This window comes from Hemiscyllium ocellatum, chromosome 8, assembly GCF_020745735.1.
Source record: "Hemiscyllium ocellatum isolate sHemOce1 chromosome 8, sHemOce1.pat.X.cur, whole genome shotgun sequence".
Classification (NCBI taxonomy): Eukaryota; Metazoa; Chordata; class Chondrichthyes; order Orectolobiformes; family Hemiscylliidae; genus Hemiscyllium; species Hemiscyllium ocellatum.
The window spans coordinates 99,926,768-100,070,946 of record NC_083408.1 but is presented as its reverse complement, the minus strand read 5'-3'; the positions used below and the strand labels follow the sequence as shown (position 1 = coordinate 100,070,946).

Sequence of the window (144,179 nt, the reverse complement as noted above, 5' to 3'; positions counted from 1 at the left end):
CATTGAAGTCCCTATCTACGCTGCAAGCTTATCTATCTTATTTTGGATACTTCTGGCATTGTGACCTCCAACAACCACAAGCATCTTCCAATGTGCCATGTATGACTCCAACCACCCGAGAGTTTGCCCCCTGATACCTATTGATTTCAGTTTCAGGGCTGCTTGATGCCTTACTTGGTCAAATACAGCTTTAATGTCAAGAGTTTTCACTCTCACCTCACCTCTGGAATTCAGCGCTTTTGTCCATGTTGGAACCAAGGCTGTAATGAGATCAGGAGCTGAGTGGCCCAGCCAGAACCAAAATTGGGCGTCACTGAGCAGGTTATTGCTGAGCAAGGGCTGCTTGATAGCACTGTTGATGACACCTTCCTTCACTTTACTGATGATCAAGAGTAGACTGATGGGGCAGTAATTGGCCAGTTTGGATTTTTCCTGCTTTTTATGTTGAAGACATACCTGAACAATTTTCTACTTTGCTGGTAGGTGCCAGTGTTATAACTGTATTGGAAGAGCTTGCCTAGGGGAGTGGCAAGTTCTAGAGCACAAGTCTTCAGTACTATTGCCAGAATTTTGTCAGGGCCAACAGCCTTTACATTATCCAGTGTCTCAAACTGTTTCTTGATGTCACATGGGGTGAATCAATTTGGTTGAAGACTGATATCTGTAATGCTGGGGACCACTGGAGAAGGCCAAGCTGGATCATCCTCTCAACATTTCTGGCTGAAGATTACTATGAATACTTCATCATTATTTTTTGCGCTGATGTGCTGGGCTCTTCCATGATTGAATATGGGATATTTGTGGAGCCTCCTCCTCCAGTGAGTTGTTTAATTGTTCATGACTGTTCACAACTGGATATGGCAGGACTGCAGAGCTTAGGTCTGATCTGCTGGTTGTTGGATCATCTAGCTCTGTCTATCGCTCTCTACAAGTAGTCCTGTTTGGTAGCTTCATCAGGTCGATACCTCATTTTTAGGCATGCCTAGTGTTGCTCCTGGCATGCCCTCCTGCCCTATCCATTGAACTTACCACCTTCTAATAGTCTATGTAATAATGTAACAACTGTATAACTTGGACCTGATATCTACCATGCTTGAAACCTTTTCCATTTGTCTATTTTCCCTTAACATGTTGGACAAGGCAAGACCTGTAGATCCCACCCCAAAAGAAGGATGGTGGCAAGAAATTTACCTAATTATGATAATGAATTCAGCGAGCACAAACAAAATGATGAGCAGTGTAGTGGAGTTAGTGTGCAACATGGTGTATTGCTTTGTCTTACAGCACATGCCAACTAGTCCACCAAAGCATCTGACTTGCAATAGCAACACAATCTTTTACATGCATGTTGTAAATGGAGCTATGAATAGTGATGATAGAGGATTCAATTTCTTTCCATCACATTGCTAACCAGAAATGTTTTCCATTGTTATCACCAGCCATGGATTTACAAATTGATACTTAATCTACTATGAATTGGTCATCAAAGTCCTGGATTGGAAATTGATTCCAGAGCTCCTGGTTCAGAGGTAGGCGCACTACCCATTGATTTCTTGGTTTGGTGCAAATTGACATGCATTGTTTGATCAAATCAAATTGCCACGTCAGTGACTTAGTCCTTTCCTGTATCTTGGTCATTACTTTATCTTCTTTCAATCACACCTCTCTGAAAAATGAAATAATATCTTGACAAGAATAAACTGATCAAAGTCCAAAACACTCCTTTATGTATACTCATATTGTTGGAGAAGGGAAGGGGTGGGGGGGGGGGGGGTGGGGGGATGATTAACTAGGGTTAACAAAAGCAGAGTAGGCTACTGGGCTATCAGGAAAGCATGGCATAGATTAAATGGTTCTGGATTGTTCAGGAAAAAAACCAACACGGATACCTTCAGGCCAAATAGCTCCATTCTATGCTATAAACTTTAATGTCTTTCCACTCAATTAAACTGTTACCCTTCACACGTCCTGAAAATATTCACGAATTAATCAAAAAAGTGAACACGTCTTTCAAAACAATAAATTTGATGTTCAGAAGTTGTCTTAAACCTTTTAGCTGCAATTCTACCAAACCATATTAGGTTGCAGTGAAAATCAAAGGTTTTGTTCCATGTGGAATTCAATTCTGGTTTTTAAAAAAGGCTGCAGAGATATTCAGTTGCATTTTAAACCCAAAATAGGCAGGTTTCAAGTGGATTGATGAGGGTTGGTGGAGAGCAATGGGGTGGTGGGCAGTGTTCGCTAAAGCCAGGAAGAAACTGTATTCCCATCTAACCATACCTGTTTTGACATTAACTAAAGACAGAACATGGGAGGTGACTGGATGACCAACCTGTTCCAAAGAGGTAGCATGCAACTTTAAATATGTGACCCTAGCCACCACTCTTCATATGCTAGTGGGTTTTTATATCCGCCCTTGCCTCTCTATGACACTTTGCATTTGCAAGCTAGTTTTGCCTGGCGTCTGACTACATTTTTAACATGTTTCTGAATACTGCACATATTACTTTGAATATACAACACAGAAGCAGGATGAAGGAACTGAGGGCATTGTTATTAAATGCAGATGTTGCAAAGGCTGCAGAAGGACTAGGGGACTGGGCAAAGAAGTGACAAATGGAATACAGTGTGTGAAAGTGTGAGATTATGCGCTTCGGTAGGAAGGATAGAGGGGTAGACTATTCTCTAAATGGAGAAAAACCTCAGAAATCTGAAGCATAAAGAGAGTTGGAAATCTTAGTTCAGAATTCTGTTCAGGCTAACAGACAGGTTCAGTTGGCAGTTAGGATCGCATATGCAATGTTAGCATTCATTTCCAGAAAGCTAGAATACAGAGGGCTAGGGATGTACTGCTGAGGCTTTATAGGGCTCTGGTCAGGCTGCATGTAGAATATTATGAGCAGTTTTGGACTCCATATCCAAGGAAAGAGGTTGACAAGAATAATCTTATGAATGGAGGGCTTGACATGCGAGGAATGGTTGAGGACACTGGGTCTGTATGTAATGGAGTACAGAAGGATGAGAAAGGAACCTGATTTAAACTTACAGAATACTGAGAGGTCTGATTAGATTCTCTACAGTGTGGAAGCAGGTCCTTCAGCCCAACAAGTTAACACCAACCCTCTAAACAGTAACCAACACAGACCCATTTCCCTCTGACTAATGCACCTAATACTATGGGCAATTTAGTATGGCCAATTCACCTGGCCTGTGGGAGGAAACCGGAGCACACCCACACAGACATGGGGAGAATGTGCAAACTCCAGACAAATAGTCGCCCGAGTTGGAATCAAACCTGGGACCCTGGTGCTGTGAGGCAGCAGTGCTAACCACTGAGTCACCGTGCTGCTGGAGAGAGTAGGCCTGGAGAAGATATTTCCACTAGTTGTAAAGACTAGCACCCAAGGGCACTGCCTCAGAATGAAGAGATAACCTTTTAGAACTGAGATGAGGAGGGATTTCTCCACTAGATCATGGTTAATGATTGATCTTTGGAACTCATTCTCATAAAAGACTGTGGAGGCCAAGTTACTGAGCGTATTAAAACAGAGATGTTAAGGGTTACAGGAAGAAGGCAGGAGAATTGATTTGAGAAACGTATCAGCCTTGATTGAATGGCAGAGCAGATTCAATGGGCCAAATGGCCTAATTCTGCTCCCATTTTTATGTTCTTATTGCCTTATTTCCACCCAATACCTTTATGCTAGAGTTTACATTTCACACATTTTCCTGAAAGCACAAATAACAGGGGCACAATGTAAAACTGAGGTACTTATGCTGGAAAAGAGAAATTGTTTTCACTCGTCTTCTAACACAAAAAGGTACATAGTTTGAGGAATAAGTCAGTGAGAAAGTTCACGACATTCACTAAAAAGAATGGCATAGACAATGGATTTCTGAAATATTTAACTAGTGAGAATTGTGGAATTGATTTATGAAAATGAATGAGCTTTTTAATCCTGATAAAAACTTTCCTGTTTCTAAAATATCAGGCAGTTTCATAACAACTGAAACAAATGGGAGTAAGTGTAAATTCCAACACAACAGCTGAACCTGCATAAAATCGACCTATTCTGTCAATGTAAACTTGGCCCTCATTCCCTGTAGACTTTGGCACACATCCAAGGAATATCTTCAGAAAGTCAAAATGAAATAAAGTAAGATGAAAAAGATAAGCATCATTCTATTATTTGAGAAGAAATAATAATAAAGACATAAGCACTGCAGGATTGACTTCCATATCACCCCCTGTGTTGGTGTCATGGAAGTTTATGTCCTGCCTCTGCCTCAGCCAGAAACAATACCTGAGAAGCCTTGGATTCAACAGGATATGGATAAGACTGTGTCATGACTCCAATTAGACTTGCAGCCTCGGACCAAGATGAGGCACTTGTTGGTCACCAAGGCCACTGTCAATCTCAGCTTCCAAGCTACTGGATCCTACAGGGAGGAGTCAATGATATAATGATCCTATCCTCACACGCCATCCATCTCGGATCTTGGAAGTGATAGAAGCCCTGTCTAGGAGTTCATTGCTTTTGCTTTAGCCAGAGAAGCAGCTTGAGTCAGTGTGTGTCTTCAACAGGATAGTGGAATTATCAATAGTACATGGAGCTATTGACTTTCCAGATAATCCATTTTAAAGGGGTAGGTACAAACATTACGACATTTCTGCTCAATTAACGTGCATTCGATGTGTGACAATCTCAGATCATTATGTCAGTAAATATCTAATATCCTGGCAGCAAACATGATGCCTCCATTCTGATGAAGTCGACTGTTTGCAACATGAGAACAAGATTGAATTTCAGATTTGGTTTGAAGAAGTGAAGAGTGGATCTAAGACTTAGTGTTAACAGATTACAATAAGGGACATTATAAGACAGGTCTGGCTAAAGTGAATGGGGAAATTAAGTTCTGAGGTATGCATATGAGGTGCAGTGGTGGACAATTATGGTAATATTTCAAAATACTTTAAAAAGTTAGAAAGAAATGGATGGACACACCACCCATAGATAAAAACGGAAAGTAAAAATAGTATCAAATTGAAAGAAAAATATGCAGAACTCTGCAAAGGTGAGTGGCAAGTTAGAAAATTGAACAGAATATAAAGAACAGCAGAGAATGAGTAAAATATACTAAGGAAGAATAAATTAGGATATGTGAGAAAGCGAGCTATAAATACAATAACAGATAATAAGAATTTCTATATATATTTAGAAAGGAAAAGTAAAAAAAGTGACTCTCGAAAGAGGGAAGCAATAAATTACAAACTGGTAAAGTTGAAGATTTGTTGTCTGAAAAATGCGTGGAACATTCATCCATGAGCTCATTGTGGTGCATTTGGTGATCTCAGTGCAATCAGGCAGATCAACATGGTTTTGTGAAATAGAAATCATGTTAGACTAATGAAGTGGAGTCTTTTCAGGAAGCAACATGCAATGGATTGTGGCAATTGCCAGAAGGCATTTGACAAGTTGTTACACCACGGGTTACTATGCAAAGTAAGAACTTCTATTTATACTGAAAAAATGTTTCCTCTTTTTGGAGAAACTAGGAGATACAGCAAAAAATCAGGTGTCTTTAATTTAAGGTAGAAACGAGGAAAATTCTTTCTCAGAGGATTGTGAGTCTGTGAAGTTCTCTTTGGTGAAGTTATGGTCATTAAATACCTTTAAGGTAGAAATAGATAAATGAATAAATCAAATCTACGATGATCTTATTCAATAATGGAACAGGCTTGAAGGGATCTATTTACCTTCTAATTTATATGTTTTTTTGTCCCTCAAGAACAAATCACACCTGCTCCACATTTACCTGATGAAATCTCCCTGTCAATAGTTATACAATGCCCATAATGCTGCCACCAGAAGCAAAATGTTAGCAGCTTACATAGCAGTTCCTTTGCCTGGACTGCTCAGGGAAATTCAACAGAATATATCTCCAAGTTTGTGGTGTCATCCACAACAACGCATTTATGGGAAGTCATAGTCATTGCTACCAGGCATCTAGAGGCCAACTACGGGATTGAATAGGCGGAGGCAGGTTTCAAAGATTGTCTAGACAGATTATCAATGAACAACATTCTCTTTTCTCACTAATTGTTTCTCCACATTGACATTGAAAATGAAAGCAACTAACAAGAATCCAGAGAAAGTATATTCCTGTCAGGGTGAAAGGAAAGGATAGTAGGTGTAGGGAATGCTGGATGACTAAAAAGATTGAGGGTTTGGTTAAGGAAAAGAAGAAAGCATATGTCAGGTATAGACAGGACAGATCAAGTGAATCCTTAGAAGAGCATAAAGGAAGTAGGAGTATACTTAAGAGGGAAATCAGGAGGGCAAAACGGAGACATGAGATAGCTTTGGCAAATAGAATTAGGGAGAATCCAAAGGGTTTTTACAAATACATTAAGGACAAAAGCGTAACTAGGGCCCCTCAAAGATAAGCAAGGCAGCCTTTGTGTGGAGCCACAGAAAATGGGGGAGATACTAAATGAGTATTTTGCATCAGTATTTACTGTGGAAAAGAATATGGAAGATATAGACTGTAGGGGAATGGATGGTGACATCTTGCAAAATGTCAAGATTTCAGAGGAGGAAGTGCTGGATGTCTTGAAATGGTTAAAGGTGGATAAATCCCCAAGACCTGGTCAGGTGTACCCGAGAACTCTGTGGGAAGCTAGAGAAGTGATTTCTGGGCCCCTTGCTGAGATATTTGTATCATCGATAGTCACAGTTGGGTTGCCGGAAGACTGGAGGTTGGCGAACGTGGTGCCACTGTTTAAGAAGGGCGGTAAAGACAAGCCAGGGAACTATAGACCGGTGAGCCTGACCTCAGTGGTGGGCAAGTTGTTGGAGGGAATACTAAGGGTCAGGATGGACATGTATTTGGAAAGGCAAGAACTGTTCAAAGTTTGTGAGAGGATATTTAGCTCGGGTGCTTGTTGTTGTGGTTCTGTTCACCGAGCTGGAATTTGTGTTGCAGACATTTCGTCCCCTGTCTAGATGACATCCTCAGTGCTTGGGAGCCTCCTGTGAAGCGCTTCTGTGATCTTTGCTCCGCCATTTGTAGTGGTTTGAATCTGCCGCTTCCGGTTGTCAGTTCCAGCCAGAACCGGAAGTGGCAGATTCAAACCACTACAAATGGCGGAGGAAAGATCACAGAAGCGCTTCACAGGAGGCTCCCAAGCACTGAGGATGTCATCTAGACAGGGGACGAAATGTCTGCAACACAAATTCCCAGCTCGGCAAACAGAACCACAACAGGCAAGAACTGATTAGGGATAGTCAACATGGCTTTGTGTGTGGGAAATCATGTCTCACAAACTTGATTGAGTTTTTTGAACAAGTAACAAGGAAGATTGATGAGGGCAGAGCGGTAGATGTGATCTATATGGACTTCAGTAAGGCGTTCGACAAGGTTCCCCATGGAAGACTGATTAGCAAGGTTAGATCTCATGGAATACAGGGAGAACTAGCCATTTGGATACAGAACTGGCTCGAAGGTAGAAGACAGAGGGTGGTCATGGAGGGTTGTTTTTCAGACTGGAGACCTGTGACCAGTGGAGTACCAAAAGGATCAGTACTAGGTCCTCTACTTTTTGTCATTTACATAAATGATTTGGATGCGAGCATAAGAGGTATAGTTAGTAAGTTTGCAGATGACACCAAAATTGGAGGTGTAGTTGACAGCGAAGAGGGTTACCTCAGATTACAATAGGATCTGGACCAAATGGGCCAATGGGTTGAGAAGTGGCAGATGGAGTTTAACTCAGATAAATGCGAGGTGCTGAATTTTGGGAAAGCAAACCTTAGCAGGACTCATACACTTAATGGTAAGGTCCTGGGGAGTGTTGCTGAACAAAGAGACCTTGGAGTGCAGGTTCATAGCTCCATGAAAATGGAGACGCAAGTAGATAGGATAGAGAAGGCGGCAATTGGTATGCTTTCCTTTATTGATCAGAGTACTGAGTATAGGAGTTGGGAGATCATGTTGCAGCAGTTCAGGACATTGGTCAGGCCACTGTTGGAATATTGCGTGCAATTCTGGTCTCCTTCCTATCAGAAAGATGTTGTGAAACTTGAAAGGGTTCAGAAAAGATTTGCAAGTAGGTTGCCAGAGTTGAAGGATTTGAGCTTCAGGGAGAGGCTGAACGGGCTGGGGCTGTTTTCCCTGGAATGTTGGAGTCTGAGGGGAGACCTTATAGAGGTTTACAAAATTATGAGGGGCATGGATAGGATAAATAGACAAAGTCTTTTCCCTGGGGTCGGGGAGTCCAGAACTAGAGGGCATAGGTTTAGGGTGAGAGGAAAAAGATATAAAAGAGACCTAAGGGGCAACTTTTTCACGCAGAGGGTGGTACCCGTATGGAATGAGCTACCAGAGGCTGTGGTGGAGGCCGGTACAATTGCAACAATGAAGAGGTATTTGGATGGGTATATGAATAGGAAGGGTTTGGAGGGATATGGGCTGGGTGCTGGCAGGTGGGACTAGATTGAGTTGGGATATCTGGTTGGCATGGACAGGTTGGATCGAAGGGTTTGTTTCCATGCTGTACATCTCTATGACTCTTTCACTCCTTGTGTTCAAACCCCTTCATAGTCTCATTTCTTCCTAACTCTGTGATCTCTTCCAGCACTACAATTGTCCAATACTTTTATCCAATTCTGGTCATCTTGTACATCACCTTCTATTGGCATATGCCTTCACTCTTCAACTGTGGCTATCACTCTCTATGCATTTCCAAGTGTTTTTCTTACGTCAAAACCCTCAAAAAAGTTTTAATCAAGCTTTTGGTCATTTGGCCCACTGTTAATTTCTGAGTGATAACCTTCATGGAAGCACTTTCAGATGCTTTATTAAATTAAAGGTTCTGCAAAAGTGTCAGCTGTTGTTGAATTATCTTTCTCATGTCCGTGTGCTAACTTTGGTCCACCTGTTGTCTGCATATGGCCAAGACCTTCCTTTAAACTTCGCCTGCTCTGCCACCATAACTTCCAGAGAATGAAAACCCATGTAGATGTTAAAGCATGTCACTATATGAAGCTGACCATACAATTCTCCCAATGTGCTTGACAACATTGCTTCCCAAAATAGCATCATCATTTGGAATTCGACTTTACATAAAATATGCGCTGTTGCATTTGCCAACACAATAGTAGTCAATAAACTGTGGAGTAACTCACCATATGTGAAGTAATTTACATAAAATGACATTTTTTTCTTTCCTAGTCACTCTGCCTGTTTTTGGTTTGCTTGCACACTTATGTTCACTTCTGTATCCAGGTGGTATACATTGTACTAAAATAACAATATTCGATTTCCTCTGGTCCTCCACTTAATAACTCCCTGTTTAACACTACAAACCTCGCAGATACTTTCCAATAACTACATTCTGTATAGTTTTCATGTTTAATCTGTACTCTTGAGTTCTCTTTTATTTCCCCGGGCTCTTATATGATTTGTTTTAAGTCAAATTTATCACATTGTGTTCTAACTTATTTGTAATGCCTTCAAAAAAGTCATTGGAGTTTAACAAATATGATTGTCCATTTCTAAATTCTGTTGATTGAATCTTACTAAAATAGTTTTTCCTTACTTTCTTCCTGCATCTTTCAAAATAAACAATCTAATCTGGGGATTGTTGACGTGCATCTTTTTATTAGCTTATTAAATGTACTCACTTCCTGGTTTCAAAGTCCTCTGGATTACTCATGGTATTGCAATAATCAGAACTGTATTTGCAACCAACATAATTTCCTCCTTACTGAAATCTTCTACAAAATGTTACTTTAGAAATTAGACAAAAGCTCCTTCCTCTTCATCGAATCATAGAGTCATACAGCACAGAAACAGGCCCTTCATTCCAACCATTCCACGCCAATCATAATCTCAAACTAAAAGACTCCCACTTGCCTGCACTTGGCTCATACCCCTCCAACTATTCATGTACTTACCGAAATGTCTTTTAAACATTACACTATTACTTTTATTTTATTTTACAATTCTATTTACATCCCAACCATTGTTTTGTTGTTTTGATCCAGAAAAGAATTTTATTGTACATTAAACTATACTTAATAATTTAATCATCTTTTTTATGTAAATTGTTCCGATTCTTATTTTACCCATGCAGAAAATGTTTATGACTATCCAATTGGAATTATATTCCTGTCCTGGAGCTAATTGAATTCTTTAAGGAAGAGTACACTGCATTTGTGCCGATTCAATTTTGATGCATTAGAAATATTTGATTTTCATTTGTGGAAGCTACAGATTTGGATAACATGTTCCTTTTTACTCCCTAGAGTTGACATCCTTTCCTGTAAGCAAAGACCATGAAAGGAAAGGCAAGGACAAATTTGCACAAATGGCCTGAAAGATGTTCAATATTTGCAACTTGAACTGCTTCCTGGTACTGGTATTTGAAGGTTAAAAAAAAACTTAGATACAATTTCATTATACGAGGGCAGGACCTGTTTTCCTATGGTAAGTTAAGATCAGCCCAATTTAACTACAATTATCTTGGGATTTTGTGAAGCTCAATGGAAGTTACCACAAGTGGTCAGATAAACAATTTTGAAGACTTTGTGAGTTTTCAGAGGGGCCATCAGAATGTATGGCTCTGTTTCCTCTGTTGAAAATACATGCTATAAAGTTACCAACAATAACCTGCCTTTGAAGTACTGCTATTAACATATAAAGACACCCAAGGCATTTCACAGAAGTATTACATAGTAGTTGAGTGTTGTAAATGTCAAATTCCTTATTTTATTATCCTCAGAATTTGGGCAATACCAACAGAGCCATGTTTCTGCCTTTCCTGATTTGTCCTCAGATTATTTATAAGAGTAATTTCAGAGTCTAGAGTGCTACTGGATAGGAATCACACATACTGGGACAAGGTACGCATGCCATTTAAAGGTGCCAACACTACTATTATCAGACTTAGAGTCATAGAGGTTTACAGCATGGAAACAAGCCCTTTAGCCCAATATTTCCATGCCACCCAATTTTCATCATTAGCCTAGTTCCATTTGCCTGCATTTGTTTCATTTCCCTCCATAATGATCCCATCCATGTTCCAGTCCAAATGTTTCACTGTCTCAGTTTTGTCACTGAGATGTTGATCGTCAATAACATTTGGACAAATTTCCCAAGTGTATGCAATTTTCCCATACTCTTCCACCACCATACTATTCCATATTATTGTTGTTTGAGAGTTATCTGCATTGAGTTGATTTGGCAATTTAGTTTCACCAACTGAAATAATTGTCAAACTCAAACCAGTTGAAAAAGCTGTCAGCTGTTTTCCTTTGTTTCAAAACTGATGACATGTTTTTATCTGTGATCCAGCCAACAGTGCAAAGCTGGTTTAAGCAATAAGCTTTATGGAAAGGTATTGTGAAATAGCAGATGGCAACAGAACTGTAGACGTGGAGCAGTCTTATGTTCTTTTTACATTTCTTTAAAGAAGAATTTCACTTCCTTATGTCTAACCTGCTAGCCCAAGTTGTCTCTGATTAGTAGTCACGATATCTATTCCCATTTCACATGAAAGCAACATTCTTATAGTGTTGGATCATCACATATTTGTAATTCACTACCTGCTCACCTGACAAGGTAATTTACAATTGTGTTGTAACTAGGCACAAACATGATCATGTTATCAAATTTTCCAGAACACATTCTACTTCTTGTTTCTGACCTGCCAACTGATCACAAACATCACAATTTTGTTTTCTTTTTACACTTCAGGACTCTTGATAGACAAGAAAGGCAAAGGTTATGGATTCAGATAGGAAGGTGGTGTCAAGACCAAAACCAGATCAGCCCTGATCCCATTTGATTCCACATATGCATTATGTTAATGACCAGATAAATGGTTTATTGCTATGTAGATTGAGAGACAAATATTAGTTATGATACTACTTCTCTGAAGTACTATTATGGGACCACTTACACCCACATGAGAGGTCAGAGAGTGTCTCAGTTTACATCTCATCGAAAAGATGGCACCTCTGACAGTGCAGTACTATTTCAGCACACATGGAATTCTCAGCATGGATTAGTGAGCTCAACAAGCCCTGAAAAGTGACTTGAACCCACAACAAACTAAACCACAGCTCCTCATGGGAGCTAACGTTGGGAAATAACACAAGGGTAAGAATTTCCTAAAACCGATTGAGATTATGCCCAAAAGACGATGACTGAACAATAAGGTTCTAGATATTGCATTATGAGTGTTGTGTTTACCAATGTCAAAGGGGTTGCATTGACTATCTTGTCATTTTAGAATTTTAAGGAATGACATGTGATGCTTGAAAGACCGAATGATCCACATTTGTTCAAAAGTCCAACGTTTCACAGGGGTCCTTAAGATGATGGGAAAGTGATGTCCCTCATACAAGCATCATAATTCTAAGGACTTCCTCATGAGGCAATGTTTCTGCTGCCTGATAAGTGAGCAAATTTTAGTGAAAGTTGGAAACATTCATGTCTGGTCAGAAAACTATAGCTTCACACCCATTGCAGGAATTAAGCATGAAACTGACACTATTATTCTTGGTGCTGTCTTTCAGGTGAAATGTTTAACCTTTTCTGCTGGTGTGAAGTAGAAAAAAAAAATGAAGCATGACTATGAGAACTTTTCTAGCATCCAATCAACACCATCTAAACAGTTCTGAAGAAGAGTCACTGGACCTGAAACCCATTTCTTTCTCCACAAATGCTGCCAGACCTGCTGAGTTTCTCCAGCAATCTCTGTTTTTGGTTCAGATTTCCAGCATCAGCAGTTTCTTAGTTGTTTTAACCTCCTCAAGGGATTAGTTTTGCCATTCTGGTTTGTGCTATGTTTGCCCATGTAACCTCAGTAACAACACTTTGAAAATATTAAATTAGCTGTGAGTACTTTGCAATGACCCAAGGATGTGAACAATGCTATTGAAATACAAGTTCTTTCTTTAGCTATTTAGATAAAAGGAGGAAGTCTCATTGAGTGTGTTACTTATGAGTTGCTCTTTATTAGAACGTAACATTGCCTGACCAGTAGACACCCCAAGGTGTTTTACTGCAAGTGATGGTATTTTCAAATAGCCATCACTCATATAGAAATTACAGCAGCCATTTGTGTACGGTCTGGTCCTATATACACTATATGTCTAAGATCAGATCATCTGTTTTTGTCATGTAAATTGAGAGACCACCTTTAGTCAGGACACTAGGGATAGGTCAAGTGTTCTTTTTGAAGTATTGTCCTTAGATCATTTGAAACCACCTGAGAGATCAGATTGGTCATTTCATCCAAATGATGGCACCTCTGACAATACAGCACTCTCTCAGCACCCACAGGATTGGCTTCATGAAGTCAACACGTCCTGATGAATGGTACGCACCCATAATCAACTGATCCACAGCTAACACTAACACTGGGAGGTAGCACAATGGCAAGGCTATCCTGAAACGTATTGAGATAATGCCCAAAAGGTTTTGACTGACCAACAAAATCTCAGATATTGCGTGCTGCCTGTTGTGTTCATTATGCTGAGCGGCTTGCATTGACAATGTGGTCATTATGGATGTACAGACTGCAAGAACCCCTAAATGAGAATAAATTACATACACTAATGTAAAGAAGCACTGTCCCACTCAAGAAACCGTGTGACATTTTGAACAGAGGCCAGCAGAAAGTAGGGTTTCCCAATTGTCAATGGTGGTGGAACCTTCAGTCTCCTTTATAAGTTTGAAGACAAACTAGAGATAAAAATGTTCTTTGGCAAAGACTGTACACTGAGATTATAGTGCCTTATTTTAATATCTGATTAAAGGAGAAGTGCAACCAATGAGCTACAGCTGATGAGCTTATTTTAATCACGGTAGTTTGCTTTTTACATTTCCTTCAAGTTGCTAGCAGACATCCCAATCACTGATGTACAAAGGTGTCATCCCTTGGTACCCTCTTGTTACTTTGTTCATAATGTATTGTGCAAGAATACTCACATATGACAATGTAATTGCAATAAATTATAATTACACTGTTGGAAACTCATTATCTTGTACAATAGTAACATTATCTTGTTCTGCGGTTTTACTGGGTACACCCTTGCTTTAATTCTCCATACAGTAGTGTACCTTCTAGAAGTTGTACATTTGCATTTCAAAGAAATGTAAGGTTATCTATATACTTTGCAAAGCCTTTGAGGAAGAATCTTATTGTTTAGGGGAGAATATATATCCAGCATGTCCATTTTTGTGTGTCCCTTTTCATTTCTGTGTATTGTCTGATGCACATCATCAGGAAATTCCACTTCATGGATTACAAAAATTTCCATGATGCAGAGGCAATGATATTGAAACTTTACAATTTTGAGTTAAAAGGCCAAAAAACCTAGTCTCCTGTCCTTGTTATGCTTGAATGAAATTTAATCCTCCCGGGGTAATTTTCCTAGAAGATTAAAGAGTTGAGAGTGCCACAAGTGCTAAACCTTGACTCAATCCTTTAATCAATTTTTCTATTCAGCTGCATGCTGCATCAGGACCAGCTAAGGAAAAAGATACCATTATATGTAACAGATGAGGGTATCCAATATTTTGGAATAACTGTGAAATTTAAATTATTGAAAAAGACTTTTGGATTCTGCCACTGCATCTAGATATGCATCTATACACTGCATGTATAGGCATTCCAGATTAGAAAATGTAAAGTAGGAGAAGTGCTTTTTTTACTGGAAGCATTTGCCTCAGAATCTCCAAGCTTATAGTCTGGAGTTTTATCTGAATTACACCAACTGTTTTGGAGTCAGTGGGAGGGTACATTCTGACTGGGGCAAGACAAGCAATTGCTACTTTAGATTAGATTACTTACAGTGTGGAAACAGGCCCTTCGGCCTAACAGGTCCACGCCGACCTGCCAAAGCACAAGCCACCCAGACCAGTTCCCCTACATTTACCCCTTCACCTAACACTACAGTCAATTTAGCATGGTCAATTCATCTAACCTGCACATTTTTTGGATTGTGGGAGGAAACTGGAGCACCCGGAGGAAATCCACGCAGACACAGGGAGAATGTGCAAACTCCACACAGAGAGTCGCCTGAGGCAGGAATTGAACCCAGGTCTCTGGCGTTGTAAGGTAGTAGTGCTAACCACTGTGCTACCAAGCTAAGTTCCATTTTAAGTCAGTTCGGTTTCTGCACGAACATTGCAGGTTTTGCAGATGAGCAGCTAAATCTGGTCTGATCTGGATTTGAACCCACAACCCACAACTTTAGACTGATCGCTTATTTTCTACCTGCCCATTTTATTAACTACGTTTGTCCTACACAAAACATACGATTTAGGAGCAGGGTACCAGGAGCAACCTGCTCCACCATATGACAAGATTATGACTGATCTGACCGGGGCCTCAAATTCACTCTCCTAATTGACGCAAATAGCCTTCAATTCAGTTGATGGTCAAGAATCTACCTATCTTGGCCTTGAGAATATTCAATGACTCCACTCCTTCGCCCCAACACTTGGGAAAATAGAGTTCCATGAACTAACAAGGCACTGAGAAAAAAGATTTCTCTTCCTAAATGGAAGTCATCTTATTTTTAACCAATTGTCCACTTGTTCTATTCTCATGAGAAGCTCCCATATCCCAGATATCAGTTAAGTGAACATTCTTTAAAACATTTACATCCTTTCTTTGGTAAGGAAATGAAAACTATAATCTGTATTCCAAATGTGGCCCCTGTCAACCCTTCATATTTAGCATCAAAATATCCGTCCTTTCATTTCATTTACTTTGTAATAAATTACAATGTTCCATTTAACTTCCTACTCAAGTGCTGCTGTACCTGCTTACTAACCTTTTGTGATTTGTGTCACCAGAACACCCAGGTACTTCAAAGTTCTGCAATTTCTCTCCGTTTAAATAATATGGAGCTTTTTTTATTCTTCTCGTCAAAGTAGACAAGTTCACATTTTCCCACAATATACTCCACCCCTACCAAATGTCACCCACATTCCATTGGAGGTGGTTCAAAGAGGTTAATTGCTGGATTGACAGTTTTATAACAAACGGTTTGACACACTGGGATTGTCCTCTCCTGAGTTAGAAAATTGAGGTTTGACACGTTTGCAGTATATAAGATCCTGAACAGTTTGATAAGTTCAGTTTGATAAGTTCAGTTAACAGTTTGAAATGGTGCTTCTCCTTGTGGGTGAATCATAGAGTGATGGATTTCAACATCATAGAGAAAGGCCCTTCAGCCCATTAAGTATGTGCCAGTCATAAACAAGCATGATTCTAATCCCATTTTCCAGCATTTGGCCCATGGCTTTTTATGCCTTTATATCATAAATGCACATCTAGATAATGTCATTTTTTATGTACATGAATCATATTTCTTTTACAAGGTGGAAACTTACTGAATGCCTTCTGAATGGTTAAATAATCTACATCATAGGCATTTCCCTGTCAATTAGATTAGTAACTTGCTCAAAACATTTAAATAGTATTGCTCAACATGAAATATTCCTTACTGATGTAGACTTAAACATCTCTTTCTAGAAGAGCCAGATTTTCCACAATGAAGTGGGCAGCTTGAATTGTGAAATTGTGTCAGATTTGCTGTGATTAAAAAAAACCACATTGTTATGAAGACCAATAATGTCTTGTTATTATTTGTGAAACTGGGGTCTAAAGGGGAGGAAAAAGAGATTTTTCGTTACGTTATGTGAAAGTCTGACTTTTTAAAAGGTCAGAAAGTCATTTTTGAGCAGTAAGTTCTGCATTTCAATGAAGTCATATGATTTGAGCCAAATGATAGAAAAGTATGGGGGAGAAAGTTACTTAGGTATGTACAAAACCCACAGAGGGAGAGAGAGCGAGAGAGAGAGCATGGGGGTGATGGCATGCAAAAGCACATTCAAGAAGGGGGAGGAGGCAATTGCCTAGTGGTATTAACACTGAACTGTTAATCAGAGACTCAGGTCATTTGCTGGGGACGTGAGTTCAAACCCTGTCATGGCAGATGGTGGAATTTGAATTTAACAAAAATCTGGAATTAAAAGTCTAATGATGACAATGAATCCATTATCAATTGTTGGAAAAATCCATCTGGTTCACTAATATCCTTCAGGGAAGGAAACTACCATCCTTATCTGGTCTGGCCAACATGTGACTCCAGACCCACAGCCATAAGGGTGACTCTTAACTGCCCTCTGGGCAATTAGGAATGCTAGCCTAGCCAGCAATGTCCTCATCCCATGAATGCATAACAAAAACATAGTGCTGTTAACAACAGTTCATAAGCAGTCAGGGTCAGACAAAATTAATGGCATTGTTATGAAGCTGAAGGCATGTACTTTACCTTTATGAGAGAGTGAATGCTGTTCTGAACTGAGAGAATACAAGCACCTATGTATATGACTAGATGGCAGTTCGAGAGTGTACTAGAAAATTGAAAATATGTAACATTTGACTATGAAATGGATACCTGAGTTTTGGTTGCGGTTTTGACAACAGGTTGAATTTAACCGATCAGTTTAAATTATGCCCCAGCTTACTAAAATCCAATTGAGTTTGAATTTATTGTTTTGCCAACATCAAACCAATGTGATGACCTGATGTTGGGGATGTAAAAATGTGGGCATTTTGAAAATTGGAGAGAGAGCAACTGCCATCGAGTCACACCCAAGAAATTCGGAAATAATTTCTATCAAAGGTACCTTTTCAGATGCAACATATTCGCAGTAAAAACAAAGAAGATGGCTCAGGGAATTCAGCAGCCAAAACAATGAAGTCACAGAAGACAACAATGGCTGTGTGGTTCTGAAATTAAGTTAATGTAATTTTAATAAGTGTCTTATTGGAACAGCATATTGTTAGAAAGTTGAGGGCAGATAATAAGCAGTTAAGGGGAACTTAGAGTTGTGAATAGTTATTGTTTAATGTTCACTTTTAGAGCTAAAAAATACATTTTTTTGTTTTAAATGGTGGAATTTGGGAGTTCTCTGTCACTCATATTTTAGCAGATGTGAAAAGGTGAGCTTTTCTGGGTGTTTGGCTAATTAACAGAAGGGGTCGTAGCAGTACTATAACATTATAAATAGAGGCTAAGGGCCAGGATGTTACAGAACATCATAACAAGGTGCTAAAGCCAGTAACTAAATATTCAGTGGTTTATGATCTTTTGAGAGAACAGGCTGGAATGGAAGGGTGGTGAGGTAACTTTGTTAGTACGAAATAAAATAAGCATGTTACAAGAAATGATCCTGGATTGGATGAAACAGAATCCATAAGAGAGGTGAAACATAACAAGAGGAAGCAGTCAATGATGACAGTAGTATATTGACTTCCTAATTGTAATTGTTCTGAAGGGCAAATTATAAATGAGAGGAAAACAAGGGCATGTAAAAAAGGCAGTATATTAATCATGGATGATGTTAATCTTCTTACGAGTTGGGAAAATCAAATCGACAGAGGTAGCTACACAGAAGAAGTCACAGGGCGTATTCTGGATAATTTCCAAGAACAATATGTTATGGATTCAACCAGGCTATTTTGGATCTGGTACTGTGTAACGAGGCAGATTTAATAAATGATCTTCGAGTAAAAGATCCAATCATTACATGTTCTAGCTTTTAATTCCAGTTTTTGTTTAAATTAAATTCAAATTTCACCATCTATCAGGGTGTCATTTAACCTATGTCCTCAGAGCATTAGCCTGACCCTCTGGATTACCAAGCCAGTGACACTCCCACTCACCTCCCCCAAAGAAAATAGCTACAGAGATAATAGGTGTACTGGTAGTAATCTTCCAAGAATCCTTAGACTGTGGAAAACTCACTGATGATTAGAATACTGTGGAAGTAACATTACTCAAATAAGGAGGGAGACAAAAATGGAAATTTTTGATATTCTGACTTTCATGGCCAGAACCTGTACCATCTGGTATGTGGGGGCAGGAAAGCAGAAATAGATGAGGCATTGCAATAAGGAGAGTTTATAGTGATGAGAGGCAATTGAAAGGAAATAAAAACAAAAATTTGATGTAGCCTTTTAAAGCTTAAGGGTAAAATCACAAAACATTTTCTTAACATTGAGACACGCTTTTGTCATTCTCCACGTTTTCCCAAATTTCTCACCGTTGCTCATGTTGCCCTGACAGATGGAGTAAAGTGGAATTCAAACATCGACTTATATTTTCAATTTCCAAGTCTAAACAGATAATTCTTGAATTGAGAGAGTTGGGAACAATTTGGCTGATGTATTTGTGATTTTTTTTGACACTCGAGGGCGAAACCATCGTGGGCTTGTGGATTTATCAGATTTTAGTTTGAGCTTTTATCTTACGTTGTTTGCTTGTTTTTGTTAATTTTAATGAGTTCCAGTCCTTGATTCATTATCTAATTTCTTGTTTATCTCACTTCTTTTTTAAATATTTTTCACTGTTCTTTTGTAATTTTACCCAATAATTGTCTTGGCCAGTTGGTTTGTGGTTTTCTTTGTCTCATGTTATTCAAGTTAGGTGCAAGAAAACCTTAAAATCTTAGTAACTGTATTAGGTTTCTTCTTTTCAAACCTAACACAAAGTTCAATCACAGTGTCATCACTGTTGGGAAAAGTATTCACTTACTGTTAGATTATTTACTAAGTATGGCATGACTTTCCATTGATTCTAGAACACCTTGTTCTTAAAAATAATCTGAATCATCTTGTAAAATTTATTACATTTCTGAGATCTATAAAACTTTAGATTTACATAGCACCGTTGTGAGGCAAAGGACCTGAGTCATCTCACAGGAAGGTTATCATACAAGATCTGTTGGGGACAAAAATGACCAAAAGCTTAACTAAAGGGGATTGACTTAAAGATGGAAAAGGGGATAGAAAGATAGGGAGTTCCAGAATTTAGGAATTTGGCAATTGGAGATACCATAGTCAATAGTGAAGCAGTAAAACTGGAGAGGCTCAAGAGACTAGAATTAGAGGACCACAAATATCTTTGAGTATTTTAGATCTGGAGGATATTGCAGGGATAAGGAGAGATATGGCCAGGGGGTGTTTTGAAAGCAAGGATGAGAATTTTAAAATTGTAGTGTTTCCAGGCAGAGTCAGTGAAGATCAGTGAGCATGGGGTGATGGAACTTCACTACTGTTAGGATATAGAATCAGCCTTTTGGATGAATTTAATTTTGAATAGGGAGAAGAATAAAAGTCTGGCATGGTAAGTATTAATCACACAACAGCTAGTTATAGTCCAACAAGTTTAATTGGAAGCACTAGCTTTCGGAGTGCTGCAGCTGATGAAGGAGCAGTGCTCTGAAAGCTAATGCCTCCAAATAAACCTGTTAGACAACAACCTGGTGTTCTGTGATTTTTAACTTTGTCAATGCCAGTTCAACACTGGGACCTCCACATCATGCTAAGTATTGGAATGAAATCTAGAGCTAATGGGGGTATGGATGAGGTTTTGAGCAGTACGTTGATATGAGACTTGGGCAGGATCAGATTTTTAATAGATTAGATTCCCTGCAATGTGGAAACAGGCCCTTCGGCACAACAAGTCCACACCAACCCTCAGAAAAGTAACCCATCCAGACCCATTTCCCTCTAACTAATGCACCTAACACTATTGGCAATTTAGCATGGCCAATTCACCTGCCTTGCACATCTTTGGACTGTCAGAGGAAACTGGAGCATCCGGAGGAAACACACACAGACACGATGATGATCCTGAAGTTGAAATAAATTGTTTTAGTGATTAAAGGGATTCATTGGCCTTTACTCATTTTAGGATTAAATCTGACACCAAAATTGTCAATAGACTGGTTCAACCGTAGGTCATTGCCACAACTATAATTGCAAGTTTGGTTTGAAAGTGAGCAGAACCAAATATACCTTTAAGTCTGTTTTGTGTTTCTCAATTTCAAAATTGGTAAAGACCCAATTTTAGTTTAATTCCTTAGTTCTGAGAGTTTTACAGGGTTGTCTGCAAAGTGTTACAACTATTTAAATGAGACGTTTTAAACCCCTTGCTCAGAAACAAGGTTACGAGACAAAAAAAATAATTGGGCTGTCTCGTAGCAACAGTAGTATTCTATGACACATGTCAACAGGGATAGAGATAGAAATCAGTTAAGTCAAAAGGACAGAAGGTCACGGCAGAAAAAAAAAGAAATTGTCAGTGGCTTAATGTCAGTAAGAGAAAATGTCCAGAAAACAGAAGATTGTGGCAGGGGAACTTAAAGGATCCATGTTAAGAAATAATTGAGCTATGTTAGTAGTTTCTATAAGGGGCTCATGGAGGGAATTTACTGAAAGAAAAAAACATTGAGTAAGCACAGAATTTTGACAAAAAGAAACCATAGCAGCCAGCGCTGCTGAATAAGGAACCTTAAAGTAGAAACACTGTGACCCTTTAGACCATAAGACAGAGAAGCAAAATTAGGCCAGTTGGCCCACTGAGTCTGCACCACCATTCGATCATTGCTGATACATTTCTCTCAAACCCATTCTCCTTCTTTCTCTCCATAATCTTTGATCTCTTGACTAATCAAGAACCTACCTACCTCTCTCTTAAATGCAATTTTGAGTAACTGTAAGATTATTGTTGAGGGCAAAGAGGATGTAATTTTATTTCTGATTAAAATAAGTCTGTGTTAACAAGTTCTTGTTGCATGTAATGTACTTAGCTTTTTTGTAGTAAATGTTGATGTTCTTCTACTAAAAGTGTATTGGCAGCCTCTTGTGCATAAATTCAATGATTAATCACCACAATAAACAAATTGCAAAAGTAAAACTTATGCTTTATTGTTATGGACCAGGCCAGATCCCCACAAAACATTTCAAGTAAGTGGCCCAGACCCTAACTTTGCTAGTTGTTTTAAGCAGGTGTAAAGTAGATATGCCAGGAGTGATGCAGCCGGCCAAACCACTTAGTTTTAAACAAAACAGAATTTATTTACAAGATTACCGAATGTAACAGAGCAGAACTGAATAACTTCATCTACCTGAAGGCCCACAGATTATCCCAACTTCATGATGCTGTTCCAAATACTTGCAACAATTCCCATAAAGACCCCTTGGCACAAAAAGTAAAATCAACCACGGATTGTTACAGGATAGAAGTCAGAGAGAAGTACCAGTCTGGACCTGCTTCTTTGGATCCAGCAGCTTCAAAAAATCTACCATGCAAAAAAACCCAACCAGACCCGGGAAAAACTGAGCTGGGAACTCTGGACACTTCCCTTTCATTGTACACGTTTGTTTTAAGCTTAAAAGCCTTTTGCCTGAGTTGGCATCTGTTAATGTAATCAAATTGGCCCTACAACTCATCCAAGCCAGACTTTTTGGACTTTGTGTCTTTTACGACCTCTCTGAAAGAAAAAGGACAGCAGATGACACTAAAGTCGGTGGAGTAGTGGACAGTTTGGAAGAATGTTACTAGTTGCAGGGGGAATTGCATAAATTACAGAATTGGGCTGAGAGGTGGCAAATGGAGTTCAACGCAGCTAAATGTGAGGTGACGTACTTTGGGAAGAATAACAGGAAGGCAGAGTACTGGGTCAATGGAAAGATTCTTGGTAATATGGTTGTACAGAGGGATCTTGGACATGTACATAGATCCCTGAAAATTGCCACCCAGGTGGATAGTGCTGTGAAGAAGGCATACGGTGTGTTAGGTTTCATTGGTAAAGGGATTGAGTTACAGAGCCGCAATATCATGTTGCAACTATACAAAATGCTAGTGCGGCCACACCTGAAATATTGTGTACAGTTCTGGTCGCCATATTTCGGGAAGGATGTGGAAGAATTGGAAAAGTGCATAGGAGATTTACCAGGATGTTGCCTGGTCTGGAGGGAAGGTCATATGAGGAAAGGCTGAGAGACTAGGATCTGTACTCATCGGAAAGAAGAAGGCTAAGAGGGGATTTGATAGAGACATACAAGATGATCAGACAATTAGATAGGGTAGACAGTGAAAGTCTTTTTCCTAGGATGATGACATTAGCTTGAACAAGGGGGCATAACTACAAATTGAGGGGTGATAGATTAAAGACAGATGTCAGAGGCAGGTTCTTTACACAGAGAGTCGTAAGGGCGTGGAATGCTCTATCTGCTAATGTAGTCAACTCAGTCACATTAGGGAGATTTAAACAATCTTTGGATAAGCACATGGATGATGATGGGATAGTGTAGGAGGATGAGCTGAGAATAGTTGACAGGTTGGCGTAACTTTGAGGGCTGAAGGGCCTGTTCTGCACTGTATTGTTCTATGTTCTATGTACTAACTTTGTTAATGGAGCAGCTTCATCACATTATCAAGGCATGTTTCATTCTGGAAGTAGACTTGCTCCATTTCACCATCAGCTCCGATGAAATCTGTAGCTAGTGGTCAATATTTCTGGTGGGGACTGAAGATAATGTTTCAGGTTTCCTGATATTTAGTTAGTAAAATTACTGCTCACCTAGTACCGAAAATCACACAAACAGTTTAACAACTTAAAAACATTAGCAGGGTCAAGAAAATGGGACAAGCAAAAAGCAGGGCATTTGTTGTGACCAGACACTGAGTAATATTCCCTAAGTTATTATGCTTCCAGATGGGATACATTAAATTGTCAAGCTACTGAATCAGGAGGACGAAAGAACAAAGAATCAATGCAGCACAAGAACAGGCCCTTCAGCCAACATATTTTGCCCCTCCATACTGAAACTGTCTTCACTTACAGGATCTGCATTCCTTTATTCCTTTCCTATTCATGTATTCTTCCAAGTACATCTTAAGTGCTGCTATTGTGTCTGCTTCCACCATCTCCTCTGATAGTGCGTTCTAGGCACTCACTACCCTTTGTGTGAAAACCTGCCTCGTAAAGCTTTTTTAAACATTCTATCCCTCCACACTTTGAACTTGTGTCCCCTGATAATTGACCCCTCCACGCTGGGAAAAAGCCTATTATTTTCCATTCTATCCATGCTATTCACAATCTAATAAACTTCTATCAGGACCCCCTCAACCTCTGACATTCCAGTGAAAACAACCCCAGTCTATCCAAGCTTTCTTTATAGCTAAAACCCCCCATACCAGTCAACATCCTGGTAAACCTTTTCTGTGCCTTCTCCAAAGCATCTACATCCTTCTGGTAGTATGGTGACCAGAACTGTATACAATATTCCAAGTGTGGCCCAACTGGGGAAGTTACAGCATAACTTGCCTATCCTGAAACTGAATGCCCCTTCCACCGAAGGCAAGCATGCCATAGGCCTGTTTTACTGCTTTATCTACCTGCGCTGTCACCTTCAGTGATCTGTGGACCTGCACATTCAGATCCCACTGCATATCAATGCTCCTAAGGGTTCTGCCATTCACTGTATAATTTTCACCTGTACTTGACTTTCTAAGATGTATCACTTTACATTTGTCTGGATTAAACTGCATCTGCCATTTCCCCCCCACCCCCCCATACCTCTAACTGATCTGTATCCTCTAGTAATTCTCCTCACTGTCCGCAACTCCACCAATCTTTATACCATCTACAAACCTACTGATTAGACCAGCTACATTTTCCTCCAAATCATTTATGCGGAGCACAAACAGCAGAGGTCCCAGCACTGATCCCTGTGGAACACCACTCGGCACAACCCTCCATTCCAAAAAAGCATCCTTTCACCATTACTCTTTGCCTTCTATAACTTAACCAGTTCTGTATCCATCTTACCAGCTTACCCCTGATACCATATGACTTCACTTTTTGTATCAGTTTGCCATGAGGGATCTTGTCAAAGGCCGAACTGGCTCCCTTTCTTTACTCACCTGACTCCTCGATAGGCCACAGCAAGGTTAATTTGCACCCTTGTTTAACCTTTCTCCAAAACTAAATAAATTTATAAGCCAATTTCACGAGGTGTTCTTGATTTAGCAGATGAATAAACTATCTTTGCACCCTCTCCAAAGCCTCCAAATCTTTCCTATAGTAGGGCGACCAGAACTGGACACGATATTCCAAGTGTGGTCTCACCAGGGACTTGTAGAGCTGTAGCAAAACCTTGTGGCTCTTAAATTCGATCCCCTTGTTAATGACAGCCAAACACCATATGCTTTCTTAACAACCCTAACTACTTGGGTGGCAACTTTGAGGGATCTATGTACTTGCACTCCCAGATCCCTTTGTTCCTCCACACTGCCAAGAATCCTGTCCATAATCCTATATTCAGCATTCAAGTTCAACCTTCCAAAATGCATCACTTCGCATTTATCCAGAGTGAACTCCATCTGCCATTTCTCAGCCCAGCTCTGCACCCTGTCTATGTCGCACTGCAGTCTGCAATAGCTCTCAATACTGTCGACAGCACCTCCAATCTTTGTGTCATTGGCAAATTTACTAATACACCCCTCAACCTCCTCATCCAAGTCATTTATAAAAACTACAAAGAGCAGAGGCCCAAGAATAGAGCCCTGCAGGACCCCACTCAACACTGACCACCACTGAAAATACTTTCCATCTACAACCACTCTCTGCTTTCTGTCAGCCAACCAATTCTGAATCCAGATAGCCAAATCTCCCTGTATCCCATACTTCCTGACTTTATGAATGAGCCTATCAAATGCCTTGCCTTGCCTATCAAAAGTCCATATACACCACATCTACTGCTCGACCTTCATCGGCCTGTCTTGCCACCTCCTCGAAGAACTCAATAAGTTTTGTGAGGCATGACCTGCCCCTTACAAAGCCATGCTGACTGCCTTTAATCATACTATGCTTTGCCAAATAATCATAAATCCTACCCCTCAGAATTCTTTCCAAAACTTTGCTGACCACAGACGTAAGACTGGCTGGTCTGTAATTGCCAGGGAACAACATTTACCTCCCTCCAATCCTCCAGTATGACTCCCATAGAGAGTGAGGAGGCAAAGACCCTCACCAGCAGCTTAGTAACCTCCTTTCTCACTTCCTGAAGCAACCTAGGAAAAATCTGGTCTGGCTCTGGGGACTTATCAATCTTAATACTTTCAAAAATTTCAAGCTCATCAACCTCATCAATCTTTACCTGGTCAAGCCTGTATCCCAGCTCCTCAAAGTTTTCATTCCCAACAAGGTCCCTTTCCTTAGTGAAACCCGAAGCAAAAAACTCATCTAGGGCTTCCCCTATCTGCTCAGACTCCACGCACAAGTTCCCTACACTATCCCTGATCTGCCCTACTTTCTCCCTGTTCATTCTCTTATTGCTCACGTATGAGTAAGATGCCTTTGGGTTCTTCCTAATCCTTCTTGCCAAGCCTTTTTCGTGTCCCCTCCTGGCTCTCCTCAGTCCAATTCTGAGCTCCTTTCTAGTAAGTCTGTAATCCTCTAAAGCTGTGCTAGGTCCTTGCTTCCTCCATCTTACGTAAGCTGCCTTCTTCCTTTTCATGAGAAACTCCTCTGTTTTCGTCATCCAATGTTCCTTAATCTTACCCCTTCTTACCTGTCTCAGAGGAACAAATTCGTGCATCACTCACAGCAACTGCTCCTTAAATAGTCTCCATATATTTGTGTGAAACAATTGTCCCCAGTCTGTACTTCCCATCTCCTGTCTGATAGCATCATTATTTGCTTTTCCCCAATTAAATATCTTCCCTTGGTAACTGCTCCTTTCCCTCTCCAAGGCAATATGAGGCAGTTGTGATCACTGTCACCAAAGTATTCTCCCACTGTGAGATCTGACACCTGTCCTGACTCATTGCCAAGCACCAAATCCAAAATGGCTTCTCCCTCATTGATCTATCTACATTTACCACTGAAAGCAACATCACCCTACTTAAATTTGGAAAGCCTGGAGGGTTAAGATTTAGGAAGAAATTGTGTGGCATCTAAAGTAACTAGTTGCTGAATATTAAAATTGGCTTGAACTGTTGCCAACAACTGCTTGGAAATAAACATACTTTATATTGTTTGACAGAAGCTTCAATCATTAAGTCACACAAGATATGTAAAGATAAACTCCCATTTGTAAAGAAATGCACATCAGCAATGCAGTTGCCCTGATTGCCAGAATACCACAATATCAACCATCACTTGGGGTGGTATGGTGGCTCAGTGGTTAGCATTGCTGCCTCACAGCACCAGGGTCCCAGATTCAATCCCAGCCTCGGGTGACTATCTGTGTGGAGTTTGCACATTCTCCCTGTGTCTGCATGGGTTTCTTCCAGATGCTCCAGTTTCTTCCCACAGTCCAAAGATGTGCAGGTTAGATGAATTGGCCAGGTTAAATTGCCCATAGTGTTAGGTGCATTAGTCAGAGGGATTTGGGTCTGGGTGGTTACTCTTTGGAGGGTCAGTGTGCTCTTGTTGGGCTGAAGGGTGTGTTTCCACACTGCATGGAATCTAATCTAATCTTATAACCAAGGTTGGAGTGGTTCATTGCTTCCTTGTCGAGTTCCATTTCTTCATTGGTCACAACGTTTTAAATGCAACCAGGTTGATAACACAGTCAATTATGTAGGTCTCAGGTTCAGTTTGAAGAACAAGTCAGCCAGGTTTCTTTCAAGTTCATTCAAACATACTCAAAAAAGATGAAAAGATTACTGACAAACAATTTAGACAAGCATTCTTTTAACTAATACACACACGCATAAATTTGACAAGGAACAAGAAAGAACTCTGAAGAGTCAAGTTTTAAGTACTGTAGCCAAGTTAAACTCATGAAAAAAGAATAAGACACAGATTGTCCCAAATGACATTCTGATCTGAAATTATTCTCGAGAGTGTAGTGCTGGAAAACACAGCAGGTCAAGCAGCATCCAAGGAGCAGGAGAGTCAACATTTCGGGCAAAAGCCCTTCATCAATTATTCTGAAGTTATTTTGCATATCCACAAGCTGCTGGCACAGTTGCAATTAACTGAATTTCCTTTGCTTCAGACAACAGGATAGATTCCAGGAATATGGAGTTCAGGAATTCTCCCAGTGTGGTAAAGATGACTTCGATTTGGGTTTTCAGTTCAAACACTTCACTGAGGGGAGTTGCTAAGAAAGCAAGAGACAACAATAAGTTATTGCTCTTATAGCAGGTCAAATTCTCTCTCCCCAAAATGCTTATCCCACTCACAAATTGTGATCTCTGAGAATATTGTTCAGATTGAATGATCTGAGCTCCCAGTTCTTTGCAGGTTGTTGCTGTTGTTCACAGTGTCTTCTTCTTAGCAAAGCGTCCTCCGTTTAAAAGTTTAGGATGTATTTATATTGATCCACATAATTTTTAAGATGGTATCGGGATTACATGTCTTCATAACACCACCATAACAATCAAACATGGCAAACTAGGGAGATTAGTAGGCCAATGTACTCACTAGTAATGCAGCGATGTCATTCAACTTAAATAACTTTATTGCAAATGGAAATGGCAAAAGCTGACATGAGGGCATATTTATATGTAGATGGTGAATTCAAATCTGGAATGTGGTGCTACCTGAAAAAATTGGGGAAATAATGGAAGGGAAAGAACTTACTGAAATATGGTGAAGGAGCGAGTGAATGGCGCTAATTGAATAGCTGTACCAAATAGTTGACATAGGCACTATGGACTGAATGGGTTTCTTCTGTGCTGTGGCATTCTATATTGTATGGAGAACACAAGGTTGAAATTCAATAAGAGCACAAAGGATCATCATCATAGAATCATAGAATCCTGACAGTATGGAAGCAGGCCATTCAGCCCATCAAGAGCACACACATCCTCTGAAAAGCATCTTACTGAGGCCCAAGCATCTACCCTATCCCTGTAACCCTGCATTTCCCATGGCCTATTCACCTCAACTTCACACCTTTGGACTAAATAAGAATAAATAAGGCAGCAGTGTCCTTGCAGGATAGTTCTCCCTAATGGCTTCCAGAACGTTGACCAATTTATATGTTGTAACACAGGTGGATTAAAAGAACTTTGAAAGAAATCCAAGCCAATGACATTTATTTCAGAATGCTGAGAGAGACCAAAGGAGGATTTATGAGGAACTGACAATCATTGCGAGGAGGTGCTAGTTTGTCTGTAACAGGCCCCCCTCAAAACTACATCCAATAAAAGAACAAAGCAACCATTGGGTCAACACCAAACTTTGAGTCTTATCAGATGCATTATTGAGGCTTGTTCCTCATGGGCAGGGGCAAAGTTTCAACATAAATCAAACAGGAAGGCAGCAGAGGGAGTAGAAGTTACTTGGGAGACCCACAAGCTCTGAATTTCCAGCCAGAATGCTGAATTTCAGAGCCAAGACCGTACAACACAAATTGGAACAAGTTTTCATCAAACTGTACAGTGCTGTATTAAAAGTGCCCTTAGGAAACATTCAAAAATTGGGCTCGTGACAAAACAAATAACCAATCCCTTATGTCAGAGTTATGAAAAAATCAAAAGAAATCTGAGACTTTCAATTTTGGAAGGATACATTTGAGAGATGATCTTACAGAGAATGGAAAAATAGTAAATAATATAGAAAAAATATTTTTAATTGGTTTGCAAAAATAGGGCAAGGTCACGCAGGTTTTAAAGGGTAAATGTAGGACTGAGAGCAGGAAGATTTCCTTTGAACACTGAGTTACTAACACACCAAATGGATGTTCTGATAGAGTGGAGCATGCAATGTTCCTTCTGTGATTTATGAGTCAACTGAATGTTCCTTTGGTTTTGATCTGATTTATTTATTGTTGTCACATGGACAATGAAAAGTTTGGTTTTCTGAGCATTACAGGCAGATCATAACATACAAAGATATACAGATCACAGGGCGTTTAGACAAAGCAAGGCATACAAGTTTATAATCACACAGGACGTGAACAAAAGCAAGATCAACATTAGATTTGAAATTAGAGAAGTGTATTCAGCAGTCTATTAACAGCAGGGAGGAAGCTGTTCTTTAACCTGTTGGTGCATGTGTTGAAGCTTCTGTATCATCTGCCTGATGGAAAAGGTTGGAAGAGCATATTATCAGAGTAGGAGGGGTCTTTGATGGCATTGGCAGCCTTTCCGTGGCAATGGTACATGGTGATGGAATCTGCAGATGGGAAGTTGGCTTTGGTGATGGTCTGAGCTGTGTGCACAACTCTCTGTATTTTCTTACGGTCCTGGCCAGAGCAGTTGTCATACCAAGCTGTTACGCACCCAGATAAAATGTTTTCTATGGTGCAACTGTAAAAGTTGGTGAGGGTCCTAATGGACATGTCGAATTTTCAAGTTACTTTAATCTTATTCTAAATGAAGAAGCTGAGATAGGTAAATTGGACAGCTCTGCCTGTAACTACTGTGTGCATATCCTCACGATTTCTGGTCAAGCATGGAAAGTGCCTGCTGATTATTACCCATCATCTCCACTCTGCTGATGAATCACTACTACCCCATGTTGAACACTTAGAGAATGTACCGAGGGTGGTAAGTGTGTGAGACTTTCAATGTCTATGACTGAGCGTGGCTAAGCAGCACCACTGCTGACCGAGCAGGATAAGTCCTCAAGGACATAGTAATAAGACTGAGATACTAATAATGATTAAAACATAAAAAATAGGTGCTGGAGTAGGCCATTCATCCCATTTAGTCCACTCTGCCATTCAATATGATCATGGCTAACTGTCCTTCTCAGTGCCATATTCTCACTTTCTTCCCAAACTTCTAGAAATCTATTTCTCTCTTAAATATATTCAATAACTTGGAGTCTACAGACTTCCACAATAGAGAATTACAGAGGTTCACCAACTTCTGTGTGAGGAAATTTTTCCTCATCTCAGGCCAGAATGGCCTGTCACATATCCTGAGATAGTGGCCTGTTGTTCTGAAATGCCCACCTTCTTGGGTTATATTATCTCTGTGTCTAGTCTGTCCAGTACTGTCAAAATTTATATGTTCCAGTTAGATCCTCCTGGGACATACCTACTATCTCAGGAATTGGTCTGGTGAACCTTTGCTGCACTCTTGTCTATGGCAACTGTATTGCTTCTTGGCTAAGGAGACCAAAACACCAGATGTGGTCTCACTAATGCCCGATACAGCTTCAATAACACTTTCTTACTCCTGCACTCAGACCAGCCTGTGCCCCAATAACCATACAAGGAGAAGCAAGAAAACGGTGTCTTTATTATCAGCATCGTTCTTAGGCACATTTTCACTTCGCAATGGCAGTGTTTTTTTGTCATAATGCAGCAACCCTGATATTCTTTCCCCATTTTGGACTTGGGCTTTGGATACATGTAATGCACTTGAAATGCTAACATTTAATGCCTCATTTATTATATTGGTTATAGTTATTTTGCTTCATCTGTGTCAGCTGGAGGGAATGTAAAGTCAGTTGTTATGATTCTAACGCTTGCTCTACATATCCTTCAAACTTGCTGTAAATATTAACTTTATTGTCTGACATTAAGTCCTTTTCCAGATTTTCTAATCCTTTTCCAACGGAGAGGTAGGTTTACTTTTCCAGAGCATGTTATGTTTTCCCAGTTGTTCCAATCTCTAGACAGTAAGTGACATTGAAAGTTGGTTGTACCCTACAAGGTACCCCTTGAGGCCACTTAGTGGACCCAAAGCAGTTAGAAGCAGGAATTGCCCAAAGTATTTTAAACTGACCTGCATCATGAACACTTCAAAATTCTCCAGCTCTGAGGAGATATTAGAGAGTTCTGATTATTTTTCTGGACAGTTACCCAGGAAGTGTTGGATGAATGAAAAAACAATTCTAATACCTGAGTAACTATACATCTGGTCCCCAGCTCCCCACTAGACTCCATTATCACCATCCCTCTTTCTTGAACTGACTAACTACTTCCAACCTCCCAACTACTATCTGACCATTCCTCCAACTCAATTACCTCCCATGACCCTCAATTACCTCCATGAGATGAAGAGAAATTTTCTCATGCAGAAGTTGGTGAACCTGTTCCACAATTCTCTATTGTGGAAGGTTGTAGAGGCTAAGTCACTGAACATATTTCAGAGAGAAATAGATTTCTAGAAGCTAAAGATGTCAAGGAATTTGAGAAGAAGGTGGGAGTATAGCACAGAGATGGACAATTAGCCATGATCATATGGAATAGTGGAATGGTTACACCCTCATCTAGCTGACATCCTACTCTCTCACCCATACAACCACCTCAAGCATTAGCTTACCTTCCCTTTGTAATTTCTCAAAGAGGCTGTGGATATTTAATCTATTTCCATACTGGAATGCAGAAACAGAAAAAAGGGGTTCATTGATTAGTCCCTCACTGACTTTTCCCCTATCTTCTGAGTCCTGCAGGATTCTCCATCAGAAAGCAGACCCAAAACACCAGAGGTAATTAACAATGTAACTTTATGTCCTATCTGGGTCAGAAACAGAGATTTTGGATATTCAAGGGAATTGAGCGACCAGTTATTGCAGTCCTCACAACTATTACTTAAGCAATAGTGGGGGTCTTTCTTCACAACAGAAGCAATTAGCCCCATCCAAGATTCATATCATTTGCAAAGTGATTGCTGGTGCCAACAGTTTATGGATATGCTTGCATTTGAGGTGGTAAGACAAAGGTTCACTAGATTTTGAACTGGGATTAGAAGGTTGATTTAAGTGGCTGAGTAAATTAGAGCTACATTCTTCAGAGTTTAGAAGAATGAGAGGTGATTTTATTAAAACATTCAAGATTATGACAGGGTTTTAAGGACTCTTTTGCTGCAGTGGCAGAATCCCTGCTTTTGGGTCAGAAGGTTCAAGTTCAAGTCCAGGAGCTTGAATTGTGCAGTGATAGAGTCCTTTCCTCTGGGCCAGTAGGTTTGGCTTCAAATCCCACTTCCTCCAGAAGTGTGTTACAACTTGTTTGAACAGAATGATTAAAAATGTAAAAATTGGAAGACAATGTTCTAGAGTCATAGAGATGTACAGCACGGAAACAGACCCTTCAGTCCAACTCGTCTATGCTGACCAGATATCCTAACCTAATTTAATCCCATTTGCCAGTACCCGGCCCATATCCCTCTAACCTCTTCCTATTCATATACCCATCCAGATGCATTTTAACTGCTCTAATTGTACCAGCCTCCACCACTTCCTCTAGCAGGTCATTTCATACACGCACCACCCTCTGTGTAAAAACGATGCCCCTTAGGTCCTTTTTAAATTTTTCCCCTTTCACCCTAAACCTATGCCCTCAAGCTCCCCCACCCCAGTGAACTCTTAGGCTGCTTGTGTTGTTATCTTTTTTTCAAGAAGGAGCTAGATACAGTTCGAAGATCTAAAGGGATCACGGGGTATGGGGAGAAGTTGTGGACAATGTAGAGTTGGATGTTCAGTCATGATCACATTGAAAGGTGGAGAAGGTTTGAAGGGCCAAATGGCCTACTCCTGCTCAGATTTTCAATATTTCTGTGGCTTCACAGTTTAAATACTGACAGGTTGTTTTGCCTAGGAAACCTAGAACAAAGGAGCACAGTGTCAGGATAAGAACGATAATTTAAACTGAGACAAGGGGAAATTTCTTCTCTCACCAAGGAATGTGAATTTTTGAAATATTCTGTCATGGTATATTCTGGATACTCCAAGATTGCCTGCCTCCCTCAACCTTAAATATAGTCAATGTAGCTTGCCCCATGTAGCACTGAATAAGTTTCACACAGTCAGGAATAAGAGATCACAGTCAGGAATGAGACACAGTCCAAGTGAGGTTTTGTACGGGGAATTGGAGGCAGAGTAGGAGTTTGGTGCAGAGGGGAAAGGGTTGCTTTTTTTGCGCTCATAGTTTGTAAAGTTTATTTTAAGCAAGATAAATTTCAGCCCAGGAACACAGGCCCAGCATAAAAGAGGGACATCACTGTTAAAATTTATTTGTTGGTGTTTTAAAAACAAAATTAAGAACTAAATAATTAAAAGAAAGATGCCAGGCCAGGCAAAGTGTTGTAACTGCATCATATGGAACCTCATTGTGGTTAATAGTGACCACACCTGTAGCAAGTGTTGGTTGCTTGAGGAACTCCAGCTCAGAGCTGATGAGCTGGACTCTGTGCTTAGAACACTGTGGCACATCAGGGAGAGGGAGAGTTACCTGGATGCTATGTTTCAGGAGGCAGTCACACTCCATCGATTAACTACCTCAAATTCAATCTGTGGTCAGGGACAGGAGGGTGTTGACTGACAGTGAGGCAGGTCACGGTATTAAAAGATAGTGCCAAAGGATCCTTAGCCCTTGAACTTGTCTAACAGGTTTGAGATTTTTTTCTTCCAAAGCAGCTAACAGTGGGGGGGAGGGGGGTGTGGTAGAAGGAGGATGAGCAAACTGACCATAGCACCATGGTACAGGAAGCCTTTCAAGAGGGGGAGAAAAGAATAGATGTAGTCAAAATCAGGGATAATATAGTCAGGGGAATAGACTGTGTGCCCGGGTACCTAGTGTCCATGTTTAAGATACCTTATCTGGGCTGCAGAGAAACTTGGAATGGGAGAGGAAAGATCCAGTTGCCATGGCCCACAGAGGTACCAACTGTATGGGTAAAAAGAAGAAAGAGGTTCTGCTGAGTGAATATGAGCAGCTAAGTGTTAAATTAAAACACAGAACCAAAAAGATGATAGTAATGTCCAGATTACTACCTGAGCCATGAGTAAACTTGGCACCAAGGTCAACAAGATTAAAGAGGTAAATGTGTGGCTGAAAGATTGGTGTCAGAGAAATGGGTTTGAATTCACATGAAATTAACGCCAATACCAGGGAAGGAGGAAGCTGTTCTAATGGGATGGGCCCCACCTGAATCATGCTGGGACCAGTGTCTTGGTGAATCACGTTACTGGGGCTATCGATGGGACTTCAAACTAAATAGTGGGACAGTGGGATGCGGGGGGTGAGCGGTGTTTAGTGGCATGGAAAATGTCAAGTGGACTGTGGAGAGTTCAGCAGAGGTTATTAAAGTTTTCAGAACAAGTAATAGGACAGAAAAAGGAAAGAGTCAGAGAACTAAGTTCAGGCACAGCAGTTAAGGGGGCAACTATGAGAAGGGGGGAGGTCAAATGTTGGACTGTGGGTGGTTGAACTTAAATGCACGTAGGATAGAAAATAAGGGATACCAGCAGGTAGTGCAGATTTAAATTGGCAGATAAAAAGTTATGGGTATCAGAGAGACATGGCTGCAAGGGGATCAGGACTGAGAGCTAAATATCCAAGGATAAACATCCTGTTAAAAGGTCCACTCTATGGGCAGAGGGGGTGGGGTTGCCTTGTTAGTAAGAATTGAAATTAAATTGAGAGCAAGAGTTGGAAAGCATAAACTCTGTTTGGGTAGAATTGAGGGACTGCAAAGGAAAAAAGACCCTGATGGGTGTGGTGTACAGGCCTCCTCACAGTAAACAGGAGGTGGGGAAGAAAATACACCAGGAGATAGAAAAGGCATGTAAGAAAGGCACTATTACAATAATCATGGGGGACATCAATATAGGTGGACAGGGAAAATCAGGTTGCTTGTGAATATCAAGAAAAGGAATGTCTATGGAATGTCAGGAATGAGACACAGTCCAAGTGAGGTTCAGTGCTACAGCGGGCGCACAGAAAGGGGAGCCGGAAGGTAAGCGGAGTCCAGTTTAAATTAACGTTTTTCTTTTCGCAGTCTGTGTTTTTTTTCAACTAGGAGCGGGAACCCGGAAGTCGTCAACAGAGGCTTCTGGGAAGGTAAGAAGTTTGAGTGGAGAAGGAACCCGAGACACTACACGTGTAGTGTCTCCCACCCTCCCTCCTCCTCTAATCTAAATGAAGAAAGGATTCAGTTGGCTGAACAGGTAAGCTACTTAGTGTTCTTGTTTTGGAGACTAAGTGTAGAGTTATGGCAGCGCAGGCAGTGGAATGTTCCTCCTGCAGGATGTTTGAGGTAGGGGTGACCACCGATGCTCCTGCCAACTTCACCTGCAGGAAGTGCAGCCAGCTCCAGCTCCTCACAGACTGGGTTAGGGAACTGGAGCTGGAGTTGGATGAACTGAGGATTGTTCGAGAGGCTGAGAGGGTGATAGATAGAAGTTACAGGGACATAGTTACGCCAGAGAACAGAAGTAGCTGGGTAACAGTTAGAGGTGGAAAGGGAAGGAAGCAGGCAGTGCAGGGATCCCCTGTGGTCATTCCTCTCAACAATAAGTATACCACTTTGGATACTGTTGGGGGTTACGGCCAGCAGGGGTAAGCTGCAGTGACCGGGTGTCTGGCATGAGGACCGGCTCTGAGGCCCAGAAGGGAAAGGGGGAGAGGAGGAGAGCGCTAGTTATAAGAGAGTCTATAGTTAGATGGCCAGACAGGCGGTTCTGTGGACATGGGCGAGACTCTCAGATGGTTTGTTGCCTCCTGGGTGCCAGGGTCCGAGACGTCTTGGACCGTGTCTTCAGAATCCTTAAGGGGGAGGGTGTGCAGCCAGCACATTGGCACCAATGTCATAGGTAGGAAGAGGGGTGGGGAGGTCATTTAGGAGCTCAGGGAGTTAGGCTGGAAGCTAAAAGCTAGGACGGACAGAGTCGTCATCTCTGGGTTGTTGCCGGTGCCATGTGACAGTGAGACAAGGAATAGGGAGAGAGTGCAGTTGAACATGTGGCTGTAAGGATGGTGTAGGAGGGAGGATTTTTTTTTTGGTATTTGGACAATTGGACTGCATTCTGGGGAAGGTGGGACCTGTACAAGCAGGACGGGTTGCACCTGAACCAGAAGGGCACCAATATCCTGGGAGGTAGGTTTGCTAGCACTCTTCGGGGGGGGTTAAACTAATTTGGCATGGGGGTGGGATCCGAACTTGTAGTCCAGCAAGTAGGTTAGCTGTTTTTCAGGATGTCCAAGAAGGTAGGGAGGCTGAGGAGAAGGTAGCACTGACAGGGAATACTTGCGGACCCAGAGATGGGCTCAAGTGAGTATACTTCAACGCAAGGAGAATCAGAAATAAGGTGGGTGAACTTAAGGTGTGGATCGGTACTTGGGACTACGATGTTGTGGCCATCCCAGAAACGTAGATAGAAGAGGGACAGGAATGGTTGTTGGAGGTTCCTGGTTACAGATGTTTCAGTAAGATGGGGGGGGGGAGGTGATAAAAAAGGAGGGGGGTGGTGTTGCTAATTAGAAATGGTATAACGGCTGCAGAAAGGCAGGTCGAGGGGGATCTGCCTTTGGAGGTAGTATGGACTGAAGTCAGAAATAGGAAAGGAGCAGTCACCTTGTTGGGTGTTTACTATAGGCTCCCCAATAGCAGCAGAGATGTGGAGAAACAGATTCGGAAACAGATTTTGGAAAGGTGCAGAAGCCACAGAGTAGTAGTCATGGGCAATTTCAACTTCCCAAATATTGATTGGAAGTTCTTTAGATCAAGTAGATTGGACAGGGTGGTGTTTGTGCAGTGTGTCCAGGAAGCTTTTCTAACTCAGTATGTAGATTGTCCGACCAGAGGGGAGGCCATATTGGATTTGGTACTTGGTAATGAACCGGGACAAGTGATGGGCTTGTTAGTGGGTGAGCATTTTGGTGATGGTGACCACAATTCTGTGACTTTCACCTTGGTTATGGAGAGAGATAGGTGCGTGCAACAGGGCAGGTTTTACAATTGGGGGAAAGATAAATACGATGCTGCAAGACAGGTTCTGAGGAGCATAAATTGGGAGCATAGGCTGTCAGGGAAGGATGTTGTTGAAACATGGAACTTTTTCAAGGAACAGACACAACGTGTCCTTGATATGTATGTACCTGCCAGGCAGGAAAGACATGGTCGTGTGAGGGAACCTTGGTTGACAAGGGAGGTTGAATGTCTTGTAAGGAGGAAGAAGGAGGAAATAAGGTTGAGGAAACAAGGTTCAAACAGAGCATTGGAGGGATACAGGATAGCCAGGAGGGAGCTGAAGAAAGGGATTAGGAGAGCTAAGAGAGGGCATGAAAAATCTTTGGCGGGTAGGATCAAGGATAATCCCAAGGCCTTTTATGCGTATGTGAGAAACATGAGAATGACGAGAATGAGGGTAGGAAGCAAGAGAGGAAATTGCAGAATCGTTGGCAATGATCTTTTCGTCTTCACTGTCAATGGGGGTGGTGCCAGGGGACTGCAGAGTGGCGAATGTTGTGCCCCTGTTCAAAAAAGGGAATAGGGATAATCCCAGGAATTACAGGCCAGTTAGTCTTACTTCAGTGGTAGGCAAAGTAATGGAAAGGGTACTGAGGGGTAGGATTTAAGAGTATCTGGAAAGACACTGCTTGATGAGGGACAACCAGCATGGATTTGTGAGGGGTAGGTCTTGCCTTACAAGTCTTATTGAATTCTTTGAGGAGGTGACCAAGCATGTGGATGAGGGTAGAGCTGTGGATGTAGTGTACATGGATTTTAGTAAGGCATTTGATAAGGTTCCCCATGGTAGGCTTATGCAGAAAGTCAGGAGGCATGGGATAGTGGGAAGTTTGGCCAGTTGGAGAACTGGCTAACCGGTCGAATTCAGAGAGTGGTGGTAGATGGTAAATATTCAGTCTGGAGTCCAGTTACAAGTGGAGTTCCACAGGGATCAGTTCTGGGTCCTCTGCTGTTTGTAATTTTTATTAATGACTTGGAAGAAGGAGTCGCAGGGTGGGTCAGTAAATTTGCAGATGATACAAAGATTGGTGGAGTTGTGGATAGTGAGGAGGGCTGTTGTCAGCTGCAAAGGGACTTAGATATGATGCAGAGCTGGGCTGAGGAGTGGCAGATGGAGTTCAACCCTGTCAAGTGTGAGTTTGTCCATTCTGGAAGGACAAATAAGAATGCGGAATACAGGGTTAATGGTAGGGTTCTTAGTAAGGTGGAGGAGCAGAGGGATCTTGGGGTCTATGTTCAGAGATCTTTGAAAGTTGCCACTCAGGTGGATAGAGCTTGTAAAAAGGCCTATGGTGTATTAGCATTCATTAGCAGAGGGATTGAATTCAAGAGTCGTGAGGTGATGTTGCAGCTGTACAGGACCTTGGTAAGGCCACATTTGGAGTACTGTGTGCAGTTCTGGTCACCTCACTTTAGGAAAGATGTGGAAGCTTTGGAGAGGGTGCAGAGGAGATTTACCAGGATGTTGCCTGGAATGGAGAATAGGTCATACGAGGATAGGTTGAGAGTGCTAGGCCTTTTCTCATTGGAACTGCGAAGGATGAGGGGTGACTTGATAGAGGTTCATAAGATGATCAGGGAAATAGATAGAGTAGACAGTCAGAGACTCTTTCCCCGGTACAACAGCGTGTTACAAGGGGACATAAATTTAAGGTGAGGGGTGGAAGGTATGGGGGGAGATGTCAGGGGTAGGTTCTTTACCCAGAGAGTGGTGGGGGCATGGAATGCGCTGCCTGTGGGAGTGGCAGAGTCAGAATCATTGGTGACCTTTAAGTGGCAATTGGTTAGGTACATGGATAGGTGCTTAAGCTAGGACAAATGTTCGGCACAACATTGTGGGCTGAAGGGCCTGTTCTGTGCTGTATTGTTCTATGTTCTATGTATATGTTTTTTGGTAAGGGGAAATGGAGGCAGAGTAGGAATTCGGTGCAGAGGGGAAAGGGGTACTTATTGCTTGCTTTTATGGACTCAGCATTTGTAATGTCTATGAGATGGCATTTTGAAGTAGCTTGTGGTACAGCCCACTAGGTGTCAGGTAATGTCTGGATTCAGTGATACGTAATGAGGCAGACTTGATATTGGAGCTTAAGGTGAAGGAACCTCTATGGAGCAGTGACCATAATATGATAGAACGCACCCTTCAGTTTGACGGGAAGAACCTGGAATCAGATGCAATGGTATTAGTAATTGAGTAAAAGTAACTACAAGGACATGAGAGAGAAGCTGACCAGAGTTGATTGGAAGGGGAGCCTAGGAAGAAAGTTACTGGAGTAGTAATGGCTGGAGTTTTTTTTTAGATTACTACAGTGTGGAAACAGGCCCTTCGGCCCAACAAGTCCACACCGACCCGCCGAAGCGCAACCCACCCATACCCTACATTTACCCCTTACCTAACACTATGGGCAATTTAGCATGGCCAATTCACCTGACCCCGCACATCTTTGGACAGTGGGAGGAAACCGGAGCACCCGGAGGAAACCCACGCAGACACGGGGAGAACGTGCAAACTCCACACAGTCAGTCGCCTGAGTCGGGAACTGAACCCGGGTCTCAGGCGCTGTGAGGCAGCAGTGCTAACCACTGTGCCACCGTGCCGCCCACGGGGGCTAATTCAGCAGGCACAGCAGAAGTTAATCCCAAGGAAAGAGAAATATACTGAGGAGAGGATGAGGCAACCATGGCTGATAGAGGAAGTCAAGGACAGCATAAAAGCAAAGGAAAAGGCATATTTTCTGGGGCTAATTCAGCAGGCACAGCAGAAGTTAATCCCAAGGAAAGAGAAATATACTGAGGAGAGTATTTCCTTCATAGAACGCCAGGTTCTTCCGGTCAAACTGAAATTTCTATGAAGTAAAGGCAAATGTATTGAAGATGAATGGGAAGCCAGGGGATTGGGAAGTATATGATATCTAAAAAAGTAATAAGGGTGAGACATTTTAAAACAAAGATAAGCTAGCTAGGAATAAAAAATGAAGATTGTAAGAGTTTTGTTTTAGATCGTTTAAGAAAGAGACAAGAGTGAACATTGAACAATTGAAAATGAGGCTAAGAAATAGTAATAGGAAACAAAGATATGGTGGAGGAACTGAATAGGTATTTTGCATCAGTCTTCATTGTGGAAGATTTCAGCAGCATGCCAGAACTTCAAGTGAGTCAGGGACGATGTGAGTGTGGCAGTCATCACTAAGGAGAAGGTACTGGGAAAAGCTGAAAGTTCTGAAGCTGCTTAAATCATCCCAGAGGTCTGAAGGAGATAACTGAGGAGATTGTAGAGGCACTTATGGTGAACTTTCGGGAATCACTGGAGTCAGACTGGACGCCAGGTGACTGGAAAATTGCTTATTAAGAAAGGGAGGGAGGCAGAAGACAGGAAACTATATGCCAGTTAGCCTGACCTGGATTTATTAGTAAGATTTTAAGAGTCTGTCATTAGAGATGAGATTGTGGAATACAGTCAGTTCTTCTATAATACGATGGTTGTGTTCTTGCACAAACCCGTGTTATAGCAAAATTGCACTTTAGAAACAGCACTTAAAGTGTTAGCGATGTAATTGCATTACAACTAAAGCAGGTTTTAAAAGCTTGCACTTTAGAAACACATTCGCAATTTATCAATTGTGTTACAGCGAATTTACGTTGACAAAACGTGCATTCTAACAGAATAACCTGAACTTGAAATACGGCAGAGTCAGCATGGCTTTGTCAAGGGGGAGTCATGCCTGACAAATCTGTTAGAATTAATTGGGTGGCACGGTGGCTCAGTGGTTAGCACTGCTGCCTCACAGCGCTAAGGACTCAGGTTTGATTTGAGCCTCGGGTGACTATCTGTGTGGAGTTTGTACATTTTCCCCGTGTCTGTATGGGTTTCCTCCGGGTTCTCCGGTTTCCTCCCACAATCCAAAGATGTGCATGTCAGATGGATTGGCCCTGCTAAATTGCCCATTGCATTCAGGAATGTGTAGGTTAGATGCATTAGTTTGGGGTAAATATAGAGTAATAGGGTAGGGAAATGGGTCTGGGTGGGCTACACTTTGGAGGGTCAGTGTGGACTTGTTGGGCCTAATGGCCTGTTTCCACACTATAGGGATTCTATGATTATAAACTCCACCTGCCATTCTTCAGCCCATTGGGCCATCTGATAATGATTCTGTTGTACTTTGAGGTAACCTTCTTCACTGTCCACTACACCTCCAACTTTGATATAATCTGCAAATTTGCTAACTATACCTCCTACGCTCACAGCCAAATCATTTATGTAAATGACGAAAAGCGGTGGACTCAGCACCGATCCTTGTAGCATATCTCTGGTCACAGGCAACCAGTCTAAAAGGCAACCCTCCACCACCACCCTCTGTCTTCTAACTTTGAGCCAGTTCTGTATCAAAATGGCTAGTTATCCCTATATTCCATGTGATCAAACGTGTAAGGATAAAAGGGTTTTATCATCAGGGCAACACGTGAAGATCCATGGGGTAAGTGTGTGGAGACTTCAACTATTGACACTCTCCATTAATGATCTGGACGAAGGAACTAAGGACATTGACGATACAAAAATAGGAGAGACAGGTAGTGTTGAAGAAGCAGAGAGGCTGCAGAAGGACTTAGAGTGAGCAAAGAAATGGCAGGTGGAGTACAAAATGGGAAAGTGTGAGACTTTGCACTTTGGCAGAAAGAACACTGGTGTAAAGTATTTTCTAAATGGGAAAAGGTGTCAGAAATCTGAAGCACCATAGGGATCTGGGAGTTCAAGTTCAGGATTCTCTTAAGATTAACATGCAGGATCACCTGGTGATTAAGAAGGCAAATGCAATGTTAGCATTCATTTCAAGAGAGCTAGAATGTAATAACAGAACTGCTGAGGCTGTATGAGGCCCTGGTCAGACCGCATTTTGAATATTGTGAGCAGTTTTGGTCCCTGTATCCAAGGAACGATGTGGTAGTGTTTGAAGGAGTTCAGAAGAAGTTCATTACAATGAGCCTTAGGATAAAGGATATGAGGATGGGGTCATTCTAGCCTCCACAAAAAGTAAGTAAAATAATTTCACTTATTTCTTAACATGTGTGGATAATGTCTCAATATCAAAGTCAGTGATAATAGTTCTGACCAAACCTTGCTACCAAGTGAATTGGGTCAAGCGGGAAAAGCAGGAACAGAGTCATTGAGTTGGATGATCAGCCATGTACATAATGAATGCATACTCCTATTTCTATTTTCAATGGTTCTATGTTCCAAAGTGTCAAGGATGCACACTAAGCCAGTAAAACACACATGGATTTAACTGTGTTTATTTGCAATTGAATCAGTCAATATATAAATCTGTTCCACCAGTAAATTGAAACTCTGGTTTTAAAGAGACAGGACCTCTTGGATTAACCAGTGTACAACTGACAGCTGTTCAAACTTTCAATTGTATAATGAGCTTTTTGAATTTTCTTCTAATTTAGTTTTGTATTGAATAACGATGAACTTACTACTAACCTACTTACATTTTTAACAGGTCTACATCTGAATTATCCGCTCAATAGTCAGGAACGGCTGTATACTTGAGGAATGTATGTATATTCTTTTAGCAGACTTTCCAGGTATCAGCCTGCCAAGAGTGTACTGAAATTTTAGTTAGAAGCACAGTAAGTCTAAATATTGATAAGTCTGCCCCAGCAGGTGAACAATATACATGTTGTTTTTCTCAATCTGCCAAGACAGAGCCAGCAATCTCCAGTCATACTATATCTACAGGCCTAACTGAGAGCTAAGCAAGAAGCCAAGGAATGGAGATGCAATGAAATCATGTCTGTAATTCTTGAATAGATCAAACAGAGGTTTCTGTTATGTTCTTGGCATTAGGTTATAGAACAGATTGGGATAGTTCAGGGAACGTAAACAAAAATTAAAAGTGCTGGGACAATTCATCAAGTATGTTAACATCCGTGGAGAGAGAATTAATGTTTTGAGTCTGGTAAGATTCATCTTCAGAACGCAGAGAAGAGAGATTTCAGAGAAGTTATTACTCCATTACTTCTGTTGACTTGAATATTAGATAACACCAACTAGAACTCTTCTGGCATACTACTAATGTTTTTGAGATCTTTAAATTCTATGCTTGGCAGTATCTAACCACCAAATCTTCATTTCTTTTGTCTTCACTTTTACTAGGCATGTGAGACATTGCTAAGCTTTCTCAACTGAAAAGAAACCCATTATCTCTATGTTAGCTATAGTCACCTGGTGCCCTTCAAAAGTCTAAACTTTTTTGTTTTCAAATGTGTATCTAAATTGAACACAGGAAATGTGAAAAAGTTTTTAAATATATTTTTCATAGAACGTAAGCATCACCAATAAAGCCAGCATTTATTTCTCATCCCTAATTACCCTTGAACTGAGTAGCTTGTGAATTAAGTCACATGTAGGACGAGGTAAGGATGGTAGATTTTCCTTCCCTAAAGGACATGAGTTTTACTGAAAAGACATATTTCGCCCGAACTTTTTGTCTTGCAGTCATCAAAGCATTTCACAAGAAGTACCAATTCAAGGGCAAAATCAACATTTGAGAATGTTGATTGATTGCCAAAAGGATACTGATTGGGACAGGCCTTGTCATGAAGAATGCAACCATTAATGCTGTTTAACAGTTAACTACCAGGATTTGTTTAAAATTTAAACCAGGAAAGTTGACACTGATTGTCAAGGCATTACACTGGGTGGCATGATGGCTCAGTGGTTAGCGCTGTTGCATCATAACACCAGGGTCCCAGGTTTGATTCCAGCCTTGGGCAACTGTCTATGTGGAGTTTGTACACTCTCCCTATGGTTGTGTGGGTTTCCTCCCACAATCCAAAGATGTGCAGGTCAGGTGAATTGGCCATACTAAATTGCCCATAGTGTTAGTTCATTAGTCAGATGGGGGTGGGTTACTCTTCGGAGGGTCGGTGTGGACTTGTTGGACTGACGGGCCTGTTTCCACACTGTAGGGAATCTAATCTAAATGGCTGCCACCTATTTTATTGAGTTGAAACAGGTACAGGTGCTATGCATTAATATATTGCAGTTTCCAAGTGTTTCACACAGCCAGCCATACTGACAATCCTAAATTTGTTGTTAATCTAATTCCTTAAACTTTTGGACAGCAAATGTTGTCTGACTGCAGATTCATATATACAGCGTCACATTCTGTGATATCAACCAATCAGTTCTCTTCTCGCATATGGTATATCTACTCCAAGTTCTCTGGTATGAGCTAACAGTTATGAACCCAATGACAATCAATGATGGCAACCAAGAAATTATCTTTTAATAACAGCTTCTATTAATTCAATTGAAACACTACAGGTAGCTCTGGTGAGATTTGAATGCATGCTCCCAGCATATGAGTCTCTGGATTACTATTCCATTGATATTTTCTATCCTCCCACCTCACATGTAAAGGTTTCAAACAGAAGCACTTAAAATAATGGTAAGATTTTGCAATCTTTGTAAAAATACAGAAAGGAAGAAATTATGCCTCCTTCTCCAGACCCAATCAAGGTATTGAGAGAAACCAAGCAAATGACAATCTACAGAGATGACCAATGGCAGTAAGTAGCTTTGAAACTATTTCAATCACCTCCTAACAGGAAATACCTGGGCAGAGTATTAAAGGACAAACAGGCCAGATTACTGGCTAAAATTTACAACTGTGCTCTAATCTTAAACTACTTTCCATCACCATTTTTGGAGATTAACTGGTAATATTAGATCAATTTAGACATGACGATCAAAGAAGTCATTCCTGTCTCTTTAAGATTACAGAGTACAGTTTCTTAAACTTTAGAAGAACAAAAATGTTATCTATTTGTTTATAAAATACTTACTGTGTAAAATATACATTACTTAGAATTCAACAAACAACATATTTGGTTTTTGACAATATCATTCATAAACAGTTAAATATCCAAAAGTAGACAGAAGATTTGCATTTGCTGCCTTTCCAACACTGAATTCACCCTTTTATCATTTATTCCTCAATACCTGCCTCACCCCCATTCATTTTTTGTCAGTTTTGAAAATGTGATTTGTGTTGTTCATCAATAAAAATTGTAATCCTCAGCTTGACTCAGTAATATCAACCGGCATCTTCGTGAGGTCAGGAACTCAAGGATATCGAGAGAGTTCAAACCAAGCGATACCTTAGTTAAAAAAGGTATCAATCTTTCATCCTGGATGTTTGCTCTACAAGAATGGAGTTTCTGACTTCCAAATTCTACACAAATTGAGGGGTATCCCCAATAAATATCCAGACGTATTCTAAAAGGTTTGAGTTGCCAAAGGCTCATTGAAAGTCAATGCTATGGACATGAACTTTTTCCATTGTAGCCTTTGATTTCCTTTTCTTTTCCTGTTTCCCATGAATTCCTGCTTTTGCTTTAAAGGATTGAACTATTTTTAATCTTGTTCATTCAGGTTTGATATACAGTAAAGATCTTTTAAATCACCTTGGGAGCGTTAGATACAAAATCAGAAGAATTATTATCTATTTATCTTTTGATTTAGGAGCCAAAAATACCCTATATAGTAAAGATGTAATATATCAGAAGCCATTATAGAGATTCTCTCCTAATTAAAGAATATCAGGCAAATGAACACCTTGGACAGATTAATTAAAGAGAAAGTTGATTTAAATATCTGTCATTACATATTTTCATTCTTTATGATCTCCTTTGATTTTTTTAATATTCTATAATAAAACATGTTGCACTATTGGTGAAGCCATTTTACATATGATGTGCCAAACCAAGGTTCCATATGGATGTGAAAATGTGTTGCTGGAAAAGCGCAGCAGGTCAGGCAGCATCTAAGGAGCAGGAGAGTTGACGTTTCGGGCACGAGCCCTTCTTCAGGAATGCCCGAAACGTCGACTCTCCTGCTCCTTGGATGCTGCCTGACCTGCTGCTCTTTTCCAGCAACACATTTTCAGCTCTGATCTCCAGCATCTGCAGTCCTCACTTTCTCCTTCCATATGGATGTAAAAGGACCCATAGCACTATTCTAAGAAGAGCTGGGTATTACTCCTTGGTGATTCAGCTAACATTTAACCCCTAATCTATGCCATTACTTGGCCATTCATTTTACTGCCATCTGAGGAGGTTTCCTGTGCAGAAATGTTTGCTACATTGTTTGCGAGTACATCATGCATTACTTACAGTGACTTTACACTTCAAGAATGCCTAATTTTTTGCATTGGGAATCCTGAGGTATTGCAAAGGTGTTGTACGAATGCAAGTTTTCTTTTAGCTTGTTTCTTTCTGGAAGTGACAATTCACTGGAACTATGGTAAACTCTATGACACATTGACCCTCAACTTTCCAAGAAGTCTGATCTGAAAGGTAAAACAGGAATGGCTGGTCATTAAATTGAAAGCCATGGGAATGATCAGCCACTGGTTGAAGGATTCAATTCAGTGAGTAATCATGAGGCAAGTTAAGCCTTAATTGCAGCAGCGCTGAATGGAGAAACTCAAGCCTCCTCTTTTCAATCACAGTTTCCAAATGATGTAAGTGGATTCAGAAATGCAAAGTAAATAAATCAGTAGAGAGGAAGGTGAAACAGAGGAGGCAGTTGAGAAGAGTCAGAAGACAATTTATGCAATTGTACAAAGTTGAACCAAATATGGAAGTGAATTAGACAATATGGCAGATGAAATTTAATGCAGATAAGTGTAAAATAGGTCAGAATTTTATACTTAATGTTAAAATATCCAAGAATTAAGCTGAATAAGATTCAAGAGCTGCCTTTAGCACGACATCAAGCCAACTCAGGGCAGGAATGAACAGAACTAATAAACTGTTGAATTAGACAACCCAGATAATAAATCATAAGTTAGATGAGGTAATAAGGAACTTTATAGTTCGCTGGTCAGACTATCCAACCCTGGTTGGTAAATATTGGCCAAGTGCTGGAGGTAGTCCAGAGATTAATGATAAAACTGATTGTGTCAGGATGCCAGAGTTGTGGTTAAGGACTGGATAAAACTGTATTGTACACCATAGAAATGAAGTCTCGCAGAGGAGATCTTGTAGCAAGATGTAAAATTGTTAATGCTATTCAATAAAGAAGAAGAAGGGCTCATGCCCGAAACGTCGATTCTCCTACTCCTTGGATGCTGCCTGACCTGCTGCGCTTTTCCAGCAACACATTTTCAGCTCTGATCTCCAGCATCTGCAGACCTCACTTTCTCCTTGATTGCTATTCAATAAGTACACCCAAATTGTTGTTTTCAACTATGGCAGTGAAACCAGGAGTCTCATGCGCACGGTGGTATAACTAACTGATATCGAGAAGTGCTTCTTCAATCTTCTGTCCACAAGTATGATCAGTGTGTATTGTACAGACTCAGATTGCATAGTGCAGGCATAATTTCTGTAATTAATCAAGAAAGTAAGAAGGATGGCAGGGCATCTGTGGATGCACAACATAAAATGACCAAATAGCCATCCTCACCATTTCAGCTTGCACATGGAAAAATTTGCTTGTCTTGAGAAATTCATCATAATAACTTAGCAGTTTCATGATGATGTGCCCATTCACAGACTGCTTGATAATGAGTTTCTGGCACACACTTTCGCCAGCTCTCTTCAGCACTTTTTCCGCTGCCACGTTCTCCGATGCATTCCATGATGGGAATCCTGGAATCAAAATTGGATATCGTGTAGATATGAGGTAGCTTAATTTAAGATGATTCCAGGCAAAGAACAAGGACATAATTAATTTCTTGTTTGCCAATGACTATGGTCTAGGTCCCGGTTCACAGATTGGCATGCAATGTTGCATTGACATGTTTTTCAATATAGGCCACAATTTTGGCTTCATGATCAGTGCGTAGCATACTGAAGTAATGTCTGCTCCAGGAAAGCAAGGCCCCAAACTATGGCTAGAGCCTATGAGAGGTATTAGTGTTTACTTATCACCACTGCACACTCTTTTGATCCATTGACAAAGGATATATTGACAATGAGTGGTGGTCAGAATTGCCAAAGCAAGTGTAACTCTCGGCTATTAGTGCAGGAATGAAAAATGTCCGTCCAAATGGAAAGTCTCTAGAGCAAAAGCCCTGTCCACTCTGTTCTACATGTGAGACTTTGGACCGTACTGGCATCATGCCAAGAAGCTTAAATTGAACTGCCTTTGTAAGATTCTGACAATCAGGTGGCAGGACAAAATACCAGACACTAGATGCTGATCCAGACTGTCTTGTCACACACCATATTGAAACATTCATAACTGAGTTGGCTTAGTCCTTAGGCCAGCTTGCCTGGCACACAATATGAGAGTGAATTCTGTCTGGAGAGCTCAAGGTTGAGGTACACTCCCATGGCAGTTAAAGGAAGCACTGGGAGAAGGTTTTTTGCGCAACTAAAGAAAATGAATCCATTTCCTTCAAAAGATAGCACATGTCAAAGAGACAGAGGAAAAATGCCAGGAGAGAAAATCCCAAGGCAGCAAGCTGTCTAAAGCACAATTATTTGTGATATCCTGTCTTACTTACAGCAGTGCTTTCCAGGCAGAGAGTGGCGTTAGCGGTAATCTCCCATACTCACTTGATCCTGACCAAGTACCCCAGGTGGTGAACACTGTCATCTTTTTTGAATAATGACTGAGAAGGAAGAAACATGTGAAGTAAGATGACAGTTTTTAATTTTGCTGTGAACTCCACTCTCACCCCAAATTTCAATCACATAAGGCACTTATAATTCGCGAAAAGACAAGAGAAAACGTTCATTCCACTAGGTAGAGTGAAACTGACACCCGGAAGCGGCAAGAACAAACCACTATAAATACCGGAAGAAACATCAAAGCAGCGCTTCACAGGAGGCTCCAATAGCACTGATGATGTTCCCTAGCCAGGGAACGAAACGTTTGCAGCAAAAACTTCCAGCTCGGCGAACAGAACCACAACGTCAGATTCCTATTAGCTCCTGGGGTAAGGATACCAATTGATCTCTTTTCATCTGTCCAGTCACGGTCTGATGCCATTCAAAATTGTACGAACTTTACAGCAATGATGAGCACAGTTTATCTGGGGCTGGTTTTTATAAACCCAGTATCTATAAGAAGGGCCTTAGATAAAGCAGTGTTTGACAACAGGATTCAGAAAGGAAGCTGGATGACCCAGAGGATTACTGCAATTCACTTCAACAACCAAGAGGAATTATGAAGAATCTTCCTTACATTTGACTGCCCACAGAAGTTCCTTAATATCCTCTGCCTGCTGCACAATGATGTACAAGTGGTGAGTGTCACCAAACAGATCCAGCACAGACCCAATAGAGTGCAAGCTGGAGTCAAGCAAGGCTATGCCATTGCACCAACACTATTTCCATCTTCTTCAGGATAAATACTCTATCTATCTCCATTAAGCTCCATGCTGGTGTGCAGTGAATCTACAGAACACCTCCAGTCTAGAACCAAGATTAACCCAACCGATTAGGCAGTGCTTGCCTGTGCGCACATTCATAGGTCTGGCTCCAAAATCACTGTCACTATACTTACAGGTGCATGGGAGAATGGGCTTGAGGATAAACATCCAGAAACCAACAGTTTCCTCTACCAGCCTACCTCCATCACACAACACTGCTGTCCCCACAACAAACGGCATGGTGGCACAGTGGTTAGCACTGCTGCCTCACAGCGCCAGAGACCCGGGTTCAATTCCCGCCTCAGGCGATTGACTGTGTGGAGTTTGCACATTCTCCCCGTGTCTGCGTGGGTTTCCTCTGGGTGCTCCGGTTTCCTCCCACAGTCCAAAAATGTGCAGGTTAGGTGAATTGGCCACACTAAATTGCCCGCAGTGTTAGGTGCAGGGGTAAAGGTAGGGGAATGGGTCTGGGTGGGTTCACTTCGGCGGGTCAGTGTGGACTTGTTGGGCTGAAGGACCTGTTTCCACACTGTAAGTAATCTAATCTAAAGCTATTAAAATCCATGGTAAACCATTCTTCACCCTTGGGGTTGTGGCTCTGTGGAATTTCCTGATCAATGAAGCAGTTGAAGCTACGTTATTGAATGTTTTTAAGACAAAGACAGATTTTTGAACAGTAAAGGAATCAAGACTCCTGGTGAGCAGTGGATAAGTGAAGCTGAGCCCTGACCTTCCTGAATGATGGAGCAGGCTCTTCTGGCCAGATGGCTAGTCCCACTTCTTATATTCTTATGTTCAATGATCAATTCTCACACCTAGGCTTTCTCCTCTGAGCAAGGGCAGATATCAAGGATAAAACTCAACATCACCTTCAGTGGACCAGCACCAACATTGGCCACCTGAGGAATAAAGCATTGAACACAGATCTCAGTCCCAGCACCAGGATCATGATCTGCAGGGCATCAGTGTTACCTGCTTCCCCCACCACCCCACACCCCCTGTATGCATCACAGACATGAAAGTGTATAGCAGACACCTCAAATCCCGAGAGAAATAGCACTAAAAAGATTCAGCGGTATGATAGGTGCTCCAGCACCTTTCTTCTCTCTCAGTCCATCAAGGTGCTGGTTCCATCAGCTGCTACATTGTCCATACGCTTGAACATTGTCTGTTTGGCAAAACAAGAGCTGTCCTCTGAGCTTCATCACAGTTACCAGAGGTCGGAGGAAAGCCTTCCACAAAGCCTTCCTGAAAAAACCAACATCCCCATCAACTTGTAAAAACATCTTGCTAAAACTGCCCAAATTTGAGAAGCTGCTGCTGCAAAGATGCCAACCCTTCCGAGTATCTCCCACAGGTCTGGGTGATGGAGTTATGCATAAACAGTGGATGGAAACAGTGTGAAAATTGAGCATCCCACCCACACACCCATTCAAACACTACCTATTGGAAAGTGCGTGGATCCAACATCAGAATCTTTATCACCTCAGGATCCACAACCCTGGAGTGGTCCTTAAAGCAACAGATAAGTGTTTAGGTTAGTGTTAAAAGGGTATAAGCCATAACGATGAATCTTGAACATTTATACCATCATATGAGATGGTGTTACAGACTCTATCTCCTTCCCAAGCACCTTTTTATTAACAACATATGTACAGTTTTATGGTGTTAGCTGACCTAAATCGATATCCCCAGGGAGGGATTGATTTAATTAATCTTAGACACACATAGTCCAATGACTATACTTCTCTATTAATTACTTTAGAAATTAGATCACTTTTAATGCCCCCGGAACAATACACAAATAGACAGCTATTTGCCTGTAAGTTTTCTGTGAGTCACTTCTCAGGTATTTATGGAGTTGGTTCCCAGAGGGATAAACAGAAATCTTCTTGAAGGGTGGTTCTTGTTCTGAGTGACTAAAATAGATACTGTTGTTTTGAAGAAAGATAGTCTAGTTGCTTAAAGACAATAGATGTTGTTTTGTGAAACAAGTGGATACCTTATAATTGAAAAATACTGGTTCCCTGGTGTGGTAATGTACCTGATACATTTCCATTCAACGCCTATTAAATAGAACTATCATATTCCAATGAAATTAGCTGCAGTGCTATCACATGGAACGTAATATTATCCAACAGCTTTATTAGTGGACACTGATTTTCAATATTTCTTTTCCGGTGTTCGTGTCATAAATTATTGCAACACAGATGAAGGATCTTTGTTCTGGTTCTTTGAAAGCTATTTAACTAAATTAGCACCCCTGCTCTTTGCCCACCGTCTGTAAGGGGTTTCTTTTTAAGCATTTATTTAGTGCCCTTGATATTTACTATTGAATCTGCTTTCACCACTCTTTTGGTTAGTTTATTCTAGATCTTGCTGAACAAATTTTAAAAAGCACCTCATCTGCCCCAATGGCTAATTTTGCAAAGGGTCATAAGCCAATTATGAGTTCATAATAATAAGTAAAGATTTTTTGTTAAGACCAAAATGGCAGTATAGCACCCCAGTGGGACTATTTTTCACCGGACTGAAGGAGGTTATAGAAGTTTATAAAATAATAGGGTGTATAGATAGAGGTAATGGCAGTTGTCCTTTCCCTAGGATGGGGGATTTCAAGACTAGTGTGCACATTTTTAAGATGAGAGGATTTCTAAAGATTTTTAAAAAGACATGAGGGGCAATTTTTTTTATATACAGAGGGTGGTTTGCATATGGAATGAACTTCCTGAGGAAGTCATTGATATGGGTACAATTACAATGCTTGAAAGACATTTGGTTAAGTATATGAATTGGAAAGATTTGGAGGGATATGGGCCCAGAGCAGGCAGGTGGGATTAGGTTAGTTTTGGATTATGTTCGGCATGGACTGGTTGAACCAAAAGGTCTGTGCTGTGACTCTATGACTATGACTCTAAGAATGTAAAAAACATTGCAATGTACAGTTTTAGGAAGCACAATTGTTTAAATATGTAATGAAAGCATAGCATTTGTCAAAACAGCCCCTGGCTGTGACCGAAGTCAACATTTTGTAGATTATGCTACAGGAGCAAGCACGATAATGGGATGTTAAGAGGAGACACAATTTATGGAGTATGCTTTCACAAATTATGGTAATTATCCTTCTTTTCCTCTCACTCCAGAGTCCTGAATTCATCCCTACAAGGAAATGTGTTATCAACTAATCGAAGGTGAGAAAATGCCAATCTAATGGGATTACCATCACTTGAAACTCCCCCTTAAATCACACAGTGTTGAATGCATACAAACAAGGAACAAGAGGAAGCCACTCGGCCCTTCGAGCCTGCTCCAACATTCAAAAAGATCATGGCTGATCTGATTTTAACCTTGATTCTACTTTTCTGCATACCCCCAATAATGTTTCACCTTCTTGGTCATCAAGAGTCCATCTACTCTTTCCCAAAAAATGTTTAAAGATTCTGCACCATTTGAGAAACCAAATGAGAGAAGGGAATGTTTCATCATGTCTTAAATGATCGACCCCCTTATTTTTAAAATATGAACCATAGTTCGAGATTCTCCTACAAGAGGAAACATCCTTTCAACATCCACCCATCCAAGTACCCTCAGGATCTTTTATGTTTTGATTAAGTTACTTCTGACTCTTCTGAACTCCAGAGGATACATACTAGTGTACCTCGCCTTTTCTCATAAGGCAATCCACTCATTCCAGGTACTGATCTAGTATAGCTGCTCTGGGACTAGATTGGGTTGGGATATCTGGTCGGCGTGGACGGGTTGGACCGAAGGGTCTGTTTCCATGCTGTACATCTCTATGACTCTGTAAGTTACCATTATTTCATTGCTGTTGTGTCAAAATCCTCGAATTTCCCACCTGACATCAGGATTGTACTTTTACCAAGAGTTTCAGAAGTTCAGAGAAAAGGATTACCACTACCTTTTCTGAGTTTCAAGCTTGATGTGGTCTTGCCAGCCTCACTCATATCCTGAATGAGAAAATATCTACTCTTGCTGTTTCCCCCAACTCTTCACATACAGTCACTCTTTCTGAATATACTGTTTCAAAACAAGTACTAAGAACTCTCAAAGCCTTAATGGATATATTGTGGCTTCAAGGCTTTTCATCTTTGTTTATGGGCTGTCATACAAATATTTCTGTCCATGCCAGGAAGAAAAAAAACAAACAGAATTAAGAGTCTACACAGTTGAAATGCATTACAAAAAGCATTCTTCTGTCACAACGACATAAATGAATCATTCACTCACTAAAACAAACAGAGCTGAATAACCGTCAAATGTTGGACCCCAGCGACCCCCGGAAAATCAGGGGTTTAAAATGTATATTCAGATACAAAGATAGTCAGCCTGATCACTGAACTCCCTCGGAAGTTGATGACAGTATTCACAGTGACCATTTCGAGATCCAGTACAATTTCCCTTGGTCCGCTGACTGGGCGGGTCATCACCAAGGTGGCACTGACGGGCCCTGTTTGCTGTTGGATTGGAAAGAAGTAAAAAGAAAACCTTATTATTTAAGAAGTTCCAATTGAGCACCATATCCTTGGCAATTCTTCCTTTCAAGGCATTATTTCTATCATGTGATAGGTTCCAAAGTTCACAGAATTTAACCTTTATGTCACAAATGTCTCCAGGAGCATTTGTTTTCACTATCACAAGTTAGCTAGCTGAAAGAAGACAGAAGATGGTGGTTGATGGGAAATGTTCATCCTGGAGTTCAGTTACTAGTGGTGCACCACAAGGATTTGTTTTGGGTCCACTGCTGTTTGCCATTTTTATAAACGACCTGGATGAGGGCATAGAAGGATGGGTTTGTAAATTTGTGGACAACACTAAGGTCGCTACAGTTGTGGATCGTGCCGAAGGATGTTGTAGGTTTAAAAGGGACATAAATAAGCTGCAGAGCTGGGCTGAGAGGTGGCAAATTAAGTTTAATGCTGATTAGTGTGAGGTGATTCACTTTGGAAGGAGCAACAGGAATGCAGAGAACTTGGCGAATGGTAATACTCTTAGCAGTGTAGATAAGCAGAGGGATCTCGGTGTCCATGTACATAGATCCCTCAAAGTTGCCACCCAGGTTGAAATGGCTGTTAAGAAGGCATATGGTGTGGTAGCATTAGTAGAGGGATCAAGTTTCAGAACCGTGAGGTCATGCTGCAGCTGTACAAATATCTGGTGCGGCTGCTATTGCATGCAATTCTGGTCACCGCATTATAGGAAGGATGTGGAAGCCTTGGAAAGGGTTCAGAGGAGATTTACAAGGACGTTGCCTGGAATGGAGGAAAAGTCTTACAAGGAAAGATTGAGGGACTTAAGGCTGTTTTCATAAGAGAGAAGAAAATTGAAAGGTGACTTAATTGAGATATATAAGATAATCAGAGAGTGAGATCAGGTGGACAATGAAAGACTTTTTCCTCGGATGGTGATGGCTAACATGAGGGGGCATAGCTTTAAATTGAGGGGTGATAGATATAGGACAGATATCAGAGGTAGTTTCTTTACTCAAAGAGTAGTAGGGGCTTGGAATGCATTGCCTGCAACAATTGTAAAATCGTCAACTGTAAGGGCATTTAAATGGTCATTGGATAAACATATGGATGAGATTGGAATAGTGTAGATTGGATGGGCTTCAGATTGGTTTCACAGGGTGACACAACATCAAAGGCCGAAGGACCTGTACTGCTCTATAATGTTCTATGTTCTATTGTGTTTTGTGGTGTGGAGACTGAGGAAGTGCATGTTTCAGAGGGAGGATTCTATAACATGGGCTTCAGCAACCAATCAAGTTAGGGTTATAGTGACTGTTTTATATTGGCTCTCCTTGACTCAGTTAGGGAGTAAATCCATGCTAAAATAACTAGAGGCTGATTTTTGGCAAATGGCCAGGGATTGATGCGGGTATTGCCAAATTAATGATGCTTCACTTCATACTTTATTACATAAGAACTAGGAGCAAGTGTAGGCCACTTGGCCTATTGAGCCTGCTTCACCATTCAATAAAATCATAACTAATCTTTTCCTGGACTCAACTCCACTTTCTTCCATTCACCAGAACCTTTACTTCCTTTACTGTCCAAAAATCCATCTTTCTATTTTTGCTTAAAGACATTAATGAAGTAGCCTCAACTGCTCCACAGGGCAGGGAATGCCACAGATTCATAACCCTTTGAGAGAAAAAATTCCTCCTCAACTCAGTCTTAAACCTACTCCCCCTTATTTTGAGACCATGCTCCCTAGTTCAAGTTTCACCTGACAGTGGAAGCAACCTCCCTCCTCTATCCTGTTTATTTTCTTCATAACTGATGAGCTTATTCATTTTTAACTATTCACAGCAACAGATTTGGATGTAATTTTGTGTAGTACTAATTGGGAGTATTCCAGCTGTTCTTTAATTAAGAGGGTTCCTACCTCTAACTGTTTCCTCCCTAACTACACCCCTCTCCAAAACCATCCTGAATCAAATGGTCATGAAAAATTGAGAAAATCCCCCATTTTGCTTTTCTCCTTGGATTACTCTCGCCTCTGTTATGGGGAGTTGTAATCATCTATTCCTGAAGACCCCTAGACAAACATCAAGGCTTGGCAAACTCTTTGGGCATAAATTGTCTATTTAAAACCTTCAAATGCTTATGGGATGGGATGGCTGACATCAAGTGTCCCTACCCCCCGGAGCTGCCATCTAGCATGCCCCACCACACACTTTAAACACACCCCCACTACGATTCCAAAATTGCCTCAATGGGTTCACATATAGTTAAGCTCTAAGAATGTAAATGTGATGGAGAAATGAGTCCAGCAATGGAAGTATTATCCAGCCTTGAATAGAGCTGGACTTAATAGAGACTTAGATGGTGTTTTCTTTTTATTCATTAACTAGATGTGGGCATCATTGGTCAGGCCAGCATTTATTGCCTGCTCCTAATTACCCAGGGTGCAGTTAAGAGTTAACCATATTGCTGTGGATCTGGAATCACCAGACTAACAATGGCAGTTTTCTTCTCTAAAGGATATTAGTGAATCAGGTGGTTTTTCTGACAATGGTTTCACGGTCATCATTAGACTCCTAATTCCAGATTTCATGGCTTTTATTGAGCTCAAATTTCACCAGCTGCTGTGATGGGATTTGAACCCAAGTCCCCAGAATTTGACCTGGCTTTCTGGATTACTAGTCTAGTAATTGATACCAGAATAACCATTGATAACCATTGATACCAGAATAATACCAACATCAGCCCTTGAGTTAGGAGGAAAAGATGTAGCACATAGTAAAATAATGAACTATTTGTCGGTAAGTTGTGGAACATGAATGATTTGCTTAAAAGATAATAAGGTCATAATAAGAATGTTGGCAGATCAAAGGAAGAATGTGGTAGGTGTTAACTGGACTTACAAGAGACACAAAGAAATAGCATGTGAAAGAATGAAAGCATATAATAAATCCATCATGACATATATTTTGATCCAAACTAATTCAATCGAGCATGTCATGTTTACTTTAGAAACAATTTACGAGGTTAATACATTCAAAACACATTTTTCTTTTTAGGTTGGGTAATACATTTTTTTTTCCTTTGCATTCTCAAGCACAGACATCAAGGTCTTACCCTCATGTAGAACTCTCTGCCTTCGTTCCCAGATTTGATCTGAAAGATGTAGTATGCACCTGGGTAGCGTGTCGTGGCCTGCATTTGGAAGATATCTGAGGGCACGTTCCTTCCGGACACAATGTCCATGTATTTATACAAAATGGTGAATGGCTGTTCCGTGCAGCCTGGGTTCTCCCCATGACACATACAACGACTGCAACATAAGCAGGGAAGTAACAATTCAATGGATAGTTTCCATAATGAGATGATAACCTCCCTATAAACACGTTCAAACTGTTTTTTTCCATGGGTTGGCATCAATTTTGAGCTAAAAAGCAACTTCCCAATAGGCTGTCCACCAGAGTACTCACTTTTCATTCAACTGTATATAAGGATCTTGACATTTCACTGGCTGCAGACATCTATATCCTCCTGGAATGTTGTAGCAGTTTTGCTCTTCTGTACATGTGTGATTTGCAGCCTCGCACTCATTAATATCTAACAAACAGAAAAATGTTGAGATACAGATTATCGAACTCTGATCTGTGCAGTGATTTTCTCTCCCAGTAAATATTCATGGGATGTAGTGTTGTCAGCTTTGGCTGGATATATCCCTAGACATTTCAACACATGACCTTTCTATCTGGTTGTCCAATACCTATACGTCCACTAAAGGTAAAGATCAAATCACCATAGTCCCAAACTCTCATCAGCTGGTGGTGGTTTAACCTGTGGGTCACCATGCCTCAGATGAGGTTGTGAAGGTGGGATCTGCACGGTAACCTCAGCTAGTGTGGGAATTGAAAACCTATGCTGTTATCATTACTCCACATTACAAACTAGCCACCCAGCCAACTGAGCTAACCAAACTATTGGTCACATGACATGTCCATCTTGCAGTCCTATCTCCCCAAATCAATCCTAAAGCAAATTCTCCTTATATCCTGTTGGATGATTTGGGCCCACACAAACAGGCATTCGTTCCCACATACCCATTTCCAAAACCTTTAGAATTAACAAATCAAACAATTTTTAAAAAGCATTACCAAGGATATTTCTCCCACGTGACTCATAGTTTCATCTTGGGGTTAACTATTAATTTTTTTAGAGGTTCTTGGTCAATGCTAGACAGGTTGAACTGATAAAAATTTCAGGATAGGTGGCTCTTTAAATCTCAACATTGTGGTGGCACTACAAATATCGGTCAGGGCACAATGAAATCTGGTTCACATGCTGTGCTCACTTAGTCCTTTCTGTTTCTGGGAGCACAGAAAGGAATTTTATTATACAGATAGAACAGTGACAGAGATACCAGAATCTCAATGTCTTGGTTTTGTCCTCCCATATGTTAACTGCCCACTGGTTGTGGGAATCTTCCTGTGGGATGCAAGTGTCGAGAGATTCAAGGATTTGTTATCCATGATGTTGAAATGAAATAGACAGAAAGCAAATGCAAACCATACACATGCCATTTCCCAAGTTGAAGCCTTTTGGATTGAGATACCATGCCAACCAAGGAAGATGGTGATGAGGGTGATGGCAGAAGGCTGCTTGAGTGACTGGAAGCCAGTGTCTAGTGGAATACCAGAGGGATTGTGCTGGCTCCCCTATTATTCATCACTTATATAAATGACATTGATGCCTGTGAGAGGGGTTAGGTGAGTAAGTGTACGGATGACACAAAGATTGGTTGAGTGGTTAACGTCAAGGGTGAGTGTCTTGGGCTACAAGAAGATACAAACGGGATGGTGAAATGGACAGCTAAGTGCTAGATGGAATTTGACCCTGAAAAGTGTGAGGTGATACAGTTTGAAAGGAATAATTTGACAAGAAAGTATTCAATGAACAGCATGACACTAGGAAGTTCTGTGGAACAGAGGGACCTTGGCGTGTTTGCCCATAGATCTCTGAAAATGGAAGAGTATCTGAGTACAGTGGTGAAACAGACATATGGGACAACTGCCTTTATCACTTGAGGCATAGATTACAAGAGCAGGGAAGTGGAGTTGGATAAAACGTTCAGACCGCAGCGAGAGTACCGTGTGCAGTTCTGGCCGCCACATTACAAGAAGGATGTGATTACACTGGAGGGGCTGCAGAGGAGATTCACCAGGATTTTGCCAGAGATGGACAATTTAAGTTATGAGGAAAAGATGAATAGGCTTGGGTTGTTTTCATTGGCGCAGAGAAAACTGAAGGGTGATCTGATTAGTATGTACAAGATTACATGGAGCACAGACAGAACTCCAGGATAAGGAGCATTTGTTCCTCTGAGCTGAAGGGTCAGTCAGAGGGAATACGGGTTTAAGGTGAGGGCAGGAGGTGAAGAGGGATGTGAGGAAAAATATTTTTACCCAGAGGGTGGTGACAGCCTGAAATGCACTGTCTATGAGGGTTACAGAGGTGAAATGCCTCACATCCTTTAAGAAATACCCGAATGAGACACTTGGCACATCGTAGCATTCAAGGCTACAGGCCAAGTGCTAGTAAATGGGATTAGGTTGAAAGTCAAGTGTTTCTCACGTTTTGGTGCAGACTCAATGGGCTGAAGGGTGTCTTCTGCACTATATGGACTTTATGAATCTATGGTCTCTGCACATAAAGGTGATCGACATAAGTTGACCAGCCTTCCTTTTTATTAATAAAAAGACTCAAGGCAGGATTTTCTCAGAAACAGACTGAGAGGCAGGAGGGACAGTAAAACTGAACAGATTCCAGCTGAATGTTTTCTAGAGGATGGGAAGGCAGAGGTTCAACTTTTCCCAGTTAGTTGCACAGTTGATGGAAACTGGAATGGACCATCTAGGAGGATAATTGAGATAGGTAACCTCACAACATTAAAAAAAGGAAATGGATGAGCCCTTGAAATGTCATCACATGCAAGGCCATGGGCGAAGTGATGGCACGGTGGCTCAGTGGTTAGCACTGCTACCTCATAGCACCAGGGCCCCAGGTTCAATTCCAGCCTCAGGCAACTGTGTGGAGTTTGCATGTTCTCCCCATCTCTGCATGGGTTTGCTCTGGTTCTCCCCCACAGGACAGGTGAATTGGCTATGTTAAATTACCCATGATGCTAGATGCACTAGTCAGAGGGAAATAGATTTGGGAGGGTTGGTGTGAACTTGGTGGGCCGAAGGGCCTGTTTCCACACTGTAGGGAATCCAATCCGATGGAAAGTGGGACTAGTGTAGGTAAGTCAGCATAGACTCAGTGGGCTGAAAGGCCCTTTTTATGATGAATGAGCCTCTGATTATGATTGTGATACCAAGCTGCTGACATTTTGCCACCATTGGAACACCACCCCTTGGCTAAGGGGAGCCCACTAGCTGAGTGAGGTGATATCCTGGTGATAAGCTGGGGTGAGAAGCATTGGTTTCAGTGGTTCCCTGCCATGGAATTGGAGGGGAGGGGTGCTGCCCCAGGTAGCAATGGCCCCACCTTCACAACTGGAAGAGGGATTTCCCACTTAACCACTGGGGAATGACTACCCCTGGCATGGAAATAAACATAATACCTGCCTGTGAGGACCTCTCAGTCTGGACGTGCCTTCTCTTTCCTCCTGTCACCTCTTACCCCTTGTCTGGTGAGGTTGCCCAGCGGCCAGCTCTTTGGCCAGGCCAGCAGCTCAGGGGGTCTGGCCACCACCTTTGATCATCCAACATCCGTGAAACTGGTGTCTCAGTCTCATTGCCATCCCTACTGTCTCTACACAGACCCTGGAGCTGCCCTGCGAACCGATTTAAGCACTTCCACCGTGGCGGCCAAATTCGAACCTCACTTTCGCCACTGACGAGGTCACACGCCCGATCTCCAAAGTTGAGGCAAGTCAGATAAAGGGTCAGCCTCAATACGTGCAAAGAATATTTCAAGAGAACTCGTCACTTTTCCAAATGTGCTGAGCACCTTAGATATGTGCAACGTTAGGGGAAACCATCTTCAGTGCGTGCTAACATAAAAGTTCCATAAATAACCTTTCATGCTTTAAGCCTCAGGGAATTTTGTTTGATATAAAAGCATAGGGTGTGTTGTATTTAAAAATTCTAGGAGGAAATGTAATGCACAGAATCTGCCGGGAACCTTTCAAAGCCTTCCATCAAGCTGTGAGCCTCTGCTGCTTCCTAGCACAAGTGACTCACCTGAGCAATGGAAGGTAAGGATTGGTAGGAAAGGTTGTCTGACAAGTCTATATTAAAATGGTTCTGATTCTGTCACCAAGTGAGAGAGATATATGACCTATGTTTCTTACAACACTCCTTGTTGGAAGAGCCAATTGTAAAATTAGCCATCCCCATTTAGTTTCCTTCTAATCCTGTGACAAACAGTTGTACGATAGAAATTAATTAATCCCATGTGAGAGATCCACAAGGTTTATCTTCCTTCTTTAGGATTGGCCTTCAAGTAAAATATGGTCCTTGATGAAAACTTTGAGAATAACCTGGACAGTCTTTACCTTGGCAACTCCTGTTGTCATTGTACATAGTGTAGCCCTCAGGACAGGTACAGAAGTAATCTCCTGGCTCATTGATGCATCGGTGCTGGCAGAGAAAACCTGAGAAACTGCACTCATTGATATCTAAAAACAAGAACCAAAATTACTTGGTTAATAACTCTAAACAGAAGCCCCTTGTGTGTTTTCTAGACTTATTCCAATCAGCTGTTTCTCTTCTGCACTGTTATATCTGTGACATATTTATACTGCTTAAAATAGCAATATTTTGCTCTCTTCACAAAGTTAAAAAAAATTTATTAAAACTTTGTTATAAATACTTTAATAAAAGAGCATCATTTGATCATTAATGCTATCATTCTCTATCGCTTGTACTGGTGTGACCCAAACTCAAATCAGATTGGAGCCTTACAACCTCAGGAAAAACAACCATTAGTTCCAATTTTCTAGTTCAAATATAAGTCACAGATGTAGAAGACCAATTATTAACCTAGTGTTACATTCTAATTCTCACTTCTTTTTGCAAACACATGAATATGGTTGTTTGCTAGATTATGCAGCCTTATCAACCAGGGTTGAATATAAATTAATAAGTAAACTCAGACAGAGTTATTGTTGCATGGAAACATTTACAAACAGAAACTAACACAATAATGGGTCAGGACATTTCCTGGAGGTGAGGATCCAGACGCTGGGACTGTTTCCAGCTGATTCAGTACATCGAGTTTGGAGATGGGGAGGGAAGAAGAATCACACATTGTGATCACCACAGCGCTGGCTAATTTAATTTTTAAGAAACATTATTCTTTCATGGAATGAGAACACCATTTGCAGCTCATCTCTAATTTCCCTTGGACTGATCGGCTTGATCAGCTATTTCAGTGAGCATGGGGTTATTTTCCTTAGAGCATCGGAGGTTAAGGATTTACCTTATAAATTTATAAAATTATGAGGGGTATGGATAGGGTGAATAGTCAAGGTCTTTTCCCAAGATAGGGGAGTTTCACACTCAGTGCATAAGTGTAAGGTGAGAGGGGAAAGATTTAAACGGGACCTAAGAGACAACATTTTCATGCAAAGGATGGTACGTATATGGAATGAACTGCCAGGGGAAGTGGTGGGGGCTGGTACAATTACAACATTTAAAAGGTCTTTGGATGGGTATATGAAATAGGTTTAGAGGGATTTGGACTGAGTGCTGGCAAGTGTGACTAGATATATTTAGGATATTTGGTTGGCAAGGACAAATTGGATCAAAGGGTCTGTTTCCGTGTTGTACATCTCTATGACTCCATGACTATTTAAATGTCAACCACATTACTATGGATCTGGCATCATATGTGGGCCAGACCTGATGAGAATGGTTACTGAACCAGACAGGTTTTCATAACAAAAGTGATCGTTTCAAAAAATGTTCCCACAATACACATCACCTCCTCAGGACTGGTTTCAAATCTCACTAGTTCCAGAGGTGTGCAATAACATTGCTGAATAAGTTGACTAGAAAATATCTCAATGATCATTTCATGGTTACCATCACCGAGATTAGTTTTCAATTCCAGATTTATTAAATGAATTGAAATTCCAACAGCTGCCCTGGTCGGATTTGAAACCAAGTGTCTTAGATTAGGTTCCCTACAGTATGGAAACAGGCCATTTGGCACAACACGTCCACACCGATGCTCTGAAGAATAACGCATCCCCCTACCCAATATTTACCCCTTACTAATGCACCTAACACTATGGGCAATTTAGCATTGCCAATTCACCTGACCTGCACATCCTGGTATTGTGGGAGGAAACCAGAGGTGACCCACACAGACAGGGGAGAGTGCATGAACTCCATACAAATAGTTGCCTGCGATGGGAATTGAACCCGGGTCCCTGGCATTGTGAGATAGCAGTGCTAACCACTGAGTCACCGTGCCTCCCAGTCTCTGTCCAGAGGATTATAAGAAGAGTCAGACTGGGATGGAAACATTAGGTCTGTTTTTCTCTCTCAGCAGATGCTGAGTTTCTCCAGCACTTTCTGGTTTCATGATCCCAACCCTAGCTGGGCCTCTCGATCAATCGTGCAGCCATATCACAAGATCTGACAGTCCAACTAATGGCAAATTAGTGACCAAATGGACAGCTAGAGACCTTCCACCTTGAAAGCAACAGCAGGCTGCAACAGGAGTCGAGAAGGTGGCGCTGGAAAAGCACAGGAGGCCAGGTAGCATCCGAGGAGTAGGAGTATCAATGTTTCAGGCATAAACTTCTTCCTGATGAAGAGCTTATGCCCGATACGTCAATTCTCCTGCTTCTCAGATGCTGCCAGGTCTGCTGGTGCTTATCGAGCATCACACTCTCGACTCTGATCTCCAGCATCTGCAGTCCTCACTTGCTCCAGGCTGCAACAGGAGGTGAGTAAGGGAGATGGTGCCTCATAAAGTCAGTGTCCTCTCTCCAAATTTACTAAATTCAAATTTTAAAAATGGATCCTGCAAAGGAATGGCTCAACAGGTGGACAATGCTTGCTCCTACCCACGGTTACAGAGAGTGGTGAACTCAACCCGGACAATCACAAAGAACAACCTCCCATCTATAGAATACATCTTGACAGGCCCACTGTCAAGGAAAGGCCACCAGCATTCTCAAAGGTCCATCCCACCCTGGCAATGTTTTACTACAACCTCGACCATTGGGGAGAAGATTCAGAAGCCTAAACATAGGCACCAGCAGGTTTCAAAATAGTTTTTACCCTACTAATGTTAGAATACTGAATGGACTCTTAAACTACTAGCATTCGCCAGTACCTGTGTTTTTGATTTGCTGCTGTTTACCTATTATTAACTTATCTATGGTATTTAACTATGAGATCTGCCTGTATTGCTCACAAGTCAAAGCCTTTCACTGTGCCTCGGTACACGTGACAATAAATTCAATTCAATTCAAATTCAACTCAACATGGGCAGGAGGGATAGAGGGAAGGACAACCTTAGGCCCTGCCTGGGACATTGTACAACACCACTTCCCGTCTGCCAACTGAAAGCCACCCCGGGCAGTTAGATGACTACCAGCATCTGGAAAATACCAGTCACCCTCCTTTAATTAAACCCTTATGGAATCATATTGGTCTACAGAGCAGAATATAGGCCTTTCAGCCCATCAGGTTCATGCCAGGTTAAAAACAAGTACCTCACTATTCTAATTCACTCCGCCCATAGTCTTGGCATCACATGAGCTTTGGCTGTGGGTGTTCAATTGTTCCATGTCCTACCCACTCCAGAGATGCGAACAGGTGACTAGAAAATAGTTTAAATTCTGCCTGATTATATTGTTATGACTCACCTCAGGAAGTTTTAATACATTAAAAGGCACCATAAAATTTCAGGTTGTTACTGTAATTCATTTACTTGTATTTTTGTTCCTGAAAAGGCTCATATTTTAGTCTCAAAACAGTATGTTCCATATATGCAAATGTTATTTTTCTAAATGAGTTCAACCGGTAAAATGGTCTCTCTCACTCATTATTAACTTGTACGCAGGAAAAATTTATATTTACGCAGGGTATTGCAGTTCATTGAAAATTTATGCTATAATATATTTTAACAGCTAATAATTTGAATTCAGTAATGTAAATAACTCAACCAAGTAAGCTTAGAAAGATTGACTGGATAATTTAAATAAATTGTCTTTTAATTCATATAACCAGATCTACATGGCAAGCCAGGATACAAGGTAGATCAAAATTGAATTGTAACTCAAAAAATAGAATTATTACGTTTTTTTTAAAATGTAATAGAAACCAGGAATTTTCAACACAATGTCTCCAATAGTCAAGAGCAGTGGCCGAGTTTCCTGCAAATTATGTATTGTGATAGAGAGGCCACAAGGTGGCGGTCTTCAGCATTACAGGTTTTTGTTTTAGGTTAAATATTGTCTTTTCTGGTTCTCTTTCACTGCAACTTCTTTTACAGACTTTTAAAGACAAATCAGAAGAAAAGAAATATGTTAGCTTTTATGTTTCTTCCTTTCATATCATATTTAAGATGTCATTTGCTCTTTTTTGTTGCATGACAGGTTTTCCAGTCATCAGTGGGAGGGTATTGGCGGATTGTGGAGGTGAATTTTCCCAAAGGAGGAAAAGGAGGCCTGGAGTCTACCATCCTCAATGCCATTTCCTCTAGGTGAGCAGTGCTGCTGCAGACTGACAATGTCCCAGGATGTTGATACTGAACAGCTGGAGTAGGACCTGCAACCTGAAGAGCAGGTGACCATGTCATCCTAGCAGCCATCAAGGTGACAGTGACACTTACCTGTTATGCTAATGGTTGCTTCCAACAATCCACTAGGGATCTATGGGGATCTCTCAACTCTTGACCTACAAATCCATTAAAGCTGTTACCGATATAGTTTATACTGGATCACACTGCCTAATCTCACTTGCTGCCTGCTTGGGCAGTAGGCTTTGCCAACATAGCTGGCATCCCCCAAGCACAGGGTGCTACAGACTAAATAGGCTGAGGCCATCTCATAATGTGGCAATCCTCTTCAACAGAAAAGGCTTCCATTCTATTGATGTACAAATCTCCTGTGATTGTTGGTACCATATCCTAGACACTTGACAATAAAGTGCCGAGGGAATGCTGCGCTGACAGATGTGGGGTCTTTCAGATGAGACATTAAACCAAGACTCTTGTCTGCTTCTCAGCTGGATCCAAAGATTCTATGGCCCACTCTTTCAAATTGGGCCAAGGGTGACCTCCCCACTGTTCTGCTCAATATTTATCCCTACATAAACATCAGTGAAATAATCATATTGTCTTTCTGAGCTTCCTGTGAGCAAGTTTGCTACCACATTTCCCTCCAATGGTCACTGGGTAAATGCAGTTCACCAACTTTAGGTTTTCATCTGAACCATGCTGGGGTGCAGAGTCCTAGCAAATCACATAAATAGGCCTATAGATAGTGCTTTAAACTAAATGGGGTGTGTGTGTGTGTGCACGTGTGGTGTGTGTGTATGCGCACAAGAGAGAGAGGGGGGATGAGGGGACGAGAGGGGGAGGATTCAGTTATTGGAGAAATTAGAAAACCCCAATGAAAGGAGGAGGCAAAAGTGCAGAACTCAGGAGAGGTTATTAAAATCTCCAGCAGATACAAATAGGACAGAGTATCAATCAAACTTCAATCAATATTGGTTAGCAATCAAACTTCAAGTACACTGGACAAATGAACGACAATGAGAAGAGGGACAGTTAATACAGGACTCAAGGTGTTATATCTGAATGTATGCAGTATAAGGAATAAGGTAAATGACCTTGTGGTGCAGATCGAAATTGGCAGGTATGGCATGGCGGGCAAATGGAGACATAGCTGCAATGGGATCAGGATTAGGAACTGAATATTCAAGGGTATACATCCCATCAAACAGAAAGGCAGGTGGGTAAAGGGGTTGGGTTGCAGTAATAGTAAGAAATTAAATTAAATCAATAGTAAGAAAAGAAGTAGGGTCAGATGGTGTAGAATCTGTGTGGGTAGAATTGAGGAACCGCAAAGGTAAAAAAGCCATAGCTGGAGTTATGTACAGGTCTGCAAACAGTAATCAGGAACTGGGGCACAAGATACACCAGGAGATAGGAAAGATATATAGGAAAGACAAGGTTACAGTGATCATGGGGGATTTCAATGTGCATGTGGACTGGGAAAATCACAAGAAAAGGAATTTGTGGAATGTCTGCAAGATGGATTTTTGGAGCAGCTTGTGCTGGAGCCCATTAGGGAACAGGCAATATTGGATTTAGGGCTGCGTAATACGGCAGACTTGATAGGGTGAAGGAACCCTTAGGAGGCAATGATCATAACATGATTGAATTTATTCTGCAATTTGAGAGAGAGAAGACAGAACAGAGGAAATGCTATTTCAGCTGAACTACAAAGGCATGAGGGAAGAGTTGGGTGGAATTGACTGGGAGAGGAACCTAGCAGGAAAGACAATGGAACAGCAATGGCAGGAGTTTCTGGGAGTAATTCAGGAGACACAGCAGAGATTCATCCTGAGGAAAAAGATGCATGGCACAGGGAGGATGAGGCAACCATGGCTGACTAGGGAAGTCAGGGATAGCATAAAAGCAAAAGAGAAAGCATAAAAATTAGCGAAGAACAGTGAAAAACCAGAGGATTGGAAAGCTTACAAAGACCAACAGAGGTCAACAAAAAAAAAGAGGGAGAAGATTAAATATGACAGTAAACTAGCCAGTAATATAAAGGAAGACTAAGAGCTTTTTCAATATATAAAGAGCAAAAGAGAAGCAAAAGTGGATATTGGACCATTGGAAAATGATGCAGGAGGGATAGAAAGGGGGAACAAAGAAATGGCTGAGGAACTGAATAATTACTTCATGTTAGTCTTCACAATGGAAGACATGAGTAATTTTCCAAAAATTCAAGAGAGTGAGGGGGCAGAGTTGGTTATGGTAGCCATAATCAAGGAGAAGATGCTAGAAAAACTGAATGGCCTGAAGGTAGATGAATCACCTGGAACGGATGGACTCCAAATCAGAGTTCTAAGGGAGATAACTGAAGAGATAGCGGAGGCATGAGTGGTAATCTTTGAGAAACCACTTGAATAAGGGAGGGACTGGAAAATCACTAATATAACACCCCTCTTTAAAAAGGCAGTAAGGTAGAAGATGGAAAATTACAGACCAATTACAAACAATCCTCAGTCATGGTTAAGATCCTGGAATCCATCGTGAAGCATGAGATTTTTGAATACTTGGAAGGGTATGGTAAAATATAGCAGAGTCAGCATGGTTTCATCAAGGGGAGGTCATACCTGACAAATCTGCTTGAATACTTTGAGGAAGTAATGAGCAGATTAAATCAAGGAAAACCAATGGATGTTATCTAACTGAACTTCAAGAAGGCCTTTGACAAGGTGTCGCACAGGAGGCTACTGAGTAACATCAGGGGCCATGGTGTCAGAAGCAAGGTGCTAGGATGGTTAGATGCTTGGCTGTCTGGCAGGAAGCAGAGAGCGGGGATAAAAGGGTCCTTTTTAGGGTGGCAGTGGGTAACATGTGGTGTTCACAAGGCTCAGTGTTGGGACCACAACCTTTTACTTCCTACATTGACAATCTGGATGAACGAACTGAGGGCATTCTGGCTAAGTTTGCAGATGATACAAAGATAGGTGGAGGGACAGATAGCATTGAGAAAGCGGGGAGACTGCAGAAGGATTTGGACAGGTTAGGAGAGTGGGCAAACAAGTGGCAGATGGAGTACAATGTGGGACAGGACAAGGTCATGCACTTTGGTAGGCAGAATAGAGGCATGGACTATTTTCTAAATGAGGAGAAAATTCAGACTTGTGAGTTCTAGTCCAGGATTCTCTCGAGGTAAGCTTGCAGACTGTGTCAATAGTTAGGAAGGCAAATGCAATGATGGCATTTATTTTGAAAGGACTTGAATATAAAAGCAGGGATATACTTCTGAGGCTCTATAAGCTCTGATCAAGCTACATTTTGCGCCCCATATCTCAGGAAGGATGTACTGGCCCTGGAGCGTGTTTAGAGGAGATTCACAAGAATGGTCCCAGGAATGAACAGCTTAACATATGAGGAACATTTGAGCATTCTGTGCCTATACTCGATGGAGAATGAGGGGTAATCTCATTTGAAATATAGAGGACACTGAATGGCCTGGACAGAGTGGACGTTGGGAAGATGTTTTCATTAGTAAGAGAGACAAGAACACAAGGGCACAGCCTTAGAGTAAAGTGAAGACCTTTTAGATAAGAGCTAAGGAGAAATTTCTTCAGCCAGAAAGTGGTGAATCTATGCAATTCATTGCCACAGAAGGCTGTGGAGACCAGGTCATTGAGTATATTTAAGATGGAGATAGATAAGTTCTTGATTATAAAGGGGATCAAGGGTTACGGGGAGAAAATGGGAGAATGGAGTTGAGAAATTTATCAGCCATGATTGAATGGCAGAGCAGACTCAATGGGCCAAATGGCCTAATTTCTGCTCCTATATCTTATGTTCTTATGGTCTAACAGCTTTATACAAATGCATGAATATCTCTCAAAAACCAGGCGAGCTATAACAATACATTTGAGGACTGCATTCTCTGCCCTTTCCACTATCAGAATCCTTAAATGTTCTATTGACCACTGCTGTTAACACAGCAGCTCTACTTACTAATCACTGTTGCTCCAATTTATAACCAGTTCTGGTCTGTGTTACATTAGAATGCTTGAATTTTAATTTGTGCATGAATTTAAAACTGCAGCTTGTCTCACATCACCCCTGGGTTTTTTTTCAACTAATCTTAATTTGGAGAGTTGCGATGAGGCCGCTGATTTGACATCACCTCCTTTACATCTTCCAGAGTGAGACTGTACCCTCTCACAGTGGAAAAACAAATAGCAGTGTTCGATGACATGGAAACTTTGGAGTAACTGAACATACATACTCACACTGCAACATGTATGTACACAGTTCCAGGCACTGCACACTGCTGTGTCATCCACAAATGTCTTCACTGCACGTGTGCACACGGCCTGAAATGGGACAAGAGAGGAGAAAGAGAGAGAACAGACCAGGGAGGGATGGGTGATGGGGGTGGGTGAGAACAGACTGGGGAGGAGTTGGTAGAGTAGGGGAGAGAGAATATACCAGAGAAGAAGGGGAGAGAGAATGGATGAGGGTTGGGGAATGATTAGGTTCCAGAGGGATGGGGGAAAGAGAGACTATTCTCTGTTTCCCTTCACCTCTCCCATCCAATCTCTTCTCCACCAACCCCCCCCCAATCCCAATCTTTCCCCGACCCCTTCCCTATTCATGGTTGCATCCTTCGATGCATATAGTGTGGTCATGGAATAATGCTAAGTGCCCTTAGCATCAGGAAGCACTTACTATTTCATAGTAGCAGGCAGGCCAGTGACAAAGATTTGCATGTGCACACGTTCCTATCAAACTTCTGCACTAGCACATGTGCACACACCTTCCTGGAGTGTGCATGTTCCTCGGGGTAAGTAAACAGAGCCAAAACAAACACCTTTCACACTTCATCTCATTGGCATTAGAACAATATAGCATAGGAACAGGCCCTTCAGCCCTTCAAGCCTGCGCTGACACATTTTGCCCTTTCATACTAAAACTGTCTTCACTTACAGCCTCCATATCCCTCTATTCCCGTCCTATTAATGTATTCATCCAGGTGGTTCTTGAATGCTGCTATTATGTCTGCTTCCACTAGCTTGCCTTTTGGACTCAGATAGACAAGCAGGAGGCTGGACGAACACAGCAAACAAGGCAGCATCAGGAGGTGGAGAAGTCAATATTTCGGGCGTAACCTTTTCTGAAGAAGGTTGACCCTCGACACGTTGACTTCTCCACCTCCTGATGCTGCCTGACTTGCTGGGTTCTTCCAGCCTCCTGCTTGTCTACCTTGGATTCCAGTATCTGCAGTTTTTTTGTCTCTAACCAAGTTTGGACTCGGAAGCTACAGAACTTGAGGATGTAAATATTCATGTCAAAAAAGAGTTTATATTACAGAAGAGGAGGTGCTAGAAGTCTTTAAATGCACAAAGGTGGATAATGCCTAATCAGGTGTACCCCTGAACTTTGTGGGAAGTGAGAAAAGAGGTTACTGGGCCCCTTGCTGAGGTATTTATATCTTGGATAACCATGGGTGAAGTTCCAAAGGACTAGGCTTTGGCTAATGTAGTGCCATTATTTAAGAAAGGCTGTAAGGAACAACCAGAGAACTATAGACCAGTAAGCCTTATGTCAGTGATAGTTAAGTTGTTGAAGGAGATTCTGAAGGACAGGTACATGCGTTTGGAAAGGCAAGGACTGATTAAGGATAGTCAGCAAGGGAAATCATGTCTCACAAATTTGATTGAGTTTTTTGAAGAAGTGACAAAAAAGATTGACAAAAGCAGAGCAATGTTGTCTATATGGACTTCAGCAAAGCATTCAAAAGGTTCTGCATGGTTGACTGGCTAGCAAGGTAAGATCACAGGAGATCCAGGAGGAGCTAGCCAATTGGATACAAAATTGGCTTGAAGGTAGAAGACAAAAGGTGGTGGTGGAACAATGTTGTTTTGGAGGCCTGTGACCAGTGTTATGCCACAAGGTTCAGTTCTGGGTCCTCTGTCTTTCATCATTTCTCTAAATGATTTGGATGTGAATATCGGAGGTATGGTTAGTAAGTTTGCAGATGACACAAAATAGATGGTGTAGTGGACAGTGAAGAAGATTATCTCAGAGTACAATGGGACCTTGTACAGATGGACTATCTGTTTGAAGAGTGGCAAATGGAGTTTAATTTAGATAAACGTGAGGTGTTGCATTTTGGAAAGACAAAACAGGGGAGGACCTATCCACTTAATGGCAAAGTCCTGGGGTGTGTTGCTGAAGGGTGATCTTATAGAGGTTTATAAAATCATGAGGTAGGGTGAATAGCCAACGTCTTTTTTCTAGGGGTGAGGGAGTCCAAAACTGGAGGACATAGGTTTAAGGAGAGAAGGTAAGGATTTAAAAAGGACCTGAAGGATAACTTTTTCATGCAGAACCACTATATGGAATGAGCTGCCAGTTGAAGTGGTAGAGACAGGTACAAATACAACATTTAAAAGGCATTTGGGTGGGTATATGAATAGGAAAGGTTTAGAGGGATATGGGCTTACATGAGATTGGCGTGTCTGGTTGGTGTGGATTAGCTGAACTAAAGGATCTCTTTCTGTGCTGTATGACTCTGACTCTATGACTCTCACCTTTGTTGAATTTTCCTTCAGGCTTTATCATGTACATTATATCCTTAGCTGTGAAATTCCTTGCTAAAGATCAATCCATTGTAAGGATTAAACCACAAATGTTAACCATCTTTCTAAAAATGTGCTGAATTTATAGCCTGGCATTTTCAAGGTTTACTTTATTTAAACAACAAATGTTGATGGCACCATTGAGGACTACTGCAGTATCAACACTGAGATGGCCTAACTAACCCAAGTTATTAACAGTTGTTTCACACCATCAGTGCACTGACTTCTCCAGAGCAGCTCCTTTGATAACGTACCACCAATCAAAAACGTACAATATAATAATTTTCTTGTAAAATATGTTTGCCAGGGAATTTGAGGACTCTCAGAGGAACACGCTGTCCTGTCTTTTCAGAAACATGTTTGAATCCATCTGACAGATGAGGCTACAAACAAGTCTTTCTGCACATCTGCAGTTTGCATTCTAACTTGGCACAAGAGGCTTCTATGGAACTCATTGGAACAGAAGACTTGATGCGCCTAACTCTATTCCTACACCTTATAGTCTCTGGGAACTTAGGAAACTCCCTTGGGGGTGTTGGTTCTGTTTTATGTTGGGAATAAGGTTTTATTGTTAAGACATAGTAAAGCAAGCCTTACTCTGTCATAGCCTGACCTGAGCATGCTCAATGCTGAGTGGTACAAATTAGAAAACATTCTATTTCTCAAAATTCTCATCCTGAAGTGAATTGAGCCACCGAAGTAAATCCTATAACATAATGGGTAACAGTGGGAAAGCCAGTGTTGGACTGGGGTGTACAAAGTTAAAAATCAGACAACACCAGGTTATGGTCCAACATGTTTAATTGGAAGCACTAGCTTTCGGAGCACTGCTCCTTCATCAGGTGGTTGTCAAGCAGCGATCCGAAAGCTAGTGCTTCCAATTAAACCTGTTGGACTATAACCTGATGTATGATTTTTAACATTGCAGAGATAAGCAATCATAGCACAGAAGGAGGTGGTTTGACCCACCTTGCTAATCTTTGCACTGGCAACTCTGTTATTCCTATTCTCCTGCCCTGTATTTTCTCTCTTTTTAGGTTCTTATTCAATTCCCTTTTGAAGGCCACAATTGAAACCTTTCCCAGATCCTAACCATTTACTGCATGAAAGCGATCTTACTGATGTCACCAAAGCCTCTTATGACAAACATGGTAAATGGTTGACTGACAGGCGACTGACTGTGTGGAGTTTGCACGTTCTCCCCGTGTCTGCGTGGGTTTCCTCCGGGTGCATCGGTTTCCTCCCACAGTCCAAAGATGTGCAGGTTAGGTGAATTGGCCATGCTAAATTGCCTGTAGTGTTAGATAAGGGGTAAATGTAGGGGCATGGGTGGGTTGCGCTTTGGCGGGTCGGTGTGGACTTGGTGGGCCGAAGAGCCTGTTTCCACACTGTAGATAATCTAATCTAATCTAATCTAATCTAAATTTAATCCTCTGGTTAATGACCCTTCTTCCAACAGTTTCTCTCTACCCACTTTTCCCAAAGTCCTGTTGATTTTGAACAATCTTATTTCCTATCAAACTTAATTTCTCCAAGAACAGCCCCAGATTCTTCACAGAATCATAGAATCATACAGTGCAGAAGAGGCCTTTCAACTCACCGTGTCAGCATTATTTATTCACATAAAGAAGTCTCTCATCCTTGGAACCATTCTTGGAAATGTTTTCTGTTTTCTCTGGTGCTTTACCATGTTTCTAAAATGTGGTGCTCAAGGCTTTACACAATATTATCATTGAGGCAAAACCAGTGTTTTACAAAGATTTTTCATAATTTCCTTGCTGTTGTACTCTACATTTATATATAAAGCAAGGATTCTGTATGCATTTTAGCCATTTCTTAACATTTCCATCCACCCTCAACAGTTTATGCACATTGTTTGGGTTAGAAATTTAATCTCTACCAATGTGCCTCTTGGCTTGCTGTAGTCATGAGACTGCTACCATGTAGCATACATATTTGAGGCAGCCATTTTGCAAGTACTTCAATAAAGACAGTGTGAAGACCAAACTGCTGTCTTTTGAACACAGAACATTCATAAAACACTCAAATCCTTATAACATCTTCAAAATCATAGCCTTTTGTTTATATTGTCTCAACTTGTTCTTCTAGCCAAATGTCTCTCTTCATAGTTCTTTGCATTAAAGTTAATGGGCCACATCTCCACCCAATCCAAACCTGCTCTCTTAAAGTGTATTGTAATTCCCCCAGCAGTTCACAATAGTTTCAAGTTTGTGTTATCTGCTTAGTTGGAAATGGTGACATGCACAGTCAAGTTAATGTTATATATAAAGAGGAAAAACACTGGTCCAACAGTGACACCAACTCTTATTGAGCTTCATTCACTGTGTACCTTTCGCCAGAACAAAAAGCAACCATTCACAGCAATGTTTTGTGTCTCTCAGCTAATCTCATATCCCTGCTGCCCCTCTGTCTTTCCATGTGTTTCCACTTTGTTAACAAACCTATTAAGGGTGGCTCATTATCTTTTGGATGTCAATCAACCTCAGGACCCTGACCAAATTCTTACTTTCTGAGAGAAAGCTAGAGCTGTATTTATGCAAATATTTCTGAGTAGAATATGAAGATAGGAAATGATTTTTTATTGGTCAGAGTATTGAGTACAGGAGTTGGGAGGTCATGTTGTGGCTTAACAAGACATTGGCTAGGCCACTGTTGGAATATTGCATGCAATTCTGGTCTCCTTCCTATTGGAAAAATGTTGTGAAACTTGAAAGGGTTCAGAAAAGATTTACAAGGATGTTGCCAGGGTTGGAGAATTTGAGCTACAGGGAGAGGCTGAACAGGCTGAGGAGTGTTTTCCCTGGAGCATCAGAGGTTGAGGGGTGACCTTATAGAGGTTTATAAAATCGTGAGGGGCATGGATAGGATAAATTGACGAAGTCCTTTCTCTGGGGTGGGGGAGTCCAGAACTAGAGGACATAGGTTTAGGGTGATATATATATAAATATATATATATATATATATATATAATATAAAAGATATATAAGGGGCAACTTTTTCACACGGAGGGTGGTATGTATATGGAATGAGCTGCCAGAGGAAGTGGTAGAGGCTGGTACAATTGCAACATTTAAAAGGCATTTGGATGGGTATATGAATGGGAAGGGTTTGGAGGGATATGAGCCAGGTGCTAGCAGGTGGAACTAGATTGGGTTGGAATATCTGGTCGGCATGGACGGTTTAGACCGAATGGTCTGTTTCCATGCTGTACATCTCTATTTCTCTATGACATCCATTCCATTCTCAAACTGTATATTTTAACTATGCAACAAACAACGAAATTCACAGCTGACCTTGGAGGAACCTGTGTGGGAGAGCTCACAGCACAGGAACAAATACGTGCATAGTTTTTAAGTGTAGTTTTGCTGTAAATCGACAATAGAAAATAGAGTGGGCTCTTTCTTGATTATATCTTTTATTGAGATCCGTCTCCTGATTAAAATTTTAAAATACAAGTTATTAATATTAAGTTGGTCTGGAACAATAAGACAGTGCTATTTTCTGGATCTGTAGATTGTGAAGGAGCAGTGATGTGCTATTCCAGTCGGATGTGGGAGATTAGAGAGAGTTTCTATTTACTGATGATTATGTCTACAGGAAGTATCTTTGGTTGCAAATCCCATCAAATCGCATGGATCAGTTAGAGCAGCAGTTACAGGCAATAAGGAATTGACAAGAGCGAGGGGTGTGATGGGTGGCAGTTATAGAAAGGGAGAGGATGCAGAATGTTCTCAAAGGGATGAGGGATCATCAGGGTTCAATGAATACATTGAAACCATTAACATAGGAAGAGAAAGGGATGAGATTCTGAAGGGAGAATATAGAAAGTTAAGCAGGAATTTAAAAAGGACATCCTCAAGGGTAGTAATATCTGGATTAGTCTCAGTGCTATGAGCTAGTGAGCATAGGAATAGGAGGATAGAACAGATGAATGTGTGGCTGAGAGGTGGTGCAGGGGAGAAGGGTTCACATTTTTGGATCATTGGAATCTCTTCTGGGGTAGAAGTGACCTGTATAAGAAGGATGGATTGCACATGAATTAGAAGTGGACTAATATATTGCCAGAGAGATTTGCTAGAGCTGCTCAGGAGGATTTAAACTACTAGGTGGGGGGTTGGGATGCAGGGAGATAGTGAGGAAAGAGATTGATCTGAGACTGGTATAGTTGGGAAAAGGAATAAATCAAATAGTGAGGGCATGCAGGAAAAAAAGCAGAGAACAAGGTAGGACTGATAAATTAAACTGTGTTTATTTCAATGCAAGAGGCCTAACAGGGAAGGCAGATTAACTCAGGGCATGGTTAGAAACATGGGACTGGGATATCATAGCAATTACAGAAACATGGCTCAGGGATGGACAGGACTGGCAGCTTAATGTTCCAGAATACAAATGCTAATGGAAGGACAGAAAGGGGGGAGGGGGGGCAAGAGAGGAGGGGGATTGGTGTTTTTGATAAGGGATAGCATTACAGCTGTACTGAGGGAGGATATTCCCAGAAATACATGTAGGGAAGTTATTTGGGTGGAGCTGAGAAATAACAAAGGGATGATCACTTTATTGGGATGGTATTATAGACCCCCCCCCCCCCCCCCCCCCCCCCCATAGTCAGTGGGAATTTGGGAAACAAATCTGTAAGGAGACCTCAGTTATCCGTAAGAATAATAGGGTGGTTATGGTAGGAGACTTTAACTTTCCAAACATAGACTGGGACTGCCATAGTGTTAAGGGTTTAGATGGAGTGGAATTTGTTAAGCATGTACAAGAAAATTTTCTGATTCAGTATGTCGATGACCTACTCTTGGGAAATAAGGCAGGGCAGGTGACTGAGGTGTCAGTGGGGGAGCACTTTGGGGCCAGTGACCATAATTCTATAAGATTCAAAATAGTGATGGAAAAGGATAAACCAGATCTAAAAGTTGAAGTTGTAAATTGGAGGAAGGCTAGTTTTGATGGTATTAGACAATAACTTTCTAAAGTTTATTGGAGGCAGATGTTCCCAGGTAAAGGATCAGCTGGAAAATGGGAAAACTTCAGAAGTGAGATAACGAGAGTCCGGAGACAGTAGGGCGCTGTTAGGGCGAAAGGCAAGGCTGGTGGGTGTAGGGAATGTTGGATGACTAAAGAAATTGAGGGTTTGGTTAAAAAAAGAAAGCATACGCCACGCATAGACAGCAGAGATCGAATGAATCCTTAGAAAAGTATAAAGGCAGTAGGAGTATACTTAAGAGGGAAATCAGGAGGGCAGGAATGGCACATGAGATAGCTTTGGCAAATAGGGTTAATGAGAATGGAAATGCTTTTTATAAATATATTAAGGACAAAAGGGTAACTAGGGAGAGAATAGGGCCCCTCATGATCAGCAATGCAGCCTATATATGGAGTGACAGGAGATGGGGAGATAGTAAACAAGTATTTTGCGACAGTGTACACTGGGGAGAAGGACATGGAAGATATTGAATGTGGGGAAATAGATGGTGAGATCTTGAAAAATGTCCATATTACAGAGGAGGAGGTGCTGGATGCCTTAAAATGCATAAAAGTTGATAACTCCCCAAGACCTGATCATTAGAAATCTATGGGAAGATAGGGATGTGATTGGTGGGCCCTTTGTTGCGATATTTGTATCATCTATAGTCACAGGTGAGGTGCCAGAAGACTGGAGGTTGGTGAACGTGATTCCACTATCTAAGAAAGGTGGTAAGGAAAAGCCAGGGAACTAGAGACTGCTGAGCCTGATATCAGTGATGGGCAAGTTGTTGGAGGGAATCTTGAGGGAAAGGATTTACATGCACTTGGAAAGGCAAGGGCTGTTTAGGGATAGTCAACATGGCTTTGTGCATGGGAGATCATGCCTCACGAACTTGAATGAGATTTTTGAAGAAGTACCAAAGAGGGTTGATGAGGGCAGAGCTATGTTGACTTCGGTAAGGCATCAACAATGTTCCTCATGGTAGATTGGTTGGCAAGGTTATGGCTCATGGTGTACAGGGAGAACTGGCCATACAGAACAGAGGGTTCATGATGGAGGGTTGCTTTTCAGACTGAAGGCTGTGTCCAGTGGTTTGTCACTGGGATCAGTGCTGGGTCCACTGCTTTTCATCATTTATATAAATGACTTGAATGGGAACATAGGAGGTAGTGTTAATAAGTTTGCAGATGACATCAAAATTGGAGGTGTAGTGAACAGCGAAGACGGTTACCACGGAGTACAACAGAATCTTGATCAGGTGGGCCAATGGGCTGAGAAGTGTCAGATGGAATTTAATTTAGATTTATTTAGGTGCTGCATTTGGAAAGAAAGATCAGAGCAGGACTTATGCACTTTATGGTAAGGTCCTGGGGAGTGTTGCTTAACAAAGAGACCATGGAGTGCAGGTTCATCATTCCTTGAAAGTAGAGTCACAGGCAGATAGGATAGTGAAGAAGGCTTTTGGTATGCTTTCCTGTCTTGGACAAAGCATTGAGTATAGGAGTTGAAAGGTCAAGTTGTGGCTGTATAGGGTATTGCTGATGCCACTTTTGGAATTTATTGTGTAATTCTGGTCTTCCTCGTCTTGGAACGATGTTGTAAAACTTGAAACAGTTCAGAAAAGATTTTCAAGGAGGTTGCCAGGGTTAGAGGACTTGAGCTATCGGGAAAGGCTGAATAGGCTGGGGCTGTTTTCCCTGGAGCATCGGAGGCTAAGGGATGACCTCATAGAGATTTATAAAGTCATGAGGGGCATGGATAGGATAAATAGACATGGTCTTTTCCCTGTGATGGAGGAGTCCAGAACTAGAGGGCATAGGTTTAGGATGAGAGTGGAAAAATTTAAAAGGGACCCAAGTGGCAATTTTTTCATGTGAGTGGTGCATGCATGGAATGAGCTGCCAAAGGAAGTGGTGGAGGCTGGTACAATTACAGCATTTAAGGCATCTGGATGTGTATATGAATAGGAAGTATTTAGAGGGATATGAGCCAAGTGCTGGCAAATTATTAGGATATCTGGTCGGCATTGATGAGTTGGACCAAAGGGTCTGTTCCTGCTGTACATCTCTATGACCCTATGACTCTAATACCAGTTGAATTATTCTTTTTAATCAAGTCTACAATTCCCATCATAATATCCTCTTTGCAATGTCTTGTTCTGTTATTTCAACCAAACTGCAACTGTGGGACCCTATTCAAAACATTTTTCGTTGTTGACAAAACTACCCATATGAAATAACTTAGTACAAATTAATATTTCATTTGGAAGTCAAGTTGGATAAAATGCAGCTAAAGCTTTATCAATTACAGCATTGTTTCTCTATCCAGCAGCTGACAAATTTGTCATTTGTTTTATATTAACTGCAACTAATTTTAGATTATTCTATGCAATGTAGCTTGATGCTCACATATATTCCCACTCATTTGGCCACTGTCGGGTGCCCTAGTTTTTCTTAGGCTTCACCCTAGTTAATTGCTTCTATTTTCACATTCATGCACAAAAGTCTTTTTACAGAAGAATACCCTCATGCCGTAGTAGTGGAAATATGTTCCATTTATCTAATCTGTTCCAAGTGAAGATCTAATAAGCCTTATTAGTTTCCAGCAAAGCCCCTGAGTGGCTGTATACTGGTCGTGGTGCATCATTTGTATGGAAGAGGAAAGGTTTTGGGAGTTACGTCAACAACTACATTTCAGCACTGACCAAGTATAAACTAATAATGTTGTAAAAACATGGATCAGTTTATGCATTACTCAATGAAGAGCATATTTTAGTTAGAGATTCTCTAGTGATTAGATTCCCTACAATGTGGAAACAGCCCAACAAATCCACACCAACCCTCCGAAGAGTAACTCACCCAGACACATTTCCCCCTGACTAATGTACCTAGCATTATGGGCAATTTAACATGGCCAAATCACTTGACCTGCACATCTTTTGGAATGTGGGAGGAAACTGGAGTATCCAGAGGAAACCCTTGCAGACACGGGGAGAATGTGCAGACTCCATACAGACAGTCGCCCGAGGAAGGGATTGAATCCGTGTCCCTGGAGCTGTGATGCTGTAGTGCTAACCACTGAGCCACTGTGCTGCCCCATGGTGGATAGAGGCAGGAAAACAAAGACAGGCTTTTTTTAAAAGAAACTAGATTAAATCATTCTGTTCCGTTTCTTACCCTCACAGCCTGTTCCGTCCGAGTTTAACTCATATCCAGTATCACAGCGACAAAGGAAGGAACCATAGGTGTTGATGCAATGCTGGCTACAAGGATTCTCTCCTGCACATTCATCGACATCTAGAGCATGGATATACAGAATCAGTGTCAGCACAGCGAATCACTTGTTACAATGTAATATAGGAAATATCCTTTATCTCCTTATGAAAATATTGTCACAGTGAATATCAGGTGACTACTGTCAATAGCCAACATAAATTTCCAGATTGTTGAACTGGGGTTAAAGAGACAACCAGCAAAGAGCTCAGTGTTAAAGAGTGAGCACAAGGTAAAATTATTTTACAGCCTAGATACATAGGCAAGGGAAATACTTATTTAAAAAATGAATGTAAATGACAAATAATTGACCTTCTGTCCAAAACAGCAATGCTTTTTTTTAAAATTACAATTGGATGTGACTTATCAGGCTAAGGTATAAAGTCTGGTATACTTTGAATAAGCATCATCTATACATCTATTTATTACAATTTATGGAACATGTTGCTTGTAAATTGATTGTATTTCATGCAAGGGAAACTACTTTCCTACTATTCATGTCAGCATTAACACAATTCTACATCTAGATTACTACTATCATTAACACTCCCTTGATATTTTGCTCTGGGCTCTCTCACTATCTGTTCCACTCACTCCTCCTTCCCTCTATCAACAACATAAAAAAAACATTAGTTTCCAAACCCCCTTCAATTCTGCAGAAGAATCATATTTAGCTGAGTGTTAATCTGTTTCTCTCTCCAGAAGCGCTGCCAGACCTTTGTGGCTTTTATTATTTCAGATCAGCAGCATCTCCACTACATTGTTTTAATTTCACTAACTATTTTATTGGCTATAAAACATTTTTATGATGGCCTGAGATTATAATACGCACTATATTATTGCAAGTTTTTTTTTATTTTTGCTACAAATATTCTCTACAGTTAAAGAAATCCTCAAGTGATATAAACCTGCATCCCAAAAAAAGAACTGTTAAAAATTGTTTCTTCAAAGACAAATAATGCTCCAACAATGGATAATTTCAATAACTATGTTGCCAGCATCCCCCACTCTTGGGATTAATGCTTTGCTCTCCTACCAGAGTCAGCCTATCATAGGCAGAAAGGCAGATGATGATTGAAGATAAATCCATATGTATGGAAACAGTTATCTCTGTAATCTGCCTGTCTTACTTACTGATACGGAATGAGGTGCTGCTTGGCACTGCCTACCCACAGAGTAATATTTCTTGAAATGGAAGAACAAAGGGAAGTGTTGACTGGGTAGATGGTTGCAAGGGAAAAGTAATGCATAAGATCTATGCTCAGCTGAGTGAACAATTACTGTAATAGAGTGCCTACAAATTTCCATCATGATAGTAAGACATAGGGGCTATCAGTTGAAGATGCACTCTCTCACATAGTTAACATGAAATATGTAGATGACAGCATTAAGATCCATTGCCCAAGGAATGGTACTGCCAGACGAGCCATGGATGAAGCACCGCTTCCAGTTTTGGACATTCAGCTTTCAGAATGAATATTGGTTTTGGAAAAAAATGAAAAAAACGTAGATGGAAGAACCTCCTAAGTTATGTGTGCATGTATCAAGGGGGACATAAGACTGCCACAGAAAGTCATTACTTACAAACTTCCCACTGTGCTCATTTAACATGTGACAATAAAGCTAAAGCTAAAGTCTGTTTTTAATGAAAATGAAGACTTAATGAAAATGAAAGTCTGTAATCAGGTGTTGAAGGGTAATTAACAGGTGAATGAGGAGAAGCTTGATGTACCAAATCAGGTGTAGAAAACAAAGAGATTTCATTACTAAGAAAACAAATCCAAGTGTAATTTAGCAGTAATTATTTTTTTACCTGGACCTCTTAATCTTTTTAGATTAGATTAGATTACTTACAATGTGGAAACAGGCCCTTTGGCCCAACAAGTCCACACCGACCCGCCGAAACGCAACCCACCCAAACCCATTCCCCTACATTTATCCCTTCACCTAACACTGCAGGCAATTTAGCATGGCCAATTCACCTAAATTGCACATTTTTGAATTGTGGGAGGAAACCGGAGCACCCGGAGGAAACCCACGCAGACACGAGGAGAATGTGCAAACTCCACACAGTCAGTCGCCTGAGGCAGGAATTGAACCCGAGTCTGTAGCGCTGTGAGGCAGTAGTGCTAACCACTGTGCCACCGTGCCACCGAAAAATTAATTTATTGCCAAGAGTGTCACATACTTCCTTCATTTATTCTTTCAAGGGATGTGATATTGTTGGCTTGGCCAACATTTATTGCCTATCCCCAATTGCCCTTGTCAAAGTGATGATGAGCCATCCTGTTGAACCACTGCAGTTCCATGGGATGCAGGACCACCAATAGTGCTATTAGGAAGTGAGTTCCAGGATTTTGACTTAATGATAGCAAAGATATGGCGATATAATTCACGTGTGGGAGGTGTGTAGCTCGGAGGGGTACTTGAGCTGGTCATGTTCACCTCCTTTGAGGTGGTAGAGTTCATGGATTTGGAAGATGCTGAAGGAGCCTTAGTGAGTTGCTACAAATGATGCATCTGTTTAAACTGACAAAGGCAGCAAGTAATGAAGAGACTTGCTTTCTTTTAGAGCATTTCATAACAAAGTGCTTCACAGCTAATTAAGCACCTTTGAAGTGCAATCACTGTCACAAAAAAAGGTTGCAGCCAATTTGCACACAGTCTCAACCTCCCAACTCGGCACCACCCTCTTGAACAGTCCTACCTGTCCATCTTCCTTCCCACCTATCTGCTCCACCCTCCTCTCTGACTCATCACTTTCACCCCCACCATCATCTACCTATCTTCCCAGCTACTTTCCCCTCCAATTTATCTCTCAGCCCCCTTGGCCCACGAGCCTCATTCCTGATGAAGGACTTATGTCCAAAATGTCGCCTCTCCTGCTCCTTGGATGCTGCCTGATCGGCTGTGGTATTCCAGCACCACACTCTTCAACTCTGATCACCAGCATCTGCAGTCCTCACTTTCTCACAACAATGTAATAATAACAAGATAATCTGTCTCTGTGATGTTTGAGAAATAAACTTTGGGTGAGATACTGATAATAATTCCCTGCTCTTTATTGAAGCATTTCAATGGGATCTTTAACATCCACCTGAATGTGCACTCAATGGCTTAGTTTAACATGACATCTTAAAGACAGAGCATTTCACCTTTGGTGGGAGGGTCATCTTTAAGCTTTGTGTTCATGTCCTGGACTGGGACTTGAATCCACAATCTCTTGGTGCAGAGGAAAATGTGCTACCATCCAGAACAGACTGGTACAAGGAGGGACATTGCAGTTTTTTATGAAGGGTTGGATAAATCTAGGCTTTCTTCCTAATACAGGAAGATGTTGAGAATGGTCCATCAATGGCTTTAATGATGAGGTAAAAGCTTCTTTCTGGCTTCTGAATTATGTCATTATTGGGGCATAGTTAGAGATATAGGGACATGCTAAAAAGCAGCAAGAAACAACTCAGCTCCAATGCATTTTAAACTGGAACATACAATGATTTCAAAAGTCACTGTGGCACGTCGCACTCTGCATTTTGCCACTTAGATGGAATGACGTCTAAAAGCTCATTACCTTGACATGATCTCCCATCAGCGTTCAGTAGGAATCCAGCATTACACTGGCAGGAGTAGGAGCCAGCAATATTGGCGCACAGTTGCTGACAATATCCATGCCGACATTCATCAATATCTGGAGAAAAAACAGACAGGCGTGTAGAGACAGACGTGTTTTCACATAAAAAACAAGCGATAATCACATAGCGTTTTACCTCTTTAGTTATCTCTTAACATCAGGGGTGAATGCAAAGGAAGAACTTTCCTTTTGTATTGTGGTACAGGTGATGTTATTTTAAGAGATCCCATAAACTTAGGAGATAATTTAATTAAATATGTTTGAAAAATACTTATTTGCTCACTTCAAGCTAGGACAAAGAATATGAGAAGACCATAAGTTAAGACCATAAGGCGTAGGAGCAGGACTTAGGCCATTCAGCCTATCGAGTCTGCCTCACCATTTAATCATGGCTGATAAGTTTCTCATCCCCATTCTCCCGCTTTCTCCCTGTAACTCTTGATCCCCTTGACAATCAAGGACCTATCTATCTCAGTCTTAACTATACTCAATGACTTAACTATACTCAAGGCCTCCACAGCCTTCTCTGCAATGACTTCCATAGATTCACCACTCTCTGGCTGACGATGTTTCCCATTATCTCTGTTCTGTAAGGTCTTCCCTTTGCTCTAAGTCTGTGCCCTCGGGTCCTAGTCTCTTCTGCCAAAGGAAACATCTTCCCAACATCCACCCTGTCCAGGCCATTCAGTATTCTGTAAGTTTCAGTTGGATCCCCCCTCATCCTTCTAAACTCTATCAAGTACAGTCCCAGTGTCTTCAAACGTTCCTCGTATGTTAAGCTTTTCATTCCTGAAACCATTCTCGTGAACCTTCTCTGAACCCTTTGTCCTCAACTATCTCTCACTTTCAATCTTAAATACTTCCAGAGATTGAGCATGCGTAGCATCTAGGATAGAGAATTTGAAAGATTCACAACCAATATCAATCTGAACTGTCCAGCCCTTTATCCTGAGACTCTGTACATCAAAATTCTCCAGGTGGAAAAAAATAGCAGCCTCTGTGCACCTGTCAAACTCTCAAAAAATGTATACTTTCCAGTGCATGACTTTTCGTTCCCCTGAGTTCCAAAAGATTTAAAGTCCAGTCTACTTGACTTCCCTTCATATGTCATTCCTGTCACTGTAGTGAACAAGCTCCAGCTTTAATTTACCTCATGGAAAAGAAGTCAGTGCACCACGTAGTACCCCTGGAAAATCCATGGGATTTCTCCAACAGAAGATTGCCACAAACAGTTAAAAAGGGCTGTAATTCTAGAGAGAAATCAGGAATAATCCATAATGTTTCACTGTCCTAAAGTGTTATTGTTAACTGAGAGTCAATTTGCTTTTATTAAAATTCACTTGTGGAATGCAGCCATTGCTGCCTCAGCCAGCATTTATTGCTTATCCCTAGTTGCCCTTGAGAAGGTGATGGTGAGCAGCCATCTTGAACCACTGCAGACCATGTGCTGTAGATAGGTAATGTTTAACGTAGGGAGATGGGGAGAGGGAAAGTACCAGAACTGACTGAAGAATCATCAGGCTGTCCTTTAATCTGATTGGAACATAGTTGAGGGGCTGAGATGTAGTACTGGCAAAGCACAGCGGGTCAGGCAGCATCCAAGAAGCAGGAGAATTGATGTTTCAGGCATAAGCCCTTCATCAGAAATGAAGTTTCCTGATGAAGGACTTATGCCCGAAACATCAATTCTCCTGCTCCTCGGATGCTGCCTGACCTGCTGTGCTCTACCAGCAACACACTCTTGACTCTGATCTCCAGCATCTGCATTCTGTACTTTCTCCACTATTGAGGGGCCACAATGATTCCAGCCAGAAATTGTTTCCTCCTTTCAAACTTTGTCAGCAAAGTTGGGAAAATCACCTTTTATCAGCACAGTGGAGAATAGAGCTTGTTTCTCAATGCATTTATCATTTTGCCTCATGTAATAATTTGTTTGTCCTATTGCTGCATAGCAACCAGAGAATATCATCCACACCCAGCTGAGCCTGCTAATCTAGATGAGGCACCAGGTAGAAGGTAGGCAGTTCCTGACAGAGAGAGGGGAGAACTATTTGCAAAAAGGCTTACATTTTTACACATGCTGGGACCTGCATCAAACCTAGGTATTCTGGTGTCCTGGCCAATGAATGGGAATGGGAATTGACAATAGACAATAGGTGCATTCTGCCCTTCAAGCCAGCATCACCATTCATTATGATCATGGCTGATCATCCTCAATCAGTAACTTGTTCCTGCCTTATCCCCATAACCCTTGATTCCACTATCCTTAAGAGCTCTATCCAACTGTTTCTTGAAAGTATACAGAGACTTGGCCTCCACAGCCTTCTGGGGCAGAGCATTCCACACACCCACCACTCTCTGGGTGAAGACATTTCTCCTCAACTCTGTTCTAAATGGCCTACCCCGTAATTTTAATCTGTGTTCTCTGATTCGGGACTCACCCATCAGCAGAAACATGCTTCCTGCCTCCAGGGTGTCCAATCCTTTAATAATCTTATACGTCTCAATCAGATCCCCTCTCAGCCTACTAAACCCAAGGGTATACAAGCCCAGTCACTCCAATCTTTCAACGTAAGATAGTCCCGCCATTCCGGGAATTGATCTCGTGAATCTACGTTGCACTCCCTCAATAGCCAGAATGTCTTTCCTCAAATATGGAGACCAAAACTGCACACAATATTCTAGGTGCGGTCTCACCAGGGCCCTGTACAGCTGCAGAAGAACCTCTTTGCTTCTATGCTCAATTCCTCTTATTATGAAGACTAGCATGCTATTAGCTTTCTTCACTACCTGCTGTACCTACATGCTTGCTTTCATTGACTGATGTACAAGAACACCTAGATCTCGTTGTACTGCCCCTTTACCTAACTTGACTCCATTTAGGTAGTAATCTGCCTTCCTGTTCTTGCCACCAAAGTGGATAACCACACATTTATCCACATTAAACTGTATCTGCCATGCATCTGTCCACTGTCCTAGCCTGTCCAGGTCACCCTGCAATCGTCTAACAATCTCCTCACATTTCACCCTGCCAGCCAGCTTTGTATCATCAGCAAATTTTCTAATATTACTTCTAATACTATCATCTATATTTTGGCATTGAGGCAGGAGGAGAGTGACAGAAAAGGTCCCCAACAGCTAATAGGGGTGTGTGGGACTCAAAGGGAATAAACCAGTAAAAAATACAGTCAGACTTTGGAATGAACATACTGGTCATACTAGATGTGCGCTGTTCTGAGGTATGCAAGGCAAGTCAGGCCACTATGCATTATTTGCAAATTTTACTGGTTTTTCCTTCTGGGAAGGAGGTTCCTGCTGATCAGGATTGACGGAGAGGGTGGGTTTCAAACCTTAAAAACATGGAAAGTCTGATCCTGATAGAGTTTGGGAGGAAAAAGAGTGGAATCTCGGCGAGGTCAGTGAGGTCTGGTGGTGCAGGTGGAATCAGAAACAGCGGCACCAGAGAACCTGCGATTGGGAGAGAGTGCCCATGTGAGACCATTCAGTCTGACAGGGAATGTGGAAAGTCCAGTGTACTTGTGTTGCAGCTTCTACTTCTTAGTGTTAGCTATCTCACTGACCCAAGACTCACCATGACAGAGTTCAAATTGTTGAGGACTTGAGCATTAAAACTACAAAAAAATTTAAGTCCTACCTATTTCCTCCCCATTTATTACTGCATGGATAGCACTACTGAGCAAGAATCATGTACAATTTTATTTTAATTCCTTCTCTTATCATAAAATGAATCAACACTTACCCATACATTGTCCCTCTACTAACCAATAACCCTCAGTGCAGGAGCAGCTGTAGCCTCCCTCAGTATTTATGCAGATCTGCGAAGGATTACATTGATGGGTTCCTGATGTACATTCATCTATATCTGTACAGGGGAAGAAAGACAAAAATGTTGGTGATGCTGCAAAATTACTTCAAGATGCTAAGATCATTTGTCAAAGGAGGATAAAGAGAGATGACTTGCTCATTCATAGTAAATATGACAGATAGAACTGTTACGCATACCAAGATAAAAACTAGGAGCAGGAGCAGGCAATTTAGCATTTCAAGCCTGCTCCACCATTTAATATGATCATATAAAGTTGTATGCAATGCTCCAGGTGCATTCTTAGTAATGCCTTGTACAACTGCAGCAGCACTTCCTTACATTTATACCCTATTCCTTTAGCAATAAATGCCAAAATTCCATTTGCCTTCCTTGTTACCTGCTGTACCTGCATGCTGGTTTTCTGCAATTCATGCACAAGGACACGCAGATCCCCCTACAATAAAGCACTCTGTAATTTCTCTCCATTTAGTTAATAAGTTGCATTTCCATTCCTCTGAACAAAATGGATGATCTTATCCATGTCATCCTCATCTACAATTTTGGTCCATTCACTGAAACTATCCATATCAGTTTGTAAATTTCTTATTTATGCATCCAAATCCTAGACACCGTGTCTTAAGCGATGTTTTGGTTGGACCTTGGTTCTTCTAGAATCTTCTTTTAGATAAGCAAGTTGCCACAAACTCTCCATGTCATTCAAGTCAGTGGATTTTATGTAATATGTGGTGAAGGATTAATCAATAATAAGACTTCAACAGATGAGATGCATGTTTGAGTAAGAAGTAATAGTTTCTTACACAATTGTAGGATAAATAAGCGTAAGACTGGTTTACCACCTTAACACTAGATAAAAGATGTTGTTATCTCATAAGAGATCGTAACTCGGTCTACACTGTGTGCATACAGACCGGAGACCCGATTAATAACAAACTGACTAGCTCATCACAGAAACAATCATTTATTTACCAGTGGGGGGAGCTATTCCAAACTTTCTGAGGTAACATTCACAGACCGACTATCTTAAACAATAATTTCAGTCCCTGCTACTGGCTGAGGCCATTCAATTACTCACAGCCAACCTCAAAAACATCCTCAATACTACCTTGTATAAACTAAAATGCATCTGTAACACCACTGAAGCTTAACCTAATGCACTGGTCAGTATCCATGCCTATATTCAGACATCAGTGCTCAAGACAGAAACCCTCTTTATTTCTGCAACCTCCTCATAATTATAGTCAGACATTACCACAGAGACACCATTCTGGGGAAATGTTCTAACTTAACAGCGTTTCCACTTTGGATTTTAATTGATAGATCCTTGATCTCCATGGTTTTCATTCATTTTTAACAGCCAAGTCTTCAACCAAATTCCTTCCACACTTTAGAACTTCCTTTCTAAACTCATCCCTACTACCTCCTTCAAACATGTCTCTAAAGTCTACTACTTCAACACTGCTATCCTGCAATAAAACAAAGAATTGGGCATGTTGAAGATCAGAAACAAAAAGTAGAAATTTTTTGGAGAAACTGAACAGATCTGGCAGCATCTGTGGAAGAAAAGTAAGGTTAACATTTCAAGTCCAGGGACACTTGATCTAATTCACAAGGGCCCCTGCACTTGAACATTAACTTTGCTTTCTCTCCACAGATGCTGCCAGAGCTGCTGAGTTTCTACAGCAATTTCAACTTTTGTTTTATCTTCAGCTCTGCCATTGGTTAACGACCATAACCCATCTTTTGTAAGAGCAATCATTTCGTCTCTGTGAGTTACCAAGAGACATTTTACCGTAACGAAAAGATACCATGGCTGTTGCTATCATTATTAATTACAACCGTACTCTACGTACTGCTTTAGTATTCACTGATCCTGCATGAAATTTCAGTCAAAAGTGTATTTACTTGGTTAAATTTTAAAGGACATATTATATTAACTCTTCCATAGATTTTAAAATATTGTCACAAAGCTAGTTCCTTTTTTCCTAAAAGCTGTTCCTTGGCTCAAGGTGACTCTGTACTTGATTTTTTTTTCAGAGGGGTAATAAACCAGGCCAGGCCCTGATCAGTCTGGTTTGGTACAGAGATGAGAAGGATTTTGAGAGGCTTTTTGTCCATATGTAAATGGATGAAACTTCAGACCAAAGTGGTCATGTTTTAGAAGTGACCGGTATAATGAAAGGGGCGTGGTCAGCTCTCAAGCGGAGCTGAGTGGTTTTAGTTCAGTCTTGAACTGGGAAGTTCAACAGGGAGCTGTGTGGAAACTCTGTCTCTTTTCTGCCTCTCAATTTCAACCTGTAAGCATGTGTTCCATTTATACTGGTTTTCAAAGGGAGTTTGCTTAGTGGGACTGTTTTGTATTGCGGAACAGCATAATTAAGTCTAGTTAGATTGGTTGATTTCTGTAGGGGTTCTTTATTCTGTTCTTTGTGTTTCATTGTTTAACTTTGTGAATAACGTTTTGTCTGTTTTATAATCTAGTAGTCAACCCAGCTATCTTACTCCGGATAATTTTCACTGTACACTGACTGAAACAAACTGCAAAGTTATGGTCTGGGGCTGCTTACTTAAGAATGTTTAGAGTGGTCTGGCCTAGTCCATAACAATATTATGCATCAACTTGTTCAGACATATTGTGACACACTTCCAGGACAGGTTGCACTTGAACTTGAAATTGAACCTTCTTAGAGTCATACAGCATGGAAACAGACCCTTTGGTTCAACTTATCCATGCTGACCAGATTTCCCAACCCAATCTAGTCCCACCTGCCAGCACCTGGCCCATAAACCTCCAAACCCTTCCTATTTATATACCCATCCAAATGCCTCTTAAATGTTGCAATTGTACCAGCCTCCACCACTTCTTCTGGCAGCTCATTCCATACACGTACCACCCTCTGTGCGAAAAAGTTGCCCCTTAGGTCTTTTATATCTTTCCCTTCTCACCCTAAACCTATGCCCTCTAGTTCTGGACTCCCCCACCCCAAGGAAGAGACTTTGTCTATTTATCCTATCCATACCCCTCATGATTTTATAATCCTCTATAAGGTCATCCCTCAGCCTCTGAGGCTGCAGGGAAAACAGCCCTAGCCTATACAACGTCTCCCGATAGCTCAAATCCTCCAACCCTGGCATCATTTTGCAAATCTTCTCTGAACTCTTTCAAATTTCAGAACTGCACGCAATATTCCAACTGTAGCCTAACCATTGTCCTGTAAAGCTGCAACATGACCTCCCAACTCCTGTACTCAATACTCTGACCAATAAAGGAAAGCATACCAAATGCCTTCTTCACTTTCCTATCTACCTGTGACTCCACTTCCAAGGAGCTATGAACCTGCACTCCAAGGTCTCTTTGTTCAGCAATACTCTTTTGGACCTTACCATTAAGTGTATAAGTCCTGCTAAGATTTACCTTCCCAAAATGCAGCACCTCAAATTTATCAAAATTAAACTTCATCTGCCACTTCTCAGCCCTTTGGCCCATCTGATCAAGATCCATTGTAATCTGAGGTAACCTTCACTGTTCACTATACCTCCAATTTTGGTGTCATCTGCAAACTTACGAACTAGACCTCTTATGCTCACATCCAAATCATTTATATAAATGATGAAAAGAAGTAGACCCAGCACCAATCCATGTGACACACCACTGGTCACAGGCCTCCGGTGTGAAAAACAGCTCTCCACTACCACCCTCTGTCCTCTACCTTTGAGCCAGTTATGTATCCAAATGGCTAGTTCTCTCTGTATTCCATGAGTTCTAACCTTGCTAATCAGTCTTCAATGGGGAACCTTGTCAAATGCCTTACTGAAGTCCATATAGATCACATCTACTGCTCTGCCCTCATCAATACTCTTTGATATTTCTTCAAAAAACTCAACTAAGTTTGTGAGACATGATTTCCCACGCACAAAGCCATGTTGACTATCCCTGATCAGTCCTTGCCTTTCCAAATACATGTACATGCTGTCCCTCAGGGTTTCCTCCAAAAACTTGTTCACCAACGGCGTCAGGCTCACTGGTCTGTAGTTCCTGGCTTGTCCTTACAATCCTTCTTAAAAAGTGGCACCACGTTTGCCAACCTCCAGTCTTCTGGCACCTCACCTATGACTATCGATGATACAAATATCTCAGTAAGGGGCCCAGCAATCACTTCCCTAGCTTCCCACAGAATTCTAGGGTACACCTGATTAGACCCTGGGGATTTATCCACTTTTATGTGTTTCAAGACATCCAGTAATATGGACGTTTTTCACGATGTCACCATCTATTTCCCTACAGTCTATATCTTCTATATCCTTTTCCCCAGTAAATACTAATACAAGATACTTATTTAGTATCTCCCCCATCTCCTGCAGCTCCACACAAAGGCTGCCTTGCTGATCTTTGAGGAACCCTGTTCTCTCCCCAGTTACCTTTTTGTGCTTCATGTATTTGTGAAAACCCTTTGGATTCTCTTTAACTCTATTTGCAAAAGCTATCTCATGTCTCCTTTTTGCCCTCCTGATTTCCCTCATAAGTATACTCCTACTGCCTTTATACTCTTCTAAGGATTCATTTGATCTATGTTGTCTATACCTGACATTTGCTTCCTTCTTATTCTTAACCAAACCCTCAATTTCTTTAGTCATCCAGCATTCCCTATACCTACCAACCTTTCCTTTCATCCTAACAGGAATATACTGTCTCTGGACTCTGGACTTCTTGATAGCTTTTAATGATGACAGAAAGGCAATTGAGAATAAATATTCTTGCTTCTGTATTTTTGGAGAATGGAACATCAGACACAGGCAGCAACAAGAACTTACTATGTTAAAGGCACCATATAAACTTAAAACAAATAAAGAGCCTTCACAGAAATGATTATCAAACAGAATTTGGCATCAGGAATACTGGACACAAAGGATTGTATACTCATTATATAAACTGCCTATTATTCTGGACATGCAAAACAATCCCATTATTTCCCTTCGAAAACATACTGATCTCTGAGTTAACAAGAAAATTATACTCATTGGACTTTAAATTGTAGTCTTCTTAAGAATGTGCATATCCCAATAATAGGGAGGTCCTAAAGTATTTAGAGAGAGGATCTGGGAACAGTGCCCATGTGAATTTGACCACTAATTCAGTGGGCAAACTGAGTCAGTGAAAGAGCGCTGATGAATAAAAAATTGCCATGTGATTATCGAGACAGCATCTCCTAAACAAATATAACTAAATCAATCTGGGGAGCAACTCTTCCGATTAATTCCTTGCTAGTGTTTGCAGAACCACACATATTTCTTCAAAAACGTTACACAAATGAAGTGCAAAGATTCCATTGCAGTGATTGAATTGTTATGTTCCTACGGCACTGGTTACTGCTCATTCAGCTGTCAGATGGTAATAGCCCCTTCCTGTTCTATACCTTCATAACAGAACTCCCTGGTGGTCATTTATCTGATATTACAATTAAGGATAGAATTTATTATGAAAATAATAAATCCTCAGGGCCCCTTTCACCACCAATGCATTAGTTCAAATGAAGGAATAACAAAGTACTCTCAATAAGAGTAGCAATCTTTATCTGGCTCTCAATACAAATCACCTGTTTAAACCTGTTCAAAATGTTATGATTTTACTTCTATATATTGTAATTTCTGTTTCATTAAACAAATCTCATTGTGGGAATTATCCTAATTAAGAAAGCATGTTAAATATGACCTAAGGATGTCCTAATGCACTTCAGAGCCAGTGACATTCTTTTGAAGATTAGTCACGATTGTCATGTAAGAACATGCCAACAAAGTTTTACATAGGAAACATTCATAAAGAGAAATAATTTAATGATCAGATATCCACTTTTTGTAATGATGTCAGCTGAGGGTTTGAACAATAAGTATTAGCTCGGACAACAGTGATAACTTCAAAATCCACATATATGTCATTACCTCTCTACTTCATTCTTTTTCTACTTTATACTAGGAAGAACTATAGTGATAAACTTGTTAACTTATTTCTTTATTCTTCCAGTTTTGTACCCTGAAGTACTTTGGTACTTAAGATGGTGCCAGGAGTGGTGACTTTGTGTACTTTTCACTGTCCTCCTGTCCCCTCCACTTGAGGACACATGACAATAAAATTTAAATCCAAAGGTTACAGAACAATTTGCAAGAACTGTTAATAAAACATGCAGTATTATCAGCTTCATTTAAATAGGCTTCATAAACAGGGGCATAGAGTGCATGAATTTATATCAAATTTATATCAGACACTGGTTGGACCTCAGCTGGATATTGTATACAGTTTCTGGGCACCACACTTTAGGAGGATGTGGAAATATTGGAGGGAGTGTAGAAGAGGTTTACAAAAATGGTTCTAGAGTTTGGAAACTTTGCTTGTGAGGATAGATTGGAGAAGTTGGCACAGTTTTCTTTGGAGACGGGTGGGCTGGGAGGAGACTTCAAGATCATTATTGACCTAGACAGAGCAGATAGGAAGAACCTGTTCCAGCTCATGAAAATAAAGTGTCTTCCAAAGCAGCAAATGTGCAATGAGACAAGTCTTTTTTACATAGTGAGTAGCGAGGACTGGAATGCACTGCTTGGAAGTGTGATGGAGGCAGATTCATTTGATGCAATTAAGAGATTAGATGATTATTTAAACAGAAACAATATTCATGATTACAGGTAAAGGCAAGAGATTGGCACAAAGCTAAAATATTCAAACAGCCAGTGCAGATATGATTGGCCAAATGATAGCCTTCTGCACCTAAACAATTCTGCACCTTCTGTGAACAGTGTCATGGGAACTTTTATACCCACTTGAGAAAATAGACAGGATTCCATTTAATGTGTCATCTAAGAAACAGCATTTTCAACAGCACAGCATTCCCTCAGAGTAATTTCTTAATGACAACCTATATATAAATAATATCCTAATACAATGAAATGCACAAGATCTTCACAGGAGTATATAAATCAAAATATGACACCAAGTCATATAGGGAGACTGATTTTCTTTTAGGAGATAACCAGGAGTATTGATGAGAATAGTGTATTTGATGTGATTTGCAAGGCATTGCTTCCGGGGGCAAGGTGACTCAGTGGTTAGCACTGCTGTCTCACGGCGCTAAGGACCTGGGTTCGATTCCAGCCTTGGGCGGCTGTCTGTGTGGAGTACATTCTCTTCCACAGGTTTCCTTCCACAGCCCAAAGTTGTAACAGGTTAGTTGGATTGGCCTTGCTAAATTGTCCATGATGTCCAGGGATGTTCAAGCCAGGTAGATTAACCATACAAAATGCAGGGCCTTACAGGGATAAGGAGGATCTGGGTGGGAAGCTCTTTGGAGGGTCAGTGTGGCCTTTCTAGGCTAAATGGCCTGGTGCCACAATGATTTGATAAGGTCTCTCATGGCAGACTGGTCAAAAAAAACTAAGAGCCCATAGGATCCAAAATTGACTGAGAGACATGAAGCAGATTGCGATGGCTGAGGGAAGCCACTATAACTAGAAGTCTGTTACCAGGAGGGTACTGTAGGACTCAGTACTTGGCCCTTATTATTTGCAGTGAACCTTAATGATTTGGACTTAAATGTACATGGTATGACCGAGAAGTTTGCAGATGACGCAAAGGATAGCTGTAAACTGCAGGAGAATACTAACACTCTGTTTACGTGGACATATCCTGTGGCAAATGGAATTCAATGCAGAAAAGTGTGCAGTAATGCACTTGTTGAGGGCTAACTAAGCAAGGGATGAGACTTTAAATGGTTGAACCCTGGAAACTGCTCATGATCAGAGGGATCCTGGTGTACAGAACTATAGATCCCTGAGGTATCAGCACAGGCTGATAAGGTGGTTGAGAAGGCATATGAGATATTGCTTTCATAAGTCAACTTTATAGAATACAAAAGGAGGAAAACTTTGCTATGACTGGTTAAACATTGGTTAGGCAACAGTATCACATGCAATTATGAGAAGGTTAACCAGGCTGATACTTTGACTATCGAAGATTGAGTGGTGTGTCTTTATTAAAACATACAAGATTCTTAAGGGACTTGTCAGGGTAGATGTGGACAGATTTGCTTCCCCTTGTTGGACAGTCTAGGATCATTGGACATAATCTCACTATAGGGGTTCACACAATTGAGTAAGAATAAGTTGACACTTCCACTGTCAGAGAATAGTGAATACATTACTGCAGAAGGCTGTTCAGGCTGGATTTTAATCAGTGACGGAAACAAGGATTATTACAAAAAGGCAGGCAAGTGAAGTTGGGGATGATCTCATTGAATGACAGTGCACTGAATGGGAGACAGGTCTGCAGATGCTGGAGATCAGAGTTGAGAGTGTGTTGCTGGAAAAGCACATCAGGTCAGGCAACATCCAAGGAGCAGGAAAATCAACATTTCAGACAAGAGCCCTTCTTCAGGAATGAGGCTGGGAGCCTCGAGGATGGAGAGATAAATGGGAGGGGGGTGGGTCAGAGGAGAAGGTAGTTGAGAGTCCAGTAGGTAGATAGAGGTGGGGGTAAAGGTGATTGTTCGGAGAGGAGGGTGGATTGGATAGGTGGGAAGGAAGATTGACAGGTGGGACAGGTCATGAGGGCGGTGTTGAGCTGGAAGGTTGGAACTGGGGTAAGGTGAGGGAAGGGGAAATGAGAAAACTGGTGAAGTCCACATTGATGCCCTGGAGTTGAAGGGTCCTGAGGCAGAAGATAAGGTGTTCTTCCTTCAGGCGTTGAGTGGTGAAAGAGTGGTGATGGAGGAGGCCCAGAACCTGCATGTCTTCGGCAGAGTGGGAGGGGGAGTTGAAATGTTCAGTCACCGGGTGGTGGGGTTGACTGGTGCAGGTGTCCCAGAGATGTTCCCTGCGAGAAGATGAGCAGTCTCCCCAATGTAAATGAGACAGCATCGGGGAGCAATAGATACAATAAATTACATGTGTGGAAGTGCAGGTGAAACTTTGATGAATGTGAAAGGCTCCTTTGGGGCCTTGGACGGAGATAAGGGAGGAGGTGTGAGCACAGGTTTTGCAATTCCTGCGGTGGCAGGGGAAGGTGCCAGGAGGGGAGGGTGGCTTGTTAGGGGGCGTGGACCTGACCAGGTAGTCACAGAGGGAACGGAATTGAATGCATTGAATGGGCCCAGTGACCTACTTCTGCTCCAGTCTTATGGTCTTATGATTAGACAAGAATTGTTTTCTTTGGAACAATGAAGGTTGAGAGGGAAACTTCTAGAGGTGTATAAAATTATGACAGGCACAGAAAGGGTGAGTAGAAAGGCACATTCTCCATTAGTAAGGTGGGCATATACTTGAGGTAAGAGGTAAACATCTCAGAGAGTACTTGAGAAACTTTTTCACCTAGAGAGTGGATGTCTGGAACTCACTGCCTGAAAGGGTGAATGAGTCAGAAAACTTTGAAACCTTTAAGCCATATGTAGATATTCACTTGCATTGTCACTGTGCCCAAGGCTATGGACCAAGAGCTTGAAACTGGCATTATGTAGTCAGATCTTGGTTAACCGACTCAGACAGAATTCCCCAAGTGCCCTCTTGTGCTGTAAACATCTCTTATCCAAAGGGTGAGTTGGTATGTTACGCTATACAAAGCTATTAGACCATATACCAGGATTATTGTGTTCAGTTCTGATTATCACATCAGTGAAGGGGTATATTGATCTTGTAGGGAGCACGGTATTGATTTATGTAACAGGATACACATTAAGTACAAAGAGAAATTGTATAAATTAAGAGGCATGGTGACTAGAACTTCGTGTTATTTGATTAAGCTATCAAGATGCATGTGTTACCCAATACAAACATAGAAACTACTGTCTGCAAACTCTTACACTTAAACACTTGACAATTCAATAAGCTCACCATCAGCCCCAAATTAGCCCATATTCCAGCATAAGGCCAATGAAGAAATGCTCAAATTCCTCTCAAATTCTTTTGAATTGTCAAGCAAATCTCTGGATGATTGAAGTAACCAATTTGTTCTTTTAATCCTAGCTAATTTTTAATAAACCCAAAATAATCATAGTAAGGCATAGTAAGTAAGGCCTTACTCTCTTTTAAATGACACCAAGGAATCCATGTTCCCTAGTAATCCATTCCAGAGGGCATTGTCTCTGTCAATGGAATATGTCTTAGCAGCTAACCAAATACCTTGCCACTCTCCTGATCCACTCTGAATGGGCAGTTTTATGAATGTAGACTTTTATTAACATTTGTTCACGGGACTTGGGTGTCTCTGACTAGGCCAGCATTTATTTGCTCAGCCCTAATTGACCTTGAAGATGTTGGTGAACTGTGTAAATTCACCAATCTGTTTTACTTCCAACTCTGCTTGTAGTGTTGCCTGCAAGATTGAATCTTTAGGAAAGATTGAAAGCAACTTGACTGCTCCAGACACTAACCAGTTCAATTAAAACTGAGGTGAGTCAGCCGAGTGTTAGCATGTTCAAATGAAACTTTATATTTTTGCCAGAAAGAAGATTAAGAACAACAGATTCATGTGGTTTCTGAATGTAAAAGAGATTCCTTTTTTGGACTTGTTCACAAAATAATTTGCATTGTTGGAAGATATAAATAAAAGGCATTGTTACAGAATGAAATCATTACTACAGTTGATGGAATTCATCAAGATAAAGATTGTAATAATAGAAGGCACCAAGTGCCTATGTAGATCAATCCCAAAGCATAATGTAGATTGTTACATTCGCACGTAAAAGCCTATTTTACACTCACTCTGGCCCAATGATGGCTGTCAGCCAATGCTAACAGAGGCCACCTGGTTCCAGTTAAAGTCTCACACTTCAGAGAATTTGGCTTCAACAATCTCAACATCTGCTCCAAATGTGAACTCTTCCTCTGGGGCCTACAAAAATAATTCAACACTTAACTTTAATGGGCCTCTCCAGTTCCATTGCCCGCAGGAAAAAAACCATCCCCAGTACATCATAAGACAGCGGTTTGCTCATTCTGGTACCTAAATCAGTCAGGGTTAACTCTGGACATTTCAAAATAGCAGAGGCATCGTCAGGTAATGCTAATGGAGCAGGAAGATAACTGACAATAATATTGAAGGAATGGCATGGTGACTCAGTGGTTAGCACTGCTGCCTCACAGCACCAGGAACCTGGGTTTGATTCTACCCTTGGGCGACTGTCTGCATGGAGTTTTCACATTCTTCCCGTGTTGTTATGGGTTTCCTCCAGGTGCTCAGGTCTCCTCCCACAGTCCAAAGATGTTGCATGGTTACTGTGGATTGGCTATGCTAAATTTGCACATAGTGTCCAGGGATGTGCAGGTTAGGTGGATTAGCCATGGGAAATGCAGAGATTCAGGGATTGGATGGAATGCTTTTTGGAGGGCTGGTGTGGATGTGATGGGCTGAATGGCCTATTTCCGCACTGTAGGAATTCTATGAAGTGGCTGAGGCCAGGCAAGGCAGGCACAACTAACCACAAGTAACACACAGCAAACATCACAAGGTTTACTGCTTTCCATAGGGACTGTGTTGAAGTCTATGAACCAAAGGAGCAGCTCATCCCTTGTGTTACTCTTAGAAGCAAATTTATGGAATAATATTGCTCAATTAAGTTTGGAACAGCTTAAAATGCCTTAGTAGTAGAATGGCACAGGCCGGGCAGATAATCCCTTTATTAGAGCCCAGTTGTTTTGTACTATTACTGATTATGCTGGTTGGTACTTGTTTGCACAATTAAGTCTATAGACAGCAGAGGAACACCTTCCTAAAAGTTACAAGAAATTTTAATAAAAGCAGTAGACGTTGCCAACTCTATGGCATTGGCCTAGAGCCAGCAGGTATTGCACACTAATCTTCAGGACCATGCTGAAGGTAAACCACAGACTCAGAGTTAAAATTGGATTCTTCCCCTTTTCTTTGAACTCTTCCATCTATTAGATATAAAAGTACTGATGATGAAAGAAGGACTGTTTCACAAACTGCCAATCCAATTGACAGTGGGAAGGCTTGTGTCTGAAAAATAGACCAAAGACATGAGTGTGGGGTCAGGGCAGATGTGACAAGAGCTCATGTGATGACATATCCGGGAATACGCCTGTCAGAGTTGGTAATCCTACCTTTCACTCAAACAATCCTGATTTCCAGCTAAAATGCAACAAAACATTGCGGACGTTGCAAATCTAAAAGGAAAACAGAAATTGCTGGAGAAACTCAACAGTTTGGCAGAAAGTAGAGTCAATGTTTCAGGTCCAGTGATCTTTTTTCAGAATGGAATGGTTTGAAGAAGGGTCATTTGGAATTATTTAGAACATTTAGCGTGTTCGTTTCACATTTGGTGGCATTTGAAAATGCAGCTGGGGCTGAAGTTGGAGCATTACTGCTGAACTTAAAACCCACAGTTTAGTAAGAGGAGTAGTCCTGCTCACTATTCACTGAAAAGTTAGGTTTTTCTGAGAAGCTTTCTTTGATGGAGCCAGATGCAACTCGTCACTGTCTGTCCCCTCATTTGAGGAATACCAATATTATATTGTTCATATTGAAATAGGAACTAATTGTTATGAGAATGCACATCCAAGGTGCCATATTTGACTGCTGCACTCTGCGGGCATGAATAATGATATGCCCATCTGTCAGTTCATCAACCAGATGGAGAGCTGGAGGGAATGCAATCGATGAAATGACAGCATTTTGAGTTACAGATGTGATTATTCCTAACTATGGCACATGGAAGAAATAAAAGCCAATGGTCTATTGCAGGAACAATCAATCCCTTCAGAAAATACATCAAATGTGGGGATCAAAAAGGTTAAACTCTTGATGCAACATGAGTCCCAGCAAACATTGTACAGGAAACATCTCATTGCCTCGCTTATAAATAAACTGTTGTGCTGATGAAAACTACTCTTGCAACCCTCCCATTGATGGAGACAATGTTCTGTGAAAAAAGTAACTGCCAAGAGGAAGTATTTTTCAAACAGTGAGCTCTAGAGGTTTAACAGCATCAGTAGAAGGTGGTCAGAGATAATGAGCTTGCAGCAAAGTGTGCACTTCTTCAGTAATTCCTAAAATGCAGAGGGTTCAAAAGAGAGAAAGACCCCTAAAATGTCCTGATAGAATCCACAGAGAGAATTTATGTATACAATGTGACCTTATTGGGCAAGGAGAGAAAATACAATATCTACCCCTTTATCTCCTCCCTTCCCATTATGCAGCACCCACAAACACGCCTTCATGTGAAACTGCGATTTATTTGTATTTCTTTCAATTTAGCACGTCGTATTCATTCACTGCTCATGAAATGGTCTGCTATACAGTGTGAAGGTTAAATGCTGATTGGCTTTGTAGAAAGCCTCTATTTTCTCCACAAGCGTGATCCTGAGCCTTTAAATTGTCTATGATATTAATGTTCACCCCAACCCTGACCTCACTTTTAATGAAACTCCACATGAAGTTGTGAAACAACATTCACTGTTCGGTGAAGCACTTTCACAGTCTTCTGAGTTCAGCTGATCATTGCCTCCATGTGTTAAGACAGCTGCTGTTGGTAATGAAAATAAAACAAAGAACTGCAGGTGCTGGAAATTTGAAGCCAAAACAGAAATTGTTGGAGAAACTCTGATTTGGCAGCATCTGTGAACAGAAAGCAGAATTAACCTTTCGGGTCTAGTGACCCACTCTTCGAAACCCAGCTTGTGGTTTGTTTTTGTTTCTTCTACTACCATCCTTGCACCATCACTCCTTTTGTCACTTCATCTCTCCTGCCTTCTACCCTCACACAGACCTTCTCTTGTGTTCTCTGCCTCCCCACTACAATTCCATGGTCAAAACCTACAGCATCTCTAAGTTTTCCCAGTTTTGATGTAGGGTTACAAAACTGGAATGTTATTGCAGTTTTCCTCTCCACAGATCCTACCTGAGCTATTGACCATTCTGAAAAAGAATCATACTGCACTTGAAACATTAACTTTGTTTCTCCTTCCAGAAATGTTGTCAGGCCTGTTGAATTTCACCAACATTCTTCGTGTTTGTTTTGGATTTCTGTCATCCGCAGTATTTTTCCTTTATAGAATAGAATAGAATTTATACAGTGTGGAAACAGGCCATTTGGCCCAACAAGTCCACACTGACCCTCTGAAAAATAACCCTCCCAGAACCATTCCCCTACCCTACTACTTTACATTTACCCCTGACTAATGCACTTAACCTACTTATCCCTGAACACTATAGGCAATTTAGCATGGTCAATTCACCTAAACTGAACAACTTTGGATTGTGGGAGGAAATCGGAACACCTGGAGGAAACCCACACAGACACGGGGAGAATGTGCAAAACTCCACACAGTTGCCTGAGGCTGAAAATGAATCCGGGTGCTGTGAGGCAGCAGTGCTAACCACTGAGCCACCATGCTGCCCATTCGAGTATTTACCTTTTCCTTTCATGTTTCCAGTGTCTACAGTATTTTGCTTTTGTGTGGAGCTATTAAGTGATGTTAGAAATTGGCAATAAATTCACAATACATCAATGCTGCACCATTCTCAATTGTCTTGAGGATTCTACTCTCTTAAAGTCAGTTCTACCACTATTGTCCCTGGTAGCAATGAGATCTAATCCAAACTAAGCCAACATCAGCCCAAATTGGCAGAAGTCTGAGCCGAACTTGATCTGGTGGTGGTGAGTATACACCTAGATATTTCATTGCCAGCTTAAATTCCAAATTCTTTTAAATGGAATGCAAATTCTCAATATAACATGGTGAGATTTGAACTCAGGATCTCTGGATCTTTAGTTGAGGCCTCTATTGTTTGTTGTCTAGGGGCACTTACATATTTTTCAGTGTCTGAAAGCTGAAAAATACCTTCAAGTTGCTGTTTCCAGTGGTGGTGTGTGTTTTATGTTTGCAGTGCTTCAGTTCCAGGTCTGCTGTCCTTGCCAAGTGGCAAAGACAGGTAAATTCAGGGTAGGACAGCACTTTCTGAAGGTGAATGAAAAGTGAGTTCCTTCAAATGCATGCCAAACATACCCATCAGATGGGAAGGGGGCTGCAAAAATAATTTCAGAAAACTCTGCACTGACTGGCTGCAATATCGTTGAACATAAATAACAAATCTGAGAGAGGGAGTAATTCCAAGGATGTTTGTTCAACCCATGGACAAATGAATCACTCAACGAGGAAAGGATGGTGCATGAATGGCAGTTTTTTCCACTCATGTGGACATGAGCATCCATGATTGGCCAGTTATTACTGCCCATCCCTGGTTGTCCTTGGTGGTGGTGAACTACCTTCTTGAACTGCACTCCATGTGCTGTAGGTAGAACTACAATGCCATTAGGGAGGGAATTCCAGAATTTTGACCCAGTGACAGTGAAGGAACGATGATATATTTCCAAGTCAGGATTGTGAATTTGACTGAAGAGTCTATTTCTGTGCTGTACATCTCTATGACTCTATAACTCTTATGAGTGGCAAGGACAGGAACTTGGTAGTTTTGGATTTGGAAGGTTCTGTCCAGGGATCTTTTGCATACTGTAGATAGTACACAAATTGCTACGGAGCATCAGTGATGGAGGGAGTGGATACTTATGGATGAGATGCCAATCAAGCGGGTTGCTTTGTCCTGGATGATGTCAAGCTTCTTGAGTGTTGTTGGTGCTGCACTTGTCATAGAAAATTCATCAGTATTCCATCACACTCCTGATTTGTACTTTGTAGATGGAGGGCAGCCCTGGAGTCAGAAGGTGAGTTACTTACTGCTGTCAATGGCAACCTTCTGATCAATGGTAACCCCTGCATGGCACATTCAGAGTGGAAAAAAAGTTACAAATGCTGGAAGTCAGAAACAAATATCAAAATTTTTGGAGAAACTCAGCAGGTCTGGCAGCATCAGTGGAGAGAAAGCAGAGTTAACATTTCAGGTACAGAGACCCTGCTTCAGAACCAATGAGAGCTGAGAAAAGATTGGTAAATATCCTAAAGTGAGTGAGGTGAGAATGGGGAGGAGTAAACAATAGGTGGATGTGGACCTCACATTGAGAGAAACATGGATGGGAAGACAAGGGAATTGGTAAAGGTCAGCCTGGGAGAATGAATAGCTATGGTTAGGGACTGTTAATGGCTGATAAATGTGTTTGTGGTAGCAACCCATGTGATGACAAGGCCTGGTGTGTAGGGTTTGGAGTTAGGACATGGAAGAAGATGCTCAGGCCCTAAAATTGTTGAACTCGATATTGAAAGCCAACAGTTGCAGGGTCTCCAAGCGGAAAATGAGGTACTGTTCTTCCAGTTTGCTCTGACCTCCACTGGAGCATTGTAACAAGCCCAAGACAGAGATATTAGCCAGGGAAAATGGCGGGTGAAGCAGCAGATAAACGTAGGTGTTCTGAAAAATGGTCGCCCAGTCTGCACTTCATCTCCCCAGTGTAGAGCAGTGAATGTAATAGACTAGACAATTGAAGTGTAGGTATTGAGAGGTCTTGCACTTTGGAAAAAAGAATAAAAGCATAGACTACTTTCTAAACAGTGAGAAAATTCGTAAAGCCAAAGTACAAAGGGATCTGGGAGTGCTAGTCACGGATTCTCTAAAGGTAAACATGCAGGTTGAGTCTGTGATTAAGAAAGCGAATGCAATGCTGTCACTTATCTCAAGAGGGTTGGAATATAAAAGCACCGTTGTGCTACTGAGACTTTATAAAGTTCTGGTTAGGCCCCATTTGGAGTACTGTGTCCAGTTTTGGTCCCCACACCTCAGGAAGGACATACTGGCACTGGAACGTGTCCAGCGGAGATTCACACAGATGATCCCTGGAATGGTTGGTCTAACATACGAGGAATGGCTGAGGATCCTGGGATTGTATACATTGGAGTTTAGAAGATTAAGGGGAGACTTAATAGAAACTTACAAGATAATACATGGCTTGGAAAGGGTCGACGCTAGGAAATTGTTTCCGTTAGGCGAGGAGACTAGGACCCGTGGACACAGCTTTAAAATTAGAGGGGGTCAATTCAGAACAGAAATGCGGAGACATTTCTTCAGCCAGAGAGTGGTGGGCCTGTGGAATTCATTGCTGCAGAGTGCAGTGGAGGCCGGGATGCTAAATGTCTTCAAGGCCGAGATTGATAGGTTCTTGATGTCTCGAGGAATTAAGGGCTACGGGGAGAATGCGGGTAAGTGGAGTTGAAATGCCCATCAGCCATGATTGAATGGCGGAGTGGAATCGATGGGCTGAATGGCCTTACTTCCACTCCTATTCCGTATGGTCTTATGGTCTTATTGCCAACAAAGCAGACCAGCTGAAACCCCAGAGTTTGCTCCTTGTGTGGAAGTTAAGACTAAGTCAGCAGCACCTGACAGTTCTGTTTGATGCAAATCAAAGGGGCAGTAACTCTCCTCTGCACTTCACAAAAAAAAATATGTCCAAAGTGCAAGACCTCTCAATACCTACACTTCAGCCCATAGCTTCTTAGAGTCTCTTCAGTTCTATTGCCTGTGGAACTGATCTGTTTAATGACACAATAGTGCATGCGGTCCTATGTTTTGCATATTAAAAGAGTCACCCCCTTTCAAACTGGTACTAACTTACGTTGTCAGGCATGATATCACAAGAAATAGGAGCTGGAGTAAGTCATTTGACCCTTCAAATCAACTCTGCAATTTAATAAGATCATGGCTGATTTTGTATCTCAATATTAGCAATCTCGAACTGAGGCCAGTTTTGATTAGGGAAAATAGACATTATTCTCTTCTTTCAATTAACCTTCCTGTGCAACGTTGCAAGGCAATATTAATTTGCCATTTTGTATGAGATGATGATTATTCACTCTGTTGCAGCACACATTAATATTTTTCACAAAGGGCTTCTTTATCTTATCAATGCAGTATGCAACAATCCAAAACTCATTTATTTTCAGCAAACATTCTGCCCAGAGTCTGAATAAAAGATCTCATCGTTGACAACAAAATCCAGGCATTCCTGCTCACATGCCACAGATCAGCAAAGCTGGTTAATGCCAGCAGCATGCATGAATTATTTGCTCTTTCATACTTGCGTTAACCTCATCATAGTTGGTGGATTGTTTATTGTCTGTGTTATAAAGAAAAATGTCTGGAATTATGCAAGCATATGAGGGCATGTTGTCCAGCTTTCATTCCTATTAAGTTCCCCAGCCCGACCATCCAATGAGATCTTAACGTTGCACCATTCCTCGCCCTTTGTGCATACCTGAAGTTCACTGCATCATTGCTGGCAGTTGTACATTGAGCCCAAGTTGGTATGAATGACTGAGTGACTGAATAAATGAGTGATTTGCGAGCTTTGTGGGCGGCACGGTGGCACAGTGGTTAGCACTGCTGTCTCACAGCGCCTGAGACCTGGGTTCAATTCCCGACTCAGGCGACTGACTGTGTGGAGTTTGCACGTTCTCCCTGTGTCTGCGTGGGTTTCCTCCGGGTGCTTTGGTTTCCTCCCACAGTCCAAAGATGTGCGCGTTAGGTGAATTGCCCATGCTAAATTGCCTGTAGTGTTAGGTAAGGGGTAAATGTAGGGATATGGGTGGGTGGCAGGTCGGTGTGGACTTGTTGGGCCAAAGGGCCTGTTTCCACACTGTAAGTAATCTAATCTAACCTTATTGTCAGGTTCAAGAACTCTTACTATTATAAAGTCTACAGGGTCAAGACAGTACAGAAGAAGGGAGTTAGCTCATTGAGTTCATGCTGGCTAGCTATCAAACAGTCCAATCAGTCCCATTCTCCACTCTATCCATGTAACCCTGGAAGTTTATTCCCTTCAAGTGCTCATCCAATTTCCTTCTGCACTCATTCGCCATTTCTATTCCTGACATTTTCACAGGGAGAATGTCATGAGCACTCGATGTGTAAAGTAAGTTCTCTCTCTCATCCTACTTTTGACTCTTCAGTACTAAACTTTAAATCCACAGTCACCGGATTCAAAATGTTATCTGTGCTTTCTTCCTCCAAATGCTACCAGACCTGCTGAGTTTCACCAGCAATTTCTGTTTTGTTTCAGAGACTCTAGTATCCACAGTTCTTTGTTTTATTTAAATCCACATTTCTGCAGTCTTTATACCAGCTGCTTATCTAACCCTGTCATATTCTTGCACACGTCTGTCAAACCTCCCCTCAATATATGTGCTCCAAAGAGGGCCACCAAAACTCCTTTCAACCCTGGAGTCATTCAGGTCAATCTCCTTCTCAATGTCTCATGGATTCTCATATCAGTCTTTATGTGTGGTGATCAGAACTGGATGCAATGTTCCAGTTCTGGCCTAGCATAGCTTCACAAAGGTTCAACATTCACTTAATATCTCTTGACGAATCCCAAGATCGCACATGCTTTTCTCACAGTGCTATCAATTCATCCTTCCACCTTCAAAAATCTACAGACATGAAACCTAAAGTCTACATCCCTGTCATCTTTACTGTCTCTGTGCAGACCTCCAAGGTCAGTGCACAGCAATGACTGCAAGAACTGAAAGTCAATGTGTTGGCATCAATCAGCATGCACAGGCCCTCTGCATAATTTGGAGGGAACATAACCTGAGATCCCTCTGTTCCTGCATATTCTTTAGAACTGCACCAATGGGTTTATTTTGCCTCCCTATTTCTCTGCTGACAAACATTAAATGTTTTCTTCGCTAGCAGATAAAGGGATTTATGAAATCCACTCTTGTCTATGGGGAGTCCAGTTTTCCTTAAAGATATGAATAATAGTCATAGAGTCATGAAGGTCTACAGCATCAAACAAAAAGTCTCTTTGGCCCATCGATTCTGCACCAACTAATTATTCTAATCCTATTTTCCAGCCCTATCCCCATAGTCTCATATGTCTTGACTTCACAAGTGTATATGTAAATACTTCTTAACATGATGAGGGATTCTTCCTCTAACATCCCTTTACAGATTGAAGTTCCAAATTTCCACCACCCTCTGGGTGAAAAACATTTTGCTCACATTTCTAAACTTCCTGCCTGTTATCCTAAGTCTATATACCCTGGTCATGATTCCTCACCAAAAGAGAAAAGTTCCCTATTTATGCCACTATTAATTTTATACATCTCAATCATGTCCCTCCCACAGTCTTCTGTCTTCCAACTCAAATCTATGGGCAGTACAGTGGCTCAGTGGTTAGCATTGCTGCCTCACAGCACCAGGGACCTGAGCTGAATTCCAGCCTCAGGCAACCGTCTGGGTGGAGTTTACACATTCTCCCTGTGTCTGTGTGGGGTTCCTCTGGGTGCTCTGGTTCCCTCCCACAGTCCAAAGATGTGCAGGTCAGGTGCATTAGGTGAAAGTGAGGGCTGTAGATCAGAATCAAGATTAGTGATGCTGGAAAAACACAGCATTTGAGGAGTAGGAAAATTGACATATTGAATTTTTTTAAATTGGCACCTGGCTTCAGTGGTGTAGAGGTCTGTGCAGCAAACTACCACTGCACCCTCTTTATCCCCTGGTTTGATGTGCTTTTCAAACACCACTAATCTTGAGGTCAGGTGAATTGGCCATGCTAAATTGTCCATAGTGTTAGGTGCATTAGTCAGAGGGAAATGGGTCTAAGATTTGTTATTTTTCGGAGGGTCGGTCTGGACTTGTTGGGCCAAATGGCCTGTTTCTACTCTGTAGCGATCTAATCTAATCTATCTATTTACTCTTCATAATGAAAATTTTCCAGTCCAGACAACACCTTAGTATATCTCCACCTTACCGTCTCCAGATCAATCACATCTCTCCTATATTACAGATTCCAGAACTGCACACAATACTCTAGCTGTGGCCTAACTTACTTTTTATACAATTCCAACATAACTTATCTATTCTTAAAAATCTATGCCTCAGCTAATAAAGACAAGTATCCTATATGCCATCTCAATCACTTTCTCTACTTGTCCTGTTACCTTAAGGGATTGGTGGACATGCACACACGGTCCCTCTGATGTTCATTGATAGCAATAGTCCTACAATTCATCGTGTACTCCCTTGCCTTGTTTGGCCTGCCCAATTGCATCATCTCACATTTCTCCAGGCTGAATTTATTTGCCACTGATCAACCCATCTTTTTCTGCTATAATCTAAGGTTATTCTTATTATTTATCACCTACCAATTTTTGTATCATCTGTAAATGTACTGATCAACCTCTTAGTTCAAGTCTCATTCTTTTATACAAACCACAAATAGCAAGTGCTTCAACACTGATCCCTGTAGGATCCCACTGGATACAGGCTTCCAGTCACAAAAATACTCTTCAACATCATCTTCTGCTTCCCACCACTCAGCCAATTCTGGAGCCAATAAGCTAAAATTCCTTGGATCCTGTGGGCTCTTACCTTCGCTATCAGTCTCCATGCAGGACCTTATCAAAAGTCTTGCTGAAGTCCAAGTGGACCACGTCAAATGCAATGCCTTCATTAACATACCTTATATACCTCTTCGAAAAATTCAATCCAGTCAGATGTGACTTCCCCTTAACAAAGCTTGCCTCTCCGAGTGCAGATTAATTCTGTCTCTCAACATTCCTTCCAAAAGTTTGCCCACTACCAAGGTGAGACCAGCCAACTGCAGTTTCCAGGTTTATCCCTTGCACCCTTCTTGGATAATAGTACATCAGCTGTTCTCCAGTCCTGTAACACCTCTCCTGTGGCCAGGGAAGAATTGGAAATTATTGCCGACACCCCTGTTATTTCCTGCCTTCCCTCGCTCATCAACCAGGGGTACATTTCATCTGGCCCCGGATACTTATCTGCTTTTAAGGCTGTCAGCAGTGTGGTATGAAAGGTGTCATGTTATTCTGTACTGTTATAGAAAAATAAAGGGCATGGAAATCATTTGGATGGAAATTGTTCTGTAGGCCTCCAATTTCACAGGCAGGGTGCGCATTTCCAACTGGACATTCTCCAACTGCCACATTGAATAAAACGGTTGTGAAGCCACTATCAAAAATCTTAATCACTAATCAGCGGTTGTGCTCTCTGCCAGTTCAAAAATGGGCACTGCAGAATTGCTAGGCCAAGAATTATTTCTTTGCAGCCAGGTTTATTAATTGATAGAGCTCCATATTACCTTTTATACAGCGATGTTAGTGCTGCAAGTTGGCAGAAAGCACACTGCTTTAGCCTTGCTGGCACCTTTACAGCAAGTTCAACAAATCCTAATCAGTACCCATATGTGCCAATTTGTGGCTAGCCTTTCCCACAAAGAAAGTTAGATTGTTGAATGAATTAAAATACAGTGCTCAAGTTTCAAAGAACAAATAGAGTTTTATGGGAGTGTAAAGTAAAGATTGCAACTCAGCACTTTTCTATCATTTCTCCACACTAACCTATTTCTAATGTAAATGAAAAAGCGATGGGATATATCATGGGCTGGCAACTCAAAGTTATCTGTTTTATACTATGGGATAAAGTCAAGATCAACCCACACTACCCTCACATCTATCCAGTCATACAAAATGTAGACATAGAAAATTACCTTCATTTTTTTCAGATGTGGACATCATGGAGGAGAAATGCATTCAGATGGTGCTGTGTAATTGGCACGATATCAATCTACAAGTTAATCTAAAATTTAATTGATTTACGCATCTCAGTACAAGATGGCCAATACTAACTCACATTTTATATATTCCATCTTGTATACCTTCAGAGAATTTAGTAAAGGCCCCCATCTTAGATACAAGGACACCTACTCCTAATCAGTGTGACAAGAATATTCTCACAACTAATTGTCTGTCCAAATAACACATACCAATATGTTATCTTCAAATCAACAAATTGTTGGTTGAGGAACATTGTCATACTAACCTGGAGCAAATAAAAATATCATCCAAAAGGCAACAATACATAAAATGAATTTCAACCTGGCTAGGTAGAGAGTGTTAAATGCTCTGCATATTTAGAACAGAACCAGTTATGCATACTCAATAGGTTACATACCTATTAAACTTTACTGAATATAGCAAGATTGTCTTATTGTGGCAGACGTCTTAATATTTAATATTTTCATATATTAAAACACACTTGGCTGTTCAAGAGACGGAACATAGAACATAGAACATAGAACATTACAGCGCAGTACAGGCCCTTCAGCCCTCGATGTTGCGCCGACCGGTCATACCAATCTGAAGCCCATCTAACCTACACTATTCCATGTACGTCCATATGTTTGTCCAATGATGACTTAAATGCACTTAAAGTTGGTGAATCTACTACCATTCCAGGCAAAGCATTCCATATATTAACTACTCTCTGAGTAAAGAAACTACCTCTGACATCTGTCCTATATCTATCACCCCTCAATTTAAAGCTATGCCCCCTCATACTCGCCATCACCATACTTGGAAAAAAGGCTGTCCCTGTCCACCCTATCTAACCCTCTGATTATCTTATGTGTCTCTATTAAGTCACCTCTCAACCTTCTTCTCTCTAATGAAAACAGCCTCAAGTCCCTCAACCTTTCCTCATAAGACCTTCCCTCCATACCAGGCAACAGCCTAGTAAATCTCCTCTGCACCCTTTCCAAAACTTCCACCTCCTTCTTATAATGTGGTGACCAGAACTATACACAATACTCCAACTGCAGCCACACCAGAGTTTTGTACAGCTGTAGCATAACCTCATGGTTCCGGAACTCGATCCCTCTATTAATAAAAGCTAAAACACTGTATGCCTTCTTAACAACCCTGTCAACCTGGGTGGCAACTTTCAAGGATCTGTGTACCTAGACACCGAGATCTCTCTGCTCATCTATACTACCAAGAATCTTACCATTAGCCCAGTACTTTGCATTCTGGTTACTCCGACCAAAGTGAATCACCTCACACTTGTCCGCATTAAATTCCATTTGCCATCTCGCAGCCCAGCCCTGCAGCTTATTAAGGATCAGCAAAGAAAGAACAGCCTTCCCAGTGAATTTGCACCAACAAATCATCAGTTAGAGTAAACAGCACAGATATAGAGTCATACAGCATGGAAATAGACCCTTTACTCAAACTAGTCTGAGCCAAACAGAATCCCAAACTAAACTAGTCCCACCTGCCTGCTCCTAGCCCATATCCCTCCAAACATTTGCTAGTCATGTACTTATACAAATGCCTTTTAAAAATTGTAATCGTACCCACATCCACCATTTCCTCAGGATGTTCGTTCCACATGTGAACCACCTCTATGTAAACAAAATTACCCTTATATATTTGTTAAACATCTCTCTTCTCACCTTAAAATTGTGCCTTCTAGTCTTGAAATCCCCCATCCTAGGGAAAAGACTACCATTAACTCTATCTATACCCTTCATCAATTTATAAACTTCTGTAAGGTCGCCTCTAACCTCCTATGCTCCAGTGAAAAAGTCCCAGCCTTTATTTATAACTCACACCCTATACTGTAAAGTACATAGACTAGCTGTAGCACGTGTTTAACTCACATTCCTCTGACAGTCTCTGAAAAAGTCACTACATTTTGTTTTAGTCCATTCATTGGATGTGGACATCACTGACTGGGATAGAATTTATTTCCCGTTCCTAACTGCCCTTGAGAAGCCACTGACCATTCCCAATCCCATTGCAGGACCCTTTCTCCTAATGACATCCATTTTCAGCAAGATTTACATGTATTGTGACCTGGCATGCATGCACCCTAATGTCTTGAGAGTCTTCAAAGGAAGAAAACTAAAAGATTGATCAAAATTATCAAGAGCAAGCTTTGAATCTGTTATTGTAATGGCATATCAAAAATAAAAACACCAACACATGTAGACACAGAAAGGTTTTGCCTTCTGGCATTCTGACCTACCTTTACATCTCAAATGCCATCACTAAAAATACATTATATGGATTTTGGGAACTTGCTGCTGTATAAATTGGCTGTTTTGCTTCTATTTTACACATTACAATGGAACACTTAGAAGGTACTTCATTGTCTTTTAAATTGTTATGGATGAACCTAAGGTTGTGAACACTACGACAGTATGCGAATGCACAACCTGTCTTTATTAATGCTTACAACTTCTATTGAGAACTAAAAGATGTGTTAATACCACTACTTCCCAAGCCCTGTATACCACATCACCAGGTGAGGTAAGGCAAGGTGTATGAGGTGAGGTGGGGTAGGGGGAAAAGTTCAAAGCAAATTCGTAGATTCACTAAAGATGGCCATCAGCAAAGGTAAAATGAAATAGTTTTTGGAGCGTAATTCTTCATCTAAATTCCATATCGATATTGTTCAATCAGTTTTGAGAATACAAAGTTTGGTAAAACAGAATCAGAGAATTGTAATACACATAAGGATACTATTCACTCCTTCTTGTTGGTACTGGTTCTCTGAATGAGCAAATCACCCAGGGCCCCTCATTCACTGTCTTCCCATAGCTTTACACTTGCTTCCTTATCAGATAACAATCCACCTTTCTCCTGAATGCTTCAGTTGAATCTATCTTTGTCATGTTCTCAAATAGTGCATTCCAGATCATAACTACTCATTGAGTGGCAATGCTTTTCTTCATATCTCTATTTTTTTTAACTGTATATTAATTGAAATCTGTGACTGCTTGTTCCCTATCCTTCCATCAACAGTTTTCTATTTTCCCTATCTACACTGTTCAGACATTTCATTATTTTGAATACACTGATCAAATTTTCTCTCAACGTTCTCTTCTTCAAGGAACATGGTCGCCACTTCTCCAGTCCATCTATATAACTGACGTTTCCTTGCAGCCTATCTGATGTGAAATTCTTTTCTCAATCACAGTAAAACAGTCACTTGACAAGAGTGTGAAAATTAGGTATGAATGGAATATAGAGCTGCACAAACAATAGGTATAATTTTACTTACTTCCAGTTCAAAAGCTGGATCCAGACTTATTAATTATCTTGAAACACAATGAGATTGTAAAAAAGACTGAATGCCTTTTAGCAAAGATCATCTCAATACCAAGACATGCCACTCCCATTCTAATTCAGTACCTTGCAGACTATTCATTTGTATGAAACCAATACCAGCAGTTAAAGAAGAAGATCTACCACCAGCTTCTTAGGAATGGGCCATTAATGTTGAGCATTTAAATATCATTAGCTATGTTTATCAATGTGACAGAAATAAAATGTCCATGCGGCTACTTTTGTTCTATAAATGAATACTAAATCGTTAAAATTGCTGCATTTCTTTCATTCTTACTGGAAGAAATTATGTACAAACAACAAAACAGTTTGCTGTACAAACAGTCATTGTGCCATGAACAAAAAGGAAATATAAACAAGCAATTAAATCAATCTCAGTTTTCCCCAACTCCTGACACAGCCCGGCAGAGTACAAAGTTCTACAGAACCCAATTGTTTTCCCAGTATCTTCTGAGGAAAGAAACCTATCATACACACCCAACTGACCTACATATAACTATAATCCACATCAACAGAAATGCTTTGAAACTACATTTGACTAATGGTGCACAGGATCATTGGGAGTACTGTAGTGTGTTAGTTAAATGAATGGAATAGCAACCCAGAGGCTTGGATTTGTAGCCAAATTAAGACATCAGGTTAAAAGTCTCACTATTGCAGTTGTGGAGTTTAAAATTAGTTAAATAGATTAGATTACATTACAGTGTGGAAACAGGCCCTTCGGCCCAACAAGTCCACACCGACTAGCCGAAGCGTAACCCACCCATACCCCTACATTTACCCCTTACCTAACACTACGGGGAATTTAGATAAAGTAGGTAAATCTAGATAAACTAGTATCAGTAATACTGAGCATGGAACCACTGGATTATCATTAGAAGCCCATATGGTTCACTAATGTCATTTGGAGAAGGAAATCTGTCACTGTTGCCCAGTATGGCATGAAGAAGGCCTCAGAACTACAGCAAAATCATTGAATTTTAGTTGCCCTCTGATGTGGCCCAGCAATCCACTCTGTTGTATTCAAGAAGACAACTCATCAGTATCAGTTAAATAGTTAGTTAAAATAATCTCATTTTATAACCATTAATGTGTAGATACATACAACAAATAAATATGATCTGTTTTACATTCTTCCAAAGGAACCTTTGGAAAGGATCCGTGTTCGATTCCAGCCTTGGGCAACTGTTTGCACATTCTCCTCATGTCTGCATGGGTTTCCTCCAGGTGGTCTAGTTTCCTCCCACAATCCAAAGATGTGCCCATAGTGTTCAAGGATGTGTAAGTTAGGTGCATAAGACGTAAATATAGAGTAATATGATAGGGGAATGGGTCTGCATGGGCTACTCTTCTGGGAGTCGTTGTGGACTTGTTGGGCCAAAGGGCCTGTTTCCACACTGTAGGGATTCTATGATTCTTCTCTTTCATCACAGAATCTAAAGGCCAATGGAATATCACTAGAAATCGATTTCTCTGCTGTTTCACATCAAAAACCATCCCAGGTATTAATTATTCTCTGCTAGAAAAGTCTTTTCCTGACATCAGTCCTCAACTTTTGTTTTGCTTTGACTGCATGAATCTTTCTCATCCAATTGAATATTTTATACAACTCAATCTTTTACATCCCATCATGGCCAAAATGTCCAAATGCTGAATACCCAAAGGCACCAGATAGTCACGTTATACTTAAGGTCTTGTAAGTATATCTGCAGAGGGAGAGATGTCTCTCAGCACATTTTCAATGGACACCCAGGAGCTGAGACAGTAATGGATAGAATCCTGTGATTTTATAATTGATCTAAACCATCAGAGCTCAATGACTATTGCTGAGTGCAGTAAGTGTGTGCTTGGGATGAGTGCTGGTCATAAAATATATCTTCAAAGAATTTGGGAACAAAAGACAATCAATGCCAACCAGGTTATTTACCTTCATTTTAAATCCTCCTAATTTCAATGTCATTAGCTACTCAGATATCTTCACTTTTATCCTCTCCCTACATCATGATGTAAAAAGGCTGCACAATTTGTGTGTGTGTGTGTGTGTGTGTGTGTGTGTGTGTGTGTGTGTGTGTGTGTGTGTGTGTGTGTGTGTGTGATATATATATATATAAAATACATCAAATCATTCATTTTGCATCAAGCTCTTCTATATTAGGCTTGCCAGTTCAATAGAGGGTGTTAAAATATCTTAAAAAAAAGCAAATATACAACTTTTTTCTTTCCAGATTGAACAAACAGGATAGATCAAGGTGGGAGCAAAAGAGCAAGGTGATTTTTGCAGTCCTTTATGAATAAAGCAGCAACATACCCACACAGTTGTTATTCTCATCCAGGGTGTAGCCAAAACGACAGACCAGAGATCTCGGTGGAATAGGATACCTGGGTATTGAGGCTGGTTGGTAGACAGAAGTTTCGGTGCGCCCGTTCGATGAAGATGCAGGGTACGTGGGATTAGATGGTCCATTTGCCAGGACGAGAGCAGCAGTCCTTGGCAAGCACAAGTATCCTCCATTGTGATTGATGCATCTCATGTCCCCTTTACAGGCATCCGGGATGGTTTGACACTCATTAATATCTGTGGAAATTTAAAGGAAAAGAACAATTGATCAGTCATGTTACCTTCTTTACCTGGCTCAAGGATTTCCTTTCCCTCAGTAGCCATTTTTTTTGAGTCATTGAGTGGACAGCACAATGAGATCTTTCTCTCTCCCTCTTCAAAGGTAAAATGAGCAATGGACCAGACTGCCATCATAGTGTGTGAGATGTTGTGATGCACAGGGAGACCTTAGTAGCATAACCACACCCTTCTACAAGTGCTGCACTGTCAGAATGACACTCATTGATCGTGATGATAAATTACAGTCACTTTTTCAGATTCAGATGGCAGTTAAAAATTCTATGGCACTGTGTGGACGAACAATTGGCTTGTGAGTTGGTCAACATTCCCCCTTCAATTTATTACCCCTGTGCTGGCTCTGTGGCAGCAATTTTGCCTCTCACTCCAAAATGGATGATTGCAAGCCTGATTTTCTTTCTGAGACTGCAGCACATAATGCAGCCAAAATGCACAGTTACTGCCTTTGCTGTTTGAATTCGTGTATTGCTGGACATCGGAGTGCATCTGGGAAAATTAACAAACAGTGAAATTCACAACTAATCTTGGAGGAACTGTTGGGCTAAGTTCACAGCACAGAATCAGATAAGTTAATTGTTGTTTTAAGTCTGTCCTAGAGAAAGGCTGCTGTAGTGGGTACAGGGGATTCTTTCTTGATTATATGTTTTTGGAGATAAGTCTCTTGATTAAACTTAAAATATAAGCCATTGCTATTAATTTAACCTGTGGCAGTGTTTGTAGAGGAATAAGATGGTGTTATTTTCTGGGTCTGTAGATTGTGAAGGAGGAAAAATGGCCTTTGTACTGATATGTACTTCTTGTCAGATGTGGAAATTTAAAGAGAGTTTAAGGGTTACTGTGGGTTATATCTGCCATAAATGCTGTTGGATGAGAATCTTATCAGATCAAATGGATCGGTTGGAGAGACAAATAGAAGTGATGAGGAATTTGCAACAGCAACAGTATGTGATGGATGGCAGTTATAGAAAGGGGGGAAAGTCTCAGATACAGTCACATAGATGGGTTAACTCCAGGAAGGGTAAGAGAGGTAGGCAACTAGAGCAGGAGTCTTTTGTGGATATACCCATTTCAAACAGGTATGCTGTTTTGGAAAATGTAGGGGGTGATGGATTCTCAGGGAACGTAACACAAACAGCCAAGTTTCTGGTATTGAGACTGGCTCTAATGCAACGAGGGGTACGTCGGCTTCCAAGAGATCAATTGTGTTAGGGGATTCTGTAGTCAGAGGTACAGACAGACGTTTCTGTGGCCAGCAGAGAAAAAGCAGAATGGTGTGTTGTTTCCCTCGTGCCTGGATCAAGGATGTCTCAGAGAGGGTGCAGAATGTTCTCACGGGGGAGAGGGGAGCAGGAGATCATTGTCCACATTGGAACCAATGACATTGGAAGGGAAAAGGTTGAGACTCTGAAGGGAGATTACAGAGAGTTAGGTAGAAATTTAAAAAGGAGATCCTCAAGGGTAGTAATATCTGGATTACTCCCAATGCTATGCTAGTGAAGGCAGGAATAGGAGGATAGAGCAGATGAATGCATGGCTGAGGAGCTGGTGTATGGGAGAAGGATTCACATTTTTGGATTATTGGAATCTCTTTTGGGGTAGAAGTGACCTGTACAAGAAGGACAGATTGCATCTAAATTGGAAGGCGACAAATATACTGGCAGGGAAATTTGCTAGAACTGCTTGGGAGGATTTAAACTAGTAAGGGGGGGGAGGTGGGACCCAGGGAGGTAGTGAGGAAAGAGATCGATCTGAGACGGGTACAGCTGAGAACAGACGTAAATCAAACAGTCAAGGTAGGACTAATAAATTAAACTGCATTTATTTCAATGCAAGGGGCCTAACAGGGAAGGCAAATGAACTCAGGGCATGGTTAGGAACATGGGACTGGGATATCATTGCAATTACAGAAACATGACTCAGGGATGGGCAGGACTGGCAGTTGAATGTTCCAGGATATAAATGCTACAAGAAGGATAGAAAGGGAGGCAAAAGAGGAGGCGGAGTGGCATTTTTGATAAGGGATAGCATGACAGCTGTGGTAAGGGAGGATATTCCTGGAAATACATCGAGGGAAGTTATTTGGGTGGAACTGAGAAATAAGAAAGGGATGATCACCTTATTGGGATGATATTATAGATCCCCCAATAGTCAGAGGGAAATTGAGAAACAAACCTGTAAGGAGGTCTCAGCTATCTGTAAGAAAAATATGGTGGTTATGGTAGCAGATTTTAACTTTCCAAACATTGACTGGGTCTGCCATAGTGTTAAAGGTTTAGATGGAGACTAATTTCTTAAGTGTGTACAAGACAATTTTCTGATTCAGTATGTGGATGTACCTACTAGAGAAGGTGCAAAACTTGACCTACTCTTGGGAAATAAGGCAGGGCAGGTGACTGAGGTGTCAGTGGGGGAGCACTTTGGGGCCAGCAACCATAATTCTATTCATTTTAAAATAGTGATGGAAAAGGATAGACCAGTTCTAAAAGTTAAAGTTCTAAATTGGAGAAAGGCCAATTTTGACGGTATTAGGCAAGAACTTTCAAAAGCTGATTGGAGGAAGATGTTCACAGGATGGCTGGAAAATGGGAAGCCTTCAGAAATGAGATAACAAAAATCCAGAGAAAGTGTATTCCTGTCAGGGTGAAAGGGAAGGCTGGTAGGTATAGGGAATGCTGGATGACTAAAGAAATTGAGGGTTTGATCAAGAAAAAGAAGGAAGCATATGTCAGGTACAGACAGGATAGATCAAGTGAATCCATAGAATAGTATAAAGAAAGTAGGAGTATACTTAAGAGGGAAATCAGGAGGGCAAAACGGGACATGAGTTAGCTTTGGCAAATAGAATTAAGGAGAATCCAATGGGTTTTTACAAATATACTAAGGACAAAAGGGTAACTAGGGAGAGAATAGGGCCCCTCAAAGATCAGCAAGGTGGCCTTTGTGTGGAGCCAGAGAAATGGGGGAAATACTAAATGAATATTTTGCATCAGTATTTACTGTGGAAAAGGATATGGAAGATATAGGCTGTAGGGAAATAGATGGTGACATCTTGCGAAATGTCAAGATTTCAGAGGAGTAAGTGCTGTATGTCTTGAAACGGTTAAAGGTGGATAAATCCCCAGGAACCTGATCAGGTGTACCCAAGAACTCTGTGGGAAGCTAGAGAAGTGATTGCTGGGCCTCTTGCTGAGATATTTGTATCATCGATAGTCACAGGTGAGGTGCCGGAAGACTGGAGATTGGCAAAGGTGGTGCCACTGTTTAAGAAGGGTGGTAAGGACAAGCCAGGGAATTATAGACCAGTGAGCCTGACCTCGGTGGTGGGCAAGTTGTTGGAGGGAATCCTGAGGGACAGGATGTACGTGTATTTAGAAAGGAAAGGACTGATTTGGGATAGTCAACATGGCTTTGTGCGTGGGAAATCATGTCTCACAAACTTGATTAGGTTTTTTGTTGAAGTAACAAAGAAGATTGATGAGGGCAGAGTGGTAGATGTGATCTATATGGACTTCAGTAAGGCATTCAATAAGGTTCCCATGGGAGACTGATTAGCAAGGTTAGATCTCATGGAATACAGGGAAAACTAGCCATTTGGATACAGAACTGGCTCAAAGGTAGAAGATAGAGGGTGATGGTGAAGGGTTGTTTTTCAGATTGGAGGCCTGTTACCAGTGGAGTGCCAGAAGGATCGGTGCTGGGCCCTCTACTTTTTGTCATTTACATAAATGATTTGGAAGCGAGCATAAGAGGTACAGTTAGTAAATTTGCAGATGACACCAAAATTGGAGGTGTAGTGGACAGCGAAGAGGGTTACCTCAGATTACAACAGGATCTTGACCAGATAGGCCAATCGGCTGAGAAGTGGCAGATGGAGTTTAATTCAGATAAATGCGAGGTGCTGCATTTTGGGAAAGCAAATCTTAGCGGGACTTATACATTTAATCGTAACGTCCTAGGGAGTGTTGCTGAACAAAGAGACCTTGGAGTGCAGGTTCATAGCTCCTTGAAAGTGGAGTCGCAGGTAGATAGGATAGTGAAGAAGGCTTTTGGTATGCTTTCCTTTATTGTTCAGAGTATTGAGCATAGGAGTTGGGAGGTCATGTTGTGGCTGTACAAGACATTGGTTAGGCCACTGTTGGAATATTGCATGCAATTCTGGTCACCCAAGGGTGTTACAATGTTTGCAACTAATATATCCAAGGAATAAATGAACTGTTCATTTACCACATTCATGTCCATTGGATCTTGCTATGTCCAAAATAATAGCTTAAAAAGAACAACAATCACTTTGTATCAATATAGTTCAATGTGTGGGAGGGATGTTTGCGAGATGTCATAAAATGGTGCGTAACCTAGAAGTCTCACCTCTGCATTGTCCAGATGAACGGTCCAAACGATATCCATCAGAACACTGCTGGAAATAAACAGCACAAAACAATCCTTTTATTTAAAACAAGCATCAAAATATGCAGTAGATATTCATTTGCTGATTAATTGCATTCACCAGCTAATTTTTATTCAAGCCACATCTTTACTCGCTCGTCCTAATAAATTATTACTAGAACTCTGATACAGACTTGCACTTAGAGGCTTAGTTTCATCTATGGTAATTTTCCATTTTAAAAAAATTGCACAAAACATGAAGTCTAACAGTTCACATCCTCCTTGGTGCAAAAACCTGGTTATTCAGTGTTTCATCAAGAATTATCAGCATCTTAGCAAGTCCACTTATTACAGACAGCTAATAAAATGGGACTTCAAACAGGAGGGGAAACATACATAATGGTGGTGACATGCAGGGATTTTCCCTATGGGCAAAGATGAAGCAGTGTTCTCCCCAGGTAAAAACCACTATACTTCTTATTTGTCAGTATTTCTCCTTTACAATTCTAACAGACACCAAATAAATCTTAAAGGTGGACCTTACTACATGTGTTGATCACAAATGAACATTTAACACCAGAACTACATTACGTGTATACTAATTTCTAGGCACCCCGAATCAATTTCTTGTAAATAGGTGAGGGCCTTTGTTAAACCTCCCACCAGTGGGTGAGAGCACTTGCCTGTTTACTGTGTACAATATTCTGATTGTCCTTAAATGAACTTTAACAATTTACTCTTGTGATCCTTTCAGAGATTTAGATATTTCTATATAATTGCAATTAATTTGCTTTTTATAAGCCTGCAAGTATTTTGCAGTCCTGATCTGCTTATCTACTTTTGTGTATGGAAGATTGGCATGAGGTATTGATGGTCATTTGATGAGATGGCACATGTATAATGGGGCAAATGGCCTCCTTCTGTATTGTAAGAGCTCGCTGATTCTGTGATTTGTAGGCAAAGTTAATAATTTGTCTCACTCCTGACTCCCCCTGCATTAACAACTCTGTCCCGTTACAATTGGACTGAGAATAGATAATCAATATTCAAATTCCATTGTCTGATTCTAATACCTGACACCTTCCATGGACTAACGGGTTTTAAAATGGACAAATGCTGACCAAAAATGGCTGCTGTGATCACCTGATTATGTTGAGCCAAGCTCATGATTGGATCAATAAATAAGGATCAAGTCGAAAGTAACATCGTTATGAAACTTATTTATGTATCTCCCATTGAGTCACACCATTCCAGAAGTTATGTGTTAAGATAACTTGGAAAAACATTGAGCAATTTCCAGAGTATACAAATAGACATTTGTAAGGAAGAACTACCTGTCTCTCTCATTAAAATAAAAAAAACTTGGCACCTGGTGAAAGAAAGAACCTTGATGCAAGAACCATATGATGAGAGATCAAGGATATTGGCAAACCTCACCTCCACTGAAGAAATAGACGACAGCGATAGGTTTGGAATCAACTTTCAGTCTTGTGACTGTAGGACTATAAACATTAGGTTTCAATTACATTTTTTGTGTGCCCCCCCAGCCCCCCCACTCCCATTCTTACTAAGCTTACTATCTGTGTTGTATACTTATGTGCTAGATATTACATTTTTCCTTAGCGCTTAATAGGTCATCAAACACCACTTGTTTTCTCTCAAGAAAACCTTAGAATTGCGTCAGATTCATTTTTTATTTGATTAGCAAAGTTGAAGTGTGACAGTTATATATACAAAAAAAACAGAAAACATGTATTGCAGCCAACTGAGTGAGGTCTTAAAAGATAGAAGCAGATCTCTCCTCCCAGCCTGGTTCTACCATCTCAACCCTCTCTGCCAGAGTCTACCACCTCTGTTCTGACCCCTAGCATTGATCATATCTCTGACCAATTCACTCCTCCCATCTCTGACCACAGCTATACCTAATATACCAGTCCTTTAAGTGACCATGAATGCCATTGTCCATTTCCAAAATTGTATTTGTTCAAAAATTGACATCATTGGACTTTATTCAGGTCAACTACTCACACATTGGGTAAAAAATGAGGTCTGCAGATGCTGGAGATCATAGCTGAAAATATGTTGATGGTTAAAGCACAGCAGGTTAGGCAGCATCCAAGGAATAGGAAATTCGACGTTTCGGGCATAAGCCCGAATGATTATGGGCTTATGCCCGAAACGTCGAATTTCCTATTCCTTGGATGCTGCCTAACCTGCTGTGCTTTAACCAGCAACACATACTCACACAGTGGAGCTCATACCAACAGAGCAAGGTCACCCATTCGTTCTTTTTTCCTTGATTAAGAATCTCTTTGTCTTAAGGACACACACTGTACTCAGTCTGCTATAAGAGCATCTTCCCAACGTTTTTCTGTGATAATTACCGTAAAAGACACCGCTGAATCAAGTTCCTGAGCCCACCCAGCTCTGATCAGCAGCACCGTCAGTAACATCATAGCCAACATCCTGCAAACAAAACCAAGAAAGGAAAGGTGAACAATGCATGGTGAATAGTGATTGCACCATTCATTCCTTCTCATCATACACACATTTACATGTAAAATCCACCAACAAAACAAACGCCGCTTTCAATAGACTCCACAAACAAAAATGCTAGCTATCACATGGACTTAAAATTTCACGAGTTTTGGGGAATAGGTTCAGATACATAACTGCTTAGCCCATGAATACTGAAGGCCAGCTTCCATTTTCTGTTGTGATGTTCCAGTTCCCAAGCTTAGAACAATAAAGAAGTTTACTTATGTAGCTCCATTCATTTTATGATCTAATGCATTGTGTTGGGAGGTTGGTTAGCTCAGTTGACTGGGCTGCTGGCTTATAATCAACTAGGAGAAAGTGAGGACTGCAGATGCTGGCTTATAATGCAGAGTGACGCTAACAGCCTGGCTTCAATTCTCACACCCACTCTAGTCACCATGAAGGTAATGTTTCAACCTCACCCTACACCTTAGGGATGGTGGTCCTCAGATTAAACTACCAGCATTCACCTCCCTCTAACAAGAGAGCAGGCATAGACCCCTCTGAGACAAAGGCTACCCTGTCTTTTAATACATTTTCAAAAACTGAAGCACTTTATTACCATGGGTGATGCACAATGATTATCACAAAAAAATCAATTTAATCAACTACCTTCAACGTTCATCATTGACATCCAGGGGGGTTACCATTGACCAGACACTTAATTGGATCAGCCATTATGCATACCGTAGTTATAAGACCAGATCAGAACCTGGGAGTTCTGTACCATGTAGCTCACTATTTGATTCCCAAAAATCTATTCACCTTCAACAGACACAAGAGTGATAGAATACTCCACACTTACCTGCTTATCTACAAATCCAACAACACTCAACATCCTCCGGGACAAAGCAGTCTGCCTGATGAACATCCTAAGGGTGGCACAGTGGCATAGTGGTTAGCAATGCTACCTCACAGTACCAGGGACCCAGGTTCGATTCCCACCTCAAGTGACTGTGTGGAGTTTGCACATGCTCCCTGTGTCTGCGTGGGTTTCCTCCTGGTTCTCAGGTTTCCTCCCACAATCCAAAGATGCGTAGGTCAGGTGAATTGGCCATGCTGAATTGCCCATAATGTTAGGTGCAGTAGTCAGGGTAAATATAGGTTAGGGTTTGGGTTCCTCTTCGAAGGGTCAGTGTGGACTTGTTGGGCCAAAGGGCCTGTTTCCATACTGTAGGAATCTATCTATCCATTCACTAATTTAAACCTACCCTTCCTTCATGACTGATGTACAGTGGAATAGAATGTACCATCCAAAAGATGCATAGGCTTTCTAAGGATAATTCATAGTCCAAAAGGCAGCAGACCTGTGAGGAAAGAGCTCATATCAGGAGACTATAAACAGACACCAATGCACAAGGATTACAGCACTTACCTGGGACTGGGTGGCTGAGAGATACACTATTCAGTTCTCATCACCAGCCCACACTATGTTTGAAAGGAGAGTGAAAAGAAAAATAAATAGTGAAAAAATTGCAAAGTCACTGGAGTGTAAGAAACCGCCCTGTTTCTGTCATGTCCTTCAAATTGCTGTAAATTAGAAAGCTATGTTATTTTTGATGAAGTGACTATGCTTGAACTTAAATCAGGATTAACTTAAGATTTAAACACCAAGAATAGGGACAAGTCAGTTTCAATACAGTAAAGAAATTAAAAATAATCCAAAGTAGAGTAAAGGTAACATTAGGGAGGACATGGCAGCGCAGCTAGATTGAGTGGAATGTGTGAACTCTTGAACAACTGTATGTACAGTGAGAGCTGCCAAACTCTAAGTTTTGGAGCTCAAACAGCAGTTGTTGTTATTGAGGCACGTCCATGGGACTGAATGTTTCACGGATAGCCCGGTCAGAGAGGTTGAGGGTCTAGAGGCACAAACGGAATAGATGACTTCTGGGCAATCCAAGCAAAAAAAGGCAGTTAGTTTCGGAGTTGCCTTGGGACCTGTTCAGAAATTAGTTTTCAGTTTTGAAATCTGGTTGTGGCAGTGGTTCCTCAAGGGGGACATAGTCAGAGCCACATTTTTGGCATCCTGACCAGTTTGGCCATACAGAAAAGGACACATAGTGATAGGGGATTCATTAGTTCTGGCATCTCTGTGGAAATAGACAGAGAATGGTATATTACTTCCCTGGTGTCACAGTGAAGGATGTCATACAGCAGCTGCAGGACATTCTTCTGCGGGAGGATGAACAACCTAACATGTGGTCCATCTCAGTGAGAATTACTTAGGTAGGAAAGGGGAAGTGAGCCTACAATCAGAAAACTAACAAGTAGGACCACAACCTTATCAGTCTTTGGATTTCTCCCAGTGCCACAGGCAAATGAGTGCATACATAGAAGGGTAAGGCAGCAGAGTGTGTGGCTGGAAAAGAGGTGCAAGAGAAAGGGCTTTAGATTTCTGGGACAATGGGACTGTATCAGCTCTAGGCAAATTGATACCTGTACAAGATAAGCGAGTTGTACCGAATAGAGCTGGGACTGAGTTCCTGACACGGTGTTTTGCCAGTGCTATTGAGTTGGTTTTAAATCAACTTGGCAGAGGAGTGGAGAACAAGAGAGAATATTAGAGAGGAATACAGGGGTGCACAAAATACTTGGAGAGACTAGTTTAGTAAATAATAAATCAGGAGGTGAAGTCTGAATAAAGGAGATAGTAAGCGAGTCTAAATCAGGATAACTCTGCATGTGCTGAAAAATGTGTTGCTGGAAAAGTGCAGCAGGTCAGGCAGCATCCAAGGAGCAGGAGAATCGACGTTTCGAGCATAAGCCCTTCTTCAGGAATGAGCCCGAAGAGCTTATGCCCGAAACATCGATTCTCCTGCACTTTGGATGCTGCCTGACCTGTTGCGATTTTCCAGCAACACATTTTTCAGCTCTGATCACCAGCATCTGTAGTCCTCACTTTCTCATAACTCTGCATGTGTATGAATACATGGACTATTGTGAATAAGGTTGTGGACCTTATTTGAGCTGGTTCTTGGAAATGGGGTGGGCCAAGTAAATCAAGTGCTAGTGGGAGAACACTAAAGTGACAGTAATCATTGCACCATATAGTTTAGGATGAGGATGGAAAAAGTCAATAGGCACTCTTGAGTAAGAATTATTAATGGGGAGAGACAATTTCAGTGCAGCAAGAATGAAGCTGGGCAAATAGACTGGAACAAAAGGTTGGTGGGAAAAGCTTTAGCTGAACAATGGGTTATCTTCAAATGAAGAAATGGTACAGATCCAGCCAAGATTCCCTCAAAAAGGAAAGGAAATGCAAACAAATCCAGAGTTCTGTGGATGAAAAAGGAAATAGAAAGTAAAATAAAGAAGAAGTGTGCCTATGACAGCGTCGGGTAAAAAAATACAATTGAGAACCTAAAGGAATATAGAAACCTTCTGAGGGATGGGGAGGAAGGTATTAGAGAAGCAAAGAGGGATTCTGAGAAAAGACAGGCAGCCAACCTGAAGGTGAATCCCAAAGTCTTCTATAGGCACATCATGTAGTCAATGTGTGGCAAGAGGAGCAGTCAGGTCAAATAGGGACCATCAATGAGAATGTATGCACAGAGACAAGAGGCATGAATGTGATGTTAAATGAATAGTTTGCTTCTGTCTTTACTAAGGAGGTAGATACTATGATGACAGAGGAAGAAATTCTATCACCAGAAGGATTTAAAGTTCATAGGGAGAAAATGTTGGACAGAATATGGTACTTAAAATTGATAAGGAACAGGGATTGGTTAAAATGCAACCAAGAACAATAAAGGAAATGAGATTATATGTTGCAGTGGCATTAACCAAAATATTTTAGACTTTTCTAAATTCAGAGCAAGTGCCAGAGACTGAAGAGTAACAGACATCGTGTCCTCATTCAAAACGTTTGTCAGGATAAGCCCAGAGTCACAAACCAGTCAGTTTAGACATAGGGAGGCTTCTGGAAACAATTTTTCAAAATAGAATTAATAGACACATTGAAATAGGTGAATTGATTAAAAAGAGCACACATTTTTGAAGCAGTTGCTGAAGGGTTTTTTTAAAATAGGTAATAGAAAGGGTCAATTAGGGTAACGTTGTTGTGCATGCACGTTCAAAAGACATTTGATACAATGTGCCCCATCAAACTTGTGAGAAAAGTTGTTGCTCATGGTATAAAAAGGACATTAATAACATGGATACAATATTGAATGAGTCATAGGAGACAGAATAAAAGTCATTGGGATAATTATTCAGGCTGAAGGAAGGTTTGTAGTGGAGATCCCGAAGAGTCTTTTTGGGACCCTATCTTTTCCTGGTATATACATGTGATCTAGTTCATGGCCTGGAGGGAACAATTTCAAAGTTTGCAGATGACATGAAATAAGAAACATTGTAAACTGTACAATTATATTGCATTTATTGTCATGTGTACCAAGGCACAGTGAAAAGCTTTGTCTTGCGAGCAATACAGGCAGATCACAGAGTTAAGTAGCGTGGATAACTAAATAATAGGTAAACAGCAGTGAACACCAAAACACAGGTACAGGCGAATGCTAAGTGTTTGAGAGTCCATTCAGTATTCTAACAACACGAGGGTAGAAACTGTTTTGAAACCGGATGGTGCATGTGTTCAGACCTCTGTACCTTCTCTCTGATGGTAGACGTTGTGGAAAAGCATTGCCAGGGTGGGCTGGATCTTTGAGAATGCTGGTGGCCTTTCCTTGACAGTGGGCCTGGTAGGTGGGTTCTATAGATGAGAGGTTGGCCTTTGTGATTGTCTGGGCCAAGTTCACCACTCTCTGTAACCATCTCTGATCTTGAATGGTACAGTTGCCATACCAGGTAGTGATACATCCAGACAGAATGCTCTCGATGGCGGACCTATAAAAGTTGGCAAGGGTATTTGCTGTCATGCCAAATTTCCTCAGCTGCCTGAGGAAGAGGAGACCTTGATGGGCCTTTGTAACCAGTGCATCCATGTGAAGAGTCCAAGAATGCTTGTTGTGGATGACCACTCCCAGGAGCTTGACAGTCTCCACTTGTTCCACCTCTGTGCTGTTAATGTATAGGGGACATGAGTAACATCCCGCTGAAAGTCAATAATGAGTTCCTTGGTTTTGCCAGCATTGAGAGCTAGGTTGTTCTCAGTGCACCATTTTTCCAGGTCTTCCATACCCATCTGTAGTCTGTTTTGTTGCCATCTGAGATTCAACCGTCTATGGTGGTGTCATCAGCAAACTTGTAAATCACATTGGTCTGGTATTTGGTGACGCAGTCATGAGTATACAGTGAGTACAGTAGGGGGCTAATTACGCAAGCTCCAGTGTTGAGTGTTAGCAAGGATGAAATATTGATCCCAATCTTCACTGATTGTGGCCTGTGGGTCAGGAAACTGAGGAACCAGTTGCAGAGAGTGGGGCTTAGTCCAAGATCACTAAGTTTAGTAATCAGTCTCGAGGGGATAATAGTGTTGAAGGCTGAACTGCAGTCAATGAGTAGGATTTTTACATAGCTGTTCTTGATGTCAAGATGTTCTAGTGAAGAGTGAAGGGCAAGTGTCATAGCATCTGACGTGGATCTGTTGGTACGAGAGGCAAATTGGAGTGGGTCAAGAGTAGTGGGGAGGCTGGAGTTGATTAATGCCATGACCAGCCTTTCATAGCACTTCATGTCCACTGACATTAGGGTCACTAGGCGGTAGTCATTGAGACATGCTACGTGAGCCTTATTAGGCAGAGGATGATGTTGGCCTTTATGAAAAAAGCAACGACAGTGGCTTGCTGCAGGGAGAGGTTGAAGATGTTCAAGACATCTGCCAGCTGATATGTGCATGCTCTGAGTGCACGGCCTGGTACTCCATCTGGTCCCATTGCTTTCTTTGGGTTCACACAAAGGAAAACTGATCTGACCTCTGATGCAGTGACTGTTGCTATAGGTTCATCAAGAATAGGTGTTATCTCTCCACTGAAATTCTGCTCAAAGCGAGCATAGAAGGCATTGAGATGATATGGGAGGGATGTGTCATCATGTGCTATCTTGCACTGTCTCTTTTTAGAACCTGTGATGTCATTCAGCCCTTGCCATAGTCGCCGGGTGTCTGTCTGGGTCTCTAGTTTGGATCGGTATTGGTCCTTGTCTTAATGGCTCTGCGAAGGTCATACTTGGATTCCTTATATTTGAATGAGTGTCCTGGTCTGAAGACCTCACACCTGGTTTTTAGCAAGTTCTATAAATCCTGATTAATCCAGGGTTTCCTGTTGGGGAACACCCAGATTGACTTCCTCGGTATGCAGTCCTCCACACACTTGCTGATTAAGTCTATGACGGTGGTAACAAATTCATCTAAGGTCCCTATGGACTGTTTGAACATCGTACACAGCTGATCCCAGACAGCACCGGAGTTGATCCTTGCCTCCTCCAATCAGTACTGGACCTGTATCCGTGCAGGGGGTCTCCTGCTTGAGCTTTTGCCTGTAAGCCGGGAGAAGAAACATGGCAGTGCAGTCAGAGTTCCCGAAAAGACGGCACAGGATGGAACGGTAGGCATCTGTCACAGTGGTGTAGCAGTGGTCTAAAATATTTGGGCCCCTGGTGGAGCAGGTAATGTTCTGGTGGTACTTGGGCTACACCTTCCTTAGATTGGCTTGATTGAAGTTGCCAGTTACAATAACCAGGAACTCGGGGTGTTCCAAATCCGGGGTGTTAATGGTGGAGTACAGGACATCCAGAGCTTCCTCAACCTTTGTCTGTGGCGGTGTGTACATTCCCGTCGTAGATAGAAGGGGCAGCATTTGATGGTGAGAAATTTAAGATTTGGGGAGCAAAGGCTGCCCAGGGTTGCAATGTCCATGCACCACAAGTTGTTGATTAAAATGCAAATCTGTCCACCCTTTGTCTTACCTGAGGGTGCTGTACAGTCCATATGATGGATAAAAAAAATCCATCAGTCTGAAGTGCGCAGTCAGGAATGGGTGAGTTGAGCCAGGTTTCTGTGAAGCAGAATGCACAGCAGTCCCACAGTTCACATTGAAAGCTGAGTCATGATCTGAGTTCGTCCATCTTTTTCTCCAGAGATTGTACGTTTGTTAGGAGTAAGCTAGGAAGGTGGGGGGTGTCTTGAAACCGTGTAGTCTTAGTCTTACTGGTAGACCGACATGCTTATCCTGCTTCCTCGCAGGTTTCTTACTTTTGAGGGTCTGGTGGTCTGGAGGAGTGAATTGTGACTGCTTCCAGTTAAGTGATCCTTCCTAGGACCCTGTGGAGCAGGTAGGTTGCAGTTTGGTGTAGAGTGGCTAGTTCATGGCAGATTAAGTTTAATGTGGAGAAGTGTGAGGTGATGCACTTTGGTCAGAAGAGCACTCAAAGGCATTATAAAATATGAGGTACAACACTCAATGGGGTGCAGGAGCACAGGAACCTGGCTACATATGTTGACAGATCATTGAAGATGGTAGGACAGGCAAAGATAGCAGTGAATAAAGCATACTGTATCTTGCACTTTATTAACAGGAGCATACATATATGAGTAAGGAACCTATGTTAAACTTATACAAGATACATGTTTGACCTCAGCTGGAGTAGTGTGTTCAGTTCTGGGCACCACATTGCATGAAGGCATTGAATACATGACAGAGGCTGCAGAAGTGATGAGAAACTTCAATCATGAGGATAGGTTAGAGAGGTTGGAAGTGATCATCTTGGAATGAAGAAGGTTAAGAAGAGATATGACAGATGTTTTCATGAAAGAACTAGAAACAGTAAATGCTGACAATCTGCTTTTGCTTATAAAAGGATAGCGAATGAGAGAACGCAGATTTAAAGTTATTTGTATATGTAGCCAATATGATGCAAGCAATCATTTCTTTACACAAGTGGTTTGGGAATGGAATGCACTTCTGGATTTGTGAGGAGGCAGGTTCAACAGAAGCATTCAAGAGGGCATTGGATGAGTGTTTGAATGGAAATAATATGCAAGGGAATAGAGAAAAGGCAGGAGAATGTGATTATGTCATAACGTTCATTGTGAGACTGGTGCCTCAAATGGTCTCCTTCTGGGTCCTAAAACCTCTGCGATTCTGTGATTTTGGTGGCACCTTCCAAACCTGAAACCCTCATCACCTAGAAGCAAAGAGACAAAAATGCACCACCTGCAAGTACCCCTCCAACCCACTCACTATTGTGACTTGGAAATATATCACCACTCCTTCATAGTCGTTAAGTCAAAATCCTGGAATTCCCTCCTAAACCACATATGGGGTGTGCTACACCACATGGACTGTAGCGGTTCAGGAAGATGAATTCCCAACACCTTCTGAAGGTCAGTTAGGGACAGGCAGTAAATGCTGGCCTTATCAACGATGCTCACGGCCAATGAATGACCAAAAGGAGTTAGTAACCAGAAGGTTGGTCAAAGGTTGGTTTTAAAGGTAAACAGAGAGATAGATAGATAGATAGATAGATAGATAGATAGATAGATAGATAGATAGAGAGATTCTAGGATAGAATTCCAGAGGAATGTCATTGATCTTATCATCATTTATACGCCCAAAATAGAGGAGGGATTCAAAAGGTTCACCTACACTTTTACTTCTTGGATTACTCACAACTGATAGCACTTATTAAATAGGTCAGACTATGTTTCAGCAATGTACTTAAACAATAGAGCAATTACTAGCAAACATCATATATCATCATCTGGGTCTCCTCTAAAGGAGTCATCTGGAATGCTGTTGAATTTCTAAAATTCACCAGTTCAAAGTGCGCCAAAAAAGGATTTAATGTGAAATAATCACATTGCACCTTAGGTATGTGGCACTGATCAGGATCCCTCAAGACACTTTGCTCAAAAGGAAAATTGACTTTCATAACTCTTGCAATACACAATCGTCCACCGAGAAGCCAATCCACATCTGGATTTTTGTAATAAGTCCCTAAAACTAACAATTATGACATCTCTTGCCAAGAGTACTTCATGAGGAATCATTTCAGAGTGTTAGAATTACAGTTGTCTAGTGAGCAGCAAAATCACACGAAGAGTGGTGGGATCAATGACCATATAACTTCTTCTTGGTAGTGTTAATTGAGGAGATTCCCTACTCTTTAAATTGCTCCACTAGAAATTGAACCCAGTCGAGACACTGGGTAGACTCTTAATTTAACATCCTATTGATGGACAATACCAGTAACAGTGTAGTGCTCCCCCACTGAATTGTTTAGTGTAGTGATTGTAAAGAGATCAGCCAGGTGATCTCAAGAATTTGAGATCCCTGATTGGGACAGCTAGCCTAGTCCAATCAGGGGGCCTTGGCTGACAGGTATAAACAGGAGTGTCAGAGAGTGTTCATCTGAGAGCTGGCTCTGAGGATGCCACACCAGTGTCAAATACTATGCACAAGTAAATAAAGGGTGACTTGGTGCTGGGATACCAGTGTCTGTTGAGTGATTTGATCTAGTGTGGGACTTTTACCCCCATAACCTCCGAGTCCGATGCAGCAGTGATACTAATTGAACTAAGATGAACCAAACCAACATCACCCCATTTGGTCGCATGATTTTGTTGCCTAGGGATAAAAATACCCTCCACATTTTTAACTGCATTTCTAGAGTCCTCTATCCTACTGAATTTCAGAAAAAATTCCAAAAACATTTACCCAAATTGAAACCGAAACATAGACATAGAATATTTGTCTGAAAAGATAAATCACCAACAAATAAAATATCAACATTAGCAAGTGAAGCATACCGACATGATTTCAAATTAATCTTGCAAACGTTTCGTCCCCTTTCTAGGTGACATCTTCATTGAAGATGTCACCTAGAAAGGGGACGAAACGTTTGCAAGAAAAACTCCCAGCTCGGCGAACAGAACCACAACAACGAGCACCCGAGCTACAAATCTTCTCACAAACTTTGATTTCAAATTAAGCCAAATAGATAGATTCCTGCGATTTGTGGTGCATTGATATAGCTACAGGAGAAGACACAGTTCATTGTTGTAAAATAAGATGTTTTTGTAGCAAGCAAGCTTATTTGACAATGTATCATTTATGATTGTCTAATGAATAAGTAATTATATAAATGGATTTGAGTTTAAGGTATTTATCAGCATGAGGCAGCAACATGTAACAAACAGCTGCAAGTGGTTAGTCACAGTAATTTACTGGGATAATTTAATAAAGATTCTTCAAAAGTTTTCTCTCCCACAGAAACTGATACAGATGTAAATAAACATGTGAGCAATTCCAGTTGGCCACTACAAGCACAATTTGGGGATTTAAATTTTGTTTTTGTTGAAACAATGTTATCTGACTAGCATGCAACCAACTCAGCTCATCTCCCTTATTGTGATTCAGCGCTGCACTCCGAACAAGGTAAAACATTTCAATCCTTCCTTTGGTTTGGTGGCCACAATCGAAGGCAGTTCTCCTGTTGGGTCTTGGCCAAGGCAGCCCGCATCTGAAATATAACTTCCTCGCTTCTTCCACACTTCTCCCACCCACACCCATCTTCACTTTCGAGACAAAGATCAATATTTCATTAGTCTTTTTTTGATTTAATTTTGGGTCTCTGAAGCATGTAGAGGGCAAAGTAAGAAAAGACAGTGCTAGTGGTCAAATATGGGTTTTAATACCATTCTGATGTAACTTGGTTCCAGGGATGAGAGAATTTAACTATAAGGTTAAAATGGAGAAGCAGGGGGTTTTCTCCTTGGAATGAAAGAAATTGGGTGGCAATTTGATTGATCATAAGATTTTGAGAGATTTAATTAAGGTCGATATAAAATATTCCATTAGCTGACGGTACAATGACGTGAGGCCATAGATTGCTTTTTAAACAACAAATTACTTTAAACTCATTATCTTTGAGTGAAAGTGACCACAATAAATGGCTACGAAAGGTAATTTAATGGACATTTGAGGGAAATAAGCCAATAGGGCTACAGGGATTGGCTAAGCCAGTGAACTATATGGTGAACCAGCATAGATGGGCCAAATGGCCACTTCTATGCTGTTAGTTATTTTGTGATGTTGCATGGCAATCATCACCAATACGAAGGTCATGGCTCTCTGATGTATAGTCAAATTTTTGAGCGCACGTATATAATACTGACTGACTCACCACTGTCACTACGAAGATAACTTGCTGAATTAAGCTCCAATCAGCTTGTTAGGAGCTGAGTAGCGAAATATTGCCCAATCACAGTCCACCTTTGCAGAAACTGCCAACCAATCAGAGTCTGGCACTTTCTGGGTCCTTTCACTTTTCATGCGTTGCAAATGGTAGGGAGAGGGTGATTAGGCATCAGAGACAAGGAAGGAGGATTCAGCAGTCATCCCTTTGCCTCTATTCCTGCCCCACCCTATCTCAGCAGGCAGGACAACCTGTGTTTCCAATCAGGAAACAGGCACTTGTCTTGCCCTTCAAGAAGGCAGAAAATCAGTTTGGTGGCAAATTGAGGTCCTTAAATGACTATTCATTGATCATTTCAGGGTTTTAATTGCTGGCCCCACAATGGGCCTTCTCATCCAGCACTTAATTGGTGATGTGGCAAAAATGTGCCAGAGGAAATGTGTCAAACCCCTTTTATCAGCTTCCTTGCCACCAATAGGAAGGACAAATCTGCACTCATTCTGTTTATTTAATGAACTGAATTCCACTTACAAATTACTTTATCATTTCTCCAAACCACTGGATTACTAGCCCAGTAACATAACCACTCTGTTAGCATGTTATACTGAATAGCCGGCTCCTGATATGGTTGATTCGATTCAAATAATGACATGATATCGACCAGTTGAATTATTTTACCACGTGCATATGTGGTGTGTTCTCAAAAAGCCAATCATTACTCCCGAAACTGTTGAACCAGTTTAAATTATGTACCATACTGAGGGGGATTACCAGATCAGATACACTTTTATCTGTTGATGATGCACCCCCAGTGATATCTGGACTACACTCAGCTAGTTTACCTTAGGCAAAAGGGAGAGAAATGCATGTGACTCAAAGAGGCAGCAAAAGTTGCTTTCAAAGTTATCACTTTGTGCATTATAATATATTATTTTACAGCAGATATTATGAAGCTACACTGATGTTTAAAATCGAACCCCTTCCAGTTCTTGTTCTGTTAAACCCTTGCCCCCTCACTTGCGCAGCAATGTTTAGTGTGGGAACAAAACCTTCCTGTTTCTTGGTATTGTGGAGGCACCAGCTAAAGACAATCTGTGAGAGTGCATTTTACCCGCTTTCAGTTGTCAGCTATAGCTGGTTTTTCTCTCACACACCCTTACCCCATCTCAATCAGAAGATCTTGGATTCTGAGCAGAAATGTAGATCAAAACATCAAGGCAGAATGGGGGCAGGGGACGCGGGGAGGTCGCGGAGGGGGTGGGGGGTGTAGTGCTGTATTCTTAGGGTGTGCCACTCACTGAATAGGATGTTAAACAGAATCCTATTGTGCTAATCCTCGCAGGTGGATATTAAAATCCCAATGCATTATTTTAAAGTTGAACAGGGAAGCTCTGTCCAGTATCTGGGTCAATATTTATCTCTCAATCTATCTTCACTAAAACACATTGTCTGTTCATACCCATTGCTGGTTGTGGGATTGTGTTATGCGGAAATGTGGCTGTGACATTTCCTCCTTTAGAGCAATGGGTGGCTCAGTGGTTAGCATCGCTGCCTCACAGCACCAGGGATCTGGGTTCAATTCCATCCTTGCGTGAATGCTGTGTGGAGTTTGCACGTTCTCCTCGTGTCTGTGTGGGTTTCCTCTGAGTGTTTCAGTTTCCTCCCACTGTCCAAAGATGTGCAGGTTAAGTGGATTGGCTATAGGAACTGTAAGGTTATAGGGAGAGGATGGGTCTGGATGGGATGCTCTTCAGAGGGTTGGTATGGTCTGCTTTCACAAGGTAGGGATTCTATGAACATTGGTTGCAATTAACTGGCTTTCATTGCACTGAGTAAAATATGAGAGAGACTGCATACATTGAAGCCTTTCTTTCCGAAAACAATTTTATTAGAATGCATTGAACCAAGTTAATTTGGACACATTCAAATTTCACTGTGGCTTGTAGCAAGAAATTCCAGCTAAGATAATGGAGTGAACAGTTGAATTTTTGTTTCTCCAATCACATCTAGATACCAGCACTCTCATAAAATGAATCAATTTAAAAGAAGTTAAAACATTGAAAACAAAATCCAGACTTAACTATTCCAATGTGCTCCTGGCAAGCAACATGTACTGCACTCACTGTACCCTATCCTACAGCACATCGCTCTCACACACACATCACAGCAATGTCACCAGGTTCTTAAATGTCTCCAACTTCTTCTCACACACAAAGCCTTTTATAACGATCTACCACCTCTACCAGTCCCACTGCTTTCTATGTTCTATTATCTTTACTCAAAGAGTAGTAGGAGCATGGAACGCACTGCCTGCAACAGCACTCGACTTATCAACTATAAGGGCATTTAAAGTCATTGGATAGACATATGAACAAGAATGGAATAGTGTAGGTTAGGTGGGGTTCAGATTGGTTACACAGGTCGGTGCAACATCAAGGGCCGAAGGGCTTGTAGTGTACTGTAATGTTCTATGTCCCTGTAATTTCCTCCAGCTCTACAACTCTGCATTACTTCAGCTCTGGCTTTCTAACATTACCAGTGTTACATTGATCACTGGCAACCATGTTTTCAGATGTTCAGGTCTCATATGCCAAAATATTCTCGCTGAGCTCCTCTTTCTCTTCCTTTAACACTTTCATAGAATCACACAACAATTGGACTGATCATCCTTTTTTCATGGTTCAGCTCTCTACTTTCTATCTGCTAAGGGCTCTTTGAAACACACTGGGACTTGTTCTACATTACAGGTACTCCATCAATGAATGTTCTTTAAAATGTGATTCCCAGGTAAATCAGATGAAACTTGTTGCAGCTCTCAAGATACTGACAAACCTATGCCCACAATGTCACTGCCAGTGCTGATGGATTAGCCAATCCTAACATTAATGCAACATAGCATTATTGACAACTCTCAACCCAAGTTTGTAATGTGAGACAAAATTGTTTAGAAGTGGGAGGAGATATGTTTTGTACCACTGCCCTGCCACTTTAAAAGCTAGAAAAGCACAGAGATTAGTTATAAGAAGTCATTTAAAAACCTGGAGTTGGTAAACATTCATTTAACTGGACTTGCAGTGGAATTTTTCATGGCTCATTAAATCCAAAGATAGTGCCAAAGAACTTGAAAATAACTAATGTTCCAAATACAGCCAGAAACGTGATCCTGGAAATTATACAAGGAGGTTAGTTCAAGAAGGAAAGATAGAATTATAATGATCATTTAAAAAGAATAAAACCAACAGTTCCAAACTAACACCAGATTTAAAAAAGCATATCAAACTGAACTAATTCATTACAGTGATATCATTGTCATGGAACAACAGCCTCTTGATGGCTGAGTTCTCAGAGGGTCAGTAAAAGAAGCAGTTTCAATGATGGATCACTCCCTCTTGTGGGCAAAGGTTTGACTTCCAAGGCTAGTTATATCCCACAGAGCATTCAATGATTGGATTTTTTAGGATTCCAAAGTGGTTCTGGAAAAACCCTTGAATGATTTCATTACAGTTTCCTAGGTTGAGGAAAGAAGCACTAAGATAAGTTATGGCTGTGGAGAATTAACATACTTTTTGTTCATTAGCAATGTGCAACCAAATATAACATTAGTTTAGAACAGAAAATATCGGAAAAACACAACAGGTCTGACATCAATTGACAGAGAAACAGGGTTAACATTTCAAGTTAAACGTGACTTCTTCAGAACTGATCGTCAGACTGTGTTCTGCAGAACAATCATTAAAGCATTTATTCCATCTTTCTCTCTCACATACTAGATCAATTGCTTTTTCAAACACCGTTTTTATCTCAGATTTCCGGCATCCACGCTATTTTATTTTGCTTGTTACAATGATGCCTGCTTTACATCAAGGTCAATGCAAGTAATTTAGTAATTCAAAATACATTAAATGCAACATTCAAAATGTCTGATAACCCTGTGGTCATTAAGATTAAAATGTTATATGATGGGATGACTGAGAGTTTGACATTGATTAATCAATCAGTCAATTAATTTTTGCATGTGTTACCCATTAATATTCAATTAAATATTCTACTTTATAGAGTAAATTACACTTAAAATCTTCTGAAATAATTGTGTTCACCTGGATAATGAAGTGTTTTCAGACATCTATTATAAGTTTATGCATTATACCAACCTGATATCTTCTAAGTGTTTATATTTCTGAAAAGTAGAATCAAAAATCCAGAGGTCTGATGTTCTGCAAAATTGCTTGTATTTCCCTGTTCTCTCTGATAAGCTCCTTCGAGATTTATGTGGCTGCTGGATTTGAACTTGCAAAAAGCTGATGGCCCTTTCCACACACGTTGTCCCCTTTATCTTGAAAGTACTGGTCTCGAAATGATCAGCGCTTAGTTTCGTTCAAGCTCCCTTCTAATTCAGTGTTAAGCCAATTGGACAAGGAATGCTAAAAATGAGCACTTCACTCTCAAAGTACATTTAGAAATGCAAATGGAGGCTCTGTGTCGCTGACAGCTGGTTTAAATTACACAGCACTAACTGGCGTGAGTTCCCACAACCAGCTTGTGGATCTTGGCAGTTTAGAGCTTCGTTCTTAGTCTTCCTGGAAAGTTTGAGACCTTCAGTATGTTTAAACTGAAGAGCCTGATAAGTCACTGCTTTTATTTGTTAGCTCATGGGATCTGAATTTGTTTTAAATTAAAATTAACTGAAAATGGTTTATGGAAACATACCAACACACTCTATTTTTGCTATGAAACCACCACCAATTTAAACAGGATATTTGGAACAATTGTATGACTTTATTCCTTTAAATGGATGGAAGTCTGGGGGACAATTAATTCACCTTTTATAGGCCATGAGTGCGGAAGTGGTGGAGAATGTTAATGGCTCCACATTGCATTGTAGAGAGAGATGCCAGGAAGCTCAGACAGCCCCATTGTAGCTTTTCATCTTTCCAATGAAGTTAGGCTCAAATAGTTCTCACTTTGGGCTTTGCAAACCTGAAGGGAGACTTGGGAAGCTCTGGACTGTGTCAAAAATCAATGTTGGTGCTGGGGAAGTTTATCTATTCTACTTCTCACATCGTTCACAGTAGGACATGGTTAGCAAGGTGTCATTCGTATCTTGCGTTAATGATTGCACAACTAAAATATATCAGGTGAGAAATTGCTGTTTGCAACATTAACCTGAATTTCCTCATTTCATCCACAGGTGACCATATAGAGGTTTATAAAATCATGAGGGGTATGGTCTAGTCATAGAGATATACAGCACAGAAACAGACCCTTCGGTCTAACTTGTCCATGCTGACCAGATATCCTAACCTAAACTAGATCCATTTGTCAGCACTTGGCCCATATCCCTCTAAATACTTTCTTATTCACATATCCATCCAGATGCCTTTTAAATGTTGCAATTGTACCAACCTCCACCATTCCCTCGGGCACCGCCCCCTGCATGAATAGGTTTGCCCCTTAGGTACATAGAACATAGAACATAGAAAAATACAGCACAGTACAGGCCCTTCGGCCCTCGATGTTGCGCCGATCCAAGCCCACCTAACCTACACTAGCCCACTTTCCTCCATATGTCTATCCAATGCCCGTTTAAATGCCCATAAAGAGGGAGACTCCACCACTGTTACTGGCAGGGCATTCCATGAACTCACGACTCGCTGAGTGAAGAATCTACCCCTAACATCTATCCTATATCTACCACCCCTTAATTTAAAGCTATGTCCCCTCGTAATAGCTGACTCCATACGTGGAAAAAGGTCTCATGGTCAACCCTATCTAAACCCCTAATCATCTTGTACACCTCTATCAAGTCACCCCTAAGCCTTCTTTTCTCCAATGAAAATAGCCCCAAGTGCCTCAGCCTTTCCTCATACGATCTTCCTACCATACCAGGCAACATCCTGGTAAACCTCCTCTGCACCCGTTCCAGTGCCTCCACATCCTTCCTATGGTATGGCAACCAAAACTGCACGCAATACTCCAGATGCGGCCCCACCAGAGTCTTATACAACTGCAACATGACCTCAGGACTCCCGAATTCAATTCCTCTACCAATAAAAGCTAGTACACCATATGCCTTCTTCACAGCACTATTTACCTGGGTGGCAACTTTCAGAGATCTGTGTACATGGACACCAAGATCCCTCTGCTCATCCACACTACCAAGTATCCGACCATTAGCCCAGTATTCCATCTGCTTGTTACTCTTACCAAAGTGAATCACTTCACACTTAGCGACATTGAACTCCATTTGCCACCTTTCTGCCCAGCTCTGCAGCTTATCTATATCCCGCTGTAACCTGCCACATCCTTCCTCGCTGTCAACAACTCCACCGACTTTCGTATCATCCGCAAACTTGCTCACCCAACCTTCTCGCCCCTCCTCCAGGTCATTTATAAAAATGACAAACAGCAATGGTCCCAAAACAGATCCTTATGGAACACCGCTGGTAACTGCACTCCAAGATGAACCTTTACCATCAACTACTACCCTCTGTCTCCTTCCAGCCAGCCAATTCCTAATCCAAACCTCCAACTCCCCGTCAATGCCATACCTCCGTATTTTTTGCAGTAGCCTACCATGGGGAACCTTATCAAACGCCTTACTAAAATCCATATACACCACATCTACCGCTTTACCCTCGTCCACCTCCTTAGTCACCTTCTCAAAGAATTCAATAAGGTTCGTGAGGCACGACCGGCCCTTCACAAAACCATGCTGACTATCCTTAATCACATTATTCCTATCCAGATGTTCATAAATCCTATCCCTTACAATTCTCTCTAAGACTTTGCCCACAACAGAAGTAAGACTTCCTGGCCTATAGTTACTAGGGTTATCCCTACTCCCCTTCTTGAACAAGGGAACCACATTTGCTATCCTCCAGTCTTCTGGCACTATTCCTGTAGACAACGAGGACATAAAAATCAAGGCCAATGGCTCTGCAATCTCCTCCCTTGCTTCCCAGAGAATCCTAGGATAAATGCCATCAGGCCCAGGGGACTTATCTACATTCACCCTTTTCAGAATTTCCAACACCTCTTCCCTACATATCTCAAAGCCATCCATTCTAATTAATTGTGACTCAATATTCACATCAGCAACAATGTCCTGTTCCTGAGTGAATACTGACGAAAAGTATTCATTCAGTGTCTCCCCAATTTCTTCAGCCTCCACACGCAATTTCCCACTACTATCCTTGACGGGACCTATTCCTACCCTAGTCATTCTTTTATTCCAGACATACCTATAGAAAGACTTTGGATTTTCCCTAATCCTATCAACCAAGGACTTTTCATGTCCCCTCCTTGCTGCTCTTAGCTCTCTCTTTAGATCCTTCCTGGCTACCTTATAACTCTCAATCGCCCCAATTGAACCTTCACGCCTCATCTTTACATAGGTCGCCCTCTTCCCTTTAACAAGGGATTCCAATTCCTTATTAAACCACGGCTCCCTCACACGACCCTTTCCTCCCTGCCTGACAGGTACATACTTATCAAGGACACTCAATAGTTGTTCCTTGAACAAGCTCCACATATCGATTGCACCCTTCCCTTGAAGCCTACTTTTCCAAGCCACACATCCTAAGTCATGCCTTATTGCATCATAATTTCCCTGCCCCCAGCTATAACTCTTGTCCTGTAGTGCACACTTATCCCTCTCCATCACTAGAGTAAAAGTCACCGAATTGTGGTCACTGTCCCCAAAGTGCTCACCTACCTCCAATTCTAACACCTGGCCTGGTTCGTTACCCAGAACCAAATCCAGTATGGCCTCACCTCTTGTTGGCCTGTCGACATATTGTGTCAGGAAACCCTCCTCCACACATTGGACAAACACCGACCCATCTAACGTACTCGAGCTATAGCTTTCCCAGTCAATATCTGGAAAGTCAAAGTCCCCCATAACAACCACCCTATTACTTTCACTCTTCTCCTGAATCTTCTCGCAATCCTTTCTTCTTCGTCTCTAGGACTATTCGGAGGCCTGTAGAAAACTCCTAACAGGGTGACCTCACCTTTCCTATTTCTAAGCTCAGCCCAAACTACCTCAGATGGCGAGTCTTCATCCATCGTCCTTTCCACTGCTGTAATACAAGCAATGCCACACCTCCCCCTCTTTTACCCCCACCTCTGACCCTACTAAAACATTTAAACCCTGGAACCTCAACAACCAATCTTGTCCCTGTTCTACCCATATCTCCGTAATAGCCACAACATCGAAATCCCAGGTACCAACCCATGCTGCAAGTTCACCTACCTTATTTCGTATACTTCTCGCATTGAAGTATACACACTTCAAGCCACCTTCCTGTTTACAGGAACCGTCCTTCGAGATTGATGCCTGGTTCCTAACCTCCCTACACTCCAGATCCTGCACCCTAAAACTATAGTCTAGGTTCCCATGCCCCTGCAGAGTTAGTTTAAACCCCCCAAAAGAGCACTAGCAAACCTCCCCCCAAGGATACTGGTACCCCTCAGGTTCAGGTGTAGACCATCCTGTTTATAGAGGTCCCACCTTCCCCAGAATGAACCCCAGTTATCCAGAAACTGGAATCCCTCCCTCCTGCACCATCCCTGTAGCCCCGCATTTAACTGCTCTCTCTCCCTAATCCTCGACTCTGTATCATGTGGCACGGGTAACAAACCAGAGACAACAACTCTGTTTGTTCTAACTCTGAGCTTCCAACCTACCTCCCTGAAAGCCTGCCTAATATCCTCACCCCTCTTCCTACCTATATCGTTGGTGCCAATGTGGACCACGACTTCGGGCTGCTCCCCCTCCCCCTTAAGGACCCGGAAAACACGATCAGAGGCATCACGTACCCTTGCACCTGGGAGGCAACATACCAAACGTGAGTCTCTCTCGCCCCCACAAAACCGCCTATCTGTGCCCCGAACTATCGAGTCTCCAATAACTATTGCTCTGCTCTTCTCTACCCTTCCCTTCTGAGCACGGGGATAGGCTCCGTTGCTTACCCCTGGTAAGTTGTTCCCCCCCCACAAGTATCCACAAGTACCTTTTATATTTTCCCCTCTCACCATGAACCTATGTCCTCTGGACTCCCCCCTCCCTCCCAGGGAAAAGACCTTGTCTGTTTATCCTATTCATGTCCCTCATGATTTTATAAA

The 144,179-nt window shown here is 41.3% G+C and overlaps 1 protein-coding gene across 2 annotated transcripts; it reads right to left on the bottom strand.

The window, feature by feature from the left end:
• Window positions 1–46,463: 46,463 nt before the first annotated feature.
• On the bottom strand, window positions 46,464–139,495 carry fbln5 (fibulin 5). 2 transcript variants are annotated; one of them, XM_060829385.1, is made up of 11 exons: window positions 139,205–139,495; window positions 123,806–123,887; window positions 121,404–121,452; window positions 116,712–116,978; window positions 88,439–88,561; window positions 84,619–84,735; window positions 80,952–81,071; window positions 61,973–62,095; window positions 57,894–58,020; window positions 57,541–57,736; window positions 46,464–54,411 (listed from the first exon to the last, which is right to left on the bottom strand). In XM_060829385.1, the coding sequence occupies exons 2-11, from the start codon at window positions 123,884–123,886 to the stop codon at window positions 54,250–54,252; spliced, it is 1,365 nt and encodes a 454-aa protein (XP_060685368.1). In that variant the 5' UTR covers window position 123,887; window positions 139,205–139,495; the 3' UTR covers window positions 46,464–54,249. The 2 variants fall into 2 exon arrangements, with proteins under 2 accessions (XP_060685368.1, XP_060685369.1); XM_060829386.1 differs by having other exon boundaries at window positions 121,404–121,449.
• Window positions 139,496–144,179: the final 4,684 nt, after the last annotated feature.

What these genes read in the sequence shown, in the direction of transcription:
- fbln5 (XM_060829385.1), bottom strand. Translation starts at nt 123,886, where the DNA reads ATGTTGGCTATGATGTTACTGACGGTGCTGCTGATCAGAGCTGGGTGG. An exon ending in TGAGAATAACAACTGTGTGG is followed by an intron (nt 88,562 to 116,711) that starts GTATGTTGCTGC and finishes TCCCCTGTACAG; the next exon opens with ATATAGATGAATGTACATCA. An exon ending in TATATACAGTTGAATGAAAA is followed by an intron (nt 57,737 to 57,893) that starts GTGAGTACTCTG and finishes CTTATGTTGCAG; the next exon opens with TCGTTGTATGTGTCATGGGG.